The sequence below is a fragment of the Paralichthys olivaceus genome, chromosome 3 (assembly GCF_024713975.1).
Source record: "Paralichthys olivaceus isolate ysfri-2021 chromosome 3, ASM2471397v2, whole genome shotgun sequence".
NCBI classification, from domain to species: domain Eukaryota; kingdom Metazoa; phylum Chordata; class Actinopteri; order Pleuronectiformes; family Paralichthyidae; genus Paralichthys; species Paralichthys olivaceus.
This window is the reverse complement of record NC_091095.1, coordinates 25,270,835-25,413,028: the sequence shown is the minus strand read 5'-3', so window position 1 is coordinate 25,413,028 and position 142,194 is coordinate 25,270,835. Positions and strand designations below refer to the sequence as shown.

General features: G+C 40.2%; 10 protein-coding genes across 20 annotated transcripts; 4 read left to right on the top strand and 6 right to left on the bottom strand.

The window, feature by feature from the left end:
- Positions 1-16,236: 16,236 nt before the first annotated feature.
- Positions 16,237-32,651, bottom strand: cherp (calcium homeostasis endoplasmic reticulum protein). 5 transcript variants are annotated; one of them, XR_011240696.1, is made up of 20 exons: positions 32,472-32,640; positions 31,247-31,420; positions 26,157-26,326; positions 24,843-24,980; positions 24,593-24,744; positions 23,862-23,973; positions 23,353-23,442; positions 22,029-22,239; positions 21,376-21,539; positions 20,631-20,885; positions 20,259-20,454; positions 19,938-20,179; positions 19,433-19,566; positions 19,003-19,089; positions 18,724-18,876; positions 18,224-18,337; positions 18,041-18,135; positions 17,713-17,898; positions 16,367-17,269; positions 16,237-16,286 (listed from the first exon to the last, which is right to left on the bottom strand). XR_011240696.1 is itself a non-coding variant. In XM_020081319.2 (20 exons), the coding sequence occupies exons 1-20, from the start codon at positions 32,494-32,496 to the stop codon at positions 17,232-17,234; spliced, it is 2,787 nt and encodes a 928-aa protein (XP_019936878.1). In that variant the 5' UTR covers positions 32,497-32,651; the 3' UTR covers positions 16,237-17,231. The 5 variants fall into 5 exon arrangements, 4 of the variants coding, with proteins under 4 accessions (XP_019936878.1, XP_019936880.1, XP_019936882.1 ...); XM_020081319.2 differs by adding an exon at positions 27,920-27,958 and having other exon boundaries at positions 16,237-17,269; positions 21,364-21,539; positions 32,472-32,651; XM_020081321.2 differs by adding an exon at positions 27,920-27,958 and having other exon boundaries at positions 16,237-17,269.
- Positions 32,652-33,568: 917 nt separating this feature from the next.
- ndufa11 (NADH:ubiquinone oxidoreductase subunit A11) lies at positions 33,569-36,325 on the bottom strand. Its single transcript, XM_020080748.2, has 4 exons — positions 36,168-36,325; positions 34,851-34,943; positions 34,163-34,285; positions 33,569-33,762 (listed from the first exon to the last, which is right to left on the bottom strand). Exons 1-4 carry the CDS (start codon positions 36,244-36,246, stop codon positions 33,650-33,652), a joined length of 408 nt encoding a protein of 135 aa, XP_019936307.1. The 5' UTR covers positions 36,247-36,325; the 3' UTR covers positions 33,569-33,649.
- A 514-nt stretch (positions 36,326-36,839) lies between these two features.
- mrpl55 (mitochondrial ribosomal protein L55) lies at positions 36,840-39,125 on the bottom strand. The gene is made up of 3 exons (XM_020080493.2): positions 38,873-39,125; positions 38,468-38,657; positions 36,840-37,483 (listed from the first exon to the last, which is right to left on the bottom strand). The coding sequence occupies exons 1-3, from the start codon at positions 38,908-38,910 to the stop codon at positions 37,334-37,336; spliced, it is 378 nt and encodes a 125-aa protein (XP_019936052.1). The 5' UTR covers positions 38,911-39,125; the 3' UTR covers positions 36,840-37,333.
- Positions 39,126-40,846: 1,721 nt separating this feature from the next.
- Positions 40,847-47,874, top strand: ctns (cystinosin, lysosomal cystine transporter). 5 transcript variants are annotated; one of them, XM_020080490.2, is made up of 11 exons: positions 40,847-41,008; positions 41,422-41,526; positions 41,772-41,850; positions 42,543-42,633; positions 42,829-42,932; positions 44,280-44,417; positions 45,120-45,219; positions 45,759-45,878; positions 46,376-46,546; positions 46,844-46,961; positions 47,441-47,874. In XM_020080490.2, exons 2-11 carry the CDS (start codon positions 41,451-41,453, stop codon positions 47,584-47,586), a joined length of 1,143 nt encoding a protein of 380 aa, XP_019936049.1. In that variant the 5' UTR covers positions 40,847-41,008; positions 41,422-41,450; the 3' UTR covers positions 47,587-47,874. The 5 variants fall into 5 exon arrangements, with proteins under 5 accessions (XP_019936049.1, XP_069378866.1, XP_019936050.1 ...); XM_069522765.1 differs by having other exon boundaries at positions 40,962-41,008; positions 41,426-41,526; XM_020080491.2 differs by having other exon boundaries at positions 40,981-41,127.
- Positions 47,875-49,323: 1,449 nt separating this feature from the next.
- On the bottom strand, positions 49,324-75,044 carry trappc8 (trafficking protein particle complex subunit 8). Of its 2 annotated transcripts, XM_020081106.2 has the most exons (30): positions 74,721-75,044; positions 71,402-71,611; positions 70,008-70,091; positions 68,430-68,519; positions 66,818-66,992; positions 66,443-66,596; positions 65,711-65,801; positions 64,768-65,030; positions 63,903-64,018; positions 63,564-63,714; positions 62,902-63,002; positions 62,107-62,212; positions 61,652-61,783; positions 60,964-61,188; positions 60,252-60,357; positions 59,866-60,060; positions 59,334-59,506; positions 59,155-59,229; positions 58,563-58,668; positions 57,640-57,797; positions 56,560-56,993; positions 55,625-55,781; positions 55,417-55,513; positions 54,759-54,827; positions 54,610-54,668; positions 53,593-53,799; positions 52,797-52,898; positions 52,242-52,381; positions 51,209-51,298; positions 49,324-50,568 (listed from the first exon to the last, which is right to left on the bottom strand). In XM_020081106.2, the coding sequence occupies exons 1-30, from the start codon at positions 74,875-74,877 to the stop codon at positions 50,334-50,336; spliced, it is 4,458 nt and encodes a 1,485-aa protein (XP_019936665.2). In that variant the 5' UTR covers positions 74,878-75,044; the 3' UTR covers positions 49,324-50,333. The 2 variants fall into 2 exon arrangements, with proteins under 2 accessions (XP_019936665.2, XP_019936666.2); XM_020081107.2 differs by lacking the exon at positions 70,008-70,091 and having other exon boundaries at positions 74,721-75,043.
- Positions 75,045-77,458: 2,414 nt separating this feature from the next.
- On the bottom strand, positions 77,459-83,677 carry commd2 (COMM domain containing 2). The gene is made up of 6 exons (XM_020080717.2): positions 82,836-83,677; positions 80,789-80,866; positions 79,143-79,225; positions 78,434-78,508; positions 78,254-78,352; positions 77,459-77,887 (listed from the first exon to the last, which is right to left on the bottom strand). The coding sequence occupies exons 1-6, from the start codon at positions 82,900-82,902 to the stop codon at positions 77,687-77,689; spliced, it is 603 nt and encodes a 200-aa protein (XP_019936276.1). The 5' UTR covers positions 82,903-83,677; the 3' UTR covers positions 77,459-77,686.
- Positions 83,678-85,246: 1,569 nt separating this feature from the next.
- On the bottom strand, positions 85,247-96,961 carry lmnb2 (lamin B2). The gene is made up of 13 exons (XM_020081008.2): positions 96,323-96,961; positions 94,200-94,336; positions 93,884-94,040; positions 92,862-92,987; positions 92,549-92,647; positions 91,324-91,395; positions 91,111-91,236; positions 90,777-90,997; positions 90,109-90,340; positions 89,885-89,992; positions 89,357-89,476; positions 89,183-89,260; positions 85,247-87,995 (listed from the first exon to the last, which is right to left on the bottom strand). Exons 1-13 carry the CDS (start codon positions 96,533-96,535, stop codon positions 87,960-87,962), a joined length of 1,725 nt encoding a protein of 574 aa, XP_019936567.1. The 5' UTR covers positions 96,536-96,961; the 3' UTR covers positions 85,247-87,959.
- A 5,347-nt stretch (positions 96,962-102,308) lies between these two features.
- On the top strand, positions 102,309-104,741 carry rpl36 (ribosomal protein L36). Its single transcript, XM_020080541.2, has 4 exons — positions 102,309-102,445; positions 103,446-103,540; positions 104,152-104,286; positions 104,617-104,741. The coding sequence occupies exons 2-4, from the start codon at positions 103,448-103,450 to the stop codon at positions 104,704-104,706; spliced, it is 318 nt and encodes a 105-aa protein (XP_019936100.1). The 5' UTR covers positions 102,309-102,445; positions 103,446-103,447; the 3' UTR covers positions 104,707-104,741.
- Positions 104,742-110,999: 6,258 nt separating this feature from the next.
- Positions 111,000-127,889, top strand: pde6d (phosphodiesterase 6D, cGMP-specific, rod, delta). The gene is made up of 5 exons (XM_020080408.2): positions 111,000-111,289; positions 118,918-119,006; positions 120,083-120,208; positions 123,161-123,266; positions 126,180-127,889. Exons 1-5 carry the CDS (start codon positions 111,240-111,242, stop codon positions 126,259-126,261), a joined length of 453 nt encoding a protein of 150 aa, XP_019935967.1. The 5' UTR covers positions 111,000-111,239; the 3' UTR covers positions 126,262-127,889.
- Positions 127,890-130,798: 2,909 nt separating this feature from the next.
- Positions 130,799-139,350, top strand: phb2b (prohibitin 2b). 2 transcript variants are annotated; one of them, XM_020081379.2, is made up of 10 exons: positions 130,799-130,952; positions 131,769-131,901; positions 132,247-132,331; positions 133,420-133,499; positions 134,500-134,684; positions 134,786-134,915; positions 137,089-137,192; positions 137,436-137,513; positions 137,703-137,782; positions 138,656-139,350. In XM_020081379.2, exons 1-10 carry the CDS (start codon positions 130,932-130,934, stop codon positions 138,678-138,680), a joined length of 921 nt encoding a protein of 306 aa, XP_019936938.1. In that variant the 5' UTR covers positions 130,799-130,931; the 3' UTR covers positions 138,681-139,350. The 2 variants fall into 2 exon arrangements, with proteins under 2 accessions (XP_019936938.1, XP_019936939.1); XM_020081380.2 differs by lacking the exon at positions 130,799-130,952 and adding an exon at positions 131,020-131,043.
- The last annotated feature ends 2,844 nt before the right edge of the window (positions 139,351-142,194 follow it).

Sequence of the window (142,194 nt, the reverse complement as noted above, 5' to 3'; positions counted from 1 at the left end):
GGATGTTGAAAAAGGTTTGTATTGATGAGCTTGTTGCTACTCAATCTGACAGCCGGAGAGCAAGGAGTTGTGTTGTTGACGACACAGTGTCTACATTCATTGTCTGCCAGATATGTTACCACAAATTGGCTTTTCTGTCTGTGTTGTGATGTGTTTCAGTCTGACATGTGCAGATTGGGACAGACAGCCACGAACAGAACAAGTTAATCCTCCATTTCCTGAGTTCTGATTGATTGCCTGAGAAGGAGCAATAGGGCCAACACCAGTGGCTTTAAAAAAAATGTGAAAATGAAATTTTCAAGGAGAAAATGCTGAATGCAGTCAGTCGTGTACACTCTCCTAGTTTGTAACAAATGAAAAGACACTGGTGCTTCAAAAATGAAGGGAAAAAAACACAGGCAGCCTAACTGTCAAAATATCAACACTATGTACTGTAGTTTAGAGACTGTTAATCACATGGACAGTCTTTCAGGCAAACAAACTACATGCTTTAGAAAACATGCAAACTAATTTGTTGTCAAATCAAAGCGGCCTCTTATTTTCAGATTTCGGTGGTTAATATGAGAAAGGTTACTTGTAGCAGATTATATCAACTGCAACTCATTAAAATAAATATCATAGTTTACAAAAGTGAAAGTCACTTTTGAGTGTTGTCTGCTTAATGTGTTCATTGTAACCTGGAGTCTGTGCTTTACCAGAAATGATTTTGGAGTAACGGAAGTTAAACTCTATTAGGACAACTGGATAGTGATAAGACCAGCTGAGTTGCTTCCCTTCTTTATTAAAATGTTCTGGCTGTGTAAAACAGCTCTGCAAAAGGTAGCTGATGTCTGATGTACCTATTTTAATTTCATTTCATGTCATCTGCTGCTCATTTGTCTCAGATTGTAGCGACAGGTTGTCTGCATTCATTCAGTTTACACTAAAACTAAAAGAAAAAGGAACTAAACTCAATCTTAAGAATGTTTTTTACTCTGAAGACTGTGGTACTAGTTAACGCACATATGGTATGTGAATTAAAATTGAACACTTTGTGTGATTTCCTGTTCATTTAAAGACACTAACTGACACCACAACAGAATTTTGACAAACTGGTTCAAAATTATTATTGAAAAAAGTGTATATCTGAACATCATGAGGAAAAGTCAGTGAACAATTATCTGCCTGACAAATGTTTTTGCCCACAGAGGAGGATTGCGTGACATACAAACTTCTGCCTTGAGTTGCTTGATGTACCTGCTGTGTGCCACAGCGTAGCCAACTGGTCTGGCAGCAGCCTGTTAGTGTATGTCTAATTGTAGCGTAGCTGTGTGCCGGGCCAGACAATAAACGGAGTGTGGCTCACCCCCTCCCCCGAAGCATGGCTTTAACTGCCTGTCCTGTAACCATCAAACACTGCCTCTGGTTTCCTACAAGGCTTTGGAGCGAGAGAACATGAAAGGGAGGAGAGGAAGACAGCTGAGGTCCCCACTTCTTCTCTGGATGTGGTAATAGATGGGTAGGGCTGGAGGCTGCTGGTAATTGGTAGCTTGTTGTTTAAAGAGGGGTCCTTCAACTGAAAAACCTCATGGGAGGTCTTTAATTTCAGCAACTAAATACGCCCCTCTCCCCCTCGTGCCGAGTGAGGACGTTTATATTTTTTGTGTGTGTTCTGCACATGCAATGTGTATAATCACACACACACACACATGCACAGCCGTACAAAAGTATAGTTCCACATTCTGCATTTTCACGCCTGGTGCTGACTCAATCTTCTTAGTTTAGTATCATCTCAAACATACTTTCCTCTGCGCAAAGCTGTGCCATATGTGGTTTACAGAAAAAAACAGTGGTGAAACCACAAGTTTATTAGAGTGGCGTCACCATGTTACACCACACACACACAAACAGAAACACATATATTCATCTCCTACCATGTGCAAGCAGCAGTAATCTGGCCTATCGTCACAGTTTGACCACATCAAAGTCTGATGCCTCTACATAAATGTAGCAGTGCTGTTGAATCAACTAAAGGACATCTGCACTGTGCAGGTATCTGACTGCAAACAGGCTGAAAAAGAACAGCAGTGGAGTCATTTGGTCCCTCTTGCTCTTCACAAGGGTAAGACTTCTATAGTCAAAACATTTGACTGCTGTAGGTATTGTACCCTGCTGAGCGACTCAAAATATTGTCAGGATGATATGAAAACTAACATTGAACATATCACATTACATTTGAAGTTTTGGCAATTTAAGCATGTACACTCAAATTACAAAAACATCCTATTTCACAGCAAAACGTTATTCACATTATGCCATATACATCTTCAACATATGGCACAGCTTTTGATTGCAAAATGAAGTTGATGTGATTATTCTGTAGGGGTTCATTTAAGCAAAATGAAAAAAACCAAGCAAAAATTGTACATTACAATCAATATCGCAATCTTCCTGTTCAGTTTAGGGTATGGATCCAAGATGCTTTATTTTGTAAAAAAAAAAAAACTGTAAAAAAAATATAAAAAATACAAATAAACATGCAACATGTTGTCATGGCAACAGTGTTCAGCATAGACCAAATTTCAGCAGGATTTGGGCAACCTGCTAGGAGGAGTACATCACAGTATAAAACATGACATTTCATATTTAAAGGTACAGTGTGTAGAATTTTGTGATATCTGGTCTGGACTAACGTAAAAAACATGGCGGCCTCCGTAGATAGGGTCCCCTCGATGTAAATATAAAGTATTTAAATATAAAGGGTCTTTTCTGGGGTAAAGAAAACTACAATTCATGAAATTTAGATGAACCGAACTAGTGAAAACATCATGAGGATTATTCTACATTAAATGTCTGCCAATAGATCCCTTTCACCTAAATCTTACACACTGGACCTTTAAGAAAAAGTCATTGGATGCAGCTTTTGAAGTGGGTGACCTCTGGTCACAAGTTGCAAAAGACAAAGAGAGGGAGAATTACAGAGAATGTTGTCTGGTTTGATAGCCATCACTCTTTTCCTGGCAAGACATGGTATGTCTTTCAGGGGAGATCATGAGACCATGTCAAGCCAAAATCGAGGGAGTTTCTGAGAGTTAGTGGAATTGTTCAGCAAGTATGGCAGTGTAATTAAATTACAGCTTGATGCCATAAAAGAGAAGCAGGAAACTCAAAAAAGACCTCTTGTCTTGCTCCTCTCAAACAGAACCCAGAACGACTTAATCAAAGCTTTGCCATGTCAGTAAGTGTCATCCAAACAGAAATTCAAGACAGTGAAATCTTTTCCATACTAATGGTTAAAACCACAGATGTGTCACACACTGAACAAGTTTCTTTTGTTGTAAGATATGTACACAGCATAAAAATCAAGGAGCACGTCATTCAGGTGTGCAATGTGCATTCAACAAATGGAGATGAGAACATTTACAAACAGGCTACAGAGAAGGCTGCATCAGTGGGCCTGGACGGGGGGGATCCGAGGTCCCTGGACAAGCTAGGACGAAGAAAGTGCCAGCTACACAATGAGACACTGTAAAGGAGGGGATAATTCCATATGGGAAATCTTGAATGCCTACCATTGCCTGAAAGTCCCAGAGAATTGGAAAATAGCAAAAATTACTACAGAAGCACTCCAAGGTGTGAAGAAACTTCTTCATACTCATGCTCCCAACCAATCAATGTGACGTCTATGCTTTCAGTGGTCCAAGAAAACAATGCACATCTCGATTTCCCTAACCTGACTGAGCTGCTGAAGACATATGGCACACTTCCGGTGTCCACAGCAACTTTGGAACGTTCTTTCTCAACATCGAAGCTGGTGAAAACCAAACTCTGCAGCCTTTGTAAAGAGGAGAGGTTGTCAGAGCTTCTTTTATTGGCTATTGAGAATGATATTCAAATCAACCACAGTGACGTCATAGACATTTTTCGGGACATGGCCAACAGAGAGCTGCTGCTTTGAATTCAGTCAAGAGCTGTACATAAACCTCCTCCACTTATTGGTATGATTACTGCTACTCTGTGATGTTTAGTAGGTGCCAACAGAACACACACACACACACACACACACACACACACACACACACACACACACAAAATCACACACTCACGCTCATCCTTTCCCTTCACTAATGTTCCCTTTTCAGTTTATTTCACACAGTTTTTTGGAATCTGGGACCTGATTTTCTCTTCATGTAGCATCCATCTCCTGTGAGCATCTCCTTCTTACTCCCAGTCATCAGCTTTGTCTGCAGCATCTGTCAGCAGCAGCTGCAGCACTACAGCAGGTCAGTCAGTGAGCCAGTTCCAAACACTGTCAGCAGTGTTTGCATCTCGTCTTGATCACAGAACTTGTAAGTCAGCTAATATCTCTCCCATGTTCCTTTTAATTCCTCAGATCAATACAACCCTCTGACAGCAGCAACCTCTCCTGCAACCCCCTCAACAGAAAATTGTAGGTGTAAGTTATATCAGCATATGAGCCTTTTTCCATGTGCCCCTTTTGAAATTCGAGCACCTGCCCCTCAAAAGGTCTCTGCACGGCCCTGCCTGGCAGTGTGCTAGCAGGATGTCTGTGGTTTGAGGTGAACATGTCTTCTTTTAATTTCTCTGATAACATCTGTGGTTGGTAAATGGCCAAAACTACCCAATCAACAATACTATCTGTCCCTCCAGATCATTTTGAAACCATTATTTATTATTCATATATTTTAAATTCACTGTGTTGTACTCACCGTCGCGGGCAGCAGCATTCATAGTCATTTCCTCTTTAGCAATTTGTTGTTTTGTTGCTGTAATGGTTTCTACTGAGCATAATTCCAGAGTTTTTATTGTGAAAGTTGTGAACTTGGGTCTAGAGACTGTGTCCATGGCTCAGCAGACCTCTGAAATAGCAAACATAAAATGTATGAAAAAAACTCAGTAAATCATTCAAATTTATTTAGAAGCAACACACTAAAAGTAATTTGACTGAAAATCCTTGACTTTTAAAAAAAGAACAGAACCTGATTGATTGTAGTTGTCCAATAATTGAATGACAGTTAAAGGTACAGTGTGTAGAATTTTGTGATATTTTGCATGTTGCAGCTGAACACCCCTCACCTCACTCTCTCCTTCTAAACATGAAAAAGAAACTGTGGTAACCTTTAATTGTCATAAAAAACTCAAAAGGTGTTTAGTTTGTCCAGTCTGGACTAACGTAAAAAACATGGCGGCCTCCTTAGAGAGGACCCCCTCGATGTAAATATAAAGTATTTAAATATAAAGAACCTTTTCTGGGCTAAAGAAAACTACAATTCATATAATTTAGATGAAACAAACTAGTGAAAACATCATGAGGATTATTCTACATTCAATTTCTGCCAGTAGTTCCCTGTCACCTAAATCTTACACACTGGACCTTTAACAGTTAACAGCAGTTGGAATCGATGTAGCACTCACCCTAACATTGTTTTGAGCTTGTTATTCAGAAATTGAACAAGATTATAAATATATGATTATATAGCTATGATGCTAATGCTAGCTCAATAACATACAATGTGTGCAGTTATTATAACATAGCTGAATACCTATGCAGTTGTTATTAATGAACCTGTACACTAAGCTATGTCTGCATCATTGTTTTCTAAAGCAAAACATTCATCACAGAAGCATCGTTAGTGAGTAGTTTGAATGGTAACGTGTACAGAAATCCCCTCACCATTGAAGGCCTGACCTCCACAGCATGAAATCTACTGTCAGTATAATGTAGAAACTTAAGTCTTTTAGCAGACATGCACACTGCTTATTTTACTGGATCTTATCAGGCGCACTAAGCTGCAGAGAGACGCAGAGAGACTATTAAAAATCTGAGCTATTTGTCCCTATCAGCCGAGGCAGAATTCCCCTTCTTGTGTGTGAGCATTCCTAAATCATTCCTTGGCTGTGGGCTTTGGCAGCAGCCCAGAGGGGAGAGCAAACAGAACATTTGGAGCAGGATTGTGTGCAGTGGTCCAGGTCTGTGCACGTGGGCTCCCGGAGGACTTTGTCACTCGTTGACCTGTGAGCTGGAGGTTGGTCAGAATTGCTTGCAGGGGGAAGAGGAGAACTTTGAAAGTAATTTGTTCTAAATAGAAAAATGGGTCTGGTTAAATATGCCCATACATCTTAAAGTAAGATAACAACAAAACTTTGGTTTCTCTGGTGTCGTTTCAGAATTAGTATTGAAAAATTTCAAAGAATATCGTCGGCTATGTGATAGCCATACCCAACGATTTCTCAATCTGCAGCCAGTTCATTAGTCTCTTTAGTTGTGCAATAATAACAAAAGTATACAGCTTTAAGATAAAGATACAAGGAAATTCCTCTGGTGAATGAAGTGCAAAGTTTGTAAGGCAACGAGCAATCAGAACAAAAGACGATGACAATGGCTTACACTCACACAACTTCACATTACTCAATACCTTTTCTGTGTTTTTACTCTTTCTCCGCTGCTACCTCAACATTTCTTGTGTCCCTGAAGACTCTGAGACCTTTTCCCCCTCCTGTGTTTCTACAAAACTCTTTTCCTCCCCTGCAAACAATTGTCTCAATGTCAAGAGTTGCAGTCTCACTCCTTAACCGTTTCAGCATGTGGACAATTCAAGACCTGACCATACAGTTCAACACCCAACAAACTGAGATCTTTGGGAACTTAAAACATGGATTTAACCTGCCACCCTTAATGATGACTCTCCGTTCCACAGATATCATTAGGATTATCATTTCAGTGTGTTTTTCACACTGCTTGTTAAAGTGAATTACACTGGGCAATTGATTTGAGGTTTTGTTGGATTTTACCATTGACTTGCTTCCAACTTTGCTTCATTTTGGAACTTGGATGAGAAAAGGCTATAGAATATGAATATAGGCTCTTTAACCCAGAGATCTGGTTCAGATTTATTTTTTGAATCCTGCAACCTGATGGGTCAGGTGAGTTGGTTTATTAATATTCCAGCTGGTGACTCACCACTACTCAATATTGTTTGACACATTTAGAAAACTTTGGTTCATTAAATCTCAGTCCAGAGCCCAATTGTAGAAACAGTCTGTCAAGCCTGTTATCTGTACTTTTAGTGCAGGTCAGTTCTGACCTAAAACCCTTTCGAGGCAGATGTTTCTAGCCAACAAGTCCTCAAATTCAATTCAGATTCAAATTTTATTTGTGTAACATCCTCCGTCCTTAACCCTCAACAAGAGTAAAGAAAAAGTACAACAAAAAAAATATCATTCTGATATTTTACTGAGGTTATACAATCTACGGCTGACATCTTTGTAAAGCTCCCCACCTCAGTCGTAAACACTGTGCAGAATGGATCGACAAGTGCTTCAAAGTTTTTACACAATTTTGTGTAATTGTTGCCATTAAAACTTTGCTAAGCTAATCAATGTGATGTGTTTAAATATTTAACAGCACAGTTTCTTCTTTTTGGCTAATGTTCATAATTTCCGCAGATCTCGATACAGGGATGCAATAGACGATTTAAAAGGAAGAGATTTTTTATACTTATACTGAAGAAGTTCAATTGTAGGGATCAGTTACTTAAACGATTCTTGCTGTTTTGAGTTTGTACCCTCATGGCTGAATGCACTTATTAGAAGATGCTTTGGATAAAAGCTCAGCTAAATGATATGTAATGTGCTGTACTGTTAAGATTAGCTCCAGGTTGCTAAAGAGTTTACATAAAAGGCATGTTTACTTTTTCTTCCTCTATTTAGAGAGATCTGGGATACCACCACTTTATTCAAAAACATTATGGGGCAATTAGTAATTCGTTTTTACAGCTAAATTGTGAAGTAAGGTCTTTACAGTACACCTTTATTACCATTGACACACACTTTCATACAGTGCATCTGTGGGCAGCACTTTATGTGTGTGTGCATGTGAGAAAATGGTAAATGGCTATTCTAGTCTCGATACAGTGCATCTATGTGCAGCAATTTTCTCTATGAGGACAGTATCTTACCCAAGGACACTTCGGCATTCGGAATGAGGAAGACTGGGATTGAACCTACAACCTTCTGCTTAGAGGAGGACCACTGTGTGTGTGTGTGTGTGTGTGTGTGTGTGTGTGTGTGTGTGTGTGTGTGTGTGTGTGTGTGTGTGTGTGTGTGTGTGTGTGTGTGTGTTGTGTAGCAGTTCTTCTCAATGATCATCATGTAGTGTACCTGTAGAGAGGCAGTGACACAGAGCAGGGTTCAGGGTCTGGGTTCCGCCTCATGTGTCAGTTTTAAACTGCTGTGATGCCTTTGGACACATATGAACCTCCATGTACTTTAGATGTCAATGTCCATCTTAACAAGTTGTAATTGCTCAAATATGGTTCAGGAATGTCTGTGTTTTATTAAATAATTATGTTTTTATGTATTTTGAAATTAAACCTCCACCACTCAGTGCAGGTGTTGGACAGATGAAGTAAAACAGAGAGTAGGATTAATATGTGTGGAATGTCTGTAATCAAATATGGTGCTATAGTAATGGTAAATGGTTTGTATTTATACAAAGTTTTTCTAGTCTTGATGACCACTCAAAGCATGAATCCCCCTCTCATGCATAAAACACATGTAACAGTGTGGTGCACTTTGACGCAAAATGACACACACAAGCCCAAAGGTTAAACATCTAACATCTTCTCCTCATTATTAACAGGTAACCACTCAAAATTGAGCACACACGTCAAATGAGTAATGTGCTGAACCCATTCAGTAAACAGAAAATACAAGACATTCAGCAAAGAATAGAAGTAAAATGACCCTAAAAGTTACAGTATAGTACTGAAGACATTTTTAGTAGAATGTCTCAGTAAATCATTCCACCAAAACTCTAGAAAGCACAAGATCTTCTCACAGTATTACACTGCATCTGTTTTCCACAGTATTAGGGGAAACTTGCCAAGACACTATTACAGCATGCACACCTCTGATGATCTTTTTGTAAAATGGTAAATGGTTTGTATTTATAAAAAGCTTTTCCAGTCTTGATGACCACAAGTGCTTTATAATACAGTTTGCCATTCACACACACATTCATACAGTGCATCTATTAGCAGCACTTTTTTGTTCAGTTAGGCGGAATTCAGAGTTTGGCATCTTGCCCAAGGACACTTCGGCATACAGGGGGATCAAACTGCCAACCTTCTGGTTGGAGGACCACCGCTCTACCCCTCAGTCACAGCCTAGTGACAGTATTCGCTTGCCTGATTGCTGTTGATGCAACAATCATGTGCGCGTCCACTTTAAATTACAACTGATGAAGCACAGTCATGATTTAAACCAAGTGAGTCAGTTTGCATTTAAGAGACAAATGAGTTAGCAGGAGAAACTGCTTTTGAAGAATCTTATAATGAAAGCACAACTCCAACATGAACATTGTGGGAAATGTATTCGCATTTTCTTTTTTTTGTCTACATGGAACAAATGGTGATATACTTAAATAATTACAGCACAGCCACTGGATGAATATATGTTTTTGAAATGTTGATGAACATTAGGGCAAAGACCATGAATTACAATAAAAGCAATAGGGTTAAATGATTCTTTCTGCTTCAGAGGCTGAAAAAGTTTTGTGGAAGTCAGGTTTTTCAGAAAACACTTTTAGAAGGTTGTTTTCAAGCAGTGCTCATGTGCAACTCCACAGTTTTAGGAAAAATCAGTTCCTTCAATTACAAAGCCGAGTTTAGAGAAAGATGCAACCTGCTTACAGTAATGTAAGCTTAACAAGTGAGGCAGCGCAGGTGATGAGAATAAATGGAACATTGTATTGTAGAATTTCACACTGTCTGACCTCTTCATATATTATGAGTTAAAAATGAATGCAAACAAAATTCTAATAAACCACAATTATCCTTACTAGACCTGTTGCTTGTTATTGTTTTTTACTTTTTCAATTAAAGTGGATATCTTGTGTCATGCAGCCAACAGAAGTTACAGCGAGTGTAGTTATGAAAGGAACCCACAAAAAAATGATAAACCTCCACCAGAATGTGGCACATGTCAGTTATTCTGGGAAATGCATATCATAATGAGTCATAACTGATTTTTGTTCATCAATTTGTACCAACCACACACTGAAACTGCAACTGGAGTCAATCTTCGAGCTTGTTTGTGATTATTCAAACCTCACAAAGATTCCAAGGACAAAGCAAGAGAAAGTGTATGAAGTGGTGATAAAAAGAAAGGACAGACAATGAAGGAGCCATATTTAGACTAGAGTTAGGAGCGACACACAATGGAGACGTCATCACTGACACCACAGACAATACAGACATGAGCACATGTTCACAGATGAGACATTAAGGAAGAAAAGACAGCGAGAAGAATTGTCTCTTAAATCTTTGCTCGAGATTATAAGCTTGAAGCAGTCGGTCAGGAAGTCACGGCGGTGGAAAGATGTGTCACTAAATAAATGTCCTCCCGCAGCACAGCTTGCATCACATAAATATAACTGATATTTTTATCCGTTCCATATGGAGGCAGATGATTTTCAGCTCTGGGAAATTAGGGCCCTTAACACCAGGGGAACATCCATCTAAACAGCCAGAGTAACACAGATCCTGACAAGAGAACTCCACTCTCACTGCTGTTAGAGTGTGCTAGATGAAGTAAGGTTTTTAATACTACTCTCACTGTTAAAATGGTGCTCTTCCTGCTGCATGTTTTACTTGCCTCTCCGTATGGTAGCACACTTTTCATTCTTACGAGTGGGGTCCCCTTTTACCATGTGAGAAAACATGATGCATATGACTTTTGACATCGATTTCACATTAAGGCCTCCAGCATTTTCAAAGGTGAAGCTTGAAGTTAGTTCATTTCAACACAAATGTCTTGAGCAATAGCAACATGGTGATGAGCCACAAAATACTTTCAGCATTTAGCCCCTTTATTTCTGTTTGCGTATGAATTTAGCAAGTACACACACAAAGAGATACTGAGAATGATATCCTAGTCATTCTCAAGGGATTTGGCTGAACTGAAAACTATGACCTCACCTTGTTTACCTTTATACTTGTGGAAGGTAATCGTATCTATTTAAGTGATTAACTCTTACATACTGCTGTCTGAGTTTTAACACAGCTTACTTCATTCACTTCATGCTGCTGAGGACATGACAACAATGACCATCTGCCGAGCAGTGGGTAAGATCATGAAGTGAAGGAATGAATGCATGAAGAGATGAAGAGAAGAGACTACTCGTGTAACTTCTAATCAGCAAGCAATAAAATCACACACACACGTAAATCTTCAGATAAGCCCCCCCAATAAAAATAAAGATAAGCTAAATTTAAGTGGTTTAAGTGAAAACTTGTGTGTGTGTCTGTGTGTGTGTGTGTGTGTGATATTCCTTTTGATATGTGCTGATGTTCACCACTGTATAATTAAGACACACACAGTAAACATAGAATACACTAACATTTGTTCACCATAGCACCATGCAGCAACGTTTAACTCCCAAGAATCCCCCTCCACACACACACAGACACACACAGTGATACACTTTAACAATGTGTTCCCTTTAATAACAGCTGTCTGCAGAAGTGCTCCCTACACACTACTATGTCTCTGCGGCATCATGTGTGTGTGTGTGTGTGTGTGTGCATGTGGCACTAGCAGGGACCTTGGGGGTCTTGCCTCAGGCCACATAATAGCTCCTCATCATAAGTGATCTCTCAGTAATAGCAGGCCTCATCACAGCTAATGGCAGCATCTCTCTAATGATCCAATGATCCAAGTCCTCTCAGCTATTTTTAGGAAACTGTGGTTTCTCTGCCACCCGCCTCCACGCTCGTCTCTGTCTTTACAAGGTGCCATTAGTTGAGGTTGAGCCTGTGAGGTGAGTGTGGCCGGGTTAGAAGTGGATCTGGGTTCATGATGATGAAAATGCCGGTGCTAATTGAAGGCAGCGTCTCTGGCTTGGGGTTCACAATAAGGGCTGGTAAAGGTCTGTGGTTCAGCTCTCAACAACTGACTCTGGAGTTTATTATTACACTCACAGTAAACCAAGACACCGAGACAATGACTGCCCTGTCATCCAGTCTCCTGAACAAAACCTACTGAAGAAATCCTGTCAGCACGTAAACCGTACGACCACAGCTTCAAGTTTAGTTTACGGTTTATTACAACTTTTACTGCTAGTCCTCTTCTTTTGGCAGTGTTGTCCAATATTCCCGTCAGCCTAGGTATGAAAATTCTGTGCTCATCAATGCAATTGCTGAGATTTGAAGACGCACTACAATTTCACCAATCACCTATGTTGTCTCCTCTAAAGACTTTTGACTCACTTGACCATTTGTTTCCAATCTGTCTGACAGCTTCGATTTATCATAACCTCATTGCTTTTATTTAGAGTTTTCTCAGGTTTCCTCCAAATTCAGCAGTTTGAGGTCTGTTCACTTTTACTATTAGGAATCAAAATATAATATTGATATTTATATAATAGGGAGATTATTTACCAAAGAAGAGTGAGCAGCTATAACTAAAAATAACAAAATACTACAGATGTTTACGTTACCCCAGTTACAAGCAATACAGACAGCATGAGTGGTTTGTATTTGCCATTAACACCTGTTGGATCACATTTATGAATGTACGGGCTGTTGGTTTTTGTAAGAAATTGTACTAAAAAGAAAAAACAATTACAAATGATTTTTTTTTTAAAGCTAATATGAAACATAGTTTTCCATCTCTTGATGTTTTTTTACTTTTAACTTAATTAGAAATTGAACACACTCATGTCAGTCACGAAACCCAATGAACAGATACAGTCATTAGTCTATTCATGCAAGCCTGTGTGTGTGTGTGTGTGGTGCAAATGTATATTTTGATACATCTAAACTGTGTCTTCCTGTCTATCTTGGGTCCACACACATTGTAGTATTTCTTTTTGTTGCTACAGGCCGCAACCTAGAATGATAGAAATACTAGGAACAGGAATTGCTCATCAATGACCATCAATGGTGAAATTAGGCCCAGGGTTGTAAGATCATCACATTCACAGCCGTGTGGGGTGACTTTTTTGACATCCATATTTCTCTACCTGCTGGCTGCTGACAGGCATTTTGGAACTGGATAATGGTCGATCTCATCCTCCTCTTAAAATTCAACGTCAGACTCTGCACTGAGAGAAATATGATTGTCATTTTCTGAAAAATCTTCCTCTTCGTCATCTTCCAAAGCTTCTCTCCCTTCAAAAATCAATCCAAGGCCCTCTGAGCATAGACTATTTTAACCATCTAGATCAATTGTGATAAGGAGCCACACAGGCAAAGCTGTTGTATCCTCCCCAAATTTGTAGCTGGGATAGAGCTTGGGGGTGTACAGTGTGCAGTCATTAAAAATGTGTTCCTCTTCATGTTCTTCACAGAAAATAAGCTCTGAGGTCAATGAATCTGAGTTTGAAAAGATTATCAATCTTCATTCTGTGTGAAAAATGCATCCTGAAGTTCAGCTGAAGTTGAAAGTTGTCTGCAGATTTGTACAGGTCAAGTTAAGACTCCACCCCACCCACACCTCTTGATTACACTCTGTAGTGCCCCTCAACACAAAAACAAGAACTGTTCCACCTGCAACTCACATGACCATCACATAACTCGAACTAAAGATGACCTGTCCCAGGACACATCCAAGGGATCTATGTAATTTACTCATATGAAGCTTAAACATGACATGAAAATAAAATCTAGTAGAAAATGATTGGTCTGTCAGGTCTGCATCTGTTGTGTGTCCGCAGTTAAGTGCGACCCAGTGGACACAGGTTCTAGCTGTAAAATATTATAACCTGAACATTACAGAGCTCTGCTCCATCCCAAACTCTCAGTGCAGCTCGTTCCCAGGGTTTTAAAGGCCCCACTTCTCCAAAATAACAACCAGCACTTATGTACCATGATGAAGCTTGAATATGTGTAGCCCCAAAGCATGGCTGCTATCAGCCTGTTCAACTCAGGCCGTCCACAAGTGCTCCAACCCAAGATGTGTATACATCTGTAGCTGTACTACAACCTCACACAGATCTACACTGACAGAAACTTGTCTTTTCAAAGCGTGCATCAACTAAAAACAGTCCTGATGACGTCCAGTGGACTTTGAAAAGTTTCATAAACTTTAGGTTTTGAACTGAGCAAGGGCCAGACAGTTCTGTCTGTTTCATCTCAAACACTGTGGTAACATGGACTTATGTTTCTGTGTTTTGGTTCAGCTGACTCCTCTCCCCTCTCTCCTTTCTCTCTCTCTCTCTCTGCATGTTGTCTTAACCTTGCCTTTCACCTACTCTCCACACATTGAAGGTTTTTTACACAATTGCTGAACCTGGCTAATTCAGTTCACCTGGAGCTCTTGTTGAACTTCCTTTTAAACTTGTTTTGATTTTGTATGAAAGCAGGTTTGAAATCTTTTTACTATCTTTGATGTATCTGCTTTGTTTCACTGTTCTATCACTGGGGGGTAGTTTTCCTCACCCTTGTCCAGGGTTAAGGACAGAGGATGTGGAACCTTGTACAGATTGTTAAGCCCCATGTGGCAAATTGTGATTTATGGGCTATACAAATAAAATTTGATTCCCCTATATGCAACTGCTTTAGTTTAAGTCTTTGGTGTGAAGACTTTAGTAATAGCCAGAGGTGAAGTTGCAGATTGCAACCAACTGAATACCACTCCCCTCACTCTCCCCTTCCAAATGTGTTAGAGAACCGACAGTGTCCGTTGGGTAATATAAAGGAGAGAAGGCCCTCATAGAACCAGATTTTGGTTTGTCCGTTTTAGGCTTATGAAAATTATACTAAATTTCTTCCAATATATCCTCATGAATTCTACATATCATTTTTTTTTTTTTAAATCAAATGTTTGTGTCCCATCTGTACTGCACTGCGTGGTGTAGCTGCACTCTGTGTTGTGTCTTTTTCTTCCATTGTGTACACAGTTTTTATGTTGAGCTGCCAAATCATGAGTTACACTCCAGCTCGATCTAAATAGAAAAATAATTATTCACTAGTAAATAGACACAATGTTTGTGTGTAGATCTAATGCTGATTTTAAGCATCAGTCTTTAATTATCACTGTTGTTTCTCAAGTGCTTTGATTCTAAGCAGCGTGTCTTCCTGTCTATCTTGGCAGCTCCTGAGCAGGAGGCTGCTTTTGACTCTATTCCTTTTACAACATCGCCCTCCTGTGGCTGTACCCTGTGGCATGAGGGACTATGACACCTCTGAACAACTGACTGCAACCTCTCTTCCATGAACACCAGACACAACAAGAACCCTTACTATTGTTCACCTGGATGCCTGAGGTGGTGAAGTAGGGAGTCTCAAACTCGACACTGATAGGACTCTTACCTTCTTTGTCCTCTGCTTCCAAACTGGGCAGGCCACATTGGGCCCTCGTAAGATATTCTTTACCACTCTGAAGTTCACCAGGACACAGTGGAGAGGTCTAAACAATATGGGTGGACAGACTTCAGGACAGAAGGCAAAACTAAGAAATACACATTACTACTGTCAGTAGAAAAATTATGGATTTTCAGGAGTAAACAGCATTGGAGCCAAATCCAATACAATTAAAGTGACTGTTGACCAATTTTTAAAACGTGAAAAAAAAAAAAGCCTCCATACTGCTCCTGTGGTGTCATCCAAGTGTCCGTAAGCTCCGCCATTCATATTCGACTGGAAACAAGGTCATTTACACAAAGTTTTTGGCCTAAACTTCCTCTATGATCGATGCACGAACACGGCTCCGGAGGAGGAGAACAGAGGACATTTAGGCTAAAAACATGGTGTAAATGACTTGTTTTGAGTCTAATATAAATCACAGTATTATTATTGTTATAAATTAGAGAAGATTTCCCTTCCAATAACGTTTTTAAATTTGTATCAAATATCTCCCACTACCTGCAGTGCATGGATGGCATAAGCCTTGAAAATTTGGACCAGTTCCCTACTTTGAAATCAATTCTTGTCCTGACATTCACAGTGAGGTCACTGCATCTGCTGGGCCAGCAGGCTTTTGCAAAAGAAGTTATAAAGTATAAAGTTTGACATTTTAAACACAATAATGAGAATGTATGGCAAGATTTTGCGCAAGACATATTAATACTTCATAATTTCTCAAGAAAAGTTCATTCTTTTAATTTCTAGAGAACAGAGGTGAACTGGGGCATTAGCAGTTTACATTTAGCGGACTCCAAAATGACGACTGATTAACTGTTTATTTAGGATATGTTTCTATGTTTCTAGAGAAAAATACTACAGATTTCCTATGTACGAGTTTGATTTGTGGGATTTATTTTAATACCATAACTAAATGACAGACTTGAGTATCTCTATAGAAGATATAACATGAAAAAACATCACAACAATCAGCAGTGAAAAGCCAACAAGAGCCAACAGACTTTGTTCAAAAATTTTTCCTAAAAAAAGTTGGTTCACACAAATGCAGAAATAATGAGTTATCAACCAATACAATCTCCAACACACAGTGAGCGGCTTTCATCAGGATCCTTTAAATTCTGATCAAAATACTTCCACTGTTAAATCTGGATTAGTGAATAGGCATCATTTTCAAATGTTTACTTAATTTTCGAAATCCTCTGTAAATAAAACAGAATTTTCCTGATATGGGTCGACTGATCATTTAGTAACTTAAGAATGAGAGCAATGTAGAACCCCACATTAAAATATTTTTACATACTTATAGCTGTTGACATGTGAATACATTACAGAGGGTCCATGCACTTTCAAAAGCATTTCACTTTTAGTATTCCAAATTTTTTTCAATGAGTGTCCCATTTATCCTTTGGAGCCATTTTATATATTGAGGCACAGTCTCAGTCCTCTCTCCCTTCTCTTTCCGGGTTAAACAGAGAAGTAGATCTGAGACACTTTTAGAGAATGTCAGAAAAAAAAATCATATTCTAAACATTGAGAGTGAAATAAACATCGTATTAGACTCTACTTCCAGTGTCCCTGCTGAATTAAAAATGTGTTAGTTAATGCTCACTGCTCCATCTGCAGTTTTGATGCTTTCTCCTATGACGAACTCATCCAAGTTGAAATTAGCAAAATTCAAAAAGACTCTGCACTTATTCACAAGCTTCACAAGTGTGGTGGTACTTTGTATTGTCACTCTGGTTCTTGCAGAAGGAGAAGGGTTTTGGGACTGCTCACTAGAATCCTGGTGGTACATCTGGAAGTCGGATCCTTGGTGGAGGTGGCGTTTGAGAAGATGAGGAGGTTGTTTGGTGCCATTTGATGGCATCATTCAGTTGGTGGGGCTTCCGGAGGTTCCCGGTTCACTGCATCATAAAAAAAGAATAGTCTGTAGTCATCTATCGTAATCTAACATCTAATCTAATAAATAATGCAAGTGATCCTTGAATAACTAAGAGATGGTGGTAGATGCATCCAGACAGCAGAAGCATTAGACTGTTTACTAACATTTATTGTAAAGTAAAATCAAAATAACTTAAATATCAATTTTTCCTAAATGCAAAAACTTTCAATGATTTCAAGAACCCATGGGAACCCTATAATCTAACTGTGTTTCATCAGAATGAAATCAGCTATAAGATGAAGCCCAAAACAATTTTACAAATATCTAAGCTTCCAATACAATTTGAAACAACATGCAAAACTTAAAATAAAAACAATATATATAGTCTTATACTTGGCTCCATAGTGTAACACAAGCGTATCATGGTGGAGAGAGCAGTAAAAATGAACACACAAGTCTTTGTACCTTCTTCTCGTGCCTTCATGCGGGCGACAAAGTTGTAGCTCTTGTTCCTGCGATAGTTCTCATAAGGGTCATCCAATGACACACCCACACCTTTGTACTGGTCCCATTTATCCCTGATATCTCCTCCTTTGATGGGGTCCTGGATGCCCTGTTCTTTTGCCCCCAAACCACCTGAACCACTCCAGCCTATAGCCGACAGGATGACACAAGAGGTTCACAAACAGCACAATTTCATCTCATCAAAAACATATCAAATATTCTTACTGGAAAAAAAATATTTGTAGTGTTCAAATTATCAATTCAATTTTCTTTTTTAAAAATCACATACCCATTTTCATCAGCAGCTGATGGCCCTTGTTCTCCTCCCCAAGCCTGTTATCTGTTGATAGTTTGGAGGGAGGACCACCCAACACTGATGTGGAGCTGCAGAGAGCAGATGAGGAGGTCATCTACACATTAAGAATACAGGAGTCTTGTATAAAAGCACGGAAGAGCAAGGAGGTGGACTTACGGAGGGGAGGAGCTGCAGGATTTGGGGCCACGGCGTTTCTTGGTGGGTGAGCATGAACGGGATCTGGACCTGGAGCGAGAGCGACTCCGAGATGACCTGGATCTACTCCTGGACCTATAGAAAGTCAGGTTAAAGCTTGGGGCAAGTGCCTTAAGTTTGCAATGCTGTAATGATGAAGAAGAAAGTGTAGCAGCACATTAACACAGTGGCTTTATCTATACATATCATTACACTCCCTCTGAAAACTTTTTCGTGCGCGTTATCACGTCTCCCTGCATCATTCTGGCACACACCTGAATTCAGAGTAACTTGTAAAAAATATAAAATCATCCAATTGCTTCTTTAATGTCTGTAGCACAACTGCTTCTTCCATCACACAACACAAATGGTTGGTCCACCAAACATATTGACGAGATCTCCATTTGTGTTGCTGAGTATAATTCCTGAAGATTTGACAAATCACATCCCGATACATGTTTGCGTGATATGTGTTTATAGACCTGGATCGTGAGTAGGAGCGTGAGCGGCTGCGGGAGCGGGATCGAGATGAGTGGGATCGTGACCTGGAGGACTTAGAAGAGCGAGAGCTGGAGTGAGACGAAGACCTTCCTCTGCTGTGAGAGCGACTCCTGGAACGACTGCCTCCGCGAACACTGGAAAGATTGAGCCATACAGATGGGGAGGGGGGTTTAAAATGTAGAAAATAAACATGTGGGTCAGGTGTCTCTATCTGCTTAATATGCACCGGTGACAAACATTAAGGAGAAGAGGAGACTCACCTGTTGCGTTTCTCTTGTCCCTTTTTCCTCCTGGCTCTCATCTTGGCCCTGAAGAACTCATACAGGCCGTTCTGCTCCCAGCCTTCACTGGAAGAGGAACAAACCACAACCAGCTGTAATCTCTGTGACCTACAGCCATTTCTATCAGACACTAGCAGCTTTACACTGATGCTGCTGGTGGTAACTGCTGCTGCTACAAAACAGCTGCCAATCAGGTTGAGCTATTCTAAGTAAATCTAAAAACACTTGATTTGTCACACAGAGTTTTCAGCCATCCACAAAAAATGCCCAAATAAAATAACAATAAATGTATTGTACATCGCTTCCATTTAGTCAAACAACAACACACGCTAAAATGACTTAAATTCTTATGTACAGTTTTAGTTTCTGTTCGATTTGTATTGCAGATGTAGAGGAGATATGCATGTACCTGTTCCGAGGACGATCATGGGATGGAGGACTGTAGAAAGCTTCCACAGCAGCAAGCAGCCGATCACTAGGTGGCATGGGAGGGGGCAGTCGGATGTCTTTAGGGTCCAGAGGTTTATAATCACAGTCCTCAAGCTGAGCAGTGGACAGTAAAAGAGGGATCAGGAGACATGCTAGTTTACCTGGTAAATTAACCAATGAGCCAATTCTAAACTGTGCTGGAAGTGCATCATTTTTGTGGGGGGGATCAATCTTATTTATTATCACAATCTATTTGGCAACTTCTGCTCTATTATTAAGCAGCAGTCATCGTTCAGTCTGTTTCGCAACTTATTTCAAAAGGTATTTTGTAAACCAATGTTGTTCATTCTGTCAGCCACTGTAGCTGTGCTGCCTCAATCTTTACCATTGTTCTTTCTCCTCTTGTTGCAGCTGAGAAGTTTAACTAGCTAAATTCTAAATACTTTTTAATGCTCTTGTCTTCACATCAGGAGCAGGTGACTTACTTTGACCAGTGGAGCCATGAGACCAGCTGGTAGATCAAAGTAGGGTACATTTGGCACCAGACTTGGGTCATCTTGCACCGGAGTCTGCCGATGGCGCACGTGTGGAGAATGGCCATTGAAGCCGTGTGGGGGTGGGCCAAAATCTTGGTGCTGGCTTCCACCCCAGGGAGGATGATCAGCCCCCATGCCTGGGGGAGGGAGCCTCTGATTGGGATGGTGGTGGGGAGGAGGGACTGGCATGTCTGGCAAACAGGTGAATAATGTTTAAAACCAGGCAGTTTCAAAAATTACTGATAAATCACTTTGTGCCTCTGCACTCACCCCCGGGAAATTCTCCCTGAGCATAGTCAAAGCGGTGTGGGGTGTACGGTGGCCTGTCATAATGGTGTCTGGGTGGGAAGTCATCCTGCATAAACCGTGGTGGAAAGCGTCCAAAATTGTGTGGAGGTGGAGGGGGCTGGTTGAAAGGAGGTGGCTGCTGGTGTGGAGGGAAGGGCCCTCTAAAATGGGGAGGTCTCTGTAAAAATGAGTTAGACAATACTGTTATTTATGTAAAAGAACAAAGGGCATCCTTTACATCCTCTGCAACTGAGTCAACTTTAGAACAGGATGTAGTCTCAATTGATAAATATGAAAGATACAGTGAAAAAAAATATAAGCAGCAAAAAGAAAACATAGCGATGGAAGTCAAACCTGCATGCGTGGAGGAAATGGGGGCTCTCTCTGGCCCCAGGGAGGCTGGTCAGGCTGATTCCCCCATGGTGGCTGTTGGTCATATGAGTTCCAGGATGGAGGACCTGGTTCAGACCCACCTGGACCACTCCAAGGGCCTCCTTCTCTGGGTGGACCTCCGCTCCAGTTCCCTGGCTCCCTCTGGTCATTCCACATACCCTCATGGCTGTTCCAGGGCGGGCAAGGAGGTGGAGGCTGGTTTGGGTCAAAAGGTGGCTAGGAAAGGGACAAAAGTCAGGAATGGCATGATTATTGCCTGAGACCAGGGGCAGGACTGAACCCGCCTCGGGGGGGGGGGGGGGGGGTTGAGCCTGCTGTAAAACGGCCAAAGCAGGAGGCTAGGCGGGCTCTACTGTATAATATTCTATAAATACAAGAAGCGGGGCAACAATCAGCACTGGCCAAAATATAAGACAATATATTGTCTCAGGATTAAAATAATGAGGGTGGTCTCTCTTGTTTTACAACTAGACAATTATGTTGTAATTCATTACAATAGATATTCTGTTTGAATAGTGTTGCATTATGGGTTGTTACTTAGCTTTAACGTTGCTATGCTAGCAAGTGCTATTAAGTCAGTTTTGAGAGTTGTTCAGCCTTAAGAGTGTTTGGTTAATACAGTTTAACATGCTGAAGTCTCTGAGGGCGGCTGTAACATGATTTGTAACTCAGATCTGTATTGCACGATACACACATGGGTCTTTACCGGCTGGTTGGGGTTCCAGGGGCCCAGGTGCTGGGGATCATACCACGCAGGCTTGTTGGGGGGGATATCTGAGGGTCCACTGGGGTTGCTGGGGTCCTGTGGTCTGGAGGAGGCTCCATCAAACTCTCCTGAAGGAGGCCCTGACATGGCAGGCTTCACATCCCCTGCAGACCACACATACCAAGCCATTGAAAACAAACATACATGTACTTACCCAATATAAATGGCATGAACCTATAAGGAAAATTGTATCAATCTACTAATTCCAGAAATCACATGAGGCATGCATGCTGTTAAAGGCTCAAGAAAGTGCAGTGTTGAATTTGGTTCAATTTGAACACACGACACATACAAAATTGTAAATTTCCAGTAAACAAGCAAGCAGCGTTGAGCAGCAATTTTGACTCATCAATGCAAACGAAAGCGTTAAAAACTGATTCTCCTGTTCGAGGTTCTACATAGTTTACTTGGTGCGGCTTACTGCAGGTCACTTACAGTTTGAGAAAGAAAGCTGACACAAGCTTTACCACAGGCCAAGCAAACAGCCCTTTCCAAAAAGACGTGTTTAGAGCTGGCACTGCACTTGTAAATAATAAATCTGGTTGCATGTATCACGCCGTGCCTCTGATTGTGCTCATAATGCATCTTCTCACCAGTTTGTGTGGTCATAAGTGGGGCCTTTTCAGGCTCAGTGGGGGTAGCTAGTTGTGCTACGGGAGTAGGCTGTGGTTGCTGCGGTTGCTGGTGCTGCTGCTTCAGGGTGGCAACAAACTCTTCATGCTGGGTTTTCAAGGACTGGATCTGCTGCTGGAAGGCCAGCTGGATGGGCTGCACCACTGCAGCATACTCTGTTATCAGAGAAGCCTGACAGAGAGAGAAAGGGGTGATGTAACACTGTCCCAGTGTTATCAGTGAATATAAATCACTGAGAACTTTGTTTTCCTAAAATTCAGTGCGCAAAAAAATCAAAGTACAAACTTAGACTAGTGGGAACAGCACAATTTTGGTGAACACATAACGGTCCAAACCAAGCAGAGCTCGCACCACATCAAAGAGAGACTGAATATATGATTAGTAAAAGCTATACAGAATGAGTAAATGTCTTGTCTGCCCCTCTAGAAGCACGTAAGGGTGTAACAGTACATGTATCCAAACCGAATATTTCCGTTACGGGCCTTCCGATCGGTACACATTTGTACCGAATGAATACTGCGAGTCAAAGTGCGGAACTTTGTGTGCGTTTCTAATTCCGAGGGACAACTTTAGTGAAGGACATGATGTGCTGTAGACTTGTGGTCATAGCTTCCGCAGACAGGAGTGTGAGACCCTCCCTCATCATTTAAGTCTGCTGTATCGGAACACTTCAGATTCACAGTCAACTATAATGATGATGGACAAAAACGAGCAGATCTCACAAAAGCCTTGTGCATTTATGAGACACAGCGATAGTTTACCAGGGTTGAATAAAAAGATACAGAAAAATAGGTTTTCTGTTCCAACCGTGATGTTTGTGTACCGTTACACCCCTACCAGCATTAAACCTTCTGCCTGAGGCCTCTGAGTGTGATTTGACTTTAAAAGTTTATCTGCACCAAAGTGCAGAATTAAAAAAAAATATATACATTTCAAATAATCATGCTGAACCCCGAATTTCCCCATAGAACAACAAAAGTGCTACTCATAGATGCACTGTATGTATGTATGAATGTGTGTGTGAATGGGTGAATGGCAAACTGTAGTGTAAAGTGCTTTGAGTGGTCTTCAAGACTAGAAAAGCTTTTTATCAATACAACAATTTAAACTACTAAATCTGAACATGCTGGCAATAGATAGCATCTTACACAGCTCCTCCCTCTACATTTCTTTGTTTTAATTTTTAGCATCACATTTTACATTTTTACATTAAAAACTGTAGTAAGCCTAAGCATGCTTTTAGAAAAGGCAGGAAAGTAAAGCCATAGGTCCCATTCCACCCACCTGATACTGGCCGATGCCCAGTGCTGGATTCTGGAGCTGTTGAATGGTTTCATCATTAAAGTAGCCATTCTTCTCCCACAGCTGCAGCAGCTAAGGAGCAGGAGGTGAACCAGAAAAACATGGCTTTAGAATGAGAGATAGTCATTTGAACCAAACAGAGGTAAAGATTCTTAATAGCTCTTCAGTTCAATATACAAGGCCTCAAAATGAACAGAGAAACTAAGCACTGTTTATTTATAAACTGTCCTACTAACATTCAACAACATTCATGTTATACTTTATACCATCCCCTTAATTGACAATGAGACATCATCAAGCTGAACTGACTACAATTAAGACATTTGAGAAAATGTATGTATTTATTGTTTTTTCTGCAATATGTATTTATGTTTCTGGGTTGTGGGAGTGTGATTAGTGTTCCATGATGTTTATGTTGCTGTCAGGATTAAAATACTTGTGTCATCCAGAACTGTTAAAGATGTTGAAAACTGACACAAAATCCAGTTTACCCGAGTGATCTTCTGCTGCTTCTCTTCTTCCACTGCCAGGAAGCTGGTGCAGTAGATGGGAACCACAACTTTCTGCAGTGCTGCCAACAAATCCTTCTGCTGCTTCCTCTGGCTGGAAGGTCACATTAACACATCACGTTACTTCTCATTAAATCTTCCTATGCAATACTTTTTTCTTTAATGCCCAATAACATTTTAAGTTGGTCAATATCTCAGTTTAATTAACTGATCATTCATTCAATGAAATGTGAAGAAATGATGAAAAGCAGCTAAGATGTACAGTGGAGAAAAAGACTAAAATTAAAAGACTATATAGACCATATTTGCTTGATATCTGATTTTAAAAATTGACAGATTAAAGTTAGTCCATTTCCACACTCAATAGAGGAACCATTGTGTAAAAGATATTATACATATTAAACACCAGCAGTTTCATTGCACCTCATATAAAGGTAAAATACATCTTCCATATAATGGAATCAAATCATATTCGATCAGATATTAGTTAATTAATCAGTAGTGGGTACCTGCTATACCAAAAACCTATGACTCTACAGTGTTTGAGACTTCAGAGATAGTAGGTGTTTTTTATATTTCTTGTCCTATCCATGTATGTCTCATATTTAGACACCATGTTAGTGGAGGTCTATAAAAAAGGAAATTACCGCATTATTCGGATGTATACGTAAAGTAGACCACATGTTTTTATGTATGTATTTAGGTATGCGTACCAGTGATGGAGAACGTCATTGGTTAAATAGATGAGATGTAGTCGGAGCTCAAAATGTGCCCCGTCAGTAATGATGCGGTTACGGAGATGCGATGTCATCAGTTCACAGTGCTGTGGAGTCTTGGCGTTGTTGAACATCCAGTTCTTACCAGCCTGAAATAAATCCAAACACATGAGTAAGACATAACATCTTTTATCTTTCATTTTAGGGATCTAATAAACAAATGTATAAATATTTATTGCAGGCTTACAGAGATAGCATCTTTGGTGCAGGTGTCTATGATAGGCTGCAACAAGTTGTCAAACTCAGTAATGTCCAACTGAGACTCCAGCAGCAGTTTTTGGGTTTGCTGCTCCATGGCCAGAGCAATGGCTGCAGTCACTTGCTCCTGCATTGTGAGAGGCAGAGACCAAAAACATTTGAAAATACTTTTACCCTTCCTTCTCTAGCCTGCGCCTGTTCTCATGATGTTTGTGTATAACAGAAGGAAGACAAAACAATAAAAGATGCCAAACAAGGAACCTGTTTACAGAGATCAATACAAGAGACTTCAACAGTGAGGTTTGTTATGGGGAGCAGAACATTAAATAAAGTTTGTAATTTTTATTGCTGTACAATTTATAAATATACACACACTTGTGATTATTTATTTAAATGAATTACAAATTGTACAGTAATAAAGATTGTATTTAGAGATTTGAGTTCAACATATCCAATCGAGACTAGAAAAGTGATCTATAAATAAATTTAAAAAGAAATAACACAAAGTAAATATCAAGTCATGTACGTGTCCTTATAACTTGTGGTGGAGGAGTGTGGCGGGAGCACAGTACAACATGAGCGTAGCGGAAACCTGAGAGTTTGTGAATGCACGCATGGGGTGGAGTATTAACCGATTTAACCGACATGAGCAAGATTAAGTTAAGTCGATTAGAGGTTATAAATGTCTCTGTTTCAAAACATTTTTAGTTAATTGCCTAACCCTAATAAATATATATATTTATATATATCCTCTGCAAATGTAAAATTTGACATACAGCCTGGTTCAATTCTAGTCAATGTTATTACTAGAGAGCTAAATAACATTCTGGAATATTTCCTGCTTTCAGCCTTTTAAGTCAAAAGCAAATAATCTGAATATTTGACATGGACACAATAACTGTTGTATAATAATAACTATTATATAAGAGGTTTTTTTAAGTGCCATTGGCTTCTCCTCAGCAATGTCAAATTACATATTGTGCATCTCTAAATCAGGTCAATACACCAAAGCTCTTGTTGGTTAGATTAGGAAGGCAGAGTCGATGGAGATTCCTCCAGCTACTATTTGTTGTATGATTAGAACCCTGCACTCTTTACCTTCAATGTGAGGGCCTGGATCTCATATTATAGATTTTAATAATCACACAACTCCTCTGAGGACATTTAAACATCAACAAAAGAAATCCAAGAAAGGGCATATCTCTTTAGAGGCCAAACAATAAGAAACCAACAAATAGGATAAATAAATCATTTCTGAGGTGTCCTCTTGGCCAGGTGCATTAGTTTCTTGCTTGCTCTGTACCTGTCTGAGCGTGTGCAGATGCTGCTCCTGCTGCTGCAGATTCCACTGACTCTGCTGGATTAGCTCATCGATAGCCGGAGCAGCAGGCGGAAGGATGGGAGGTGGAGCAATCATCGCCATCGGTGGAGGAGGGATATCAACCACCTCTTTGGCACCTGGGTTGTACAAATCTGCAAAAACAGCAGCAGGAAAACAGCAGGCAATGAGAATAGTTGGAGCAAGTAAAACTGGGGTAGTTTGATGCTATGTGGGATACAGAGTCCAAATGGGAAAGATGTATTCCATAAATCACACAAAGTATATACAAGGCAGATACTGGGTTGTTTATTTGTTTACACTGAACTATATCAATTAAACTGCCCTGTTCATTTCAAATCATATATAACAGTGTTCATTCAGCAAGAAAATTAAACATCCCGGAAACAAAGCAAAAGAGGGAAAAATAATTTGAAAGTTATGCAACCAGCATTTGCATGACCAATATCATTATCTCTAACCAAGTGACTGCAGAACCAACTGCTACTTATAGGAAACATCAGATTGCATCTCCAAAACCCAAAAATCACAAGCACCACAGTTTTCAAATATTACTCAATTTGAGCCAGACTACACGATGAGATGGGATCAGTCTTCCAAAAGGACCAAAGTATTTTATAACCAACTTAACAGTTTAATTCTATTGAACAAAGCTCCAAGTTATAAAAACTTTACAACAATTTAACATGTATATTCCAGCTAGCAATAACTGAACCCATCAATTCCTAATATTGTGTGATCCATTAAGCTCTGGGCTACAAACACTGACTCCACATATCTAAAATATTTAACTATGACAGAGCGTTAGTTTGACAGCAGTGTGGTATAGCAGTAACAAGAGCTGATTATTAATTATGAGCTGAACTTAAAAGGTTGTGTGACTTCAAAGTTGGCGAAATATCTAGAGTGTAATTTCTGAACTCAGCCCTATGATGGACTGGTGATGTGTTGGGGGTACCCCGGCTTCAGCCCCTGTGACCCTCTAAGTATAAGCGGAATAGATAGTGAAAAACTCAATGAGTGAATTAGCTAATTTCTGAACTCACTAAATATTTAAAAACCTTTTCAACTTTATTTCAGTGTCATCAGTACAGTATAACTTACGACTTATCTATCAGTAACAAATGTTCGGTTGTAGCTACTCAACAATGAGATTACGTTGGTGCACAGAAAAATCATACTACATCCAAAACTGGATAGAAACGCAGAGTGTGCCATCACTAACAGGAGAACCCGACCCACAAAGTCGCCATCACGCACTGCTGGTATTCTATTCTAGGTCTGAGACTGTGATAGTGAAGACTTCATCGAGGTAAGCACTCAAATAATGACATAAATAAGTGCTGTGATCACAACACTTGAATTTTTGTTGCAATGGTACAGCCCAGAGAATAGCACTGTCATTAACAGACAAGCAGCTTTAACAATAAGGCCTCATTCAAAGACAAGTCCACAGGCTCCTCCACCTCATGTCTGTCTGCACCCTGAAACCCTCAGATGGAGGAATAAGCTATACCAACAAGATATGCTTGCAATATCTTCTCAAACTTCAAAACAACTGTGTAAAAACAAAGAGAACAACAAAATACCAACATGAAAAATGCAACAGAAATCAAACCAAAAGGCTCTTAAGCACAGGTGTGGTAATGTCCAACAAAAAACAACATGTGATTGTCCAACTGGAAATCTTTTGAATTGATCTGACAAATCTGGCTCCAAATAAATACCTTCAGTTTTATATTCCTCTCCATCGTGGGTAGAGGGATCTATGTGGAGAAAAGCAAACTTTAATGCATTTTAGTGGTATTACATAACTGACAGAAGAACTCCATGCAAACCTGCCTAGCACTGTGCTTTCATTACCAGATGACCATCATTCAATGACTAAAGCCTCGCTGTGGGTGCTGTGAGAGAACCTTACTACCTCTTCAAAAGCAACCAGTAGCATTTACACACTCATGAGTTGAAACGATGAGCAAATACAAATACATTTACAAGTACTGGAAGATACAGTGGGTACTTTTCTGTTTGGATCGAGCCACTAAAAGCAGTGTGAAATATTTGCTTGATCCTTTTGGATGAGGTACAATGTTTACATCTCGCACTGTGATTCCTATTTAGATTAACACAAGGGCTAACTCATGGTCTGTCATGAAAGATGTACTGTTTGACCACATCGCACATCAAAACCTGACTGATAATATTGGCCACATTGGAAGCTGGAGTGAAAGGCTAGCTAAAGGGGGAGATATGATATAAGGGCTGGAAGAAAAGTAAATAAATATAATTTCTTATAATTACAATCATGATCTTAAAATCCTGAGACGGACTTTTGCATGTATTGTGTACCCTTTCTCAGTATAAATATCTGCACTAAAAGTTACTTGTATGTAAGTGCATCAGTAAGCTTTGACAAATCAGAGGTATCACAAAAGGCTTACTTAAACAGTAATGTTGATGACAGCTACCTGTATGAGCCGCCTGGAATCACAACATAAACTCAAACCATGACGTAAAAAATAAAAGTGTTTGTGGATCCACCACAGTTCACACTGACTCAGGATCAGCTGACTATCGAACCACGTCTATGAGAGACAGACTCGAGTCCATAGATTTTAACTGGCAATGAGATGTGAGCTGCAGCTCATAAAAGGTCGATTTAAACAAACGGCATCCACATCAATACGTTTACATCAATCCAGAAGAGTGTTTTCGCTTCATAATTTCCATCCATAGTAACACATCACAGAACACATATTACATGACCATTCACGTACACTGGGCAGGTGCATGCCAGTATAAGCAGGAAGCAGGTCGTCGTGTCAGTTTCTGCCCATAGATGCTGAAACACAACCCAGACTAAAAACGGAGCCAGAAGCTTATCCAGAATTCTCCATTTAAAGGTCTATTATTGTCAATGTATTAATTTGGATGTAATGTCATATTTGAAAGAATGTGGGTGGAGGAATGGCACAGTCGACAGAAAATCCACCGTCATGAACAACACAGAACCTTACAGATACAAATTCTGATGGTCTGTAACAAACTATATATAACTTGCAAATTTAGTTTATTAAATTAAGTTTCCAGGAAATTCCCCTCCGGTTGGTTAAATTGGAAACCAGCAGCAGTAAACTACTGTCTATAGTGCACTAATAGTATAGTTCTATGATATGAAGGTTTAGAGTACAAACATTATACTTCAACTGATGGACAGCAGGTAATGGTACTGAATTTATTTCATTTTTATTTATATAACTTTGATTAAGCTATTATTGCATCCTGTGTACAATATGTGCACATTGTTTTGCATCTCACACTTTGGCAAAAATTTAACACAAATAATCCTAGTGATGGTTTCACCAGTGTGTTTCATCTAAATTGTACGAGTTGTTGTTTTCTTTCCCCTAGAATGGGCCCTTTATATTTAAATACTTGATAGTTACATCAGGAGCAAGTCTTCTCTACAGCGGCCATGTTTTTTTTTACAGTAGTCCAAAGTGGACAAACTAACTAACCTTTTGAGTTTTTAACTGAAGGTTACCATGTAGGGTGAGGGGTATTCAGCTGCAGCATGCAACTTCACCACTAGTTGTCACTAAATTCTACACACTGAAACTTTAACATGCCATTTGATTTAACAAATTGCATTGTTAACTTACATATTCAGTAAATATATTTGATGAGAGACATCAGTGACATCTCCTGGCATCTGCTCTTTCTTATAGTTGGAAGTACTTGGTTAAGAAGAATAAGGTGTGTGTTTAAGAACTTATATATTTATTTCTCTGCTTCTGCTTTTCGCTTTTTGAGGAAATCCCTTCTCAGATCTGAACTTTTAGTTTTTAAATAAAATGATCCAGTACGTGTTCCTGTATGGACTGAGAGAATTCTCATTCTTTAACAAAACACACATCACAAAAAAAACAAAAACATCTAGTGTCAATCCTTAAGCAAAACTCATCTGTAATTCTAAATATCAATGAGCCACGTGTTGTTACAATATTGATCCACTTAACTGAAAATGTCTGCTAGTTGTTAATAAATAGATTTTTGTCCAAATGCTTTGCAACTGTGTTAAATAAGTGGATGAATGATCCACTGGAGGGTCTCCATGATTCAACAGTGTGTTACACTGGAGGAGAATACCTCATACCTAGAATGTCTCTTGAGAACAACATGTTTTGAAAACCAGAAGCAGTCAAAACATTTCAGTATCAGGACATTTTTCTATATTGATTAAGGTTAAAGGGCCCCTCCTTTATGATATACTCTGTTAGTTTATAACTGATTATCCGATGATCTATTTCAATTGATCCACAAAATGAATAACTTGTGTATCAAAGTACTTAATCAAACTGATTCATAAACAATACTAAAATCTGTTATTTACATTCAACCTTAGGATTGAAGGCAGCCTATGAGGTGGAAGGGGAGACATTTCTATTAGTTGATAATCAAACGGCAGCAGGTCTAGGAGATCCTGTGATAAACTTGATTTTGCTTGGCATTTACGTTTGAGCTGTTAGATGCTGCTTTAATTAAAGAAAGAAAGAAAAAGACTTTTACAGCTTCAGGTGCTGGCAGATGAAGGTACATTTTCAATTTGGATTAAGTCAAGATAAACCCTGTGAAATATACATTTTTAGTCTGCTTTGTTTGCAATATGGTTATTACATGTGGTAGAACATATGTATTTACATGCCTCGTTGTGAATGGACCAAGAATCTTTAACAGCAGACATATTTATGTCCTGTTGCAGTATACATAGTATGTATACATTTTATCAGAACCAAGATCAATGCCTAAATTAAATTCACTATGTAACTCTGAAACTGACGACATTCTGATTTGAATAATGAAAATTTGATAAAATTAATAACAGTTATTTTATTCTGCTATTCAAGCTGCATGTGAACTTAATTTCTTCTATTATTTTTCATTCTTTTCCTCAAGGTGTTAGTCAAGTGCTACTATTCCTATTGAGTTTAACATTCCACCATCATAGTACTATCTATGTGCAAATTCTCATTTTTGGTTGGCTGTCTACATACGCTGTTGTTGCTCCATGGCAAGCTTGCATTTGTAGTAGCTGAAGTATTCTCCACCAAAGAGGAAGGAGAATTTTGGGTTGTCCTTCTGTTTCTCCATTGTCATCTTTTCAAATTCGGGCCCATTGCGAGCGACAAACTGGGCTAGTTTGTCAATTACATTCCTCAGTTCTTGATCTGAAACAGAATAAAAAGAAAAACATATGGTCAGAGCAGGGACAGCCGATGATCTGTCAAAAAGCGATGACGAGCAAATAATGAAAGAGAGGAAGATTAATGTTCTTGAGACACTCAAAGCATTTATTGTAGTGACAGATTAAATTCAATTTTCTGACAAGAAGTATCCCATCTACTGCAAGATACAAATTTTCCTCTGTAGGCAGCTGGAAGTGAAACATCTCACATCCCACTTTGTACGTACATCTACAACAATGAGAAGGAACATCAATATATATACAAACAGAAGTACTAATAAAAGTTTTGATCCACATTCAAACCAAGTAAGGAAATGTGCGATAGATGGGAAACACCATTGAATCTGGTTACCAGCGTTCTTTATTCCTTCTCTTTTGAACAGATACCAATCAAAATGTATGGGTATTTTTCATTCAGCGGAAAAAAACAGGAGATGCCCAAACCAGAGATGATTTTAATCATCATTGTCTGCTTTTAATCTCGAGAACCCACATACTACAATTACTACATATACACTATGAACTGTGTACAGCCATCTAACTTTTTCTAAGTCTGTTGTTTTAGTTCATCCTAATCCACATTCTGCACTGGAAACTTATGTTTGAACACATTGCACTGACTGTGGGATACGTGGATTGAGTGCCATACAGTAAATAAGACCTGTCTCTATGTGAGCGACTTGACTAACGTTGCCTCCATATCTGACTTATCGAGAGTTTCATAATTGCACTGATTACTAAATAAAAGAGTAAAGGAGAGAAATCACAAAATATCGTTGGGCGTCAGTTTAGCTAGAAAACTCCATAGAAGCAGCAGCAGCATGTTAGCCAGCGGTCACTGTATTATTGTCACATGACAGTTCAAGGTGCTGAACTGCACAGGTGTACACAAAAACCTGTTAGAGCTAAACACTGAGCCGCTGGTGTGACTGGAGTTAGCTGAAATGCTAATTGAGGCAGTTAGCTGTGTTGGTAGCATGGTTGCTAGCTAACGTTCAACAGAAAGCACATACGGCTGCACCGTGACCGCTCACCTTCGGGGGCACTGGGGATGTCCATGTTTGACTCGTGTTCCAGCGAACCCGCCGGACATAAACGTTCGGTCCCGATGCCAGCCAGCAGGTTTTGTGTTCCGACAAATGGTTTGTAAAATTTGCAGGAGAAACACACTTGAGTTAGCACTGTGACATACACCGGAAGAGTTAATATACAGAAATAGCGCCGCGGCTAAAGCGATGTAAGCCGCCCACAGCGTCACCTGCGGTCAGGCGTGGAATAGATGTTTTGTTTCACTCTCCAGCTCACAACAGACAACAGTTTAAAGAGAATCGTCATTTTTATTATAATTATAATTTGACCCAACAACGATCACAGACTTCACATCAAGGCTGACAGTTTGTATCTGACAGGAGATATAACATTTTAAATATGAAGCTGTTAACAGCAATGAAATGCTCAAAATCAGTCAGTAAGAATCTGTCAAACACACAAGAGTTTGTACTTGTTATAGAAGAACACAATGTATAATGAAAAAGTAAATCTTTCCAGTTTTGATCCCAATTTAAAATCATTATCAGATGACCACACATTAAGGCCAATAACTATCTGTTTACCTTTCATATAACCATTGATCTACATTTCAAGATGCAATCTTTCCCCAAAGGTAGCCTAGGACGCACCAACACACATGGTATGAGTGCTTTATATTCAGTTTTCTCATAACCATAATAGTGTTGTTATTACTATCTCTTCCACTATGTAGCAATAAACAATGCTCAGGAACACGAATAAGGTGTTTTTTTAGTATGCTGTTACCTGGTGGAGCACACCAGGTGGTATATCCAGGTTTCTCAAATCTGGAAATCTTATCCAGGGTGCTGAAACCAGGATAAGAATAATAACCAAAAGCCTAATCATAACCAGGATAAAACTGATGAACCTGTAGGCATATATGATAAATAATACAAGATTTGTAAAGGCATAAACACTTAAATCCAAACAGCTATTTTATAGTAAATTTGTAGATTTCTCAACATCCCCAAATTATTTAACCCCCCCAAACTGTGACACTCCTGGGATTAATACAGTATTTTTATCAACAACTGAGATGAAATCAAGTGCACGGATTCAGTTTATTTTATCTTTTTCATAATAACTTTATTTCATGAACTCTTTTTACAGCATACACGTTATTTTACAGTTATCTTCCTCCTCACAGTTTGGGTGGTCCAACAATCCTCCATCCCTCCACCTTGCTGACTTTAGTGAAGAAGGCCAGTGTTCCCAGACAAAGACAAGCTGATGTACCCGTCACAGCACTGTGGGCTGGACACACACACACACACACACACACACACACACACACACACACACACACACACACACACACACACACACACACACACACACAATATGGATTAATTTAGGAAAAAGATGAAATAGATTCAAACAAAACCATAATAACCAGTACTAATAAAAACATAATCAACTCTTTTGTGTCTAAATGGTCAATTTGGTTACATATTTTATTGTTAGCTGGTGTGTTGAAACATTTCTTAAACAAAACAGACATTTTGGTTTCAAAGACACAGATTGGGTGGACACGAAATGGAAATGAGGCTCATTAAACTCTGACCCTCATTCAATTCCATCACTCCGTTGACATCAATGTGTATGGACATGATGTGAGGTGTGTGAATTCCTCGCTGCCAGAACAGATACTTACTTCTGACTCCCAGGAAGATTCCAGAGGTGCAGCCCCCAATAAAGTAATTCAGTGGGTCATCTGGAGCTTCACGGGCCTGAGCAGTGAGACATGTCGCCATACCAAAAATAGCCCCCATGGTGGCTGATGGAATACAGACAGACACCCATGTAAGCATTTTACAGTTTGATGCATATACATGTAATATCAAACAATGAGGTTCAAGTGCCTCCTTCCAGCTTTCATTTTAGGACAATGCAGCAAGTGCATATGAATAATAAAAGTCCCTTGTTTTCAATCCATAGTAGTAGCAGTTACAGAACAAATCATGTGCTGATGTCAGACACATCAAGTCTTTGCAAACAATTTCTAACCTGAGTTTCTTCTTTTTCTTAATTTTTACACTCTTCATATACAGCTCAAATGAACATTTAAAGATAAGTGTATAACCTTGGTTATTATTTAATTTTGAATTAAGTGTGCTGAACTCCAGAACAGAAATAACAATAAAACAAGTGGAATAAAGAAAACTCTGAGTTTGTTAGTGCTGAGTTCACAGCTCAGGAGCACGATGTCTAACATTACTGTCACTGTCTGTCATTTTCATGAATTTCTCCAGTGGAACTGGACCTCTTTTACTGTATGATCAAAAACATGACACTTAACACCACACAGCTCTTAACTTGACATATATAATAACAAAATGTACCCATGCTGACAGTTGTGCTGGCCGCCCTCTGCACTGTTGCCAACGCAGAATCAGGCTGGAGCGCCACTATTTGATAGGCTGAACCAACCAGGCCTGGAGAAGAACACACAAAGACAAACACATATTAACAAAGTTAAAATCAACAATAGGTCACACAGCTGACTATGGAAGCTATACTCATGTAGAAAGCATCACACTGAACAGAGTCTGTGACAGACTGCTGGATTCTTAGTCAGACTCAGTCTTACTAATCAGATCACACAACTGCACACAAATATAACTGTTGGAATGGTGTAGGCCACTTGTGTAAGCTCTTTATCAGTTATATGCAGAAATATAAAACAGGCATAAAATCTGACCAAACCTGAGTGCAGCCTAACAATTTACATAGACTCACAATAGAGACAGTGGTCCTTTCATTCAGATGCGGCATTCAAATTGTTAGTATACTACACCTGATTTAGTGCAACATACATTTAACCTACCTGTACATTGAATGTCACATGCACACATATAACACATTAATACATTGCATATTACAGCTCTAGGTGAGTATGTGTGTATACTATAGGTATGTGATACTCTAAACCTACTCTGTTGTTATATTGTGTGCACATTTCAGGTACGGTCTGTCCATCATGGAAAAGGGACTTTTTCCATTATCGCCAGGGCGTCATGTGCTGCACAGATTGTAAATTCACTCATGATATTGTTTGATATGAATAAAATGTAAACAGGACCTGAACCAAATGATGTATTGAATGTATTCACGAATGTTTGTGAGATGAAAACTGATATTATTGACATGGAATAATGAATTAAGTATTTCACATATTACAGACAAACACTATAACTATGCTCTCACGCCATAACAAAGAGGTTCAACTCTACCCAGAGACTGTGCAAAACTGGGTCCAGTCATTTGAAAACACAGTCACATGTTGACAACTCTGATTAGGACTATCTGAGTTTTGATGACAATTAACATTAAATTCGTTCAGTGAAACCATCGTTTATCATCTGACACCAACGTTAGTGTTTGCCCACTGTTAACTCCACATGTATTACAGGTGAGGGGGGTACATTGGCTGATAGTGGCTCAAAACAATGACAGAAGTCAAATAAAACATAGCATGTGTTTAGCTCAGAGTCTGTGTTATGATCTGAAAGCAGCTTCAAAACCAGTACCAGGCTAACCTGCTAGTTCAGTTAGCATGGACGCTAGTTCAACACTTTGCATTCACGGCCCGACACGACCGTCTACATCTACAACCTGCACGGCACAACACTGCTGTTGATTAGTACTGATATATTTACCCAGAGCTGCGCCCAGTTTGGTGACTATCCATGTTTTTTCGACGCAGTCTGTGCCCTCTGGTACGTCCCAGTAGCCCATTTCTGCTTTAGCAAGGACACACACTTCCGGAAGTGTCGCGAGAAATACTCTCCTCGTATGCTTTGGTCGGCTGGCAGCCCGGTTTATGTTGTATTACCGCCACCTACTGGATGGAGTAGTAAGAGTTGAATAAAGCCAGTTAGTTCAATGACTTTCTGACATTACTTGTTCTGCTTCCTTTGGTCAATACGTTTTTTCCAAGTGTTATATGCATTAAAAATAGCCAAGTTTACCTAATACTGGTTTGTGCCTTTGCCATGTGTGTAATACAGTGATGCTCTGACTTCTAATGGATGATACTTTCAAGTAAATGTTTCCTGTTTCAGTATGTATGTGCATAATTACACCAGGAAGGTACAGAGATCCTCCACAACCAATGAAATCTGTTAAGTCAGTGTAACCAGAATGTTTGAGTGGAAGGTGACAAGCTCAGTATCTACATCATCATTCAGACTACAGGCAGCTTTTGTTTCAGCTTTTTTTTAAAATATTTACTAGTAACTTAAACAGCACAGTGTTTGTTCTGATCACACCATGTCTGAGTGTATGTATGCACAAATATGTAGCCACAGGAAGAGGAGAAAATCATGGAGTGGATTTGGCTGCAGGGAGACAGACCTTAGTTTTTATTATATCACACATAGATATTAGCCTGATTTGCACAGAGTCCTGCAGGCAATAGGAAAATTCAGAAGGGCCGCAAGTTGTGTAGGCCTGACCAGGCCACGAGCAGGCCCACAAACATTTTCCAACAAGTTTGTCCATTTGATGAAAATGTATCACATGGATAATCAGCCTTGAAATTATTTATTAACTTATTATTGATGGAGTTTTCAGCTTCAATAAGTTGTTTTATATTTCTTAGAAGAAATCCAGAGTCACAGTAAAACTCAAGAGCAGAGTTTATCCTGCCATATAAAATGTCATTACACTGGGTTTCATTACCCTGTTGGAATCTTCTGCAGGAATCCCTGAACTGGAGTGAAAATGACCAAATTTAACACACAGCATACAGACACATGGAATCTTCAAGGGAGAGTCCGATTTTAAGGGTTGTTGCCTCTGCCTTGCTTCACTGTATACAAGATCATTTCTTCTTCCAGAAATGGCTATATTTGTCAGCTTCGAAATCGTCTTCGTAGTGGACTGGCGTCTCCTTTTTCACCTTCTTCACGTCCCTCTTTTTCTGTCGTGCTCGGCGCTCCTCTTCAGACAGAGTGGATAGACAGACTGGCATCTTTCAAAACACAGAGACACAAATCAATTTACAAAACATGAACAACAACCTTATGGACAAGGAGCTTATGAATTTGGTATTGTGTGTTACTGCTGTGTGAGTTGTGCAAGTTTTTGACAAGAAATATTTTTAAAATTTTGTATTCCTGTTTTATTTTATCTGTTTGAGTCTGAAGCTAATATAAATGTGTTTAACATATATTTAACATGTTTTAAGATGTAGCTGAAAACCAGACCAAATTTACACACTCAAAAGAACAAGAATAGCACTTTCTAAGACAGCGGCTGCAGCGTATCTTTATCTCTGTACATCTGTTAACTTCTTCACTAAACTAGAATGGCACTAAAACTTCCATCAGTCTCTCACATAAGCTGCTTTCAGACATGCACTGAACTCCAGAGATCCTCTGACATTTCTCCTGAGAAGGTGAAGGTGTGAACGTAAATGTCCCTAACGAAGGAGTCTCTGTGTGAGAACACAACAGGAGATCCGCCACTGGAGCAGGAAGGTTCAACACACGACAGAAAATGTTGTATTATTATTGGTGGTCTAGTATTCAATTATTTTATGTTTAGTTTCACTTTGGTACCCCCTCCACACATAGATATGAGTGCATGCTTATGATTAAACTTTAACTGAAATTCTTTTTACACTCATTTTACATGCAGTTCAAACCCACAACCCCACACACAGAGGGCTCAAAGACATGCACATGCACATTTTTTTGGAGAGAGATTGTAGAGTAGAGTAGAGTGATGGGCAGCGCCAGGAGAAGCACCCCGTGAGCAATTGGGGGGCATGGTGCCTTGCTCAAGGGCACCTCAGCAGTGCCCAGGAGGTGAACGGTCACCTCTCCAGCTACCTGTCCACCTTCCATACCCATGGTCCACGCTGGGCTTGAACCGGCCACCCTCCGGTTCCCAAGCCAAATGTGGTTTCATGGAGCGCTGTAAAGAGAGGGTGGAGGTGAGGACCAACACTAACCATGAGGATGCGTCTGGGCTCTTTGTATCTGATGTTCACTGTAGAGCCATCCGGACGGACCAGCATCACCGGGTACAGCCTCTCATACTTCTGCCGACCACAGCGCACCACTGACGTCCTGTTCGAGTCCAGCTGAGCTGTGTGGGTGTGGAAGGGTGACACTGTCCGCGTGACCACGGGGCGAACACACCTGTGAGTGCACGCACACACACACACAGAGAGAGACAGAGAGAGAGAGAGAGAGAGAGAGAGAGAGAGAGAACGATGTTATCTAGCATATATCTCCGTTAGCCTTGTTGTATGTTAGCTACTGTGTGGTATGTCACAAGTGATTTTACATTATACGGTATTCCTCTCCGTGTCGTTGTTCGAACACGGGTAAAGAAGCATGTGTGGAGCTCTTACCGCGGTAACAGAGGAGAGCACAGCCTCGACAGGAACATGTTGACAGCCCTGAGGACGCAGCCTCTGAGGTCCGCTGCTGGAGGGGAAGCACACAGCCAGGCAGGAAGCACTTCAAAGGTCGAACCTCTGGAGTTCACTCAGTTAGTGTCCCACTGAAACTAAGCACAGCGCAGGATGGTTCCGACAATCATTACCGTGTGGGCACCAGAAGCGCTTGATGGTCTTCTTTCTTGTCTTTGGTCGGAGTTTTATCAGGTGGCAACCAACGTTAAGGCGCATTACCGCCACCTACCGTGTTGGAGTGTGAGTCAGACAAACGGCTCCATATCATTTAACCATAAAAAAATGTGTTGTTATTTTTAAACAAACATTTTCAGCCCTGAAGTTAATTCATTGTTTTAGCCACATTTGACATTCCTGAAATGGACAGTTTGACTGTGTCTGACTTCAGTGCTTATTGGTAAGTTCAAACCAGCATGGACCCTCATTGCTTACGTGCCTTTTGACACTAAATCAGAAGATCAGAAATACTTTATTAATCCCCGGAGGGCAATTCAAAAAGACAGAAACATTTGCACAATAGTTTCAAATATTCACAAATGTCCTGTATTAGTTAACTATATACTTAACTTGCGATAATCATCTCATGAACTGTTAATATTCTAACTGAAGATGTTGAATTTCATTAGTTGTGATTATTAACATTTTTTGTTGCTGATGCGACAAGTGATGACAAATGGCGCCAGCTCCTGTGACTGTTGTCAGAGATAATGTTAAGTTGATTTAATTGATTGTCTTTTAGATACCGAGCTGTGAAGTATTTGCTTCTGATGTGGTGAATTCTAATCTTAAAGCATAATCAGATCTTGTAGGATTTATTTACTCTGTTTTAAAAACTACATATATATGTGGACTACTACTACTGGTGATAGCAACATAGAGACTATAGAGGCAATAGCAGAGATTGTAGGTCCGCTGGCTGAGGCCACAGGTCAGGGACACTGGCAAGGACTATGGAAGTACAGGCAAACACCACTTTAACATCAGTTAATGCGATGAAGTCAGCAGAACACTATTAGAACCTGGTAACAGGTGGCAAAGGCAGACATGACAACAATATGTTCAAAGAATGGAAAACATGGTCATTGATTCGATCAGCATTTTTCATAAAAAAAAGAGCTGGGGAATTTTCAGAGCCACCTGAGCATAAGAGAGGATGTATTAAAGGCTGTATTTCTGTTCTGCTCTGGAACGTGCTCAGGTTTATCCATGTTGATGTCCAAGGTAACCTGATAAACTGCAAAGCTACAAATCCTCCTCGGTACCAGTGAGCTTCTTTGAGTTTTTGTCCATCACCTATAGATATTGATGAAAACAGAACTTTTTACTGGCCCACTTCTGAGATGCTGGAACCAAACACCCCCTTCCTGATTTCTTTTATTTTTGTATATGTGTCACACTTTGCTGTAGTAATGCTGAATGAGGACTATTTTTGGTTTGGGTGTAAATGATGCATCCTCCAACCGGTGAGGGTATGGTGATATCCCAAGAGCGGTTTTCCAACCAGAAGGTCGGCAGTTCGATCCCCAGTCTTCCCCATCTGCATGGCGACGTGTCCTTGGGCCAGAACCCCGAATTGCCCCTCATGGAACAGAAAGTGCTGCTAATAGATGCACTTTATGAATGTGTGGGTGAATGGGTGAGTGGCAAAGCACTTTCAACACCCTTTGCTCTTAACCCTCAGCAGGAGAAAGAAAAAACTACCAACAAACCCTATTAACAGGGAGAACCCTCAGAGAGGGCCACATGTGGTGGGACAGGACAGACAGACTTGTAACAGAGCATGTCACTTTCTATTTGCAGTCTATGTTTCACAATGAACCATAGAAGGTCTAAATACAGGCGCACTTCAAATTTAGGGGGGTCTGGTTCAACTGGATGATATCAGTGGAATATCTGTACAAAAACTATAAATGGCTGTTAAAGGACCTTTACTAACTGACAGTAGAGGGCAGTGTTACGCCATTGAAGCGTCTAGTCTGTCTCACCCACAGACTGTATATAAAGAGGTCTCATCCAAACAAGACGAGGTTTGTCTCGTGACCAATGCGGAAGTAGTGGAACAACACAGCTGCAGTAAGTTTGATTATTGTTTCTTGCTCAGATCCACCTGCGATCACTTGTCTCGCAGTTCTCCTGACGGCTTGTGTTTCCCCCGTGTCAGCGGAGGAGACAACGAGCTAAGGACATTCAGTGTGAGTGGTGTTGTCAAACCTAAACTTGTTGTTCACCACAGAATGGGATCACCTCCCGAGGAAAGGTTTTCTGTCGTGTCAAAAATCACGTTTCGACAACACATAGCAAAAAAGGCTTTGGGTCTTAGCATCGCATTTGTATGTGTGAAATCAGATGGTGAAATCCCACTCACTTTTAGTTTTTGCTCATAGTTTGATGTGCACCACATTCCTCCTGCATTTTCTCATCTACGAGTGTTTAAGAGTTGACTGTATGTGAGTCCTGAGATGCGTTGTGTGTCTTTTGTTTTTCAGGCAGGCAGCAAATCCATTATTTTGCAGAGATGGTTGGTCTGGGCTTGGCCAAGACGTGGTTATCTGTCCAGCTGCTGCTCCTGTGGACACTGCCCAACATCTCTGGTGAAGACATCTCTTCTTAATGTCTCATGTCTTCACTGTAAAAGTTTCAATGAGTCATGTTCAGTCACCATTTAAGTATGTAGTGACCTCGTGATGATCACGATGACGTGAACAGCTTTATAGTAATTATTTACTAATTGATTCATAATGCTTTATGATCATGCCGTTCATACTACAACCAGGAGACTTTTTTGTGAGCATCTTGGATTGATAGCTTTTTTTAAATGTCCTTGTTTGTCCGACAGACTGCAGAGTGTATTTGTTTGCTCCTGCTGCCATCACACTTGAGGAACACTCTGCAGCTAACATCACCATTACTTCCAGGTAATCAGTCTAAAGAAGTTGTATTCACAGTAGACTGGGGCTTAAATCCTTGTACTGAGGTTACTACTTGGATCTAGTCATTATTCTTTTGGGGGACACAAGAGACCGGGAAACTATTTCTTTATCTTCTTAAACAATTTTCTTTACCTTTTAGTTATTTGCAGTTTGTGTAGCCTGGCATAGTCTCCTCTAAGCCTTTCAACATCCTACAGACATCAGTTGTATTGACACAACAGTTAAAGTCATTGGGCATGACAAGGTGTGACAGGACATCCTCTCCCCTGAACCCCTTTAAAAAAAAAAGGTACAAACCTCAGAGAGGATCACATGTGAGGATCTCTCTCGCCGGATGGACAAATGTCTATTAGATGCTGTGTGTAACAGAAACCTCTGCCGTCAAATGAAAGTAGACTGTGTTGGTGAAAAAGCACACTCTGTAGTGGTGCTATGGTAGCTTAAACTGAAAACATCTAAGACGGCTGTTTTTCAGCTGTGTTTTCAGCCCTTGATTCTTAAATGAAAGCAGGCCAAATAACCTGTAAGTAAACACCCACACTTTACACAGTACCACAGTGTTGACACAGCAGAATCAAGTTAGAGAGGCCAAATCCAAATCCTGGTAATTCCTGTTCTTGTAAAAGCAGCCGTCAGGATCAGTGTTGTTCTGACTGAATGTTTGTGTCTGTCTCCAGTTCCCCTGTCAACCAGTCAGCTGTGATTCAGTTAAATGTCACCTACAGCTCCAAGTCCAACTACACATCTGTAATCACAGTGCCTGAGCAGGTAACGTGTCACGCCAAACACAGACTGGTTCATATGTATTTGGACAATGACACAATTGCCTCTGTACACAACCACAATGGATTTGAAATCAAGCAATCAAGATGTGATTAACGTATAACTTTTCAGCTTTAATTCAAGAGGGTCGACAAAAATATCACATCACCCGCTCATGTTGTTGTTGTTGTTCTTGTTTAGGTGTTCCTGCCACTTGAAGCAACCTCTGTCAATTTCAATGTGACAGCCCGTGATGTCGGTCAGGTGACCACACACCTGCTTAGCAACAACACTGACTTCAACAGGTGGGTATCAGCACAGCAACAGCATGCACTGACACAAGTCTGCTGGGATAGGTTCACATCCAAATTTGATCTCAATCAATCAATCAATCAAATTTTATTTGTACAGCCCATATTCACAAATCACAATTTGTCTCATAGGGCTTTAACAAGGTGTGACATCCTCTGCCCTTAACCATCAACAAGAGTAAGGAAAAAGTAAAAAAAAAACCTTTTAACAGAGACAAAAAATTACGTAGAAACCTCAGAGAGAGCCACATGTGAGGGATCCCTCTCCCAGGACGGACAGAAGTGAAATAGATGCCACGTGTAATGGAGACAAAGAAAAATAAGAGTAATAACAGCATTGATTAGAGTAAACAGTTTGTAGCATGATGGAAGGTAAATTAATTGAGGAGTTATTGTCAGTATAGGCAGAATATCTGAGTAAATATATTGTATATCAAGCAGTCTTGTTGTAACCATAGTCCATGATCAACAGCCATCACGATGAAGAAACACCATCATAATCCATCATCATGATCCACTGTCTAATTTGTTTGAAGAGAAATATGAGCCCTCAGCACTGTGCTACACAGTCAGTGGATCTTGTCCAGACTTAGTGTTTTCAATAGAAAAGTCCCTGCCTCTGCAACAAGGAACAATTATAGCAGCACAATGGCCTTGTGAATATTATTTTATTGAAAAGGAACTTAAAAAAATATGTCAACCTATTCTTATACTTCCCTCTTTTTTAACAATTCCTGTCAGTCCACTCTCCCAGCCTCAGTTCAACATGAGTCACTCTGTCCACAGAGTACAATGGAGAAATAGAGGTTTGTCTTGTCCACTCGTCTTACAGTTAACAAAATATTAAAGTAAGATGGCAGTGACAAGATGAGGTCATTACTTATTTGTCCCCACCAAAGACATGCCCGCTTTCATATGTCACTGTGTGTGGGACTGCAGAGGTGGGCAGCCTCCAATTCAGAAGACTCTCCAAGCGTTTCAGTTGTGTGTTCAGCATTAATGAGATTAAGACACTTCTTTACATCATGTCTTAGACACAGTATGCGATGAGCACAAATCAGACAGTGCTTGTTACATGAATACATCTAGAATCAGTGAACATGGACTGAATGGCTCATTATAGGCTTGACCAGGGTCAACGATGATGGTTGTGCTCAGTGAGAGGCAGGGATCTACCAGAACACCTGGGTGTGGGGGGGTTTCTATGACCCATGCGTTTTGTCTACTGCGTGCTGAGATTCTATGACTATGTATGGCCTGTTTAACATAATAATAATACTATCATGGTATATTTCTACAGTCTTGTTTCTTTGTGTGTAAGCCTGACTCTCTCTCCTTCAGCTTGTCGGTCAGGATCCGTTTTATGGTCATCCGTAGCAACATCCTGTTGGTAATCAGTCAGGTTATTGGCTGGATTTACTTCCTGGCCTGGTCGGTGTCCTTCTATCCACAAGCGTGGGAAAACTGGAAGAGAAAAAGGTAGCTTTTCTTAAATATTTTCTCTGTGGAGATATATGTATTTTCTTGTACTGCTTGATTTTTGCATCAGAATCTTTGGTTATGTAGCATCAGATACTGTACAGTATGCATGCACTCAAACTGAGTCATGCTTCAACAGACTTCAGGTGAAACAGATCATTTAATGCTGTGTGTCTATAAATGGTAAATGGTCTGTATTTATATAGAGACTTTCTAGTCTTGATGACCACTCAAAGTGGTTCACAGCACAGTTTTGCCATTCACCCATTCACACACACATTCTCTATTTGTCATATGGTTTAGTTTATAAACAGACAGGAATTAACAAGGAGTGAGAGGTGACATGTGAGAATCAAGCTGAGATGTTCCAAACTGTCAGCATTTTCAACACGTAGGAATCTTTTTTTTTGTTCAGACTTTTGACTATTTTATGTCATTTGTATTTGATTGTTCAAACATTGCCTCTAAGGATGCTTCTAGAGATTTGTGTTTGAGCTGAAAAGACAAGTGAGACACAAGAGTTAACAATTTCAGCTTTTATTTTTTGGTATTTTCATGTAGACAACTTAGAACATTGCACCTTTTATTTGACTCGTGTTTGGAGCATATGATGTCTGATTTGGCTTTACATGAAGAAACTGTCTGAAATATTGTGAAAAATAAATGGCCTCAGACCAATAATTCAAACATATCTGTTTTAAGTGTTGTAGGGCTCAACTTTGACTTCCTGGCTCTCAACCTAACAGGCTTCATCGCTTACAGTGTCTTCAACATAGGGCTGTTCTGGGTGCCATATATAAAGGTATCCAACCCCTACTTTACGTCAGTAAACAGCATGTCACATCTAATTATAAAACAGTGAAGGTCACATTGGCCATATGGCACATGTCGTTGTTTAGAGGTGATTTCAGTCGTGTTTATGTTTTACTGATCTGATACATTGTCACATTTCTTAATGGTAAATGGTCCGTACTTATATAGAGCTTTTCTAGTCTTGATGACCACTCAAACTGCTTTACAGCACAGGTTGTTTTTTTGACCATTCACCCATTCATTCATACAGTGCATCTATGAGCAGCACTTTTTTATTTGAGGTGCACTTTGGGGTTCAGCATCTTGTGCAAGGACACTTCAGCATGCAGATGGGGGGATTTCACTCTCAGGTTTCTGTTTGGGTTTGAGTCTCAAGTCATTTCAGAGTGAAACAAAGTGTTTCTGTATATTTGAGTTGAGTTTAGAGCTGTCATGCAGTAGCTGAACCTGAAGCTTGCCTATGTTTCGAGACACAGTCTTTGAGTGATGAATGATCCCCTGATAAACTTCTGTGTGTCTGCCCTTCAGGAAGAGTTTCTGATGAAAAACCCTAATGGAATTAACCCTGTCAATGCTAATGACGTCTTCTTCAGTCTCCATGCTGTCTTGCTTTGTTTGGTGTATATTTGCCAGGCTGCCCTGTATGAGGTGAGCGACTGTGAAAGAGTGGATGTTTTACAAATGTAACTTTCATATTTTGGGACTCAAAGAAGAATCAATGGAGGATCAAAAATGGCTCCTCCATGGCTTAATGATGCTTTTTTAAACTAGAACAGTTTTTTGTTTGTATTTGAAGTGAAGCAGTTTTCCCTCTATACTAATATACACTATTCAGGAGACGTGTGTGTGGTGTGTACAGCCATTGTGTGATTAACACACAACATTGTGACATAAGAAATATCAACAAAGCAACAAATGAGAAATATGTGTGAAGAACACAAACACCTTGAGTGGAACACTGAGGAGTGTTCAGACATTCAAACCTCTCTGTTTTAATTCTCCCCTGTGGGCCTTTGTTCTAGAAATATTAGTGTGTTGAGAACGTTTCAATTAAATATTAGAAAAAAGTAACATACTACAGATTACAGTAGTTGATTTCATATGTGTGTAAATGTCTGTAATCCTCTGTGTCATCTCTCTTTCAGAGGGGGGGTCAAAAGGTCTCCTGGACGGCCCGGTGTTTGTTGCTAGTTGCCTGGACGTTTGCTCTGGTGAGCTTGTTTCTAGGTGTAGCAAAACAGATCACCTGGCTGGACTACCTCTACTATTTCTCCTACATTAAACTAGCAGTCACTCTGATCAAATACGTGCCTCAGGTAAGCAGCTTTCATACACACTGAGACCCAAAGAAGGAAATACAGTGAAAATAAAAAGCTGTAGAAAAGTGTATTTGGTAAAAAAAATTCTAATATTCTCAAAGTGCGTGCGTGCGTGCGTATAGGAAAATACACTGATAAAAACAATGCTATTAAGTGTCATTGATTCCATGTTTCTTGTAAAATCTTAACACATCCTATGCTACTCCACAAAACTCAGTCCAGTATCATGTTGTTGTAAATGTGATTATTTTGTTCGTCGCAGCAGTTATCTCTGATTTGTGGATGTGTTTGCAGGCATACATGAACTACAGGAGACAGAGCACTGATGGGTGGAGTATTGGCAATGTGCTGTTGGACTTCATTGGAGGAACCCTCAGTATTCTACAGATGATTTTACAGTCTTACAACAACGGTTTGTCCTGTTTTATGCTCTCTCTCTCTCTCTCTCTCTGAAATTGAAAAACAAGCGACCAGAGCTCTAGCAGTTATTTAGGGAGAGACAACGTGCCACCGGGCAGTAGTGGACCGAGTTGAACATGTTTTCTTCTACGTCATTGAGTGAACAACTGCAGCAGTCAGCAACTGTGTCTAACTGTGGGGCAATGATCATGCACTAGCTCTAGACCCCCTCTCCCTGTGAGCCGTGAGTTCAGGTAGAAAACCTCATTACGTTTCTGTCTGCTCCACCAGTTGTTAGGGGAATATGAATGACTGCCGTGACATTTGGTTCAGTTAAAAAATTGCTGTGAGATCAAAGTGGTGCTCAAAATGATCAACAATGCTGTTCAGAGCCTCAGCACTGAATTGCACAATTACCACATGCTGCTCATAAAACATCCACCCTCACTTGTCTCACAAACTTGTGACTGACTGCACTGTGTCTCTCCTCAGATGAGTGGATGCTGATATTTGGCGATCCTACAAAGTTTGGTCTGGGCTTGTTCTCCGTGGTGTTTGACATCCTTTTCATGGCTCAGCACTACTGTCTCTACAGACAGCAACCGCAGTACGAGGTTGTCCCAGAGCAAGCAGACTGATGCTGACTCACTGCTGATGGACAGACTGCTTGCAAACGGAATCACAAGGGAGCACAGGACCGGTTTTTGTCGGTCACTAAGAATTAGCACGCCTGATCAACCACCAGATGATTCAAGTCACCGGAGAGAAGTGGTGGTGGTTTTCAACTTAGATATGTAGCTGCAGAGAAGCAGCGCTGACCTGCAAGATATCTCAGGATCTTCACTTGTATTTTTTTACCACTGTATGAATATTTTGTTTGAAAAATTGATTAATGTTCCACTTTTATTAAATTCAATCACATGTGAGCTGACAGTTGTCAGTGTTTGTTAAAGGTCTGATTGTACTGACTGAATTACAGCCCACTGCCACAACAACAATCCCATTTTTAGTTAGGAGGATGCTAATGTCTCTCCACGATGACTGCGGCTATTTTGACAGCAGGTGAACTGATACTGATCACATTAATCCAGGCTCTGGGGCTAAATGAAAACAGCTCTGTAAAATGATTTTATTACCAATGATCTTAGATTTTTCCTCATCCCATCAATAATTTAGCTTTAGTTTTTAGAGCATCATGTTTGTTCATGATGGTGATGACCATAGAGAAACATTTTCTTTGACTGGGACATTATAGACATGAGGTGTGTTACAAAAGGAAAAAGTTATTTATTCAGGTTCAAAGACCAGAAGCGACTCAATCACTTTGTTAACAATGAGCACTGACTGGCATTCACACAAGTTGACTAATAATATTGATCTTCAACAGATGTTCAGTTTAGTTTGCTATTTTTAATGAGATTGGTGATAAGTTGTCAAGAGAATAAAGATGGAGAGGCTGGACAGCCCTGACGGATGCTCCCTAAGGTCAGATCTCCATCAGAATCGAGCTGTCATCAGAATGTACAGTAGTTATGAGTGTGTATGTACGCAAAATATGTTGACAAAGCATGGAAGGATTTTCACCAGACTTCATGGTACATGTAATATTTGGGCAAGTATCTCCAGATGGTGATGACTTTTGATCTGTCAGAGGTCAAATCAACAAAAATATGCTCCAAAATAATTATTTACCAAAATATTTCCACAAACAGCAGGGGGACAATGTAAAGCTTGAACTGAAGAAAAAGATTCTGCATCATTATGCTGTCATGTGATATTTGACGTCATGAGGAATTCACAATGTCAGAAAATCATGCCATGTGTAATTAAAAAGTGAAATTTTCAGGTATCTCTGTCTTATAAGACTGGAAAGAACCTAAAGCCTACAATAGATTGAAAACTAATTTATGATCATATAGTAGGAAGAACGTCATCATAAAGCCATGTAGCGTAGTAATGTGATGTGGTTGTACAAAATATTTAGATGAACCAATCATTCATGATCATGTGCTATACATAACATCATGGCATGGCATCATTATGAAAGGGTATTATTACAATAAGTTAGATATAGTGTGAATGCAGGGTTAGTATCATCCCTCTGGTGTTTTTTGTTTTAGAAGAACCAAAAGATCATCAGGTTACTGAGTCATGTGTTTCCTCCTAGCATTGTCTCCTCTGAGAAACTTGACTTTAAGTATTTAAGTATTAGTACATTGGGTTTTTTCTTAATTGCTTTATTTTCAGCCACTGAAATAGCCACTTTGTCCGTTTAATTAGATGGTACAAGAAAGAAGTTAAGTACCTTGAGCTGTAATGGCATAGCTATAGTTTTATATATTTTAGCTGTCCAGATATGAGTCGGTTACAATACATAAAGTATCATTAGTTACATTTTATTTACTATTTACATCCACTTTGTTATATAAATATATTACATCATTTTCAGAAAAGCTGTCAAGTCAATGCACACAAGAGCTTGATCACAATACAGTGAGGTTAGAGAGATGGGGTAGAAGGAGGGGGCGGTTCTGATTGACTGGACTTGAGGAAATCAACTGTGTGCACATGAGGACATTGTTGGTTGCCTGTGGTAATGAGGGTGTAGATCACACTGAGAAATGGCAGGAAGACAAGGTTGAGTTGTCTGCCTCCATCTTTACAGCTGTAGACTCAATCAGAAGGCAGCTGAGTTGTGAGATGTACAATATTCAGGATGTAAACAGCTTATTAGGATGTCACAGATAGAGAACTGCTCAGTCCATTCAACAGACTGCATCCTTCCACTGAGGTTTAAAAACCAGTCCAACTGAAATGGACCAAACAGAGATGGGAGCCCTCTAGTAGTGTGGCTCAACACGGACACGCCTTGTTCACAAGAGGAGCAGCTGACTTTGCTTTAGTTTTACACAAGAGTCAATATTCTGGTCTAACACCGGCAAAACATTTATGAATTAGGTTCCTATCACATGTGGGTGTTTGAGACGCTGGTGACAGGGGAAGATGGAGAAAGTTTTAGTATGAAGGTCCAGATGGTACAAGGGTAAACCTGTGTGAGGAGGAGGGGGAGGGGGAGGATGATGATAGAGCTGTGTACAGAAAAAGTCACGTGCAAGTGAAACTCTTTGATGCCTTGTTGATGAAACTCAATAGTTCTGAGGCTTATAAACTGTCAACATCAGCTCACCAGTCTGCAGAAACTGCAGTCATTGTTTTAAATAAACCTTTTTCTATAATAATCCATACAAAAACATCTGCACATCCTGCTGTCCAGTATTATTCAAGAAGACCAATTATGGTTGTGTATAGGCTGGCCGGCAGACTGGTCATTGGTTTGTTTGTCCATAGAGTCCAGACTCCGTGTCTGCAGCCCAGGATCCTCTTCTCAGGCATTGTTGATGATGATGAGAGCAGGACTAGCCGTCTGCTGACTCGTCTCACTCAGAGCCGCCTGCTTGGCCGGTTTGGCAAAGACCCTGGGCGTGTTGAGGTTGTAGACTCCTGCCTGGAGGAAGCAGGCTCGCAGCGTCAGGCACAGCACCTCCTGAGGCTTCAGCTGCATCTTGTACTGGGTCTGACCCACCCATGTGAATGAGTTGTGGACCTCCAGAGACTCTGGGCTGAAACACACAGGTGGATCAAGATCAGGGGAAATGGGTTCACTTTACCTAAGACTTCTGAGGTGTACACTACAGCATGTGATGATGGTTCAGCTGTCTCAATGAAACTCAATGTGACCTCACCTAGTCAAAACTCAGCTTATATTTTCAACATGTGAGGAGGTAAACTTGTTTTGGGATGAGCTGTTCGCTCACTTCATCATAAGGATATGAACCTGATGATTACTCCTCAGTGATGTCTTTCTTGACTCTGGAAAAACTTGACCAAACCTTGATGTTATTCACAACAGAGCCTGTTTTACAAAGTACATATCAGGAGTTTGAGTGTTAACTGAGGAAGGGTCAAATGAAGATGCAACCAAGTTGAATTATGGGAATTTCACACAGAAGAGGTTATAGTGACTACTGCTTCAGATTGTCGACATGTTCCTCCTGTCTTTAACAAAAGTTGCCACTCTTTATAGAATTCTAACCCTTTAAGGACAGGTTCAGATATTTACAGCCCTGACACAACTATCAGAAGTCTGTGAGAACATTGAAGGAGCCGCAGGTATCTGTACTCAACCCTCCCTCCTCCATACTGGTTGTGAAGAGAGGGATCATATCATACATATAACAAATTGTCTTTGTGGAAACTTACCTGGTGCTTTTGTGCCGCAAGTCAATGAAGACGTCCACTTGAGCCATGGAGCAGTTGGACAGGGTCAGAGTAACTGGCACCAGGCAGAGACTAGAGACAGAAAACAAGCTTCACTGAGCTGTTCAGATGTAAGAGAGGTTCTAGCTTCTACCCAAGACACTGACTGATCATTTTCAGTTATAGTCATTTAAACCTTTATTCTATAGCAAGTCAGAAGAACTGTACCACACACAGGCTCGAAACATCTTAAACAGACAAAGTTGTGCTTTAGACAGTTGAGCAATGCTACGCAGCCTGTCCAAATGTAGGCAAGTTTGTTAGACACCCAATGGGTTCAATGCCATCAAACCAAGAAACAGACTGTTTCCCTCCAAACTTTGTGTCAGAAAAACTTTTTTCAAAGTGAGTATCCTAAAAAATATATTGGAATGTTTTATTTTATTTTCATTTGACTTTGGTTTGGTAAAAAATATATCTTTCATATACTGTATAACAAAGCAATTACATGTATTCAAGATTTCCATTTCCACATATTAAATGGGTTTCATGTTTGGTGATGTAAAGGATACATCCTCACATATTTTGGAAAACCCGGCCACAAATTGATGTCAAAGCGTGAGTACAGGAGCATCTTTTAAAGGGGGCCAGTGCCAAGCTCTAGGTAATCTTTGTTCACTGCCCCTTGTGTAGACAGCATTGGTCATCGTTTTTTGTTAAAACTTTGGGCTTCTAACCCTCATCTCCACGTCAGCCTGCGTGGCCCCTTTTTTTTTTCTTTTTTTTTGTCGGAAACAGAGGAACTGGAGATGAGGTACTGAAACAGCAAAGACTTCTTGTAACTTCTCAGGCTTACCATTCTTAGGTCTGTCTTTAACTTAGCTTGTGTAGCATATTTTGTCATGTCTCCGTGTTCCCTACATGTGTAAAGATTGTAAGTGAATCACTGTTTGTGAAAAACTGCCGAGACTGCTTTGTGTGTGTGTGTGTAAATTTGAAAATACCAGCCTGAAATGTGAATGTGTGTGTATCTCACCTATCTTGGAAAAACGGATGTGTGTAGGTCTCAGGGTAGTGCAGGTTGGTTTTGATGAGTTGGGACAGCTCTACAGAGGGCAGAGCGACTGGAAGAGGTAGCTCTGATTTAAACTTGAGTAGCACCATCTCCTGAGCTTCCTGAAACAGCAACACACACACAAACACACACGCACACAAAGTTACAGTGCACAACACTTACTCACATATCATCTCTCTTTTTATGACCTTATCTAAACAGTTGTGAATCTCTACTGAGATATGAGGCATTACATAAGATTGTTTTAGATACACTGGCTTAGGAATTGTAATGATGGCAAAATGTGTAGTCATGTAAATCCAAATGTAACACCAGGTCTACTGAGGAGGTGTAGTGTGAGCAGCATGTTAGTTAAACAGCAGCAGCCGCTTCAGTGCTCTGGGTGGGTTTACACAAGATGTGATTTGAGACAACAGAACATATTGTCCACTACATTGTCCTCTGGCTTATTTATAAGATTTTTATTTGATGGTGTTCTGTTTGTGCAAGTGTGCGAGAGGGTGAGTGAGTACTGACCTCTTTAGGAGTGAGAGAAGTGGCCTCCTTGCCGATGGTCTGCAGTGCCACATGGAGCTGGCCCTCTAGGATCAGCTGTTTGTTGTCCTCAACCACAAAGGCCTACACAGAAGCCATTTAACAAACTGTTAACTCACATACCAACAGTCAATTTAGAGTTTCATTTGTTACTCAATATTTGATTGTGAACCAAATATTAAATCATGTTGAAATCAGTAATCCACAGGTCACTGTTGGTCGGTCTGTCATTGTTAGGTGAGGTTGGACTCAGTGGTATTAAGCAATGGCTGCATCTTTAATTCACCACCGTAGCTTACTATCCCCGACTATGAAGAGAATGATACATCTGAAATATCAACAGGGGACCAGTGCTGCTGCTCAACAAACATTTTATAAATAGTGATGTAAGTGTTAGGACCCACAAAAGTACCAGTACTAATGTACAAGAAATATTTTGTCTCATAATGAAACTTGGAACAGCTAAGCAGGTCAGAGCAGCTTTAGCTTTACACAGCTTCATACTAGAGGTATGATTTAAGGAGTTAGGTTTGATTCAAGTTAAGAATTTAAGTTAGAATAAAAGGTCTGGTTTTGAAATTTCAATTAAAAAATAGCAATCACTGCATCTTATTCTGTGTTTTGTTCTGCTTTTTAAATCGTATTGATATTTGATTGGTTCTGATAAGGTCTTACACGTGTCTCTTGTCTGTCTATGTTAGGAAGGTAGTCCTACATAATCAGACTCTGTCTGAGCAGGCTGTCATGGAGGGGCTGATCATCTGGCTGTGTCATGTACCTTCCAGATGACAATTATATTGAGGTCCAGGTCGTTACACTTCTTGACAAGGTTGGTGATGTTAGCGGCTCTGTCCTCAGAGGAGCTGGGGCCCTGACTCTTGCAGCTGGACGATGTTCTGGACGACGCCACATCAGGTCGCTTGGACTCTGGGGTCTGACGGCAGCGAAAGAAGAAATCTCCACACGGTGTGGAGGAACTGATGATCTGGTGAGGAGAGGGCAGCGGAGGGTAGAGAAACAAGTGCATGTAAGCAACATGACTTTCTTACCAGCTATTTTTCCTCATCTTCCCACGTGTTTCCCCTACATGCTTACACGTTGCCATGACGACATTTATTATGTGAATTTGAGTTTGTTTGGAAATTTAGATTAATCTGCCTCCATAGTAGCATTTTGTTCTATTAGGCCTCTGGTTCGAGTAGAAACATCCTGAACACCAAGGAAATGGATGTTTTTAATCAGTTACTGTGTTGTTTAGGGTTACAATCAATATTCTATGATTACAATGAATCACATGATTATAGTGCCTTTCAGCTCATTGTTCTGGCTTTCAGATTTGGTGAAGCCGAAGCACAGCTGAAATCAAAGTGAATGCTGGACTTCAATGCATCAGCTAGAAATAAACAAGACTTGAAATGACTGTTGCTCTGTGTGTGGTTGATGGGTTGTTAGATAACTGTTAGTATACATCTTAAAAAGGAGTTCCCACTATCCTAAATGAGCCAGAAAATCAATTGGAACAGCTTTGCATCACAGAATACATCACATGCCCTCCATAGATGAATGTTCGAAAAATATTCTAGAGTAAACTGTAGCTTGAATGTTGTTTGAGAAGGTATCAAACACCAGAGTGAAATCAAGCCTTTGTGTGATCACTAAGCTCCAAAGGATCAGACAAAAATTGCAAGGTATGAAAATTAAAACATACATCTGGGAGATTAAACTGATAACAGCATTGTAGAGTTGGGGCAAGCAACACTTCTTTCTCTAATATCAATCTGTACTCAAAAGTTACCCGTTCATTGCCCAGATTCAGGTCTGCAAACGTGTATCTCTCCATGGCATCCGAGGTAGCTACAAACAAAAAACCCAGTCAAATCACTGAAAATTGCAAATCTGATTAAATTAGATTGATGTGGTTAGTTTTTTTCTGTATGGAATTACCTTGTTGGGGCTTGCACCGTGTGGCCCTGAAACACAGCTTGGCTCTTTCTCTGCTGGTGAGTTTACAGTCTGAAGCAGACAGAGAGTAGAGGTGAATGATGCTGACAAACAGGTTTGTCTCAAAGAGAACATCACATGTTTAGATAGAGTAATGAGCCATATTTGTGTTAAATTAGGCTAGAATAGCTACTTCTAATCATGTCACGCAAGTTGCATGATGACACTTGAGCTTGTTGCACTGACGAAGACAAAGAGATGTGGTTGAAAGCTCCGAAAAATCAGTCCACATGTGAACCTTTGAGTTGAGATTTAAGTATCATACATGGCCACTGTGTAGGATTTCTGTGGGTGTATGAACTATTCTTATTTGAAAGAGTCAGTGGCCCCATGTTCACACTACAGCTGAGTTATAACAACAGGGAGAAAAAGGGGAAAACAAGGGTTGTACAATATAAAACATGTCTTGGCTGTGTTTTTTTAATCTGTGGGTCAGACATTGTAAAAGTCAAGATTCTATTAAAACTGAGACCATAGTTGTACTCAGGCAGTTTAATATAGCTGAACACAATAAAGAACAAGAAGTAGAAGTCGACCAGGGAAAGAAGAAAGAAAGAAGAAGAAGAAATGGAGCACGAATGACTCGGTGTGTCAGACACACCTGTTTCCCTGGCTGGGTTGATACACTTGTGGAGACGCCAGTGTTGGCTGCTGCTGGACACCTGGACGATGTGGAACTCCCGCACACCAGACTCACTCTGCGAGCCAAGAGGAGGTCAATTCAAACAAAGTTTGAGCAGTGATTGGTTGTTCAATTTGACAGAAAAAGCAAAAAAGAAAAAAATGCATATGATACATGTGCATCTCACCGTGTTGATGTTCTCCACGTCAATAAAGACCAGCGTTCCACCGCTGCCTTTGGCATCTACACTGTGATGTGGAGGGACACTGCTGCGGGAGGCTGATGCTTGCACACTCAGAGACCGACTGGCACAGATAAACACTGTGTGTCGTAACACCCGATGACTGCACATGAAGAGAAAGTATTTAAGAGATGATTAAAATAGTCGAGCGGTCTGCTGGATTAATGCAGTGTCCTCAGCCAACTTCCATAATATTTTGCAACTGGTATTTTGTAACATTAGTGCTTTCACTAAGTGTTGGCTGTCAGCCAAAAAGCCGAGTTATAGAAATAGCTGTTGCCTGACTCAATTATTTGTACTTGGACCAACTACAGAAATATGTTTTAATGTAAATGCACATTACAAGAAATGTCCGAACCTTGTTCTAATTGATACTAATAGCCCTCAGTGCTGTTTACTGTGGGAAGGAACCTCCACACAAATTAAAGAATAGATGAAATCGTGAGTCTGGGCCCATACAGTTCATGTACATAGTAGTTAAATGTTTTCTTAACCTTGTTCTGCTTTTGTTTCCTTGTTTTTTGTTTATTTGTCTGTTTCTGTACGTTGAGAGCATCGGAAAACCCAGAGTCAAATTCCTTGTATGTGTATGCATACAAGGCCAATAAAGCTGATTCTGATGTATTTGAAATCATCTATATGGCAACTGTACACGTTTCCACTGAAATTGATTGATTTTAGTCTGAATTTTTGCTCTTATAAATGCAAATCTGTCTGTCTAGAGATTTTATGTAAATTGCACATGCTCCAAACTGATCATATTTATTCATTATACAAGTTTTTCCTCTGTGGTACAAACTGCTTCCGTTTATATTAAGACGAGTAGGATGTACCTACAAATCTTAAAATGCCTTCAAGACAGTTTCTCCTAATTTTATTACCTGATTTTGTTTCCTTTCTCTGTGCTCTCATAGTAAAACAGGAAGTTGATTTCATGGACGCCCTCCTGGTCTGGTCCTCTGAGCCACAGAGGTAGTTGGGTGGACTCCCCTGGTTGCAGTGCCTTCCCCCCTATTGGGATCTCCATCACACTGGAGAGCTGGCTGAAATCCTCAGCTGAAACCAACATCTCAGATGCCACTGAGCCTGGCTGTGGGGCCGTGGCCAGTGTTTTATAGGCTGAGCAGTTCTCAGCAGAGGTCGGGCTGAGCGGCGTGAGGGGTGTTGTGGCCTGGCTGCCAAAGGTGAAGAAATCCGGGTGTGTGGACGCCACTCGCAGGCCGCACAAAGCAACGCTACTGACGTTGCAGAATTCAACATAGGCCTTTCTGATCTCACCGCACAGCAGAGCAGTGGGGAACTGCAGGAAGAAGACCTGACACACAGAAGCGTACACACACACACAGTTAAACATGCAGCATTGGCATAAGTAAATAACCCTTTATTTATCTATATTTTTTACCAGAAGAGTTAGTGAGGAGTTCAGAGGTTTGTTGATAATGAGCAGAAAGACTGTCTTGAATCTTGAAAATAATCTACGAATGAATAACATTTTTGGGGGGAAATGTGCTGAAGACTTTTCTCATCACACTTAGCTCCAGTTCAAGATCACTGTAATATTTTAGAACACTGCATGGCCTGTGTTTAACATCTACTACAGTCGTATATTAGTTAATAGGAAGTGTCTGGTTTTTGTGAAGTTTCAACAGCACAACTCATTCATTAATAAAAAGAAGAATATCAATATCTATAGTACTAATTCAACATGGGGAAGTAAGGATACCAGTTTCATATCTATGCACTGAATATGAAGTTGGACAGGAGGGATTCTTTATATTGTTGTTTTTTAAGATTAAATGGTTTGGGGTTGGTTTGGCTTAACATTAAATGATTCAGAGTAAGTTTGGGGCCAATAAAAAAACTGAACAGGTCAGTCTTTATTTCAGTCTTTAGATTTGCCAGACTCTTGTTAGCATTGCAGGACGGGATGAGTGTCTCTACAGTCAGTGAGTCACTGTTACCTCCATCAGGGGCATGGATGCCGTTATGATGGGATCCAGACGTCGATCGGGACCATGTCGAACCAACATCTTGTCCTCTTTGGTCAGGTTGAGCCGTGGGCCCTGGATCTTCAAGTCCTGTTTTCCACGAACAACCATCAAATCCATTGTTTGCTGGCCTGTAGGCAGGAGCAAATCCACACCGTGTATTAGTGTAGAGGCAAAACACCAAACAATACAATACAATTCAGTCACATACAGTCCAAACTTCCAAGTCCAACATATTCTTTTAAATAAAACATTGGATGCTACATTCAAATGGTTTAATTTAAGTAGCTTTCCATCAATGTAGAATTAATTGTATAGTTCTTTTAATGTAGTGACCAGCTTTTAAAAACTTTTCACAAGTAATCAACACTTGGCTACAGATTCAGTACCTGCATTTAAATGTTAGTTGTTGCACAAAAAAAGCTAATGTGATCGAGAACTGACATTTAAATTGAGGTATTTCTATTGGTATGAGGGGTAAAGAGAAATGAAAAACGTACATTTCAAAGAGTGTACAGAGAAACTAAACAAATGACAAACAAGGTGGTCAACTGAGCAGCACAAATCACAGATGACAAAAATCATTGGCATGGAGAAGAAAACATCTTTGAGACTTTGGAGAAAGCACTCCAGGGTGAAGGAGGATGTTTCCCCTCAAGAAACCTCTTCATGACAAGAACCTTGGAGGATTCACTTCTGGTGAAAGCACTGGTAAATCTCAAAAACGGACCAGGCTGCGGCCCACAGAGATAAAAAAAAAAGGAAAAAAGAGCAGAGGTGGAATATCCTCGACTGGCTGAGTGAGTCAGACTGAGCAACGTTCCATCTGCTGAAGTTCACTCTTCAGAGAGATAGATCTAAATCAAAGCTAAACCTTGATGCTTTTCGTGTATTACCATCACTGCTGGGAGCAACCTCTGCAGGGGAGGCTTCAGCCAGGTTGTACACCACACCGACAATGTTCAGCTGTCCAGTTCTGTGTGGCAGCAGCCTGAGTCGGGCCTGAAATCAGAAGGGCACAGTGACAGTTAATATTTAGATATCTGACCAGCTGAATGATTGGCTCTTTGCAAAATTCATACACTTAAAAAACACCGTCCTCTTACTGTACCATTAATCTAGTCTAGTTCCTGAAATAAGATCAGTGTCTGAGAAATCTGAATTCTCATGAGCATGTCTTTTTTTGTTACTGTGGTTGCCGAAAGTTAAAAGGTTTCAGACGAACAAACTTACAGCAAAGTGTTGCTACAGATTGTATACTTCAACGAAGAAGGTATCATTATCTATGATACCTTATTCACTTGAATTATCAAAGATATTAGACAACTCATAATAGTATGCAGATAAACAGGTTTGTTTATCTTCACTTCACAAATTTGCAATAGTCTTTGTGCAGCGGATCACAACATAATCTATCAGAGCATCAACCATCAAGACACTGCTCTTGCAACTCCACACTTTATCTTGAGAGTCATGTGAGGACCTTACCATTTTAGTCTCCTCAGGACCCATATGAAAATCAAGGATGGTCTCAGTGGTGACAATATCATCTTTTTGTGTCACCTGCAAGAGGACAGACTTCATGAAAATCTTAGCTTTTGGTTTATTGCATTTTTCCATCAAAGCAAGTAAAAATCACAACATGAAAAAATGTCCAGGCTACCGACCTCTAGAGCCAAAGTCTCTTCATTAGTGATTGCATCTGCCTCTGACTCTTCAGTTGTCTTCTCCTGTGATGGAGCGGAACCATCTGCAGTAAACCTCCAGAGGAGCGAGAGGTTGGACAGAGCCAGAGGAACCTTCAAAGGGTTCCTAAATGTCACCTCCACTATGACCGGCTCTGCATAGACAAGAATGTCCAGTTCAGTGATAGGATGGCTCATATTATGATTTTATTAAACCTTGACAACAGAGAGATACGGTGGTCTGGTCTAATGTTTAAGGCAAATACCCAATAACCACATAAATGGTTGGACTCTCTATCTCAAATAAACCTTGATGCATTTCATACTCCTTTTTCTCTCCCCACATTGCCGGTCTGCATCCTGTCTGCAAAATCTTTGGCAACAATAAACAGTAATTCCAGATTGACTGTCAAGCATCTGTTAAAAAATGCATGTTGGAATTCCTAGCACCTAGTTGTAGACGACCATGTAACAGCCTATGTACCATTTAAAAACCAATTCCTCTGTGTCTTACCCTCCACCACAGCCAGTGGGTGGCGCAGGTTGTCCGTTTGGCTGTTCAGGCAGCACTGGGTGGGCTGGAAGTTTACTGGGACGATTCCCCGATTGGCAGAAGCCACAACCTGCTCCTCAAGGCGGCACCACATGGCTGCCAAATCCTGGTCATATTCCTGGTCCAGGGACACATGAGTCGCTGCCTGTTTTTCCCCTGCACATATCAGATAATTAGAATCAGAATTAATGCTTTGTTTTTGAATATGACGACAAATAATATCTTTCCTCTGTCAGTCTTTCAAATTCACACCTCAGAACTCTGAGTTTTGAAACTAAAACGTAGTAGTATGGATGAAGCCTAAATTAAGCTTGGAATAGATCAGAATTGATTAATCGGTGTGTTACCTTCTGCAAGGCGGCGCTCATGTCCAAAGTAGACCCTTGTGGCCGAGCTGTGGATGCAGGGCAGAGGCAGCTGGGGGAGGCTCATCTCATTTCCCCCTATTACACTCTGAAAAGCGCACACACACACACACACACACACACCTTGGTCACTTATGTGAGTACTTGGTTTTAAGCCTCTTAACCTGTTTTGATTTCATTCATTAATTTAATATGATTGTCTTTCTATAAAGAGTGCTATACTAATAAATATAACATTTTAACAAAGTGTTCTAAAAAAAACATAACTTGCATCTACACTCACATGCTGGATGACCTTCCAGCCTATGTGTCTGTTCCACTCTTGTCAGAGGAAAAACAAGCTAAACTTTAAGACACACTAGCTGTGCACAACTTTCCTCAATAGCCAAGAGTGCTTCTGTGCAGGCTGCCACGTGAGCTTAGATGTTACTGTGAAAGGACATTTGGTGGTGGCACAGTTTTCTCAATTACAGTTTTCTCTGTGCACCACCACAATGGATTTGAAATATAACCATCAAGAAGTGATTGACGTGTAGACTTTCAACTTTCACTCAAGGAGTTCAACAAAACATCAGATTAACCATTTGGGAGTGCCAGCAATTTTTTTAATAGTTGTACCAAGTGTCTACATGACATGTAATGATATGTTATAAGTGATTTTAGCATTTATTGTAAATGAAGTAGTTTCAGTTACCTTATAAACATAGAGATATTCTCTGAGAAAGGCGCCCTGCTGCGTGGCCGTCTGTCTGCTATCATTGGTCAGGATCTGTTTGAAGGCTATTACAGCGTTGTCTGGTTGGCGAAGTGTGAAGGACTGACGTCCGATTGTGAAGTTGATATGGTCTGCTGCCAAAGACCAGCCCCTCTCCTTGTATACCTGCATGGCTTGGCAGTAACAGCGCAGTGCATGCCTCCTCTATATGTAGAGACAGAAGAGAGAGCAAGAGATGTGAGAAATGAGTGTGAGGTAAACCCAGAAATATGAAGAAAGAGGAGAACAATAAGTGTGATGTCCATTTTGTCAGCCCATAAGTCATGTTTCATAATGGATGGCTGAAAACACAATTCAATTATTATTTGTCTTCCACATCTTCCATCTAAAATATGTTTGACCTGAACTTATTTTTGGTGTTTTAATTTGGCCAGAAGATATTGATGTAACTGAAACTAAATATCATGTTAAACACAGCCAAAGTGTTTGTAATTCTACAGATTCAAGTTGAAACTTGGGCTTAAGTAAGGGGGAAATGAAGTGAAAAATAAATGGAGAGTTATCCCCAAAGGTGTCACAGACAAGCTCATCACAACATTCAGAGGTATAAATGTGGGACCCAGTGTCAAGTCAGACCACATAAAACAGTGGTGGTTGAAGAGCTCACCTGTCCCGCTTTGCTGAAACGATGACCAGCCAGGATCATATGGAAGGCAAACTTGCGCACCATGGGGTTCCGCATATTAATAAAGCAATGGGCTGCCTGTTCCAACAGCAGAGCACTGCGCAGGTCAGAGTCCTGTACAAAAAAAGGGACAACACCTTTAGAGCAGAGTTAATCCACCACATTTAATGTATTAATCAACCTAGATACTCAGGCCTACTTGTGAAATTATTGAACATCTGTCTGACTACTAATTATAAATGTCTGTATGTATGTGGAACACATCTTGCAAATCATTCATTTTATCAGCTTCAGATTTGGCATGTGTATCTTTAACGGCCCGAAGAAGTGCAGTCCTTTTACAATTTGTTTCCAAAATAAAAGCACAATGTTTATTCTAGGGGGCCAGCCAGAGAAAGATCACAGAAACTCTGAAACTATGATGTGTGGTTCCTCACCTCGCTTGTCATCTTTATGAGGAGAGTAGCAGCATCTGAGTACTTTCCCTGACTTTTGAGTATTTCAGCACTGAGTAAAGCAGAACGCTCAGCCAACACCATGTTCCTGTAGAGGGCAGAAGGAAGAGATGCTGTCAGGAAGACAAACGTTAACATGACACCACAGGCGCAGTATGGAGGGCATTTTTTTTGTCCTGTTATTTTGCATTTGAAGAATAGGTCACAAATTGTATTGGATTTGGCTGCAATGCTATTTACCCCTTAAACTCCAAAAGTGTTTTGTGGACTCAAACACTCCACCCACCCCTCCATCGTCATAGTGATGAGTAGATAATGAGTGAATTTTCATTTTTGGGTGAACTATCCCTTTAAGTCAAATACTGACTTAATAGACTAAGCTTCATGAGAATTTGGAACAACCATGATGGGTTAAACTTGTTTCAGGTAAAGGGCCAAACAGAACAGAGTGCAGTTCCAATGCATGACCAATGTGACTGGGTCAGAAATATTAAACAGAGCCTTGAACTGAGGATATTTGTGGTCACATCTGACTTGGTCTGGAAGTGATCTTGCATGTGATAAGGTGCAGCCTGAAAACAATATATATTTCTATTCTTATATTTTTTTTGTTACATTTTCTAAATAGTGTTTATTGATAATTGCAGTCAGAGGGCCAAGGATCACAGTGATCACACAATAATACATGTATATATATAAACATAAAAAAATATACTCTAAACAACATTAAATTGACATGGCAGCCAGAAGACAAAATATTATTGAATGAGGTCATACTTGCAGACATCTCTGTACGTCTGTATTGCAGTGTCCATGTAGTGAGCTGGATATGGTCGTGGAGCTCCAGCCTGTAGAAAGGCTGACACTGCAGCCATTTCCTACAGAGGACAGAATGGACATTTGTTCATCAAGACAGGGAGGGAGAGAATACAGAAGGATTGAGATTCGGATTTCACATGTGGGATTTTATGTGAGAGTGAAATTTTCCTACAGAAGAGTAAACTAATTCTTCTTCCTACAAATGACAATTTCAATTGATGAGCAACGACTGCTCAATTCAATCTACTCGGGGGTTCAGCTGTTACAGCCCGTGTAATGTTAGATATTACTGTGAAACAGATTTGTCCAAATAAATTACCGGTGATCACAGTGTCTAGTGTTTGGCCAAAATGATTCAATCTCCCTGAAATTTAAGAAAAATATTTTAGACTTTTTTAGGTTTCTTGCAGCTGTTGCTGTTGAGCTGCAGGTGAGGAGCAGGAGATGCAGGAGTGCATATTTAATCCTGAGCTTTAAGACTGTGCTCTCTCACTAACCACACTAAGTTAACACACATTTTCATTACTTTCAGCAAAATGTAATTTGGGGCATTATTGCCATCAACACATGGTCCACATAATAACAGAAAGACAGATGTGTGTGAGTGTCCATGTTCTCACCAGTGCCCCTGCAGCATACAGCATGGCCTGGTCTGACAGGAAGTCTTTCTTGGCAGTGTGGTAACAGCTGTAGGCCAGCTCGTAGTGCTGAACCAGGAAGCACAGGTCGGCCATCTTTCTGATCTGCAACTCAGGGGCTTCTGGGGGATATCTGACATCATAGAATTGAAAAGACAAACCAGACTTTTACATCAAATACATAGAATAATATTTACACTAAATAGTAAAGGGTCGAGTTTGATTACGACTCAAAGCATTTTAAAGTACAGTTACAGCCTTTGTGTGTATAAATGCATGGGAGTCTGGTTTAAATCTCATATAAAGCAGCAGAGAACTTACAGAAGGCCACACGTGCTCTTTGGTTCACTGATGCTTTTCTCCGGAGCTTTCCCACCTCCAAACCACTTCTTGGTTGCAGTGAACAGAGACCGACTCAGACCTTTCCTGGAGACCAGCTGCAGACAGAGAGGCAGATCATGTGTCTCAGTGCGAGAAGGATGTTGGGAGGGGCTCCATGCAATTACTGCAACACTGGGTTCAACAGTTATGGGGTAAAACACAAACTCCTAATTAAATAACCACATGATGGCATCACTGCTCCCAGACATCACCAAAAAACGAGGAAATATGTATTAATATGTTTTTTTTAATATCATACAAACAAAAGCTAAAAAAAAACATGTGTGACAGGTGAGAAGTGCAATTTAAACATCTACAGAAATGATATGTAGTTGTCAGCTTGTGCAGTTGAATACATCAGTCCTGCAATATATAATCATTCATTCATGAAGGATAGAATGTTTAGCTTGTGTTGAAATTGTTGAATTATCTGTACTATCATTTTGGAGGCAGCGGTGTGGGCTGCTGTTGAACTACATTTAGTTACACTGAGAGGACATTCGATTATTTTGTCCAAACCTTTGATTCATTAATTAATAAGGGTAGGCTATATAACAAAAACTTCTACATATATTGCAATACCATTTAACAATACCACAATCTACATTTTCCAAAATGACCAAACAATTGACACAACAACACTTCAACTCTGATTTTCACAATAAGTTAATGTGAAGTGAGATGCAGCGGGACCAAAAGACTTATTCTGTTTTGGTAAAACTGAACATATTTCAGGAGAAGCTGGAACAATAATGGAATCATTTCTGAAGCATGGTGGGGGGGGAGTCAAGACTTGGCTATGTACCTGGTCGTTGAGTTGCCTGATGTTCTTCTCAATGTGCGGCAGGAGGCCTCTGGAGGTAAACTCTTGGATGAACTGCCTGATGTGGTCATGGTCGTTCAGGGTCAAACATGCCCCGTGGCTCCCTGCTCCTCCTGCCACACTCTCTGGATCTCTGGCACCTTTCTTGACAGCAATGTTAACTGCACTGAGAGTGTGCAGGCTCCCAGGGCTGCTCACTGTGTCTAGCTGGAGAGGATGGCTTTCCAGGCTGTTAGACAATCCATCTGGTAGGAAATAGGAAACAACACCACAACATGACCTTTAGTCTTCACTTGCATTATCAGTGCTGGATTTGTCAGAGTAACCAAAGAATTATCATTATCACATCATCACAAGGGTTATGCAGTTTATGGTGGAGGGGACAGATAGTACAGACTTCTTCTAAACCTAGGATTTGAAATAGCTCTGTACAGCACAGTTTTATTCTGCACTGATTTACACTGTGTTTACCATGCTACTATAAATTAACGCTACAAATCTTTATAGACTGGTTGGATAAGACTCTATATCCTGTTGTTTATGCAGATTACAGATTAAAGCATTTTATCAGTGCGCTAATTATATTGATTTAATTTCTTGCTATTGTACTCTTTTTTCAAAGAAACTAAAATAAACTTTATTTGTATAGCATACAAGAAACACAGCTTAAAGTGTTTTTTGTAAGAATTATGTTTAAATATAGACACAGACAGAACCCTACATCTGTAGGGAGCATATAAATGTGAATATGTGACACAATGAGTGTTGAAATAACAAGTGAAGTGACATTGTAAAACTGAAGTTATATATACATCTATATGTACACATTTGGATATATATATATATATATACAACCATACATGTGAATGTGGTCCAAATGTCTGAGATCATGTAAGTATATGAAGGAACTTTTGAATTGACTGACCTTTTTCTGTTGAGTGATGGTGGTCCACTTCAGTTGCACTGACACTGTTCTCAACTGGAGCACTATTCATAGTTAGATCATCAAGTACCTCCTGCAGTAAGGTTCACAAAGTCACCACAAGGCATATTTTTGATGTCACATATAAATTATACTATGATTCATGTGTTGTAACCCTGCCATTAGTGCTGTGATGAACACAATGTATTGAATGAGTGAAAGCACATATGTTTGGGTTGCACATGGTTCAGTCACAAACAGTCCTCTTTTGTTTGTATGTGAGTGGAAGTGGAAAATGTTTTTTGTTCTTGTAGTCCTTAGGGTAAATCAACCCGTGCCCATAGGTATAATATAAGCTGCAGTGATCACTGTGTCCATGATTGTAGTTACTTTGTACATTTCCTTGGCAATGAGCAAAACACACTTGAAAATGTTATCTCCATCAGCGGCTTACACAGCCTTGCAGTCTCCCGCCCTTGTAGACTTGACACCAACAGATCAAGCCACAAATTGAGTTATTACTTTTTAGTGAATTATTATAAATGTCTTCTATTTCAATCAAATACACAGAGAGTTCAAATACATTTTTTCATTGAGTGCCTTGAGCAGAAAGTCCACGATTTAACTCACAGCCAGTCGAAGTATGTACTGCTAACACACTACTTTGTTATTGCCGTATGTAATGATGCTGGACCAAGTGCAATCACTGTATGTGTAGGAAGTTACGCTGCTTACCTGGTTATGCAGATTATTCCTGTGTAGGTATTGACTCCAGGGGTCTGGAATCTGTTCGTCTTCTTCAGTGGACAAGGTACGAGAGTTCATCTTTAACAGATAGCAGCCCTGAGGACCATACCTCTGTTTCATATCCTCATACACTGCTTCTGCCCTGGAGGGGAAGGAGGGAACACTGATCAAGAACCAAGGTGCATACTCTTACCAATGCCAAAAAAAAAAGGGTGAATAATATTTCATAGAAATTTGAATATTTTAGTAATATCACATCAAGACTCATACACTACCTTAGATGGTGTAATGTACAGTACTACAACACAAACTGACAGATGTGCAGAAATCTAGAAATGTAATTAGTTACGCTTCTTTCAATACCTCTGTTCATCCCCCTCACTCATGTCATGTAGTAAAACGTAGTACTTGAGCGTGTTGGGGATGAACCACTTGGGGTTAGCGTATTCTCCACTGTGCTGAATCCTGTGCTGCTCCTGGGAAAGCTTGAGGAACTGCTCCACAGGGACTGCCTCAGTGGAGGACACAACCAGGAGGCCTTTCACAATCAGAACGTCAAGGACACAACACTAAACCATGAAAAGCAATCAGAGAATGGCAGATACACTGAACCAGGAAGGTCTACAAGAGCAGAAGACTACTGCTAGTAAGACTAAAACTCCTTATCATCATCATTTTTATTTTACTGAGTTAAGTTTTCATTTCATGTGGTCATCATATATATTATCCAATGATATAGCTACTCTCGATGACTTGCTTCCAGTGAAACCGACCGGAATTTTTGAGTCATCTTTGATCCAGATTTGTCCTTTGATTCACATTCAAAACAAATTTCAAGGAACCGCTTTTTTTCCACCAACATAACTCTGCAAAAATCAGGCACATCATGTCTCAAAAAGATGCCAAAAAATGTGGCCACACCTTCGTTACTTCCTGACCTGACTATTGTAATTCCCTATTATCAGGCTCCACCAGTAAGTCTTAAAGGACTGCAGTTTATCCAAAATGCTGTAGCACGTGTACTTACAAGACCCAGGAAAAGAGATCACATCTCTCCTGTATTAGCTTCACTACACTGGCTTCCTGTTAAACACAGACAACCATTCTCCACTTATGTTAGACACTGTCTTTTCACATCAATGTTGTAGATATGTTATTTTGTTTATGTGCTCTGTGACAAGTGGAATCTACTGCACTCTTTGAGGTTTCTACATTATCTTCCCCTGCTAAAGGTTTGTTTTCCTTACTATTGTTGAGGGCAGAGGAGGTAGCACCTTGTTAAGCCCTGGGAGACAAATTGTGATTTTTGAATATCGGTTATACAAATAAAATTTGATTGAATGTTTGATAGATAACAGCATTTGTGGTAGTGACAGCTTTTCATCTAGTGAAAAATATTTACTTGCAATTATATCAATGACAATGCTGAATTAATTAAAAATACCTTGTCATTGATAATCTATCTTTCCTGATTGATATTGCAACTTCAGTTTCTCTTACAAATATTTTCAGTAAAATATATTATTGATACATTTATTGAGGGATTGAAATAGTTGCATACTTGAGTTATTTTCAAATACAATCATGAGATCATGATTGTATTTGAAAATAACTCAAGTATGCAACTATTTCAATATTTCAATCTATTTCAATTTATTAAATGTAACACATCTGTGTTACATTTAATAACACAGTAAACAAGATAATGACAAACTCCTGGTATCCATATATGATGATCCTCACATACCGACTGAACAAGTGTCTTGACCCAGAATGCCACAGGTCCAGATTCAGAACCTTAACAGGTTGATTTTGAAGTTTCAACAGTTTTCATTATTTCACAGATTTGTTTTTAAATATTATATTATTATTAAAAAGAGTGAAAAGCACAAAATGATATTGCGAAACTGAGCCCAAACAAAGCTTAATCTTATTATAATTCTAAAAATGGACCCGACCAGAGATTGAAGGATACAGGCGAGGTAGTGATTGAGGAACTCATGGTCAGAGGCAGGCATTGATTGGAGGAAGTTCTCTCTGTAGGTTTCAAACCAGGGCGTGGTTGCTAGAAACACAAATATAAAGTTAGATAGATTGCAAACATCATCCATTGTTTAATACTACATAGTTTATAATAATAATAAACACAAATGATTTGATAATTATTTGAAGAATATCAGAGGTGGCTTTGGTTGCATTTGCTCAAAATAAATGACAGATTTCTTATACTGCCACCTATCCTCTGTAAAAACAGGGGGTTTGGCTTTATAAAAATTAAATCTACCCAACACCAATACTGCACCAGTTTGATTTTGGACCAAAGTAAACTAATAACCATCTCCCATGTCACAAAAATATATTATAAAACAAATATGATATGGTACTGTGGAACTGGATGCACATGTATAATTTTTCCCTGCAATGTCCAATTTTTCCATCCAGTAAGCCATATTTGCACCCTCTAACCTAAACCTATACTCTTAATATGTCAGGGTTGGGTGAACTGTTTGAGTCCATGAAACACTATAGGAGTCTAAATAGGAGTTCAGGGTTAAACGTTGTTGAAGTAGAATTTGATACAATTGAAGTCAATGGTGACTTACAATTAAAAGGCTTAAAACACGGTGTCAATGACCTCGCTTGGAGTCGAATATGAATGCCGGGGCTTGTTGTTTTATTAAGTCTAAAGTGTAAGTCACCATTGACTTCAACTGTATTGGATTCTGCTGCAACAAAGTTTACCCCTGAGACTCCAGAAGTGTTTTGTGGATTTAAACCCTTCACCCACCCCTCCATTGGCAGAGTGGTGAGAAGATAATGAGTGAATTTTCATTTTTCGGTCAACTATCCCGTTAAGACCTGTCAAAAGAAAGAAGTGATCAAGTGACAATCACAACACAAATGTTGTTAATAGCAGTACCCGTTTTATATTTTAATATAAAATATTATAGTTTTAAAACTAATTACATGAGGAGGACCTGTAAACCATCATCAGCAATGATATGTCAGTCATAATTATTCCACATGTGAAAAAGGATTAATAAAGCATTTTTAGTTCTTATGCTAAAACATGAAAATACACAATTCATGGCTGCAATGTAAATGAAAATAATGATAACAGTCATCACTCATTAACAATTATTTGAGATGCTTACAAATTGGCCTATGATTAAAAACGTTTTAGATAATACAATCAAGAAAGGGTTTCATGAGATAGGATCACTGTGTATTGTACAAAAGTGTGTGCACACCTGCTCTTTGTATAAGAGAAGTGTACATTCTTCTTTTATAAATACCAGTGTGTGTGTGTGTGTGTGTGGAAGATGGCAGGTGCATGGTTCTGTGTGTATGCATTGGTTTATATATATTCTGATAGTTACAAGACATAGTTACAATATCATGTGTCACATCTCAAAAACCATCCACCACTGTGTAACAAGCAAAGACACCCAAAATTCACTGCAGCTATTGGAAACTAGAGGGAGAGGAGGAAGGCAGGTGTGGAGCTGAGAGGACTACGACTATCCACACACGAGCCATGAGACAGTGATACCTGTGCAGTGCTCTGAGGTGCTGACTTCCAACAGTGTTTCTCTCCAGACACTGTACCATGGGAGGCTAGCTTTAAGAGAGTGATCTGATAGGTGGAAGCAGAGAGCCAGGGCTAATGTTAGTAACATCCCATTTCCTTCAAGGTGGATTCATTCTTTTTTCGATTCATGAGTTTGCAGATGATCAACGGAAAAACCAGGTAGGAGAGGCATAGTAGAGGTCGGACACATCGTTATTGCAAGTCCCATGGGCTTGTGTGATATCATTTAAGTTGAACTATTGGAATGCTAATAGTGTCATTTTAATAGTACAGAACAGACTCAAAGTGTCACTAATTCTCAAAAAAATTAACAGTCCTCCTGTTTCACTTATCTACAGTTATTTCATACAGTCCTGACCAGACACATTAGGACAGTTCAAAATGTGGCTTCAGCTTATGCACATCACTGTCCTTGACTGATAAATTGGCAGGCTAATATTATTGGCCAATATCTGTTTAGTGTCAAAGAATTGCATCACTGTTCGCTAGAACGGTACCATTGCTTCATTAGACTAGTCATAGTTTTTCGGTAGAGGGAAAGATAGCCAATGAGTTGTTGATGTTAAGCATTACAGCACCACTTGTACCTTACTGAGTATCTTATTGACTGTAGCAGTCATCTGTAAGATGTATACTGATACATATCTGTAGCTCTTTTAGGTAGGTACTTGACTTGAGGTGGGCACAGGCTATATGCATACCACAGCAGTGAGCTATTAACAAGTGGTGGCGCTTTGTGATTATATGACCCTGTTACAGTTTACATCCATGTCTGTCCAATATCTGTGTAATATATATATATATATATATATATCTATATATAGATAGATAGATAGGTAGGTAGACAAACAGACAGACAGACAGACAAACAGACAGGCAGACAGGCAGGCAGGCAGACAGACAGGCAGGCAGGCAGGCAGAGTAGATATAGTGAAGACTTTGGGTTTATGAACTGCATTTTATCATAATTAGCATTTGAATTCTTTAGCTGTGGACAAACATTTGTTTAATCAGGGTCACAGTGACCTTGTCCTCTGACTTTTGATTATTTGAGAGTGGGATGGACGGCCAGACAACACAAAAAAATAAAATTGTATTAGTTAGTTAATTCGTACATGTGGTATAATTTGCATTTGTCTATGAAGGAGTAACCTTGATTACACAATTACCAATATAATAATAAAAATTATAATTCCAGGAAATTTCAGTGAAGTAGTTGCGTATTGTCCCAGTACATTCAGAAAAGAAACCTTTAACTGAACAAAACAGTTTATTCGTGTAATGTGTTTTGGTGATACACTAACAATTGGCCGATACATACAGTATAATTGACTTTTACAAGCTCTTGTCCTTACCACTGAAGTTGAGGTCATAATCTCCTGCTGTGATGGCATTGGTCACAGCGCCCTCTTGTGGCTGACAGGCTAACACCACTTCATTGAGCAGCCGGTGCTGGGTGGGGCTAAGAGCAGCAGATGCTGTATTTGGGCTTGTCACCACATTATTGACGCAGATGCGCAGGTTTTTCACGACCTGCACCTGGTTATTGGGGTCCCGGATGTGACCTAGAGGAGACAAAGACTTTGTTCAGTCACTCAGGACAGTAAATCACTGCATCGCACACCAGTTGCAAAGTTTAACAACATGGCTATGCTCTGGAGGCTTATGACAAATACATTGTGTATATCTGTTGTGATGTTGGTCTTCTAGTGGTTACAATTCTTCTTCTGCATCAATGATTTTACGTTTATCTTACTAAGAATCTCCGAACTGTTTTGTTTGTTTTTCTGTCCATTGATTTTCTTGACTATCGCTCATCTAATGGACTTTAAACTTGGCAGGTGTGTTGCTGAGGGAAGTGCAGTGTGGACTGAATTGTTTCGAATGAACACTAACTCTAACCTTCCATTCCTTTTAAACTGTGCTTGCAACAAGCGTAATTTAAAATGAACAGGCGGCAAGTGGTTGTCAAGTTGCCAACACTAACCCAAAGCTCAAACCTTCAGTTGCCACTGCACTTCCTGTGGTCCTGTTATACACCTGCCAGGTTTAAAGTCAATCAGATGAGCATTTGTCAACAAAACCGAAAGCCAACAACCATGTCACCCTAGATTTTTGTCTTCACTTCACTTTTCTCTTAACATCTTGTATAGGGTGAGACAGGTATCGGGGAAAACAAATGTTGCAGTTGCATGCAATATACAAGTAACAACATTATCCCAATTTAAGCAGTAGACAGCACTACTGTTAAAGAATTTCAATCCAATAGATTGTCCAAAGTAATTGATGAGGTTAAATCATAGATAACTCTCAAATGAAATGGAAAAAAAATAAATAAGAGATACTGACAATAGGAGGTTGGAAGCCTACACATCACCCAGGGACTCTAACCAAGGCCCATGAGAGAGCCTATAAATTAACATCCCACTTCCAGTTTTAACCATTTACCAAGTTATATTTTTACTTCAAGTTGTCATTACTGTTTCTTTAAGGAATTAATTATCTTTAAAATTTGATTTAATATCATGCAGCATGCTGGCACTTTCTGTCTAGTCTACCTTAAAAGGCAGACATTTTTGTATTACAGTTACGGTGGATTTGGTCGTTTAAATAATTGATTTGATTTTAATAATCAGGTAATAAACTGACAGAATTTGTCATAGATCTGTGGTCTATTTTGAATTTGTGTCAACAGGTTTTTAGGTACAACTGTGCCACAGTCTACATGACCTACTGCAAAATGGAATTGAACATAAGTCTTGTGCACAGACATGCAAGGCAGAGAAGCTGTATTTGTGCTTTTGCAGCGAGAGGACTTGTTTGAAGGATAATTTATTTTTTGAAATTGGACCAGCCAATACTGAGACACTCAGAGCGCCTGCATATTTGTGTTTGTGAGAGCAAGTTTTAGAAACTAGTGCATGGCTGCAAACTGTCAGTGTAAGAGATAAACTGAAAATACTGATGCTTTGCAAACTCATAAAAATAGCTCCTGAGAAAAATCTGGTTTACTGTTCAACTCAGACCCATGATTTGTGCACTCATCGTTACTGATGTGATGTTGAGGTCGTGTAGCAGACAACAGTGTGCATTGCTGCGTGGCATCATCTTTCTCAGTGGTAACCTAGGAATAAAAGCCAATAAAACTGGGCTGGGTGTGTCAATTCTTCATTATGAATATTATGTATATTAGGTGGGGCTGTATGTCAGCTTGCCGGTTGCAGCGGCAAACCTTCATGTGTTCAGATATACGCAGCATCTATTGCCCTTCTGTCCGTCCTGGGAGAGGGATACTTCACATGTGGCTCTCTCTGAGGTTTCTACGTTCTTTTTCCCCTGTTAATAGGGTTTTTTGGTAGTTTTTCCATACTCTTGTTGAGGGTTAAGAAGAGAGGATGTTCTACCTTGTTGAGCTAAACATTGTGATTTGTGAATATTGGCTATACAACTACAAACTTAGGCTGTGGGAAATAATTCACGATTCATCAAGTAATTTACTGGGGAGCGCGTAGATTTGAGTGATAATATTTGCTGATGTTATGTGTGCATTATTATTGAAAACAAGCAATGATCTACCAATTCATATGTATGCTGTATATTGATTATGGGAGAACCAAGACATGACCTGGAGATAACGATGTGAGCCAAAGCTCCTTCCTCCTAAGTATGGGAGGTGTTGAGGGTATGAACAACAGCAAGTTATCAAAAACATAAAGTGTCTCAGTAAGGTGTTGGCCCACAACAAGATTTTCAACGCTCCTTAAAATTGATTTTCAAGTGTGGAAGTGTCATCACTTGGTGTTTTGATAATGGTCACTAGTGGTGGAGCGAGCTGTGAAACGTGTCAGTCCAATGTCTCGTGTAGGCTGTAGCAAATGATTCACATAATTTCCCTACTCATTCAACAACCCTCTGCGTCCAATGGATGAATGGCATTTTGTTATTCTAATTGTCCATTCACCTGTAATTTGTCAGCCCTCTGTATGAGAGAGAGTTCAGCAGCAGTTGAGTTAATGGACCTTCTTAACAGCAGCCAGTGTTTATCTAATATTCCATGTCAATGGCTGCTGTGGACAGGATTTATATGGGAACTTGATGATTGTTTAGGGTCGTGTTGCTTACATTTACATGGCTGACAGAGAGGTGAAAGCTGACATCAGTGAACGAGGATATTTCACTGGGGGCAGTATATATCAGTGTGAACTTGATTGATATCATGCTGTCTCTCTGCTGATGCATCCTGCTCTCACACATTCCCAGTCGAGGCGCAGTTATACAGAATCTGAACGAGCCTGTTACGTTGATCACAGTGTGTTGAGTGTGTGGACTGTAACTAAAGCCCATTAGCCAATTAGCTTGCTCACTACCCCAGCAAACGATGCAGCACCAGCAGAAACATTAGCTGTCTGTCTGAACGTTGTCCTACAGATCAGCTTTCATTGGCTGTCAGGTGTCCCTCGGCCCTCTCTGGTGTCAAGTGTGGACTTTATTTCTCCTCCTGTCAACACACAGCTGCTTAGTCACAGTCCAGTCTGCTAGCAATTCTGGTAGCGCAGAGCTAACGTCGACTGTGACATCAGGCTAAAGATGCTAGCTACCGGACCGAAGCTCAGGTTGTGATCGCTTCAGGTCGACAGTGCGCGGGCAGAGTGGGTCCTAGACAGCGGTCCTTACCTTCGGACGTCAGTCTGCAGAAAGGCCTCAGCAACTCGGCGAAATTCAGATTGTTTTTGCGAGTCACTCTCTCCGCTTCTTCGCTGCATAGGACGGCCACCATCGGGACAAACGAGTCCTGGACGAACTCCTGCACAGATTGAACACATTGTGCCATGTCGGAGCAGCGTCAGCAGCAGCTAACAAACAGAACCTGGTCAGTTGTCCTTTAATGGAGGAAAGCTGGACTATTTCATTGCTAATGGTAAGTCCTTCTCTATTTGCAGACAACAGCCATGTTGAATTCGCCAACCCACTTCCTGTGTAGAGCTAAGACGGTCAGGTGACGCCTGACACCGCCTTATGTTTTTTCCAGCCCTGCTTGCGTGAAGGCCCGCCCATCACCCGTCTCTCATTGGTTGGTACTCGTTGCCTTGGGGCGTTCGGTTATAAGGATAAGCCAATTAGAGGCAGGTAAGGGGCGGGTCTTCACGCACCTCGGGTTGGGGGGGAAAAGAACCATTTTGATCTGACACGGAGGCTGGGTTAACACTTCCGTTTCCGTTTATTGAGCGGACGTTGCGTTAGTGTCAGAGAGCAGGTGTAATAAAGTTCAAACTAAACTAAACCTGATAAACTAATCTGACCCTGAACTCTGATTTGATGAACCCTGAGATGCTCCCGCCTTAATCCAGTAGAGTAAAAATAATCATGTGAAAATGTAAATGATTTAAAACTGCTACAATATATTCAGCTTGTCCATTCGTGTATTATTCAACCTCACATAGTTATTATCTATAATGATGACTCCAGTACTAAACAGTAAACATGACCTGACCTGACAGTTGTCTTAATACAGTCATATATGACTGTCTCTGTCCTGATGTAGATGACGGGTTAATTATAAAGGTGCTAACTTCTGTACAGCAACAACATAGGATTGCTATCTTTTTCTCACCTCTCTTCTTGAGCAGGTTCACAGATTAAGTAACCACAGTTACTGAACTAGAGTTACAGTATTCCATGTTTCTGGGACCGAAAACTCAAGAGTAAAATGAAATCAGGGACAAAAGTTGAGTTCTCAATCAACTCTGAAAAACACTCCTGCTTACTTAAGAAAAGATGCAATAAAAACACAAATACACTGTTAGATTTCCACATTGTATAATGTATTGATTAGCTATTCCCTACATATTTCTTTTGCATATTGGTTTTTGGTTATTTATAAGGATTCTCTTTGAAAGATATGACTCTTAATTTTAAAGCTGAGCATTGCCAAAAGCAACATTTACAAAATCTTTACATTTTCCTTTAAAAGAAATGCACTCAGAAAGGATAAAGTGCAATGGTTTGAAAATGCAAAATTGACTCTGGGTACTATGTTACCTGTCACTTAAGGTCTCCTACGAAATAAGCTCCTGAGATAGATATATTATATATCTATATAGATATAAAGCATATAGACCCCACTCGTCATGCAGAGGGGAAAATAAAAATTGAAAGTGAAATAGAAAGTATCTAATGCAATTAAATTCTACATTGTAATGTGAAACACTCCAGAGGTCATGATAAGCACACTGGGTCTGAAACTGCAGTGTTTCCCCCTCATTCACTCCTATTAAATACAGGTTTTGTTTGCGCACAGGTATTTTGGCACCTCAAGACATACATGTACTAAAAGCAAACAGCCAGTTTTAAAACAAACAGTAGATGATCAGGCAAGTTAGCTACTATTTTACCATTCAAAGGGCTGGATATTGGAGAGCTAAATGTCTGCAACAGTGTCTGTGAAGATTTTCAGTCATCCAGGTGTTGCTTTTTCTAAAATGTGAACATAGGTAAGAGGTATGTTTCAGGTATGTAGCTTCTGTGGGTTGTTACCTATCTTGGTGGTTGTAATGTTAAACATGCAGGTCATTATTGGTCCCTCGAGTACAGGTGTAAATGGCTACCACAAGGTATCCACGTTCTCTCTTGGATAAGAGGCAAGTCCAGTTGCTTCTGTACACAAGTGGGACTCCTGAGGATGTTTGAATTCTTCCAAATTTCTCTCATCTTTGGTTCTTAATTGGTAAAACACATTTTGACTTAATGCTAATTGGGTTGACAGTTTATATTTTATAGCAGTGTTGTCCTCGAGTCCCTAAAGTTCAAGTCTGTCAGGTCTTGAGTCTAAGGAGTCATCAAGGTTGAAGTATATGTAAAAATCTGTTAAAGTGAAGTGCACGGTTTGGGGCATCACTTAAGAATATTAGCACAACCCTTTACAGAAGATGTACACATGAATCTACATGTAGGCTGGTGAGCACACATGCCTGCCCTTGAAAAAAATCCAATAATGTTACAGTGTTCATAGAGCTATCAATATCTTATTGGAGATCCTCGTCACCAATTTCAGAGTCCAAATCCAGGTCGAGTCATGAGTCCTGTAAATTACCAACAGACTGAATTTACCACAACACTGTCTCATTGTAGTTAGCTTCCCTACATGGTCAGGAGTGCTTCTAAATTTACACTCTCACACATGATCCCTTTCATCTGTGTGTGGATACCTTCCTTTGCACAGGTTAAACACAAAACTGATAAACGAGGCCCCTGATTCCTTCTGACCGTGGTCAAAGGTTTCTCTACACATGTTGCTTAACATAGTAGAGCTGAGGATTCACCAACACACTGAATACAAAACCGCAGCATACACACGTGAACTGAACAGACGTTGGTAGGCTTTTTCACTTCGCTTTAACTAACCACAAGAATGGTGTGTATCTTACACTTTAATGCAACATCAGCAGCACTGTAGAAACATTATGTACAATACAGTCAATACCATTTGGGTCATAAGGTAATAAAAGGATTATAAAATTATGATAATTTCTCCGTCTGAAGAATAAAGAGACACTGCTTCATTTTCTCTGTATAAAGGCAGTAATGTGGTATTTTACAGGTGGCAAGAGGCACACAAACCAAACAGAACGCCACCCGGGCAGTTATTTGATATTGCGTAATATGCGTCGAGAGTGACTTGTTTTCATGGCAGCCAGAGCGGCCTCCAGTGTAGAGATGAGGTGCAGGAGGGTGCTGGGGTCTGTCTGGATAACCCTGCTGCTGCGGCCGTCACAGCCTCTTGTTAGGAGCAGGCGCATCGTCAGCATGGGAATGACCTGCTGACGGATCGAGCGACTCGCCAACTGGCAGAAAGCAGTGACAGAAACCGCAAAAGAGAAGCAAAGGGACGAAAAGACATTCAAATCTGAGTTAAAAATCTGAGTGAATAACCTAAATCTTTAAAGCTCTGGTCAAGACAAGTGTTATCAGAGGGTATGCTATAAAGGTGTTCACTGATTACTTCGCTCATAATATGTCTTCATCCTGTATCATGCAGAAAACACCATTAAACCATTAAAACACAACACTAAATCCTGATAAATTAACCAACATAATTCCACATGACACACATAGCAGGATACATATTTACAAATCTACATTTATTTATCCGTTTGAAACCACAGCAGGTAAATAACACATTTTAAATCATGTAGCACACACACACACACCTGCACATCCAGTCTCCACTCCAGGTTGTGGTAGGCAGGCAGAGTGGAGGGCAGCTGACTCAGGATGCTGCGGATCTGACTGTGGTGCTGCAGGTAGAGCTGCAACAAAAAACACTCACGCTCAGCTGGGGTGCAGTGAACTCACCCACATTGACTGAAACTCATTTAAAGTCATCTCACCTGTACGAGGATCTGGTTGAGCTCATCACCAAACCCCAACGCTAACACAGAGTCCAGGAAATCCACTTCAGAGATCTACACACATACACACAGAGCAGTGACCACGGGAACCTTTATTGTTTTCCACAGCAGACATTACTAATGGTTACTAACAGACGTAGGACAGATATAGTTTTTGCACTGCAGACCCTGGAGCTGTGCATTCTGTCTCACTGACATGATGTACCTGTACTAAATGAAACAAAGTCATCATTAATGCTGTTACAAAAGTGACACTTCTGTTACCTGAACATATAGGTGCATTTCAAATAATGTGAATATCATGAAACAAATAAATATTTTTTCGTTGGTTATTTAAAAAAATGTAATTTGAATACATCCTGGACTCATTACACATAAACAAAATGTTTCAATTTTGACTATTATGGCCAGCAGCTAAAAAAAAATTATCTTAAAATATCAGAACATTTAATTTCAGTTTTCATCACACAATATCAAATAGCATGTAACTTTTTCATGATATTAATTTTTTTGAGATGCAGCTAAAATAAAGCTGTATACAGAGTCTCTGTTCGTGGTTATACTAATTATCCAGCATTCTCCTTCCTACTTGTTTTACTCCATGACACAAAGGGGGTTTGAACAAACTACTATGAAAGTTTTTTTGAACCTCTAGCATTTCAAAACACAAAGAGTGTGTGTGAATTACCATATGTTTGGAGCTCTCTGTCATTAGGAACATCAGGCCTTCCACTCCGTGCTGTACCATATCCACAGGAACACACAGCTTCCCTGCAAGAGGTGGAGCATTATAGATTTACTTTGAGCAGTAATGCACATGGCAAACATCTATGTGTGTTTTTACATACCACATTATTTATTCATTTCTGTTGAGCACTAATAATGATTTATGTAAACCATCAGTGTGTTTTGTCTCTGACAAACATTCACCAAGTACTATTAGCAACACTTGAACGCCTACTTAGCCAATCGAGTGGCAGCAGTGTATAAAATCCAGCAGATACAGATCAGGAGCTTGAGTTAATGTTCACATCAAACATGAGGATGAAGACAAATGTCAAATGATTTTTGGTTTGTGTATTTCTGACACAGTTAATCCCCTGAGATTTTCACACACAATGGTCTCTAAAGTTGCTTTTTTTTCAGAATAGAGCCAAGAACGACCATCCAGTGAGCAGCGGTTCTGTTGGTGAAAGGGCTCTGAGGGAAATAGTCACCATGGTTGACAGAAAGGCTATTGTAAAGTCAATTTGTTATGGTAAATACAAATTTGAAGAAAGTCTTGTTTTAATGTCTGTTGCAGGGGTTTTATTTCCTTTAACTTCATGAATCAACAAAATATGGAATTTGGCTAGAGGTGGCCAAACCTTTTGCTTTTAACTGCATGTAAAAACAAACAATCAAGAGACTGGCTGAGTGAAGGTCTGTTTTAATGCTGAAGTCTGGTTGGCTTTTTAGTGAATATACACTCAGTATTCACATAGCATATTCAGTCTACAACAGCTTCAACTGCTGCCTTGATGAACCTTCTAATGTACATTTGTCGAAACTGTTGTGAAATGTGTGTCAGTTTGTAAGCTGTAGTGTGGTGCTGTTCTGATTTCTTGTTTTAACTCAGAAATGTGTTTCTCACATTTTGCCCACTTATATCAACTAAAGGTAAACTAAATATTTGACACATTATTATTGTGTCAGACTGGATTAACTTAATAATAACTAGCAAGGTGTACCTAATAATATGACAATTAAACACATTTCTGAAGTATACTGCAATACGACAAACCTTAAATACTTTATTTAAAGCGTGAGTTTCTCCAGCTGAACATCACAGATGTGATGCTGTCTTTTGTTGTGTTGATTTGTGTTTGTAGCAGCAGTGTGGACTCTGGAGTAATCATTGGCTTGGTAAAGCCCAGTTTACAATTTCGGCCCATTTTTCCAATCGCAGACGAGTTTTTAAAACCCCTGATCAGTGCTCGATCGCCAGTAGCCAATCGTTATGTGTGAACTCTTCAAAGATGTGATAAGAGAGGCTCACCAACAAATCTGACTGAAGTTTTAGACTTCAATCAGATTTCCAACCTGCTGGAAATGTGTCAAACACAGAGCCAACTCTGACTCCAGCCAATCAGAGTGCAGGATGGTGTGAACGTGGTGAAGGTACATGTAGGGGTGAGGTGCCCCCTGATTTGTAACACTGTACATGTCTAATCAGGAAAATCAAGCAATAACCATGTGAATGAGAGACACAGTAACCCAAACTCAATGCAGCTGCTATTAACTGCATCAGGTTCAGGTCGGGTTTATCAATGTAATGAAGCTGCAGAGTCTTACTGGCTGCTGCCTCATAGATCTTGGGGCTGCTTCCCCTCCTCAGGAACTCCAGTGCTATACGACCAAACTCAGCAACCACTGAGGGAAAAAACAGACATGTATGTTTCAATTCTTGAAATCTAAAATGCATCAACGTGTTCAATTGATATTTGGGGTTATGACTGTATATAGTCTCTTACTCTGTTTTTACACAGATGTTTCAAACCTTTTCAAACAGAGGCCATGGTATGAGCCATTGGCACAGGGCTGCTTTGTTATCATAAATGGATTGAATGAACAGTGACTCACATACTTTCCAATTCATTCCTTCATTTCCTTTCTCCGTCAGCTCTAGTTTTGCACTCTTGTCATCCTTTTGTAAGGAGACAATGGACCGTTTAATATTGGTTAACACAGAGCAAGACAAACGCATGCCATCGAACTACACTGCTCAAAAAAACTTAAGGGAACACTTAATCCTCACAGCATAACAGCAAGTCAGTTAAACTTCAGTGATATCGATCTGTTCATTTAGGAAGCACAAGTGATAATGAATCAGTTTCACCTGCTTTGGTGCAAATTAAAGTGACAACAGGTGCAAGGGAGAAGCAGAATCAAGACAACCTCCAAAAAGGGAACGGTTTTATACGTGGTGGCCACAGACAGCTGCTCTCTCTTTATCCTTCCTGACTGATTCTTCTCTTGTTCTGTGTTCTGCTAGTGTCCTTGTCATGAGGTGGTACCTGCAGCCCCATCAGGTTGCACAGGTAGTCCAGCTACTCCAGGGAAGGCACATCCATACATGCAGTCACAAGAAGGTTTGCTGTGTCTCCCAGCACAGTCTCAAGAGCATGGAGGAGATACCAGGAGACCCGCCATTACACAAGGACGTAGAAGGGCATCAACCCAGCAGCAGGACCAGTATGTGCTTTTTTGTGTGAGGAGGAACAGGAGGAGCACTGCCAGAGCTCTACAAAATGACCTCCAGCAGGCTACAGGTGTGCATGTTGCTGACCAAACTGTCAGAAACACACTCCATGAGGGTGGCATGAGGGCCCAACGTCCTCTTGTGGGACCTGTGCTCACAGCCCAGCGCCATTCGTCTATGGGAGATTATGTATCGGTGCATCCAACGCTGCCAAGTACCGCCAAAGACTGCGTAGGACCTCACTGATGCCCTGATCCAGGTCTGGGAGGAGATCCCCCAGGACACCATCCGCCGTCTCATCAGGTGCATGCCCAGACGTTGTCGGGGGTGCATACAGGCATGTGGGGGCCATACACACTACTGAGCCATCAAGATCTCAAGTGTGATTTAAGCGTTCCCTTCCTTTTTTTTGAGCAGGGTAATTCCACAAACATCTGTTTATCTTAACGCCTTCATGTGTATTGTTAAAAGACCAGTGTCAAATCGGGTGTGATTTGCACATGCAATAAGTTCAATATTAATAAAATAGACAATAAAACAGGCAACATGCAAACAGCGCTCTTTGCAGACACCAAAAGAGAGGCAGTGACTACAGACTGTCACTGTCTCATGTAAAGTGAATGGACCTGAGCATGTCTTTGTGCCAGTAAAGTCCTATCTTCACTTCTTGTTTGAATGTTATGTAGCACAGCAGCTGTGATACAAGAAAACCCTCTCTGACAATAAAGAATTACTATGTAACAACAAAACATGGCACACACACACTAATATACATTATTTATACAAATAAACAAGATAAAGTAAGACTTTTCATTTTAAGATTGACTGTACTTGAATACTTTTACCTACTTAGTGGAATGCAGTTTTTTTGAATGTGTTCTTCCACTACTGTATATTACAAATGTACTGATGATAATATAACTGAGGCAAAGATAATGTGGATCTGGTGAATTGTTACAATGACACAACGTGAACATATTGACATATGATACTGAGTGTGCGGCGGTTTCCATTATAAGTCACATCATCTCCAGTGTGTGACGGTCAGGAGACGTTCAGCTGACACACGCACACACACACACACACACACACACACACACACACACAGTGTTTCATTTCTCGGACACTGAGGGACGTTACCTGCGGTGTCGACCTTCGGCAGGAAGGAGAGATGTTCTTTATGTTCGTCAGACAGAACGAGCAGCATCCTGCTCAGCGTCCTGGTCCAAACTCAGCACCAACATACACCCGGAAAATGAGTTGAAACCCCTGTCTCTTCTTCGTTGGTGTCTTCCTCCTCTTCCCCTTATTTACTTTCCTGCTTAACGGCTCATTCTTCTCCTTCTCTCTCTGTGGCTCTGCCTCCACCGCACGCTGCTGCCACCCTCAGGTCGGTATGCGACTGCAGTTCGAAATGTTTGTTGTCTTTATGTCAAGTTTATATCAAATGGAAACACACAAGAGCAGTGCCCGTTCTACAGACACACTGACAGACAGATACACTGACCGACACAGAGACGGACAGACACACTGACAGACAGATACACCAACAGACAGACACAAAGACAGACCGACACAAAGACAAACAGACACACAGATTCACAGACAGACACACTGACAGACAGACAGACACACAGATTCACAGACAAACACACTGACAGACAGATACACAGACAGACACACTGACAGACATACACACTGACCGAAACAAAGACGGACAGACATACTGACAGTCAGACACACTGACAGACAGACACACAGATACACAGACAGACACACTGACAGACAGACAGACACACAGACAGACAGACAGACAGACACACTGACAGATAGACACACCAACAGACAGACACAAAGACAGACAGATACACTGACCGACACAAAGACAGACAGACACAGTGACAGACAGACAGGCCGCTACACAGACATAGAGACACACACACACACAAAGAGACAGACTGACAGACAGACACAGACAGACACAGACAGAGCTTTCTTCTGAAAGCTGCAGAGTTCTTCCTTGCTCATTTGTGTAGAATTAATACTTTGAATATTTCTGCACCATAAAAACAGAGAACAAAAGTCTTTAACTGCACAGTTTCACCCAAAGCAGAAGAAAGTCACCACAAATGACTGATTTTTCCACCCCAGCAATGAATGTGCTTCCTGTAAAGCTGATACTGAACAAACAGAGCTTCTCTTTATGCCTGTTCTCATGGCCAGACGTTCTGGAAACAGGTCATGGAACTGTTAAATAGCAAAACAAGACAGTCATGTTGATCAAAAGTGTTTTATGTTTTATTAGAAGACACACAGAAGAAGTTATACAGAAAAATGTAGTTTTTAAAAACCATACTGAAATGAAACATTAAAGTCTTCATCTCCCCCTGGATTTTCTTAGCTTAATGTAACTAAATATGTTTTTCTATTATATTGTCTGTGTGTGTTCTATCTCTTATATCATTATAGTGTTTTTTTGACATTGTAGAATGAACATTTTGTTATTGTTTGTAAATAGTACTTTACCCTAGTACTTCCCTACTGAGATTATAGCTGAGTAGCCCTTGAAAAACTTACTGATATACCAATTATAGGTCATATAGTGTGGTCCAGACGTTGATGGGAAAGTGATGTCAGACTCTCATACCCACTGTACAAAACAATTCCAGATGTTCAAATTATTTTCTTATCTTCAATCATCAAGAAAGTGTATTTGTGTCTGTTCCCAAACCGCCGACAGGATACATAGGTGGGGAGAAATGTGTTGCGAGGGTGTGCATGGTGGATAAATGGTGAATGCAGCATCCCTCAGGTTCAATTTATATGCCGTTAAAAATATACACAGATGTTTTAATGAGTGTCAGATAAATATAACTAGTATGAATCAAAGGTTCTTTAGACAGTGACACATTATTTCCTGCACTTATATGCATTTTGTATCTATCTGCATCCATCATCAGTTTCCACGATAGTGAAATAGATCACTTTGTAAATGCTGAACCCTGTTGATGATCGGCTCATCTCATCTGGAGGCTCAACAGTCACAGAAAACTAATCAAACTGATGTGTAATTAACTCAAACACACTTGTGAGCAGAAGTTGTGATCTGCACTTGCATGTACCAATAACCAGCAGTGAAACCACAGGCATATATGTAAAACATTTATTGTGTGTACAAAAAGTAGTTCAACAACAGTTAATCATGAATGAAAACTGACATTTAGCATGCCCCCACCCTCCCTCCCTCCCTCCCTCCCTCCCCTACATGAACACCAGGTCTTTGCTTTACTGATTAAAACCTGATGTTTACAGTTCATCGGACCTATCACAGTCACATCTACGCATAGTGGAGCAGAACTAGTCAGACACAAGACATCACAGTCCCTCCAGGTTATGACAGGGCAAAAACTCAAATTTAATGTTTGCAAATCAGCTGCAGAATGTGACTGTTACACTTGGAATTCTGCAAACTGATATGCAATGACAGCGTACGAATAACAAATAACTCCTCAGTCAAAGAAGTCATTGTTGTTGACATTCAAATTGAATTGTTTGGCTTTGGTTTGTGAAATTGTCTATATTAAATGAAATTATATATATTAAAAAATGCAGTGATGGGTACTGCAATGTAGAACTGGCAGTTTCACCAGTTTAGGAAATTAAAACAAATCTCCTGCAAACATCGCAGGCATCAGTTGAATTTACATTCATTCTAGTGGTTTAACTGAAATACTGGATTCCTGAAGGGACTGAATTATCAGCTTATAGTAAAAAATTTTAATACACAAAGTCTCCATTTTTGAAGAGAGCTATTTAAATCAGATCAGTATTAACTCCAAAGTCAGTCAGTCTTACAATGCCAGACATAACCTATATTGAATGTATTGAGTTGGTCACTCATCAGTTCTTAGACAGGTAGTAATTGCTTCTGCCAACATGAAACTCATTAAATGTTTTTCATATCCTTCAGTAAAAGACTCTAAACTCACAAAAGAACAGTACAGGAGTAGTGTTCACTATTGTTTTTTATCAAAACCCTGAAATATACCAGAGCCAAAGAGTGAGCACCCGGCCTCTTAATCACCCCAGAAAATCCGAAATACAAAATAAATGAAACATTTTATGTAAATAAACTGATTACATAGTCAAAAAAGCTATAGAAAAATAACTAGCATTGTAAAGCACAGCATACAAACACACAAAATAAAAAAACTGAGTTTCCCAAGATGGCACACAAGGGTGTAAGAGCAACACTCGTACAATGTTATGCAATTCAAAATAACTCATGAGTACACAGAGGTAATATCACTGTGTCACACTGTATCATACTAGTGTTGCTTTCACTGCTCACCTCATGCATATTAAAAAAAATGGAGGCAATGTTGTCAGTTAAACATTTGCGGTGGACAAAGCCAGTCACACGGCTGTTATCATTTCAGCATTACAACAGGGGGTCAAGCACCAAACCCACATCCATTGTAACACCTGCCACTTTACAGACCCTCTGTTTTGAGAGCAGCCTTGTTTGTTTCAAGGAGGACCAAGTCAGCCATTCTGTCGTAACATAGTATCAACAGAACTGGCATGTCCGAGAAACACCTGAACACGAGTGACAAATTCAATGGCCGCAAACATGCCCACTTATCATACAGCACAGGTCTCTGGTTGAGACACTACGCTCTGCATTGCTAAGTTACATGTCCTGATCACCAAAGTATGTTCAGTTTCGCTTCCCTGGATTTCTTTATGTTCTTTGTTGCAAGTCTTCAGATTCTGCGCGTTTGAGGTTTTCATCCCAAAATATTAGCATGAATTATTGGATACGCCCCTAATGTCACCAGGCAAGCAGGAGGAAAACAAAAGGGCTCCCAGGTAGCACAACAGATCTTCAAGCTTGCAACTGGGCTCACTGGGCTGGCGTCACTGAGGTTACTGCCAGGACAAAGACCAGACCACAGAAAGGCAGCAGAGATCGGCCACAACATTTAAACATTAAAACTTGTTTTCATGATGAAGGTGATCAGTGTAAACCATGCAACCAAGGGAAAAAAGTTCAAATACAAACTGAGTTTGTTACTGATGGTTCAGAATGCCTTTCAAACAGGCCACATATATACACTGATCAGCCTTTTATACCAATAAAGGGTTGTAATGGCTAATCAGTGTATAATTGCTGTCACACTTCAAAGGTGCTGAGTCGAAATAAATGTAGTGTTTCTGTTGAAGAAGAATAGGCCGTGCAGTAGGGGGCCCTTCCAGCTAAAAGCAACAGTTCAAATCTTAGATATCACATGACTCCAAACCGTTCCATTAAGTTTCAGATGGTTGTCTCTAGTTTCATTCAGTTCTGCCAAGTAAGGCCGATCAGATGAACAATCAAGTTCCACTGCTTTCTTTCCAGAGGTAAAGCAGAGTGAAGGAACAGGAGACAGAGATGGCTGGAGTGGGACCTGCTTCAGGAATGTGATCAGGATTCTGAGAGCAGGTCATGTAATGACAAAGATTTGGATTATGTATTCTTAGTGGTCTTCTACTGCAGTCAAACACACGCTACGTTTTCTTCAGGGGGAATTATGTTTTTAGCACAATTACAAATGAAAGCCAAATTTTAACAGGCTTTGATAAATGAATGAATGCATGCCCAATTACAACTGTATTTCTATTTATCTTCAAAGACGGGGGAATGATAAGATGCAAGTAAAATGTGCAGAGAGAAGTGTATCTGGGTAACCACACATACATGCCATAGATCGGAAACAACGCAAGACCTTGTGTAAAAAAAAAAAAAATGTCTTGATTTTGGAGGGAGAAGACATTCTCATCACATGTTTAACACTTAAGTTATTCATTCATTCTATCTTTATGGCTATAGATAGGAGGTCCTTATCTTAACAACAAAATGGTCTCTTTAGTTGATCTAAATCATAACGCAAACTGAAATGTTTGCAATGATGAATGAAAATAATCAGAGCATGTAGATAACTAATAGCAGGAGTGTGAATATTCGGCTGTAACACTACAGCCTGACAGAATGGATCTGTCATCTTTGCTTGACGCACACATGATGGCATTGTGAAGTAACATTTAGGGAAATTATTCATGTTAAAGCAGGCCCAAATATATAGAGAGCAGTAAAAGGGGAGCCTATTTGTCCAAACAGTTCTAACATTGTCTTAGACAATAAAAACACCAAATGATGAAGCAATAGACAGGATCATATCTGATAGAGTGGGGAGTCAAAGCCATCGGCAGAGCAGAAAGGCTTCACATGATGGCACACTCTCTGGATGACACCTTGCCCTGGAGGAGAAATAAAAATGTTCAACACAAACCAAGCATTTAAAGATTCTCAAAGGAGAAATAACTACAGGGTATTTGCTGAATTAGGTTTAGCTAGGTTAGCATAATAAACCGACAACTGAATGTGTATAAAGAGGCAGGATAAGATTATGGGTGAAAGGTTAACCAACAATAAACTATATAATAAAAGTAACAAACAAACACAAAAATAATTAAACAATATAAACACAAGGTTAAACTAGGGCTGGGCGATATATAAGAAATGTCAATACAATGTCAACAGAACTCATTCCATCCATGTTTTGACAGACAACACTAACAGCCAATGATATTGAGAATAGCGCCGCTCCAAACAAATCATGTGGCTGGAATAGAGAAACAACCACATCAGGTTAGGTTGACGCACACAGCACAGAGTGTAGGAGGAGCAGCAGCACGTGTTCATGTTTGTGTGAGTGCAGAGAGGTGGTTGACTCTGCATCAATGCTGTGACTGAACATAATCGATTCATATTTTCTGTGACGTTCATTGTTTTAGCAGGTTTCAAACGCTGAATCATTATAACCACCGCTGCTACATTAAAGGTCTGGTCATTCTGTACTGAGTCTCCAAATTATCGCAATATGATTGTTTCCATATCACCCAGCCCCAGGATAAACACATAACATATGTGTATTGTGTAATATGGGTATCCTTTCACTTAGAAAAGAAACTGAAAGACAACAACAGCAGCAGGTCCCAGTCATGGAACAACTGAGCCATAAAATTCAAACCACATCCAATCCATCAGATTACATTTGTCAATGCATATGACTTACAGGTGTAAGATAACTATTGTGGAGAAAAAGTAAAAAATATAATGAGTAATCAATTTAACTGATTAAACTTGAATACATAGGACACATACAGTCCTGAGCTTAAAGCCTTAGCCAATATTTGAGTATTAAAAAGTGTATTGAAAAATAACAGTGAGTTAAGTTGACTTGAGGTGTTGAGAAGGATGGCAGCGTGTGTGCACCAACTGCCCTTGTTACAATCAGTACAGAGGGTTGCCTCAAATTAAACATGGTATTAGATTAATATATATATTAGACTTTGAACATGATCTATGCATTGAGCATGAACAGATGGAGATGTCAATTACCTTTTTTTAATAAAACATTATTACAAACAATAAGTATACTCACAGTCTGTGCTTCTTCCTCCTCTTCCTCTCCGTTCTCTACATCCAGCTGAGTCTTGGTTACACTCCTTCTGGCCACCTCCTGCATGACAGACAGACATATCATATATCATATAGTGTGGGGGTCTGTGAACCAAATCAGGGACATGTGAATGTCATGCATTGACATGCACTATACCTCGCCATCACCGTTGATCAAAGAAGTCAATATGTCATCTCCTGTGCCCCAGGAAGCCTGGCTCTTCCACAGCAAGTCAGATGGTGGACTGTGGGCTACGCCAGCATCAGCAGACCATACCTGCATACAGTGTGGTTAAATACATCATGTGGTCTGGAAGAACTTGCAACCTCACCCAAGGCTCAGTGAATAGATTTGAACTGTGATTTTCTCACTCTCTCAGCCAAACCATGTATTGAGATAATCATATGTGAGACAAAATTCTTGGCTAAAATACTTTTTTTTCTTTTCTTATTTTCTTCTTGATTCATTTCTACGTAAAGATGTCAAGAGACACTTTGCACTTTCGTTCCTATTCCTCTTGACTCCACTTTTTTAACCCAATTTCTAGAATAAAATTTCTTATATTCAGACAATTACAGTATAATTTATGTCCAGAGCAGTGGAGAGCTCTCAGCATACATCTCTCTGTTGCATAAAAAATAAGATCTCACACACTCACACAGCTATGTACTTTAGATTTCTCACCGTGACTGACTGCCCAGCCTTTAGGATAAACTTTGGGGAGAACTTGTAGACTATCTCCTCCCCATCATCAACCTGTCTCTTCAACCTCCAGTTGCCCAAAGGCTGGTCCTATAAAACACAACCAAGTTTGACATACAGACTCTTTTCACAACACCAGATCAATTGAAGTATACACTAACACACACATCATCTGCATAGACTAGATATCATCCAGTCTTTTATACCTGCTCAGTATCATTAGTCAGTGTGACTGCATTTCCATCCATGTCTGTGGGTGAGATGGTGACCGCTCCACTAGCTGTGGCCTCTTCCGACACTAGCAGCTGCTCCTCTCCTCTTGCCATATCGGGCACTTCCTTAGCATCCCCTCTCTTCCTCTTGGAGGAGCGCGAGGAGGAAGATCCTGTTAACCTGGAAACAGTGACTCGAGCTGATGGGCTGGGGGACAGCTTCAGTCTGAAAGAAGCACAGCAGTCACAGGTGAATTCATGTTAACAAATGTAAGCAGAAAGGACAGCAACCTACTGCCATTCAAAAGACAAATTGAGAACAGCCACCATTAAAGTGACTACTAAAAATAACTCATCTGTTCTCCATAATTCAAATTAATTAAAAAAAGTTAAACAAAAAGAACATAAACATCTTAGGATGAAAAAGAGGTGTGACAAAGATAGGAGACTCGGACAAATGACGTCTTGCCTCCAGAACACCCACTTGCCCAAAGGCTAAGCAGATTTCTGTGTTGTTGTTACCACGCCTAACTGCAGAATTTCCTGCTCAACTCGTCATACTTAAAAGGCAAACTCTGGAGAATGGCCATACCCAATTATTTGGACGTTCTCCAGAGTTCGTATCTAAAAACAGCTTTAGTATGTAGTCATATGTGTTGTACCTGTGCTCCTCTCCCTCCAGCAGTTTCCTGTATGCATTGATCTCCATATCAAGAGCAAGCTTCACATCCAGCAGCTCCTGATATTCACTGAGCTGAGCGTTCATCCTCTCCCTCAGTTCACTCATCTCCTGTTCTTTTGTTTCAATGGCATAACGGTGCTTGTCCCGCTCTGTTGACAGAATTTCTTCCAGCTCTCTGATACGATCCTCTGAGGCAGCCACCTGCAAGCACACACACATATCAACCACCAGCATAATACCCAACTGGTGAAGCAAACTGGCAGTGTATTGCTTGCAGCTGAAATACAGTAGTGTAGGTTATGTGTGGACAGTACCTGTTTCTGCAGGGCGTTCAGCTGATATCCAAGGCTCTCTATTCTCACACGGGACTCCTGCACCTCCTCCCTGGCTGTGCTCACTGCCTTGTCATTCATCTCTGAGGACACTTTGGCATTATCCAACTAAAGAAAGGCAAAGACAGATTATGTGTGAGAGTCAGAGCATCAAAACATAAAGGAAAATTATATTATTATAAAATTATTACTCACCTTGGCCTGGAATGTTTGCTCCAGTTCTTCCTTATAGAGAGAAACTTGTTCATCATGTTGTTTCCTTAGGTCCTGGTGGAAATCACACAAACTTGATTAATGCTAATTCTTAAATCGTGCAAAACTTTGGACTAGGGCTGCAGGATATTAGGAAAACATATGATAAACAGTATACTGTGTAAAAGTCTTTCTGCTTTGATTTCACTGCTAACATAGATCCCATACAGTAAATGGTCTATGCAGACATTGGGGAAAAAAATTAAATGCATTATTTCCACTCCAACAACATGGTTTTATTTAAGAATTCCACCTGGCAACGGACTCAGGGACCCTGTCTGAGTTTAAATATGTGTCCGATCACACTGTGTGTGTGTGTGTGAGCTAGAGAGGAAGAGAGAGAGCGTGTGACAGGCTGATGAATGTGCGCGCTGCTCTGAGGAAAGATTTAACTTATCAAGAATCAGTATCAATCATTATGTGATGATCAGTGTTGATATTGTGGCATTATTTCAATAGCTGTGTGTCACCAGCCTCACGGTTCAGTTACGATTTAGCAGTTAACGATTCTCGATGCATTTCCATGTATCACATGCACAATTTTCTATGTAAGTGCACATGGCTGCATTTTCATTAGTTTACAATATCTGCAACAATGTGTTGAAACACAGCATTGCGTTATAAGCTGCAGGAGTGTATGTTTCTGCCTGTCTCTGTCGCTCTTCACACACAAACTGATAATCACATGTATTTAGTTGTTGATCGATGATGACGGATTATGACTCCAGATCATTTTGTTCACTTTAACCCTGATGTCCTGACTGTGTGCGGCACTCTTTGCAATTCTTTTATATAATCAACAGCTCATAGTGATGAATTTGTTTCCACCGTATAATTTGCTCGGCCACCATACAATTCTTTCTCTCGCTTTTCTCTTCTTCCAACAATGATTCATTGACGGTAAAACTCGTCATGGGTGTTGCACCTTGTTTAGGCCTATGTGACAAATTTGAATTTTTGAATATGGGCTATACAAATCAAATTTGATTGAATTTATTGAATGTATTTTTTTTATTTTAAAGGAATTTCAGTGGTATTTTTCACTAAGTAAGTTTAATGCACTGATAATATTTCTCATAATATTCCAAAAGGGCCACGATCATGGTATCACACTTCAACATTACCCTACCACAAACTGCTGCAGCTCGAAACTCAGCCCCCGACATACCTGTAAAGCTTGTGCCAGTTTGAACTCATAGTCCTGTCTGACTCCAGAATCCACCTCCACGATTCTCTGCTCCTGCCGACGCCGTGATTCACGCACCTCCTGAAAACAAAGACAAAGATAGGACTGCCGTTGGGAAAGATTCTGAGTGTCAGACATTTCACAGGTCTGATCTATCAAAACTACAGCAGGCAGTAATTATTGTTATGGTGAAGTATTTTTTTCTCTTCTCACCAGGATTTTTGCATTGACTGTTATTTAATATGGATTAATTATTTGAAAAATAAAAGGTTTGGCAGTTACAAACACGTCTTACCTCTTCAAACATGCTCTTCCTGAACTCCAGCTCCTCACTCAGTGATTGACAACGGTTCTCCGAGTCTACACGCATCAGTGTCTCTGCCTCCAGCTGGCGCTTAGCAACAGCATGGCTGTCCTCTGCCTAAATGGTGTAGGAAATAAAAAGCACATGAACAGATCAAATCAAGTTTAACTGGCCGACTGATCTTGAGGAATCTGAGTCACAACCCCACACTGATTAAAAGTAAACCTTATTAGGTGTGGTAACAACAATCAAGTACATTTATGTGAGGGAACCAACACTTCGGTACCAAGTCAATGCCAAAGTTCTAAAAACATTAGACTCTTTTTTTGTATGTTCAAATATTTTTAGAAAGGAGTGTGAAGTGAATGGGATTTATTGTTTTGCTAAAATGTTTTGACATTGTATCGAGAATAGTGGAAATTTCATGGTATCGGTATCAACTACTACATTTTTGATATCGTGACATCCCTTATATATATATAAATATCACACTGTACAGGATGGCTCTAATGGAAGTCTGGTCTCAGGTGTGTCAAACTGTATATAAGTTTGACGCATGTCAGAATCGTACGACTACCACATAAACAGATGTACACAAGAACACAGGGACATCTTTAGCTTGTGTTTATCTGGAATGTTCTTGTGTTTTGAAATGCAGCTCAGTAAGGTCTTCTGATTAGTTTCATTCATTGACAGAAGTATTAAAAAAAAGTATTCATTTTACTTTCATCATTTTGATGAGAGAGTGAGACATTTAAATGTTTTTTCCTGTTTGTAGATGTGAGTTGTTGCATTAGAAGCAATACAAGAGTTTTGTCCTAAATTTCTAATGTCGTCTGAATTTTGTAGAACATCATCAAAACTCCAACAACGACAAGTAGTTTGTCAGTTATATTTTTAGATCCTCTTAAATGCACACCACCTCTCTGTAAAAGCACTCAATGATTTCTGTTTGGCTCTTTCTAGTTTCTTTCTTTCCTCTTTTGTTTTTGAGTACATAGTGCAGTACATACCTTAGCCAGCAGGCTCTTGACATCAGCCAGCTCAGAAGTCAGAGCTGCATTCTGGCTTACAGCTGTAGAGAGGGCTGCTTCACTCTTGTGAAGCTGGCCTTCCAAACCACTGGCCCTGGACATTGCTGCAGCAAGATCACCATCCTTCTTCTTGCCACTGGAGATCACACAGACAGAGGAAGAAGACAGTTATTACCTTCAACTGGACACTGTGCCTAAAATATGACCCTGTTTCCAAATACTGACATGGTTGGTCTCCAGACAGATCACTAATAATGTGACCTGTGTGACAATAAGTTGTACTGTATCATATTACCTGCGCGTGGCTTCTTCAAGGTCAGCCTGAGCCTTGCCCAGGTCTATTTGGAGCCTGGCTCTCTCTTTAGCAGTGTCGTCGAGAACACGTCGAGCATCAGCTAACTCTGCCTCATACAAAGCCTTCAGGCCTGTAACCTACAGAGAAGGAGGACAAAAAAATTATAATTACTTGATGGCTATTATGGATGAAAAGTTCAGTTTGGTTGAATTCACATTTGCATGATGAACAATAAATTTGCTATATACTGCCACTCAAAAAGGTATGGAGTTGGATTTTCCATCGGTCCCGATCTGTGTTTTGACCTAAAATTTCAGGGAACAGTTTCTCCCACGCAAAGAAAGAACTCAGTGCTAACCATGTGACTTAGGCACTCAACTCTGGATAGTTATTTTCTCCAGTGGGACCTTTACTGGCACAAGAAACTAGATCATGTCTGGAGCAATGTGTTGCTCAGGAACATTTGCCAGTTCTGCTGGCTCAATTAACTTATATCTTAACTGAAGAGGATTCTCCTACAGAGAAGCTGTGCTTTGACTTCCTAAGTGCATCAAAACACAGCTGTTTCACCAGCATGTCAGAGGAAATGAGAATACTACACGTGACAACTTTAGAATCTTAAATCACAGGAAAAGAGCCAGGTTGTTATTTGAAGGGTTCAGCTTTTACTTTCTGTTGCCCTGCAAGCTTGAGGTCAGGCTTTCCCCTTGAGCAAATAGAGGGAGAGCAAACAAAATGGTTGAAACCAGAGGACTACTATGAAGCGAGTTCGTTTGTTTTCAGCCTAAATGTCAGCTGATATCCTCCTAATTACTGCTGCAGTTCTCGTGAGACGAGATCAGACATGATACTCATGACAACTGCAGTAGAATTTAGGCTAAAGATATGGGCCAATGATGCCATTTCGAGTAAAATTTGAACACCAGGGCTTACAGACACTTGGATGACACCACAGGAGCCGTATGGAGCTATTTTTTGTTGTTGTCTCTGTACGTTTGTAGAAGTGGTCGCTATTTATGTCAATTGTATTGGATTTAGCTGCAATGCCATTTACCTCTGAAACTCCAAAATTGTTATATGGTTTCAAACACGTCACACAACCCCACTCCATCAGCACAGTGGTGAGTAGATAATGAATACATTTTCCTTTTTGGGTGAACTATCACTTTAAAGGGAAGGATAACAGTATGATTATGATTACGTCATGAATATGCCAGTGTATCATCTGGTGAGATTTAGCAAATTTCCAAGCAGGACATAGTTCTCCATTGAAAGTAGCTTGCATCAGTTTCGAAACAGTTTTCAAACATTGACATACATAGAGATAGATATATCAAAGCCACACGTTCTTAAGCCAAAAGAGGCTAAATGACCACAAGCTGAATTATGACCAAGATGGCTGTTGAAAAACCACTCTGATTTTGTTGGTGAAATTATCAACAATTACATTGTAGAGTGATGGGCTGTCTGTACTTATAGATTGTAAAATACACAAGAAAATAAAAGTTTGTACTGAAACAAAGAACCAAGATAAAATGAGAATGAGAAAGTGTGCACAAAAAACCGTATTTTGACGATTTAAAGACTTAGGTAGGATCACCTACTGACACTGAAACAGATGTGGGGAATCGGCCACTCCTACTGCCGTGGTTCAATTCATCTTTACTCATCTGAGCGCCAGCGCGCGCACTCCAACACTCCCTAACTTTATCAACATCAAGCTCGTCGTTGAAGTTACTAAAACACGTAAAGTAAAGTTAATGTCACTAGTCCACGTGGCTGATTTCACGGTTAAGCACACAATGAAAACAATAGGTATTATTTAAGTTAACAGGCGCGAACCACCCCCCCCACTGAAAACTCCCGGCCCCGAGTGCACACGAGCACGCTGAGCCGGACACTGTTATCGATGCTGTGTATCACAGCAGCTAGACTGAAACTGCAGCGTGTAACTGTGGACACAGACCATCTCCAGACAACTTCCAGTCACTTTACACGTTTCATGTTTATGCTACTTCGAGTCGGTAACAGCACGTGGGGGTGCTGTTCAGATACAGTCACTGTTAACGCCGTGGAGCTGCGCGAGGACCAGGGCGAACACTTTCTACTCCGGTCGCTCTCACCTCTCGAGTAGACACCTCCTCTTTCTCGGACACTTTGACGATCAGTCGGTCATTCTCCAGCTCCAAGGACCGGACACGGTCGATGTAGACGGCGAGTCTGTCGTTCAGGTGCTGCAGGTCCTGTTTCTCCTGCAATCGAGAGATCCGGGTCGGGGAGAGAGGAGTAGAGGCCGCCGGCCGGCCAGCTTCACGACTTGGAGTTGCAGTCGCCATAATGGTTCTTTCGATGATCCGGAGTTTGCTTCACCGCTAAAAGCGAAAATAGAAAACAAGCTTATCCGCTGTTTTCGTTGAATGAGAACAAACAAACGGCGTATCTCCCGAAATGACGATACGGTGTCTTTCAATGAGTCGCAGGACCATGCAACGCCTCGGACAGTTGCATGAAGCAGGGTTGTGATTCCAAGATGGCCGACGCCGCTATCAAGACCGCGCCAAAAGCAGGGGACGCTTCCTGACTCGCAATGGATGATGGGAGAATGGTGAGCTCAGGAGACAGACCGCTTTCAAAAAGCTGAGACACAGACACTGGTCGTCCTGTGTCCTCATTGTCCCCTGTCTGTCCTTTCTCACTGAAGACAGACCGCGCCAATACGATGTGCTCCATGAGGCAAAAACAATACAATTTATACATTGTGTTTTTTATATTTATGTATATAAACTATATAGCTACAAGGGAAAAAGGTTTTGTTTATTTTACATTGCAGAACACAAACGATCCATCCAGATTTAAAATCCCACTTTTGTGAGGAAATCAGACATCCAATTTTAAGTTTTATCTTATTAAACAATATATTTTCTAATTCGTCTTGCCCATTATCTGTGACATAATCATATAGAATGACATTTCTGGTCATTGTCTACAATAAGAATGATCCATCTATTGTCTACAACCCTTGACGACTGGACTGGCAAACTGCTCTGGTGTTACAACACCTGCTGACCAGAGCTCCCGAAAGTCAACCACACACCTGACTCCTCCAGAATGACACATATATTTCTGGGTTTCTTGGACAAAATTCTTGTTTTTCTATTTTTGATGATGATGACATAAAAATGTAATTTTAACGATTACTCAGATACTCTACCATTACTGACAATAACTCTTCAATTGATTTACTGTCCATTATGTTACAAACTGTTGTAAATACTGTTATTTTGTTGATGTTTTCAGTTAGAGGGATCCCTCACATGTGGTGCTCTCTGCGGTTTCTTTGTTTTTTCCCTTGTTAATTGCTTTTGGGTTTTTTTCCTTATTCTTGTTGAGGGTTAAGGACAGAGGATGTCACAATTAAGCCCTATGAGATAAATTGTGATCTGTGAATATAGGCTACACAAATAAAATCTGATTTATTGAACTAGTTTCTCTGTTCCTGGTACTTGTCCCCTAACCTTCTGCTCTATAGTTCAACTAGAGGGGAACTAAGACGGCACATTTTGCCAAGGTCCACTAGTCCAATTACAAAACCACATTTAATTTTACTAGATTTTTATTTGGATCTGCACTGAATTGCTTAGCCTCATAAATATCCTTCTCCTAAATGTGCCTAATATTTTTCAACAAGATCCATGGATTATTCTCTGCAAGATCAAGAAATGTTTTTAAAATGTTAAGAAAGATCTTGCAATGTTAAGAAAGTGAAAAAAACAAACACTTAAAGATTCAGTGTGTAAGATTGAGGTGAAAGGGATCTTTGGCAGAAATTGAATATAAAATAATTCTAGTGATGTTTTCACTGGTGTGTTTCATATAAATTGTACGAACTGTTGTTTTCTTTACCATAAAATGGTCCTTTTATATTTAAAATCTTTATATTTACATGGAGGGAAACCAGCCACTAGGTACACACTTTTGAGTAGCTCTAGTGCCGGTCCCAAGCCCGGATAAATGGTGAGGGTTGCGTCAGGAAGGGCATCCGGCGTAAAAATTGTGCCAAAACAAACATGCGGATCACAAATAGGAGGGGTAGTGGATATATTGGCAGATGATCCGCTGTGGCGACCTTGAAAAGGGAGCAGCCGAAAGATGAAGATATTTACATGGAGGGGGTCCTCTCTTTGGAAGCCGGCATGTTTTTTACTCTCGTCCAAACTGGACAAACTAAACACCTTTTGAGTTTTCGTGACAACTGAAGTTCACCACAGGTTCTCTTTCATGTTTGGAAGGGGAGGGTGAGATGATGGGTATTCAGCTGCAACATGAAACTTCACCTCTAGATATCACTAAATTCTACACAGTGTACCTTTAAAACACATAGTCATCCCAGATCATAGACTGGAGCAGATGTTTCATATTTTACCAATGCATTGCATGCTTTTTCTTGGTAGGCCCTGGTAGTATTCTGTGTACATTTCGATGAGGCACAGACACAAACAAAATGTCTTAGTGAACATTATCCGAATTATCTGAAAAGTACATAGGTAAATACATAGGTAGTCAAATATTGCTTTGATAACTCAATGTAGGTGATGTATGATGTCTTGAAAACTACAAGAAAAGTATTTACATTCAAGACAACATCACAGGAATGCCTTGACTTTAATTCAAAATTCCATTTCACCTTGACTTTTGACTTTTCACACACACTGTCCTAAATGGCTAATCTTATTAACTTCTCCTAAACCATGTCAGAGAGTGTGTGTGTGTGTGTGTGTGTGTGTGTGTGTGTGTGTGTTGTCTGGGTGTGGTTTCCAGTTTTCTTGCTTGCACCAGTTTCTCTACTCACATAATGTATGTCTGCTTTTGTACTGTGTATTTTACCAGTTGTCTGCTCCTTGTATCTTGTAATAAATAAGTAGTCTGACTGTAGGCCTGTTCATGCCATCATAAAATATCCTCACTGAATCTGCTTGTCTGTGAGTCTTTCCCATGTATTCATATCAGCCACGACACGTGTAACATTGCAAAAGTTACAGAGCATAAAAAAGGCACATGTTACAGGTTTGTGAAGATTAAGTGCACGCCATGGAAGTTTCATCATAATTCAATAAGCAAACTTTGATCCAGTCTATCATAGGGCCAATATACAAAGAGCAACGTCCATTCTTACATTCAAACTTACGCACCATTTAGAGTATCCAGTTAGCCCAAGCTGCTTGTCTTTGGACTGTAGGAGTAGAAGTCCAGAACAGCTGGAGAAAACCTACACAGACACAGGGAGGACATGCAAACTCCAGACAAACAGGTTTGGGTGGACCTTCAGGTTTGAACCGAGAATATTCTTGCCATAACTCCATACCAGCATACTTGACAAAATGACAATTAATTTTGTATTCATTCTTATAGTTTAAAAAAAATCTATGAATTAGAGTCATCAAGCAAAACTTATGTGACACATATAGATGTAAGTCCACAGACATCCACTTATTCTGTATTCCTCATTAGACATCTCATTGAGTTGTGATAAAGTTTGGTGTCAGTGAGGGATAAGCTTCAATCTCCTAACAAACACACTTGTAGGCTTAATAATCACTAAGCAGATGGTGCGTACATATGGTCAAACGTTCAAGTTCGTCGGCTGGTAAATAAACAACAAAAAAAATCACACAAAACTGAATTTCTCACATTTCTCTGATGCCAGACATAGCTTGAGGTTCATGTGCTACTGAGGGGTTTTTTTTGTACAGTGAATCGTAATGGCTATCGCATAATATGGGGTGGTTACTGATACCTGATGTGAATGGTAATAAAAGGTGTTACACACCTTACATCTTACACATTTTATACATATCTTCACTTTACAAGAGAACGGACTATACACCCTTGTTCAATGTCATTAAAATGTTAAATAGTACCATCTGACAATAGTTGTGATGTTTTTAAGTCTAGTGGAAGGTGTTTGTGTTGTTGCTTTTTTTAGCAACACATGCAGGAACACAGAGACCCAGTGGAGATACTTCATTGAATGAACAAAAGCTGGCTTTCAGGCAGACAGGAGGATAAATAAGAATTCAGACAGGCAAGCAGAAAACAAAACACATCAACAACAAACGCATAGGCAAACTCAGGGAGGGGGAACTCAGAGGTTGTGTCCGATGTCACTTATTCTGTACTTCCTAGCACTTCCCAAAAGAGGAGGTGAGGGAAGGTGAGATGATTTCCAAATATCTAAAAATGTTTAAAAGTAAGAAATTCTGTCTAAAAATGCATCATCTGTCTGATTTTCTTTGTCCCCACACAACCTCTAAGGTGCTTAAGACAGACTAGTGACAGCATCAGCTGCAGCAGGACAATTTATAGCCCCACAGGAAACACTATGTGCATGAAGATGATAATTTTTTTCTTTGTTTATGAACTACTTCCTTTTTGTGCTTCAACCAAAGCCTGGGATACAAGGAGTTATAAGTCTCTGGTGCATTTATTTTGGAGGCCGGCGTGTGGAAAGTTTAGGAACCACTGGACAAGGGCAATCAATGTAGAGGTCATTTTCTCTGTGCCATTAATTACATCTTTCAAAAAATTAGAACTCACCACTTCATTGAATAAATGCATGACATTTTTGTGATAAATACATTACACTGAGCATATTATCCAAAATTAAGAACTACAAAACATTTAGTGTAAACTACACCTTTCAGTTCTTTCAATTGAAGGCTTTTCTTTTGAACTGAGGCACATCTGAAGCTTTTTATAAATGCTTTGTTCTGTATTTTTTACTGTCATGTTTTATCTGTCCTATTCTGTTTTCGCTTGTCTTTTTATTTTCCAATCTGCAATAATTTTTTTTTATCTGAGTGTCTGTGTTTCATTCACTTTTGTTTTGATGCGTTTTACGTCATAAGTAAACAGTTAAAGTGAAACAGAAATGTTTTTTTACAGGGCAGCTCACTAATGAAGGGTGTGCTGACTTTTGTTGCAGTGGATTATAACATGTGGAGCTTTCACTCTAGTTTAATTGGTCAAAACATTTCTATAGACAAACCTGAAAGTGGAAATAGCACTTGTGACACAGCAGCTTTTCCTGTCTCCCTTCATTTCTTCCTTTCCTCTCTCAGCGAGGCCAAGAATTCCTTTATCCTCCCCCATCCCTCCATCTCTCGTCCACCTCTCCTTTTTCCTGAATGTATGCTTCTCTTCATTCAGAGTTTGCATTCCAGCTGTGCACTTTCTGCTGCCCCCTTGGGCATGTCCTGAGAAAAGCAATTCATTTCATGACAAAATATGTTTTTGTTAATTACAAAATAGGTTGTACTCAGATGTCTCTATAAATTAAAATATGTTTTAAAATTATTTGTTTAATAATGACAACTCAATGCTTAGACATGAATTCACAACAGTAGGCCAATTAGCATAATTTGTGTTGGTAGAACATTTTTAATGCTGAGAGTGTTCAGTTCAATGTCTCGCCAATTCAAACTGTTATGAACAGCTAAGTTGTTGCTGTGGCTTTCACTGTCCTTCAATTAATGAGCTTTGGGTAAGTCAGTTACCACTTATCACAGTTGAGCTTACAACAGTGTATTAACCAAGGAGCTGCAAGATGTGAGAAGCTGCTTTCGCTTTGATTTAGTTGCTGACACTTTTAATTCGGTGTCATCAGTTCGTCTAGAAGATTCATCTTTTAAGATTTGTTACCTGCACCGATAAATCAACGTTTTCAGCTGAGTCTGTGTTTCTTTGTTTATTTGACAACTTAATTACACATAAAGTACTGAGCCAATTGTCACCGAGCCTGGTGACCGGATGGGGTGTTAGGTAGAGTGAGAAACTTTTGGTTGGGATCTGGCAACAGGAGTGTATCTGGAAAGTTTTTATAATTCTCCTTAACATTGCGAAGAAGGGCACTTTTCTACAATTTCCCCAATTTCTGAAAAATAACATTTGGACCTTGATGTAAAAATTAAAAACATTTTATTGCGTTGATCGTTGAGTTCGAAGATTTTGGTTAATTACTTTTACAAACTAAATATAAACAAGTACTTCTAATCTGTCAAAAAAAATCATATTGTTAAAAACACAGCTTTGGTGCTTGGATCCGCAACGAACCAACAGTTACCTCCTCCTCGCCAGCAGGGGACCCTGTTGCACAGATTTTGCAGAAGTGTCTTCCGGGTCAGACCGTGTATTACCCCGCCTCGCTCCTTCAACAGTCCTTCCGGCTTGACCGCCATCACAGACAGCAGGTAGGATTGTAATGTCGAGAGCTATCTGCAGAAACCCATCTTTAATCTCTGCCATCCGTTGGTTTCTCCTCAGCAAACTGAATGTATCGTAGCCTGTAGAGTTCCCCAAACGTATACCTCCAATATTGTAGCACATAAGCTAACCTAATAAATGAAAACACGTAGCCGCATTGGTGGCTAGCCAGTACCTGGATCTGTACGTGTGTAACACACTGTTTCAGCTAATTATCAGCTGGAATTGTTTCCGATCCTCACTTAGTCACAGACAGCACTTTATTCTGTAATGTTGAATCCATGAACCGGAGCTTTAGAAGGTGTAGCATCACCTGTTTTACATGTAGCATGAAGCTAAGTCAGAAGCTAGACGCTGTCGGCAGCCATAGATTTACGGACAAACTTAACGTGACTTAGATCGCTACGTGTCTTTTCTTGAATATTTCCTCCACGTGCACCTTCACTGTCCTCCGTTGTCGGGATCAAACCATCTCAGTGTAGCGGTGAAGCAGTCAGCGGTGAACACCATCACGCCTGATAGTAGTTCAGTGTAATGAGCACTGCCAACCTGGATGTGTCCTGATTCACTCACAAGACACATTTACTTGTTGGTCTTAAAACGGGCTTTGTCACAGACAGGGTTCAAAGATAGGCAAAACTGAGCACAATGTGCACATGCATTGATTAGAGTTTATTGTTCAATTATAGGGAGAACAATTCCACAATTTCGTTGTGCTAGTGTACGAAGTACGACCATGCAATGACAAAGTTTGAATTGTGAAGGTTTGTCTAACAAGTCAAAGTCTCACAGTGGTGGTGTCCTCAATTCTGTGCTTCCACAGACAACTTTTCTCTCAAGGGGATGTTTGGATATCAATAGTTTGAACATGCCAATAATTAATTAGGGTGGTGGGACATCTCCACTTTGCATCTGGTCAAGCTGCTAAATTAAAGCATCTGTTGTTTACACTTGTACTAATTTGTGTGTATGTGTGCTCTTTAACAGACATGGCAATTCGCTACCCTATGGCCGTTGGCCTGAATAAAGGCCATCAAGTTACCAAGAATGTAACTGCTCCCAAGCACAGCCGCCGGCGTGGGGTGAGTACCTGTTGTTTAGTGACCACAGTGAAAGGAAGTGTAGAGCAACCCTGGAATATTTCTATGAAGTAATAAGTCAGTTAGTAGTGTTTGTGGATGTATAGACTAATCCCACAAACATTGTTTGCTGTTGTTTACATCAGTCAGATGATCCTCTCAGTACATTTAAACCACACACTTCATAGAAGCGATAATGTGTTAGTATCTACTTTGTGTGTATTAGGAAGTTGGTTGGACACACAACATTTTGTTTATTGTTGTCTCGTGAGATTTATAAAAGCAGCAATAGTAGAATATGAAGAACTCCTCTCGGTCTCATAAAGATGTAGAACATGGTACAGACTTTGCACAGCTTCAACATAAGCCTCATTTCTTATAAGCCAGAATGATCTTCATAATGTCAGTAAATGTGTAACGTGAGAACTTTCACACATTTCTTGTGTTTGCAGTAATTTCATAGTAGAGTTTCGTATAAAATCTGTTGTTTTGAAAGTATGGACAATGTCTTCTCGAATGACCAGAATTTCTAATATGAAAGAATAAACGTAGAAGTCTCAGATTCAATGACCACGTATGAAAGCTTTGGGGTAACCCTTGTCTTTCCTGTGCAGCGTCTGACCAAACACAGCAAGTTTGTTCGGGATATGATCCGCGAGGTGTGTGGTTTTGCACCCTACGAGAGGAGAGCCATGGAGCTGCTGAAGGTGTCCAAGGACAAGAGAGCTCTCAAGTTTATCAAGAAGAGGGTGAGTGTATTTGTTTTCTGTCAGAACAAATCTCAACTGACATGATGGCAATCCCCACTAATTTCTCATTTGTGTTAACCATTGGAGTGGAAAATAGACTCATGTACACATTTGACTAGTTGTCCTTTATACTGAGCTACACTTTTTAAAAACAAAATGCAGATTGTGCGTTTGTTTCTGCCTTGGTATCTACACATTTGTTGTTGTTGGGTTTTTTTTTTAATATCATTTTTAATGCTTTCACAACGACCCCACAACTGCACAGAGAGTTAGCTTAGTCTATACAGGGCTGAAGTGAGTTGGTCTAATGCTGCTGTGTTTCCTCCTCAGATTGGCACTCACATTCGCGCCAAGAGAAAGAGAGAGGAGTTGAGCAACGTGCTGGCTGCCATGAGAAAGGCTGCTGCCAAGAAGGACTAATCTGTCACTCAAATAAAAATTTGATAAACTTTAAAGTCAGACTGATGGTTTTTATTTATTTATGCTAAATTGTTAGTGAGGAGCAGTAGGTGTTTTTTAATTGTTAAGTTAATTAGTCTGCTGATTATAGATCAGACTAATAACAGCATGCACATGGTTATTGATATTCCTATCACGTTAAAATCATTTTCTATCCCTGTGACATCCTCCTTGAGTATTACTACCCAGAAGGCATCCTATGTGAAATCTCTTCATCTGAACATGACTGGAGTTTGGACATGCTATTCCTAAACCTCAAACAAGCCCCTTACTGCCTGACATGGGGATAATCTCAAAACTGTTTTGATTGATTCACAAAGCATTTTAATGCTAAGCCTAGTCCAGTGAGAGAAGTAAGAAGCAATGCAGACTGAGACACTAAGCCTGTTCACCATCAACTATACCAGGTCCTGTCAATCATCAAACCATTACTGTGGAACAGAACAAGTTTGGAGTTTTAAACCACCCTTGAGAGTTTCTGAGTTTGGTTCATGTAAGATCACTAACAATGGGTGAGCTTGCATGGCTCCAATACACAGAAACTGAAAAGATATAGTCTGCTGATGAACTTACAATCTCAGCAGTCTCATCATAATATGAAGACTTAAAACAGTATACAGAGCACAATTTTTCCATCATGAATAACACAACAGAATTCAAGCTATGCTTTCCTTTCCATAAATGTCTTATGGTTGTTTCATACGAAATGCATTCCATAATTGTTTATTTTACATCTACTAACCTGTAAATCAATGTGTGTGGAGGACAGTCTATTCAGAGACCCACACCTGCAGCATCAGGGAGGAGTCTTCTGCTTGTGTGATGTATTTCAGCTGTCCAGTCCATATATGTGCTTACACTGCAGGAGTGTGGGTGTTTATCAGACCTGAGCATGGACACACTTGGGTACTTAAGTACAGATTACATACGTGCTTTATTACACATTCCTGCTCAGATAATTTGTTGATGCACATCAGTGGATTTACAGTTACAGTCAAGTGATTCTAAAAAACCTTTAGGAGCTGAGAAGAGGAACAGGCTAAGTAATTAAGACCTTAGATCACTTCTCACATTTTCTTAGAGACTTTATAGGCAAAATGAAAAATCATAATCTGTCATCAATCTTCTCAAAACCCCACTGTGACAAAGTGAAAACAGACAGATTTTTTTCCTCATTGGCACAAACTAATTATTACTAATTATTACTAATTATTGACTGCTCTCTTGTCTAGTCACAACAACTTCTCTGCAATTTTTAAAAGTGTAACATCTTTTCAGATCATGAATTGACGTCATCTGCCTCCACAAATAAAAACAGACTGGTATTATTTCTCATAGACCGTCCATGGTCGCAGCTTTTCGTCCTTTTCTCTCCTCTGCTCTTTTATTCAATGATGTGCTGATGAATTTGCCTAAAGGCCTTTTTCGCTACAGTCAACTGTAGACAGTTCTGTTTTCTTTCCAGCAGACTCCTCAACGTCCTCTGACAACACGTTTTCTGTCACTGTGGTAACCGCTGCAGATCACTGAGCTCTGATGAGGTTGCTGCAATGTCAAGCTACAGTTGAAGATACTTGACTCGTTTCTCTGTCTGTCTGTCCACACAGGAATAATTCCAGTTTCATGTGAGAGTCCTATTCAATTCAATTCAATTTTATTTATATAGCGCCAATTCATAATTTACATTATCTCAAGGCACTTTACATTTAAAGGTCAAGACCTTAACCTACAGTAGTAATCCTGCACAAAAGTGATAATACTACCACCTATGGTCAATTTAGAGTCTCTGCAGGTACCTGGAGAAAACCCACCCAGGGTTGCAAGGCATTCAGACCTGCAAACTTCATGCTGTGGGTCCAGCGCTAACCATCGCTCCATCATGTCTGTCTTACTGTTGACTAGAGTCCAACTCTAGATAATATGTCACTCAGAACTCAGACTGCTGTTGCTGACAGTGTCCAGTCAAGCCCTCTCACTATCAGTAAAAACAGTGACTCAGTCAGAGTCACAATGAATATGTTCAGAGAGAAGAAGAACAAGGTCTCCTGTAGCAGATGGTCTGGTCCCCACAGAGACCTGGTCTCAGCATCACAGAGTCACTCTGAGACAAACCCAATCCACAGAACAACACTGGCAGGTTCTCCAAGATACTTAGAACAAGCTCCCTGCTGAGAAACTACTACATGTGTTTCGAGGAGAACTGGTGCTGCTGGATGGGGTTCTCACACCACACACTGATTTGAATTCTGCTTATGGCACTTTGCATGAAGTTAACTGAGAAATCAAAAATATTCACTTCAGCCTCATAGAAACTGGCAATAAAAAGAATCCCGATCAGAAGGTTTATTTCCAAGTAGGTTTACACATACAAGGAATTTGCTGTAGTATGTTTGTGCAAAAGCATAAATATAAAAATAGGGAACAGTATAATAAATATCATAAACACTAGAAACAATATGAACGTTAGATATGTACAATTTACAAAATATTCCTGATAAGTAGGTTGCCACAGGTCCACTTATTTAACTAAATGGTGAATCATCGTCATAAAAAATAGTAATAAAATATAAAACCATGAGGATGTAGTATCAGAAGAGTCAAACAGTCAGTAACAGCGGTGGACCTCCAGTCTGGACCAGAAGGATCCAGAATACCTACATGTCAAAGATGAGTTGTTTGTCAATGCTCAAAACAGTGGCAGAGCTTTCTTTTACATATTTTTATTGAACTTTTGCAACTTAAACACATCATCACAAACCAACATCACATCGACAAGATAGGCCTACCTTAATACACAAATAAGCATACATACATGGACATTTTATGACAAACTACAATTCAGGGAACCAAAAGTTAATGTTTGGATGCAATGGTTTGCTCAAAGGAAGGGAGGAATCACTTCCAGACTTTTAGGAATTTTTGTACTTTCTTGGAGTATCTACATTTTTCAAGCCTGACACATTTTCAATGTGATGGTGGTATAGTATATTTCCAGTCAATCAATATTGACAGAAAGGCTAAGGCATACTGTGTATCTGTTACTGCAAACACTCCAGAACCTACTCTAAATAATGCAGTTCCTGGGTCTGGTCTTATTTTCTTTCCAAAGATATTTGAGATTGTCTCAAAAACGGAATGGTACATTGTGGCTTCATTCTGGTGACAGCAAGAGCTTCTCTTATCCTGGGAACATCTTCTGCTTCTGCTGAAATGTAGTCGATATATTACCTTAAACTGCAATAAACCGTGTCTAATGAATATATGTAATATGAATTCTTGAAACTGCAGAATACCATAAGAAATTTCTATCCGGAAGTCTTTTGCCGAGTGTGAAATGAAGTGTCCTATATACCTCAGTTGTAACGTATGGTTGTAGATTGTAAATCCACTTATTTCACCAGGCATGGACATGACAAAACAATTGAGCCACATCCGCTGGTGTCTGAGAGCATCTGTCACAAATATCAGAGAGGTGGGAATCTTTGGAGCTTTACTATGATTCTATCAAGTACAGTACTTTAAATTCTTTACACAAGAGGATGATGAATTCACTGCAACAAATGCATCATTCCTGTCACCAATCCTGTGACGAAGCGAAACACAGTTCAGTCTCCCAACACATCTTGGCGTTATGCAGAGCAGGGGGAGTCACTGCAAATGACAGATTGTATAAAGATTGAAGAGAAATGTGTGGCCACCAGAATCTGAAGAACTGTAAGATTACATCGCAGCAGATAGTCAGAATGAGGTGGAAAAGAGAGTTATATTGGCAATAAAATGGTAAATGTAATGGTCTGTATTTATGTAGAGTTTTTCCTGTCTTGATGACAACACAAAGCTCTTTACAGTACAGTTTATGCCATTCACCCATTCACACAAACGTCCAAACGTCTGATCTCTATGAGAAGGGGCAATTCTGGGGTTCAGTATCTTGCCCAAGGACTCTTCGGTATACGAAATGGTGAAAATGGAATCGAACCGTTAACCTTCTGGTTAGACGATGACCCGCTTTAACCCCCACAGACACCCCTAATCTAATAATAAATAAGATATAAAATTTATGTTAATTAAATGCACAAAAAATTTACATAGTTTGCATCTTCCCTACTTTTTTTTTGGTAGAGAAATGTACTTGAGTAAAGTGCAGTGGCACAGGATAATTCCACAAGAATGTATTCTGTATTTGTACACTAGTAAAGGAGATATAAAAAGAGCTGTATGCATTTATAGATTTTTAGCTATTAAGTATATAGACAGTTATTGTATACAAAATGAATATGAGTATAAAACAATAGCTACAATATGATATGAATATAAAAATAAGAGGCATACGTATGGTAAATGGTATATGTTATGCAGATAGAAATTCAAGTTATTTGACAACAATATTGTGCAAAATGAGCTTTTTATAAAAGTAGTAATTGTTCTAGCAAACATAAAACATCAACATAAAAGTCACCCAGGCAGAATAAGCCTTAATTTTGAAAATCAACAAACCGTCAGTCACCTTTGACTGGTTGATAATGTTGAGAAGTCCTGGAGTTAGAAGAGTGCTGTCTCGGTCTAAATGGGAGACTGCTAAAGACCAGTGCTTTTAAGGAAGAGAAATGATGAGAATGAGCTTCAGATGAATCCACTTGTCATCTGTATTAAAAATCCAGAGCACAATTTAAAGCAGGTTTGCCCAGTATGACTTGATATTCAAGATAAATCCTGAGACCTACCCCTCTGCTGCAGAGATGATTCGGTTTTTACCTCCCCATAGAAAATGAGACATTATTGAATCCAGTTGGCAAAAGAAGTGTTGCTGGAGAGTGTCAGCTGTCACTTAACTGATCAGCTGTGTGAAATGTTCTTTGTGAAGGGAGCAGCTGGAAAAAGATATATTAGTTTTTAAATCTAATGTTAGATCATTTGACGGTAACTGAAATGAAGTGATCTCTGGGCCATGAGATAAACAGAAAAGTGGGATAGTATTTTAAATGTGGCTGCATGGTGTCATACTACTGTCATAGAATTGCACATGATCGTGCTAAATGAATCTCTGCCTGAGACTCCTCATTAATGCAAATTTAAGGTCAACCTAACAGTCTCTAATAGGTGTTGTCAGTTTGGGCTGCTGTGTCCTTGCATGGACCAGCGCTGTGGAGTGTCACAGTTGCAGGTGAAAAAAAGTGTTTCATTTCATCAGTCTTTCATCATGTCTGCCTGGGCCTGGGCTAAATCCATACAGCATGTACGTGAAAGACACAAACAAGGTTAGAAAATGTATAGAAATTCATTCTTGAAGAGGGCAGAACACAGACGTAAAAAATCTGCCATTGGCCCTCAGACTGAGGATAGGACGAGCAAATACGTTCAACTGGAATGCACTGAAGGTGTTTTCAGTATTTTCTACTGATATTTAGAGCTTTTAAAAAATTTCTTGAACCACCACAAATTAAATGATAGTGTGATAAAGTAATAAAGCAGGGATGCAGTCCCATATTTTAATAAGGATACAAGTTACTTCATCTAGTCAGGATGCAATTTGATATGGTATCAGAAGTTGTCAGGTGTCTCCTACTGTTGTAAAACCATCTACCTCAAGGTTGGATGTGTTGTTCACTCCGAGATGCTTCTCCAGCCAGTCTGGTCATTCTCCTCTGACCACTTTCATTAGATTATTTTGTCTTTCGCTCCATTCTGAGCAGCAGCAGTCGCAGCCATCTCAGTGGTCTGTCTGCCCTGTCCACTGACCATGGTTCTGGCAATTATCCTTACCACCCAACTTTCAGTCTGAGTAAAAACTCTGGAGGCTCTTGTGTGTGGAATTTCAGGAGATCAGCAGTTTCTGAAACACTTAAAACCAACAATCATGTCATTCACAGTCGTAATGTTTTATATAAATGATATAACTTGAGCTCATGGTCTGTACCTGCATGATTTTATGTATTTCACTGCTGCTGCATGATTGATTGAATAAATTATTGCATAAAGTAGATGTCCAGGTGTTCTTGATAATAACAATAACAGCAGCCACAACAACAATAATATCTTATAAGTGCTGTTGGGTGAAGAAAAGTAACTATAGAATCTAACTGTACTTTTTAAATAAGAAGAGGTGGTACGCGCACGGACCGCGCCACCGTGGCCCGGAACACCCTTCACATTAGTGTGGCGTTGCCCCTGGTGACGCGTCTCTATCTATTTTAGTCCCACCCATGCCTCCCATTGTCAACCTGTGATTGGCTGTTGGGAGTGCCGCCTTGCTCCTGACTGGCCAAGGCGGCTGTCAGCCAGTTATCTGGGTATATTTAGCTGATTGCATTATCGGATCAGATTGAACCCGTAGTCCAACGTTATAGAGTTGAGTGCACATAGTTTACGCTGTTTTCAGGCAAACAGCAGTTTCAGCGTAGTTAGCTAACTGGTGAAGCTAACACCAGCAGCAGCTCTGTTGTTTTAGCACATCCTGGGTTTTCTGAAAGGAGCCAACACAGACGATTCCCGAAATGTCTTCAGACGAAGACAGGGCCAAGGAAATTTTGAAGGGCTTCAAACTGTATCCTTTCTGCTGTTTGTTTGGCGACACCCTGCGAAGGTCAGACTCGCAGCTAAGTGTGCGTCCTCTTTAGTGCTAGATAACGTCATCTAACATTAGCAAGGTTGTTGTGCAGTGACGCTAGCTGCTGCTGTGGCTAACCTGCTCGCCTCCACGCGTATTTGATAACGTCGGCTTCATGGCTCATATCTGTTCGTGTGTGATGTGGCTAAATGATAACGTTCCTGCTGTGACGGAGCTAGCTGGATGACACGAGAGTGGCGGCCTGGTAGCTGGAGTAAGTGGCATCTGTCTGTGGCTAACTCGCCCGGCTAACTGCTCCGCGCGGACGATGGCTAAATATTCAATGAAGTGACGGGGGGCACGGGACTGTGGTGGTGGGTAGATAGTTGTTTCTTCATTAGCTTCATCTTACCTGAGTTCAATGGAGTTTATGTTGGAAGTTGTCAAACCCAGCTGCCTCCTCCTCTCGCGTGGAAGTGATGCCAGACTTCGTTACTGCTTAAGGAGCACAACAAGTGTATTTGAAATAAGTGGTCGGGTTTTGATTGTTAATGCTTCTCCCACAGTGATCATAACATCTGCTGTGGTTTCTGTCAGAGCCTTTCCCACGTCGGTCCTAATTCAGTATTTATGTTGTTCAGTGGACACTAGTTTTGGCATTTACCTGTAGATGGATAGATGTTTGATACTGAGAGAAAGTGAGGTGACACAGAGTGTGGCTGCTCATATAACAAAGGTCCCAGGCTGGAGTGAAAGTTGTGTTTGTATAGTATGCATCCCAGAGCACTAGGTCACCAGAACACCATAGACCTTGTGGTTACAGTGATCTCACTGTGTGATCTTACTGTGTGATCCTCTCTTCTTGTACTGCTCTTTGTTCAGGTTGTAGCACGTATTTCTTCTCATAACACTCAAGGTTAAGTCACATGTTTCTCTGTTTCATCAGTGCAAAATGAGACACAGAGAAAACTGATTTTACTTTGTGTTAAAGTGTATGTCACCTCTTTACTTGATCCAGGAACATTCACCTTTTCAGACATTGATCTGGGTTAGACAAAGGGTTATCATTGTCCCATTATAAGCTACCAGTCTGAGATCAACTTGCTGATGCTTATTGGTATACAGGGGGAACTGGAAGGTTGTGTGTCCACTTAACCATTGTGGTAAATATACCTCATGCAGTCTAACAGTGACATTGCAGAATGACGTGATGTGAGTTGTGGTGGAGTCAGGCAAATTCAATTGAGCAAAGTTCCACAACTGTGCTGCCACCTCCAGTACATTCTAATAGGTGTGTAACATTTTGTAGAACAGTGATGGAGCTGCCCATAGAGTAATAGTATTTAGTAAATCAATTAAAATCAACAAAAACAAAATAGAATATAGGCTTAAGCCACTATCATTCTGTAGGGTCATCCCTTCTTACTTCAGCATCAGTAAAAATCTAATCGGGAAGTGACTGTGCCCCACCTCTTTGCAAACTCACAGAAATAGGCAAAATTCAAAGCTAAATTGCAAAATTGGCTGCTAAGCTTCCTAAAAGTACAACCAAATTCTGAACAAATCTGGTCAGTAGCCTGGAGCTCCAGGGTTCCAGACCCTGGAGAGCAGTTGTGACTCACGTTTGCCCAAATTATACTTTCTGCCTGGTTGCATACAGACCACATGTGCCAACAAACACATGTGAACACATCTGTGTATTGATACAGCTAAATGTAGTCAGTGCCTGTGTCCGCCTTGGATTGCATCAGGCTTTTAAAGCTGATTCACCTGATCTGAACATTTAAGCAGGAGGATACAGACGTGATCTATTGATAGTTCTAAACATTTTTTCTTACACCTGCCATTTTTAGTTCACCTCAACCTTGTGGTAACTCAGAATTCCTCAGAACGATACTCGCATATAAAATATAACCTGAGGCATATTTTTGTCATATTCTTTTCTTGTTGTGCATTAGAAGTTTCCATCACAGTTTCACTTCCCCGTTTACATTGCACATTGTTAATTTGCCATTAATCAGTAAACCATGTATAAAAGCAAACTGGAGCTTTATATCTAGGATGAAAGGGTCTGGGTTGAGCCAACGTTGCAAGTCAATGCTTTCCATATTACTGGCTGAACTTTATGTGACCACGTAGGACTGAATTATCCCCAGTAATACCCTCTAGAACAAGCAGTAGAGCACTGCAGCTTGGTAGTCACACTACAACAGGAAAACATGAGCGTACAACTTGTGTAGGTGAAACTAAAACTTTTAATTTGATTTATCAGTGTGAAATTTGTCCCCCTTACTTATCCAAGTCAATACAAAAGATGATGGTAGAAATAAAGGGGTGTTGTGTGTGTTTCTTGCTAAAGACAAGCCTCTGGCTGTAGTGAGGTAATGCCTAAATCCATGATCTAGTGGGGCAGGGATTTACTACCTTCTGTCCACACAGCCTTATTAAAGCCAACACAGAAGCTAGCTTTTCTAGACGGTGAAGGTAACAACATTAACCTCTGAAATACTTATGAAGAACTTTTGAAGACATTTTTAAAGTGTACATCTGGACCTTTCAACAACCTGAAGCAAAGATAACAGATCATGTAGTGTGCACTCTGTGAAGTTGTCTCACTTCGTTGGTGAGTGTCTTAAGAGTAGCACATGGAGAAAAAAATGGTGGACCAGTATTTTTTGCTTCATGCTTAGTCTCACATGACCATTTGTCATTATTTTTTTTTTTTTTTTATAAAATGACTAAGGAGAGGGAAGTGGAAGAAATTAATATGCTATAATCAAGCTATAAGCCTTCTCAGTTGCTTGCTCCAAGAAGCAGGTTCACTAGTGACCTTTATAACTTAACTGTGTAAAACATTAATCCTCTCAAACCTGCAGCGTGGACTGCTCAGTGTTAAGTTCTGCAGATAATACTGTAAAAGCTCCTGTTGAAACTGGGCTCTGAACTTTACTGGGTCCTCTGGTTTTTCATATACACACTAATGCATTTCATTATACATTTTCCCAAAACATTTACCAGCCTTGATTGTTTTCTTCATTCAATAGATAACATAATTTACTAAACATAAATGGGTTTGTTTTCATCTTCCTTTTTTTTTTTAACCAAGGAGGTTTGTTATTTGTTAGCAGGATTACACAAAAACTACTGAACTAATTTTCCACCAAACTTGATGCAGCCTCTGAAGAACCCATTTTGGTGCAGATAAGGTTTTTTCATTTTCTTTTCAATATGTTTAATGACAACTAAATAATTTAGTTTATCAGACCACATACTTTTGTAGTGCCGTTCTAGTTTCTGATGCAAAAGGGTGAAAAGTTTGGAAACCATAGGCACTGTCTCTGAATAGTGGATGAGTGTATGGATGCTCACTGTGATAATGGACCAAGTCTTGCTGAGTCGTTAAAGTAGCAATAGACTGAATTGAGATCTTGATCAGTTGTGTAGATGTGTTGTGGCTGCTGTTGGGTTGTGTGAAGGTCAGGGTGAGGAAGCTGCCTTTACTTTAAGCTATTAAAGCATCTTTAAAATGAATGCAGACTAAACACTGACAGCAGCTTTTCACTGGGGGCTCATTAACCTATGTGTGTTCTGACAGATTTGGCACCCTGGTGGTTTACACACACACACACACACACACACACACACACACACACACACACACACACTATGACCTGCAGGTGGCCCTGGGGAAACAATTGTATGATGTTGTTGGAGCTTAAATCAACTGCTGTAAATTATATTCCTTTTGTTTGTGAGTGTGTGATCTGGGAGTTTACACCATTAGTGTGGGTGTTTTCCTTGTTAAAGCTGAACAGGTTGCCCACTGTCATGACATACTGGTGAATGAGCATCAATGAGAAGGACTTTGTAGTCAGGCCTGGATTATTCTGGACGATGTGGAGGATGATGAGGTTGATGTGGGAGATTGGATTTACCTATACCTGAGAGGATTAGAGAAACCCTTGAACTCAGCACACTGTACTAAAAAAGCGGAGGAAGACGTAGGGTTTGGCGGAGGTCTGTGACCTTTACAACTTTATGAAGGCCTGTACAACACCAATAAACATGGACTGAAGCTTCTTGTAGGTCATTTTAGTATTAGAGAGTATTATACAACTTGATTATTTTCATATTGGTCATTGTATTATTATTCAGTTTTATTCCATACATTTGACATTCAAATTGAGATAATTGAACAGAGATTTCACATATTTAAAAAATCAACTGAAAAATGGAACTGAAAAAAATCCGTGAGAAGGAGATTCATTTAGAAAGCAAACAACTTAACATAAAGACAAATGCAGGAAAATGAAAAACTCCTCTTTACCCACTGAATAATCTGCCTTTCATGCTTATGGTAAGGATATTGGTCCATCTCAGTAATATATGCAGCTGATGTGCAGAAGAAAAGGGTGTAGTTTGCTGTGTCTGTTAGTAATCTGAATGCAGCTCACATGTGAAACAGTATGTTTGCTAACGTGGACAGTGAGAGACATGGTGCTGTAGAAGCTGAGTGAGACTTCTGAGGTGAGATGAAGGGTTTCACAGATGGTGCGGAGTTGTTCGTGTGTGTGTGTGACACTAAGTAGTATCTGATTGTGACAGGGGATGAGTGGAGAATCTTCTAAAACAGAAGGATGATGATAACACCCTTCAATGGATTTTTGTGATGGCTGGCCTGCACACAGTTCCTCCTCAGGTATCGTTCTGTGTTTAAAAGAAACCACCAACATACCATCTGACTTAGAATCCCACCCAGGTTGAAGTGAAGTGATATGTATGTGTCTAAGTAATGGTAGAATACTCACATATTCTACCGTTACTGGCAATAACTCCCCCATTTCAATTGTCATTGCTGCTCTCTTCATCTCTATCAGACATTGTTTTATGAATAAAAACTTTAAACATTGACACCTTCCATTATGCTTAAATCTGTTTGTTCTAATCAATGTTTAAAATTTTGTAATTGTATTGATGTGTTCAGTTAAATGTAGCATCTACTGCACTTCTGTCCGTCCTGGGAGATGGATCCCTCACATGTGGCTCTCTCTGAGGTTTCTATGTTCTTCCCCTGTTAGTAGGGCTTACTCTTTTTGAGGGTTAAGGGCAGAGGATGTCGCCCGTTATTAAGCCCTATGAGACAAATTGTGATTTGTGAATATGGGCTATACAAATAAAATCTGAATTTGAAATGTTGAAAGGCACGTTTCAATCGTCAGAGCAGTTGTACACACCCTGACATTTTATCTCTAATTAGGCCCAAGAAAATGTTTGAATGTCAAAATGGCCCTGAACCTCAAAACAGCATATAAATAGACTGAACGATAGAAATAGATCATTTTATATGAATATAGCTCACTTACAGTAGCCTCTCCTATTTAGCATCACAGTACAATACAGACCTTAAGGGTAAATCAGCGGCGAATGTGAGTTGGCCTTGTCTCTTTCCCTCCTTACGCTAAATTGTGTGTGTGTGTGTGTATGTGTTAGCAGTTGGTAAATAATGCATGAGCTTTAATGCACAGTGGAGTCACTGACTGGGCGCACACAGGCTGTGATTGACGGTTGTATTGTGTTGGCAGCATTAGTGGAGGTCAAGAACAGCTGACCAGCTGACAGCCTGATGGGACAGCTAACAGCCAGCTACACAAAGCCTTCTTTAGCTTCCTCATTTCCACACTGTTAGCTTAGGGGTACATATAGGCTCACAGTATTTTATTTGACCAATATCTTTCTAAAGCATCATATTATTTAGATGGGAATTTGGATCAATGTTGGGTTCTAGCCATTCAACTCAAATACTAGTTGTTGTTAATCCTTGTTTTCTTTTGGTTGTGGAATAAACCAGAATTTTTAAAGGAGATAAACACATTTTCACTTTGTCATTATCTTATTGAGTCTAGACTGATGGTGATGCACCATTTAAAATCAAATTAAATTATACAGTTCTCTAAAGTGCAAAAGATGTTTGCAGGTCTGGACACTTTGTGAAACCTGATACTTTGTACTGGTAGCTGGAATTTGCCCCCTTCTACACATTAGCCTCCATGCTGTGGTAAAGATCGTATAGCATATGAAGAGTAAGTGACATTCCCACTCTAACAGTAGCTTACACTTTGGTGGAGAATAACCATCTTCAGTTTAAATTAGTTGAAGTGTTCCATTACAGTTTTCACTTTCTCTCTGACATCTCACATGTGCTTCAACAAAGTATAATAAGTTTCTGAATCTGATTTTTTTCCTGCATTTGTACCTATTTAAAAAAAAAAGTTCAAAATCAATGTGTACAACACAATAAGGACAAGTGGAGAGTCAAATTAAAATAGCAGCAAAACCAGTTTCCCAGTTTGTTAAAACACAGGATCCATTTTTCAGAAGCAGTTCATGCTACTTGAACATTTTGTTGGTGTTGTTGTTTGCAGTTTTAGAGGTGTTCCTCTCTGCTAGTATTTATCAGCAGCACAGGCAAGGTAGAAACACAAAAATAATGCAACACCATTTTGGAGGAAAGCAACAGGGACAGAAAACCAGATGCTAAAGCTGAGGGACACCAGTGAACATAACCAGGTAGAAAAACAGATGGTCTGACAAAGCGTAACATGGGGAGCTGGGAGAAATGGGAACACGTGTGCAGGCAGGAATGGTGGAAAGGTGGGTGTGGGGAGTCAGGAGCCCGGGACAGGAGGGGAAGTTTGGGGGACATCTGGTGGCTGGATGTAAAAAAATGGAAGGAGATTGGACCAAAATTAACAGAACTTGGGCGTGAGTAATGACAATTTCATTATGCAGTATATTAATATATACTTATTTCCCTTAAATTCACATTTGAACAGCAGTATCCATACACCTAATCCTATTTGATATGAAGGAACTGTAGCCACACAAACTCATGTAATGTTTTACCCCACCGAGATTGGGATGTGGGTTTGGGGATTTGAGCGCTGTTGAATGCAAGTCTGTAAAAAATGTAATTGTTATTTAAAACTTGTGGTTAGTCATGAAAGTCATTTAAGTCTTTATAGTCATCAGGCCGTGTGGTGTGCACAAGCTTCATGCATCCTATGTTACCATGTTAGAGGCTGACCTTTGGGGAAGTAACTAAATGTGCAATTTTGTTGGAGATTTCTTTATCCACCTATAAACTAATTTACCACATTTGCTAAAATTGGCCAGTAAATATCAGCTGATAAGTGATGATGAACGTTTAATGCCTCATAATGCAGAAATGAAAATGTTTGATTCACACCTGCTTTGGACATTTTAGATGACAAAATGCAATATATCAAATGTGAAAGAATCACTTGTATAGTGACTAGTGATGCAGTTGCTATAAATGAGGGGAATATTGGTATGTTATCGCTTCCTGCGTATCAGACCTAATCACCATCCTCTTCCTTATAACCTGAACAAAGGTTCTATACCTGTGTACCTCCTCCCTCTGAACAACTCTGAGCTGATCCATATTCCACCACCGCCTGGTTGTCTTAGTGTAAAAGGTTTTACAGGTTGTTCTGACGTGTGTTAAAGCTGGATCAACCTGCCATTCCCTCTGGTGTTTATGGATATTTCTGTTCACTTTGTACATTCTTTTGTTCGGCTGTTGTCACTTAACCTTTTCCTGACAGAAACTGGATGAATCTCCGAGATGCAGAAACAGGCAAAGTGCTGTGGCAGGGAACTGAAGACCTCTCTGTACCAGGAGTAGAACATGAAGGTACATTCACAGGCTCAGCAACAAGACACGACACAGCATGTATGATCGCATATCAGGTTAAAGGATTTTTAAACTTTTATTTTCACTATTCTGGCCCATTTTTACCTCCACCAAGGAGGTTATGTTTTCAACCATGACTTAGTTCCCCCTGTGTGGAGGGATCTGGCATGGGTCAGGGAAGAACCCATAAAATGTTTGGTGCAGTTTTGGTGAATGAGACTGATTTTTGTTAATTTCCCCTCACATTGCGAGATTGAGTATTTTCTCAGCAAATAACGTTTTAATCCTGATGGTATAAAAACTGACATATTTGGTGTGGATCTCTGAGTTTGTAGAGCTTGGTTAAGATCATCCAACTCCCTCCTTCTACCCTTTATTTCCTATTGTAAGACGTGTAGGATTGTTTGACCTTGGCACAGGTATGAGCTTTAGTACCGTTGTTGTTTGACAATTTCTTTCATCTTTTTTTTACAGTGATAGCATTTATTCCTGACAGTGTAGAAAACCTTTGCTTATCAGTAACATTGCAGAGAGCTGTGGTTGTGACAAACAGCTTTACAATGAAGCCAATGTGCCAACTTGGTTCTGCCTGAATCCAGTGTACTGCAGTTTGTAAGAAATTAAATCAAACCAGAATGTTGTCACACAGTCCCCTTTAATCCACCATTGTTACTGTCATGCACATGGATTCAAACGTTTATTTGTCACATACAAAAACATGTGTCTTAAAATGAAAATTATATTAAAATGTCAAAATCAAATGTGCAGTGTAATAAGAATGATTCAAAGGATGATATACTTGAAAAATATATAAAATAATATATTTATACTAGCGTCAGAAAATGTGCCAGTGTTAAAGTAGGGCTAGCATTGATGGTGTTGATACCATACACTTTCTGAGTTTAATGGAAGCCTCTGAGGCTCTTACAAACAAAACTGTGGTTACTATTGGTGACATTTTACAACCTAACAAGTTGAAAGCCTTGAATCCATCTCTCTGCCGGAGAGTCTATGTTATACGCTTTCGCTGCCCTGTTGTCAGCACAGTTAATTAAAATATCCCATTGTCTCTCCAGCTCGTGTCCCAAAGAAGATCCTGAAGTGTAAAGCAGTGTCCAGAGAACTGAACTTTTCCTCTTCTGAGAAATTGGAGAAATTCCGGTTGGAGCAGAAAGTCTTCTTCAAAGGGCAGTGTCTAGAAGGTAATTATCAAAACACCGGACTGCAGAGACAAGAACCTGGAGGAATTTAAACGCATCCTTAAGAGCACACAAAGCAAGTGCATTTATTTTGCCCAAATCCCAACTATCTTTTTGCAGTTTTAATGGTGGAGGAAAATGTCACATTGATTCTCTGCAGAGGAAATTGATCTGTTTAAACATCTGTCGGTCATATAATTAGCCATGTTCAGTTATCAGTAATGCTGCACATCCAGCACAGCATGTGTGTAGCACATTCTGTTTGTAGCACATGCTGTGCACCTGCCTATGTTGGAACATACTGCTGTCTTGAAAATGCACCTTCACAAGAGGTGTCCATATAAGCGCCACCTCCCTTTTGGTAATTGCAACTTTTCTGTACCTCAATATTTTCTGAAAGTTCACAAGCTGTGACATGTTAACATGTCCAGAAATGACAGAGGCCATGGAAGTACATTTTCCTTTGGATAATAAGTTAATATCTTGTAATTTTAACCGTACAGAGTTGTTCTTTGTAATTTATGTCTGAGGAAAATGTTGATCTCCAGCGACTTCATCCTTGCCCTCTGTCATTTTGCATTTCCAGCATTACTCTAGCTGTATTGAGTGCCTCTGTGGCTACTAGACCACAAGTAGTTAATATTAGTGCCCATGTTGGTGTTGCCTAGCAGTGTTGTCCTCACAATTTGAACACCATGCATACAGTGTACATGACTTCCCATTTTTTCATCTAAGGCAGCAATACTGCACCACTGACCAGGTTTCTGTTGGTCAGTGATCACACGTTCATTTTGTACTGTCAAGATAGCAATGCTCCAACATTGGGCCTGCTCAGCACACCCATGGATGCTAGGTTGGGCATATTCTGGACAAGAAAATGACTACTGCACTGCACTGAAACTTGCCAGGATGCTTGCGTTGTGCTTGGCACAGTGTGTAAGTTAGTGCCTATAGTGTCAGCCCAGCTGCTGAGCCACCACCCCCACACCATTTTCCTCTACACTTCTCATGGTTCGTATAAATACTCTGTTTTAGTCTTTGTTCATCATCTGGGATGAATGAACTTCAGACAGTTTGACTCTTGGTCAGAGATCAGTTAAGGCAGCACAGAGCATCTCTCCTGTCACACAGCGCTGTCACCTGGCCACCAGAGCATGGAATATCAAGGCAGCCAACAGAAATGTTAAAGTCTTACTGTCCGGTGTTCTGCTGTCCTGCATTTCCATCACCTATCTCTTCTTCAGTCACTGCTAGTGACATTTAAAGATAAGTCTCAGTTTTTAGTTTACAGACTCACTGTTGCTCCTGCAGTGTTCTGTACACTGTGAAGCAGCTAAAAACTACAAGTACAGTGAGTCAACTCTGGCTTATCTTATCTAACATATCCACTCATCTACTTTAAAGGGACAGCCCTCATAAAGCATGTCTGTTCATCTGAAATAATTAAGAAAACCTGGTTAGAGATGAATGGCTATTGAGCTGGTCAATACTGTTAAATTGACATTAAGCAGTACTAGGGGAGCTGTGTTTCTATGGAGCAATTTTGTCTGGAACATGGCTTCTTGTGTTTTTAAGACACTTTGTGTTTGGTTCCCTTAAATGTCACAAGATACATCCCTCAGTTGTTTCCTAAAACCCTCAGATCTTCTACCCTCTGCTCCACCTTGCTGGTAATATTTCAGATTTTGCAGAGCGGAGCTGCCCTGCTCAGTTAGCTGTTGTCAGTGTTGTCACTCCTGTGTTATGTGTATTTGAAGTGCTGTCCCAGGGGCTCGCAGTACAGAGTTGAGGCTACAGAGAACCCCAGGGGACAACATACAACCCACACCTACACAACATGTTTATGTCACTGGTTTCTACAGGAGGAAAATATTTGGTACAACACATGACAAATCATACGAATCTAAATCGTTTGGAATATGAGGTGTGTGCAGGGTAGTAGTACAAACTGACATGCAGGCAGAAGGTAAATACAGACTGGTAGCAGAACCACAAGAAAAACACAAGCAGGAATATGAGCAGATGAAAGGTGTGGTGCAAACTTGCAGTTTCAGTACAATACACAGACAATTAATAATATTAATGAAATGCTAAAACCAACAAAACTGAGATGTTTATAAGAAATAGAAAAACTGTTCTTAGAAATAAGCCAAATAAATAATGATTAACTGTAAATGAAGAATTGAATTGAGTTAATTATATTCACATTTGAATAAATGTTTAGGTGCATTTCACAATGGAGGGGATATAAAGGGAAACAGGATTGTGTCAGAAGAGTAATAAGGCTGCTCTGTTGTTTCTATATTTATGTGTGCACTGCTGCAATTTAAAATGTGCATCAGTTTAAATGTTGCTGCTGCAAGGAATTATGGGAAGGGATTATATTTCCTTATGTAAAAGATGGTTCAGTATATCCTATGCTATAGGAGAGAAGACAGGAAGCACTGAAGCTTCTTTCCTCAGCATTTAGAGAATTTGATCAGTGCTTATCATGGCTGACACTTCTTCCAGGTCATTTCACTTAGTTAGGAACCTGCAGTCGTAGAGACAGGCCAAGGAGAGGTGACAGGATGGTGACAGGTCCGTGCTGTGGTTGTTGATGTGTGTGAACAATATAGTGAGAGGTGTTGTCCAAGTGTGAAAAGAAAAAGAAAAAGGCCAAACATATTTCAAGTAGCTCCAGATCTAACTAGGCCTCATAATCAGGCTCTTCTGACAGTACAAACCAGACACAAACACACACACACACACACACACACACACACACACACACACACACACACACACACACACACACACACACACACACAGACACACACACACACACACCATCAACCCCTTATTGAACCATAGAGAAAAGCACAACAAAGCCAGGAATCCTAATGATACTAACAATGATGTTGTATATTGTAAAGATGGCACTAAAATCTCTGATCTGCTTTTGTCTTTGTCCAGAATGGTTCTTTGAGTTTGGCTTTGTTATCCCCAACTCCACCAACACATGGCAGTCTCTGATAGAAGCAGCTCCAGAGTCCCAGATGATGCCGGCCAATGTTTTAACGTGAGTCTCCTCTCAGATGTGGTAATGTTTCCATACTGCCGACACATGCAGTATATCTGAGTCTCGTCTCTACAGTTTAATACCATACAGCTGTGATGTCATTTTAATCAAACCATGAGCTACTGCACATCAGATGAATTAAAGGTCTACAGAAACAAATGAGCATTTACTTGGTAAGCCGTTTTGGGACATGACCTGCGAGTAAAATCTGGGTTGTCTCTGGAGTTTACCCACAGTCTGCCTTTCACACATGCACAACACAGCGACTGGTTCTCTGCACAGACGCGTTCACACCTGCATCAAATCCCCTGCGTTATTCAGGTGAGAGGTGGAGCAGCCGGGTGCAGCAGGCACAGGCAGGAAGTGACATATTAACTCCGCTGCAGAGATCACGTGATATGCACACATTGACATCGGTGTTGGCTCTTATCACCACTAACTCTCTTGACATCTTCGTCTGTGTCTTCTACGTGTATGACACTGCTTTTGCATTGGTAAATAGATATTTTGTTTTCTTTTAGTTTTTCTCTTTTTTGTGTCCCCTGTTTTTACACATTGACTTCTCCTGGATTTTTACGGACATTATACTAGGAGGCCAGGCGGAGAAAGTCTGCAGACACTGCGAAGCATCTCACTGGGACATTTGCGTTCACACATGCACGACCTCTGGAGGAAATATTGAAGAACTACGGAGTTCAGTGCAAGACTGAAAGCAGCTGTAGTTAGAGGTGACCTGTAGCGTGTGAATGTACAATTGTTTGTGTCCATATACATTTTAAAAATCTAGATGTTTACTCTTAACTTAATGCTCCAATTGATTTATGTGGATATGATATTGTTAATATCTAAATACCAATTCCACAAATGTCTGTTTGTCTGTGGAAGGCATATCTTGTGAATTGTTCATTTGATTCAATTCAGTTTTATTTGTATTGCGCCAAATCATATTGTACATTATCTCAAGGCACTCAAGTTCAAGACCTTAAAATCTTATTAATATAGAGAAACCCAACAGTTCCCACAATGAGCAGCACTTTGGCGACTGTGGAGGAAAAACTCCCTCATCAACAAGGAGAAACATCTAGAACCAGACTCAATGTGGACGGTCATCTTCACCGGTTGGGGTGAGCAGAGGGAAATGGGGAGGAGAGGAGAGATGGGTGGAAAAGAGGGGAGAGAAGAGAGAGAGGTAATGGGCAGGGGGGATTGTTAGTGTATTGGTAGTTCTCCAGGGAAGTGCAGTGCAGTGCTGAGTTAGGTGTGATTTTGACACGTGATTTGTTCAATATTAATAAAATGTAAATAAAGGCAACCAGTGCTCTACAGCAATTAGTGCAGTGTGCCTTCAGTCTGTTGACTGAGTTGAACGTGTCTTCTTCTTGAATTAACTACAGCAGCGGTCCGCAGCTGGGTCAAACAGCGGGTCACAATGGCCTCCAGGTCATGTTGGCAATTTGATTTGTATTTCTCCATATCAGACTGACAGACATTTATGGATGTCGCAGGTGCTGATTTCCATCAAAGCAGCAACATTCATAAAATCACTTCCTCCTAGCTAAAGTAACTAAAGTAAAAGCACAAAGTTCATTTTAATGGTGGAATGCTTTATATCAAGCTAAATAGCACAGCTTTTATTTTGAAAAGTTGTGAACTTAGGTCTGAAGATTGTGTTGGCTGCTTAACAGACCTCTAAAATAGCTGACATGAAAAAAACTTTCAAACTTGTACATAAACCACACACGTGAACAATGACAAATCAAATGCTGTTTCATTTGATAAACCAGGTAAGCAGTAAACCAGGTTAGGGTCGGAACACATACCTGGTGTTCAGTTTTCTAACTTCACTCAGCACCACAGACTGTTGATTTAAAGCTCTGCACACAATGTCCAGCACACAAACAATAAAAAAAGTGTTTTGTAGAATTGTCTGAGGAGGATTCACAAGAAGTAATTCTGAAGTAGCTCCAGAGCATGACCACAGGTCAAGAGAGCAGACCATTTCAAACAACATCGTATTCACCAAGTTAATCTGGGAACACAGTGATTTCACCTCAATGATCTCAACTCGGACCAAGAGACAGATGAAGGAACTATACAAATGCTGAAATAATTTCCAGTTTTTCAGTTCACGTCACAGTTTACAGAACCACTAACCATGTTCCCTTGGGCTGATTTTTTTTGGGAGCTTTCATTACATTGATCTTAACAAACAGTCATTGCTCGTGGCCGGACCACAGTGGTTTGGATCAGTTTCCTGTTGGGGCGGAACCAGTGACAATTACAGGTGTGTCTTAGATGTGACGACAGTGACAAGATGTTCTAAAGAGGTTAGCATAGATACTGGGATGGCATCAGTTATATCACAACTGGCAATTATGCCTTAAAAAGAAGAGCAACGAATGATTCTGAAGATGTTTCTCCATTGAAAATACTTTTACGCTCACCTGGCTTCAGCCGCCATGATAGACAGAGAATGATAATAAGATGGTTCTTCCAATAGCCAATTTTGAAAGTGCCTGCCCCTTTCCTAACTGTTTCAAATGAAGCCCTAAGAGATAGTTTGGATAACAAACCATCGGGAGTGTCAGGTTTTTCTTGCTTCAGCTTTAAGCTACTGTTCTTACTGTGTGCATTTATTTTTACCGTGAAAAGAGAGATTATAAGTAAGATTTCACAAAATGAAAGTGAACTCACTCCCAGAAATAAATAAATGACCTACAGGTTGGTTTGTTTCGAACATGTCTGGTCATGTGACTTCTCTTTCCCTAATGATGTTTGAATTTCCCTACGGAGATTAATAAAGTATTTCTGATCTGATCTAATGTTATCGGATCTCTTCAGCAATTTATTGTTTGCCGTGAGTATACACTGTTATAGCTGAAGAACTGAAGTTGATGTGTCTCTGTGTTCCAGTGGTAATGTGATCATCGAGACCAAGTTCTACGATGACGACCTCCATGTCAGCACCTCCAGGGTACGACTTTTCTACGTCTGACCTCTGACCCACCTACCTTCCAAAATGCTGACGTCCTGCCAAGGTCTATTCATTTCCAAGGTTACCCACCATTTGCAGCAGTAAACCGTTCCTTGCTGACTTTGGATCAGCACATTTGGGTGAAACCCAGCTGTGGTCCCACGGTCAGTGCAGTGAGCTTTGTGTTTGGTTATTTTCATGTTTTGCGTTTTCCTGAAAACTTCCTTTAGACCTTGGGCGGAGAGGGAAGAGGAGGAGAGAGGACTCAGTTGTTCCCCTTGCTCCAAGATCATCTCTCTCTTCACCCCCCCCTCCTCAGACTGTTCCATTGTAAATACATCACCACTGATTTCAAATCAGCCAGGGAGCTATTCTGAAATGACACAGTTATGTGTGTGTGTGTGTGTGTGTGCCTGTGTGCGTGTGTTTTTTTTTCTATTCTGCCCTCCCTCTCCAAGGTTGCATTTACTCAGGAACAGAACATTAGACTCGTAACCTTCTGTGATCTGATCTTCTTTCTGTCTGAACATGGAAACACTGCTCGCCGTTGTGTCGTCCATTTAAACAGGAGCTGCACACTCGAGGGACGATGAAGCTCAGTGTCTCACCTGATCCCAACAAGTCGTCATCATAGAACACTAGACATCATTTCCTCTAGCTGTGTCCCAGTCCAGAGGCTTCCTCCTGTGACTTCTTCATTTCCTGACACAGGATATAATCATGGGTAAATAAGGCTGCCCGTCTTAAAGGCCCAGTGGAATAAGACTTAATTTGTTAACAATTATAGGAGAAAACTGAGATATTGTCTGAAGTTCTTAATATCTTAAAATCCTTTGCACTGGTCAGTTTTTGTCAACTTATCAAGTCTGAAAGTTACTCCGCTACCAAAGAAATGGAGGTTATGTGGACGTATTTGGACATATTTGCTTTGTCAGCCATCACCTCGACTTGATGAGGACTGTCTGAATGCACTGTTAAGGATGGTCTCTGTGAGGCCAGGTACTGAAACTGCTAATGTAGCTTTATTCTGAAGGGCGCACATTTGAGGCAGCCTCTGAAGTCGGACACAGCTTCAACAACCCAACCTGTCCGTTGTTCTGTCCATACCAAACAGTGCAGAACAGTGGTTTTTAGTGTATAGTAATGGAGGACGCGCCTGTTCTTATTCCTGTCCACCACAAGGAGCCACTGGCTTAACTGGACTGCTTCTAGTCTGTACTGTTGCATTGTTTGAACTGAGAACCTGCACACTGTCACGATGACACAAAGCATTCATCCACACAAGGGGGTTTTTAGTGAGAACATATATGTGCTGGTAGTTTACTTTCAGAGGTACACTTACTTAAATTGTTCAACTTTCAACTAAAATCATCATCAGGTGTCCACAGAGACTTGCATCATTTATTCTCAGTACTTCACCTGTTTTATGGTTTAATCTGAACTTGACCCAGAGGTTAACAGCTGCTTATGGTGTTTAACACAGCTCTGCTCCGTACATCATTGTAAGGTTTTGAACTTTGACTTCCTGTCCACCTTACTGCATTCATGTCATTGTTTGTTTTTACTTTAGCTGCTAACTGAGATTTGTAAAATAGACTTGTTTTAATATGACAGGGGTAGTGAATTAAAGTCATCCAATGTTGTAATAACATGTGTGTCGTCTTTATTGCTTTCAAATAAGGTTACATTTGAAAGCATGCGTTGCCGCCTTCTTAACACAAAATGCATTGTCCTATAATATTTGATTAGTAAAGCAGCTAGTATGACATTAGTTAAGGGAAACTGCCCCCTTCAGGAACTGAAATGCAGTTACAGTGTGTGTGGAAAACATGGAAGTCTGCATCCCATAGTCACTGTGCTCAGGCTTACCCATATATGTTTAACCATTTACTTTAGAAGATAGCACTACTTTTCTGTCCATTATTAGCAACCTTTACTTTTTTGACCATGATTGTCGGGATGGTGATGGGAATATTAAACCACTGCATATACTGTGTGTGACAGCTATAGTTACTGTTAATTTTACACATTCAGATTTGAACAACAAAACAGAAATGGACACAGTGGTGTAGATAGTTCTACTCAACACTGTATAACATTAAAATTAAAACTAAATCCTGCATGTGTTAATGTATAAGTAATAATATCATCCAATAATAAATAAAAACTTATGTAAAATATGATTTCCCAAATTAACAATTTAAATAATTTGTTTTTTTTTTCTTAGCACATTAATTTATGCCAAATATTTCGAATAGCTTATTTATGCTGATCACCTTCTGTAGAAACAAGTGACAAAGTTATCTGAAATGTGTTTAGAACTGGACGTCAGTACAGTCTTTGACCTTGTCTTGGACTTCAGCCATGTTGTTAACAGTAAAGATAAATCAGCCTAAATGAAGACAACAGAATCTGCCACTGTGTTGTGTCTCCCACTGTTGCTCTTAATGCTAATTTAAAGTAAATAATGGAATAATTTGTCCCTAGCATCAAAACAATGTGAGACTTGTTGAAGTGGTGGAGGAGGAACACATGGTGTGTGATGGTAAATGGTTTGTATTTATATAGTGCTTTATTAAGTCTTGATGACCACTCAAAGCTCTTCACAGTAAAGTACTTTAAAGTTTGCCATTCACACACATTCATACAATGCATCAATGGGCAGCACTTCTTTCTATGATGGACCATTCGGGGTTCAGCAACTTGCCCAAGGACACTTCAGCATGCAGATGGGAAGACTGGGATGGAGCCGCCGATCTTCTGGTAAGAGGACGAGCGCTCTACTTCTCGGCCACATCCGCCCCTATTTGTGATCTATTTGCTCTTTTCACCAGACATAAATCTAAAATTTGAACAGTTATTACAATAACATAATGGACATTCAGACATTAACAGAAGAAAAAGACCTGGACTGAGTCTGAGCATCCTTTGCTCTGCTGGTGCTCTCGTGTGAGACTAAAGACTGCAGCTGAACTGATCTGCACTCCACTGGTGAGCTTCTGTACCTGCCTTTTGTAAGGGAGGCACCATCTGCAAGAGTGCAAGACGGGCAGAGGTTGGCATATTGATCAATTAATCAACGCAAACGATTTTCATTTAGAAATAACTTCATTGTATGATTGTGAAGCATTCTTATAGTTCTATTTAGATAGAAATACATATATGTGTAAGTGCTCCATTAGACCTTTTTTGTGTATTTGGTGTCTGGAGTTATGTCAAACAGCCACATTAGGCGAACTTGGCTCAAATATCTGAGTCTCTATAGTAACCAACAACATAATCATGATAGCATATGTATCCAGACACTGATCAAAACCCAGTAGATGCACAAAAGTGGAGTAATGGAGTGTCAGCTTCGTCGGAGGGCAAACCCTGGCCCTGACCTTTAACCTGCTGGTAAGACTGGAGTTCATGCAAGCATTTGGGAAACCGATGTACAATCCATAAATGAACTTGAGCAGAGTATAGTAATAAATGAATTGAACAATGTGTAAATGAGGACAGTATGCATACTGCAATGACATGTAATAGTGTTTACTATATTAAGATGGAAAAACATGGCCACAGTTTCTCTTAAGTTTGAAAAAGAGATTTACACTTAACTGTTGCTCTGAATGCTGCCAGATTCCTCTCAGACTTCACTCTGGATAAAGGTTTTCATATTATAAACACACACCTGGGTTGTTCAAGCATGGTCTTTCACAGAAACAAATGGGGACTTGAGTGTTTTTACCAAGGAGACACCAACTGGGGCTGACTAAAGCTCACTTGTTCAAGGCTGTAGGCAGTGTTTGAGTAATATATGAGAGAGAATTGATGCACATAGATGCATTGTATGCATATGTGTGTGAATGGCTGAATGGCCAAAACTGCACTGCTTTGAAAAGCGCTGTATAGAAACAGACCATTCACCAGTTCCTTTGGGTTTCAACTGGGAAATTAAAGCTGAAGGAGCATTTTATATCCTTTTGTAAAATAAAATTACGAAAAGTTTCACTGGAGCATTGTAATGAGCTAATCCACAACATACCTTGATAACCATGATGTGACAGAAATGCCCTTATCGGAATATTTTGTGACTGCTCAGGGACGACAGATATTTGAGCTATCATCTGCACACGGATTCATTCAATTCCAGAGAAAACTTTGATACAGTTTACAGCAAAATGTAACTGATCAGTTACAACATGAAAACTCTAACTGGGTTGAAACCACTCACATGGACATCTTGGGAGAATTGTCTGTTATCTGACTCAACTTGGACTCAAAGGTGAATTAAACTAGACTTTACTGTAAATATAATAAATTCCATTTGACCAAAAGGCACTTTATTTTAAAGTCAGACACCGTAACGTCACATGACGCAAACACTCGACTGGTGGGCGGGGACATACCATAGGGCGGTTATTCAACTTTAGTGTTGTCAGTGGTGAGTTTGTGAAAATCAGACAAACAAATTCTTTTCTTCTGTTCAGCACCTCACATGACCTGCAACACCTTCGTAACAGTAACTTTATAAAACCAAACCTTTAGCTTGGTCTCTGAATTTATCTCGCACCTACATTTAAATGTTGCACAAGACATTTTCTCTGGCTGTGGGCAAGGACTACATATCCCAGTAGGCACTGCGCTCCATGAGTCGTAAGGGGGGCGGAGTATAGTGTCGACCTTGTAGTTTGACGTACGGCAGCATGGCGAGCAAAGAGCCTAATGTAAGTACTTTAAATCCTAAATGATCGTTATTCACCAGTTTGTTCGTCCGACTGAGCAGCACGCGCGTCTGTCCTTCAACCAATGAATGGTGTAAGTGAACGTTAGCAGTGTCAACCAGCTAGCTGTTAGCAGGGGAAGCGTCTGGAAGTCACGTTGGGTCAGTTAGCATGTCGCAGTAGTTAGCTGCTCGTGCACAGTGCTTGTTCGGAAGGTCGTGTCTGCTGAGCTTATAAAAAACCCCTGATATTCAGTCTGATGCTGCTGTAAAGTGAGACAGAGAGGAGCTGCTCTTCAGGCCCTGTCTTGTTCTCTCACTTTGCTTCGTCACAGTTAATGTTGAGTTCACCGTGAGTCCATTCGTGTGAAATGTCTCCCGGCGTCCCTGTCTGTGCGTGGTGCAGGTGAATGACTGAGATCAGCTGCAGGAGTGATAGGAGTGATAGGTGTGATCTGTGGGATCTGTTGTAGTGCTGCTTCGCTTTGTTACACCAGAACATGAGATTGCTCAGCGCCGGTGCTGCTCCACTGTGGTCTCCAGGCCACTGGCTCACCGTCACCTCCTGATGGATGTCACGATGAGCACGCTTTCTAACATCTCCCACCGACATGTCTTTGTTAGGACGTTATCTTCACGTCTACCAATTGGCATAGGCCGTGGTTATTACCATCACAGTTCTGCATCATTTCCTATAGTTATGTTGGCAGGTGACCCAACCATGGGGCTCTAAGTTCATTAAATCCCCCAAATAAATCATTTTTACCAGAACTGTGTACTTTAGATCGTTAAAGGAGTTTGTGTCTTTCGCACATTTCAGCGCTTGTTCCAGCAGCTGAGGGATCTGGCAGGTCGGATGTCTTCATCTGGCGGAAGAGGAGCAGGACTAGGACTGAAGCTGCTGATTGGAGCTGGTGCTTTGGCATATGGCATCAAAGAAGCCACCTATACAGGTAAACACAACTCTACAGGACCTTCACATCAAGCTCTTGCCATGTGGCAGGTCATGTCCCCAGATGGCACCGAGAGATGCGGACGATCAGAGAGCATCACTGACAACTAACTGGCTGTTGTATGTGCGTCCTCGTTCAGAATCTGATTTCAAGCCTGCTGGTAGTCATGGACTATTAGATAATTCTGAAACTGTAAAATGAGGCAGTATGTTTTAGGTCATGGAGGCACTTGAAAATATCATTTATACACCAGTTGGTTAAATTTTGATTATAAATAATAGCTGTCATTCACATCAACATGTCTAAACTTGTCCACCTTGTTCTTGTGTTTGTGTGCGGACACAGTGGAAGGTGGTCACAGAGCCATCGTCTTCAACAGGATTGGAGGCATGCAGATGGACACTGTTCTGGCTGAGGGGCTGCATTTCAGGTAAGATCAGTTCTTCAAATCACTCACTTGATATTAGGGCTTGGGCAAATCAATACAAGGATTATTTCAAACTTTCAATTTGGTACAAACACTCGCAGAATCAAAGAATGATTCGATTTTGATGCCTGCAGGTCCAAGGTCAGAGTGACCTCCTGTCCCTGTGATATTTTACTAGTGCCAGTTGGGAAAATCATTACTGGCACAATTCACGTGAACTCATGGATGACCTGACTAGAATTTGGTGGTCAAAGGTCAAGGTCGCTGTGAAACATGGTTTGCCTTTTATATATATCTCAGGAACACCTCAAGGGAATTCTTTCAAATCTGCGACACGTGTTCACTTGGACTACTCATTGAGTATTTTGGTTCAGCTTCTGACAGCATCTTCTTGTTCACCTAAATCAGACCTGGGCTTTGTATGGCCCACATGGTGGTTCTGTCTGGCCCCTGAGGTCAAAGACAAACCACACAATTTTTATCATAATCAAAAAACAACTTAATGCTCTCATCAGAAAAATATATGCACGTGTGTGTCCATCAGGAGATGTACTGATTTAGATTAGTTTCAGGTTTGTGTTGCTATTAAGCAGTTAACAGTTCTTGTCAAAGATAAAACAATCATACAGGATGGGTTCTATCCTGGAAAACATTCCTGATGTTTTGCTGCTTTTGTAATACCTGTATTTTCAAAGACTCCTCCATAATTTAACGTTCTAAGTAAGGTGTTGTTGGGATGAATTTTCAGTTTACATTTAACCTAGTGGTAAAATTAGAGGTACAGGTGTGACATAATTTTTTTGGTCCCCAGCAACAATCTGGGTTTCTCATGTGGCACCCCAGTAAAATTAATTGACCGCTCCTCATCCCTGAATGACAAACGATGTCCCCGTGAACAGGGATCTGAGCTCACCATGTTCAAATAAGCTTTTTACCTTTTTTTTTTTTTTTCCATCGACACTCATGCTACTCAGCTTATATTGTATCCAGTCAGTAGCTGGAACAGCCAGAAGTTTCTGTGGAAATCTGATCCTGTAACAGATCATTTTACTGTAACTACCTGTAACATGACATCAATGTCTGTGTTGTAGGATCCCCTGGTTCCAGTACCCTATCATCTATGATATCAGAGCCAAACCCAGGAAGATCTCATCTTTGACTGGCAGCAAAGGTACAGACGTGCACATAGCACACATGCACACACGCACACCCTCAACCTCTTGTTCTACCTCGTCACAAAGGTGAAACATCGACTGGATTCAGTTCAGTGAAGTCCACTTGGACTCAAGGATAAACTTCATTCATATATCAACATACCATTAATCCTGTTTATTAAATCCCATCAATGTAATATACACATTATGAGTCTGGACAGCCATGGATTTAAACTGCAACTTGGTTGATGGAGGTATTTAACCACAAGGCATTAAAAGTCTTCAATGCTCTAAAAATCAGGTAATAAAGTGTCTTTATGTTTTAAACTCTCCTTTAAAAAAGAACATTTTGACAAATTAACTCCAATATCTGCAGCGTCACTTATTAAGGCACAGTGTGTAGAATTTTGTGATATCTAGTGTTGAAGTTGCATGTTGCAGCTGAACACCCCTCACCTCACCCTCTCCTTCCAAACATGAAAAAGAACCCGTGGAAGCCTTTAATTGTCATAAAAACTCAAAAGGTGTTTAGTTTGTCCAGTCTGGACTAACGTAAAAAACATGGCAGCCTCCGTAGAGAGGGTCCCCTCGATGTAAATATAAAGTATTTAAATATAAAGGACCTTTTCTGAGGTAAAGAAAACTACAATTCATATAATTTAGATGAAACGAACTAGTGAAAACATCATAAGGATTATTCTACATTAAATATCTGCCAAAAGTTCCCTTTCACCTAAATCTTACACACTGGACCTTTAAGGCACAGAGGAAGTGAATATGAAGCACACATTAAAAATTAATAGAGATTGATTTATTTTTTGATTTTTAAGTCACATAACAAACATATTGGATGTCTTACACATTCTTTATAAACTGCTTCTCAGCTGTCATGTTTTAGTCAGTCTGCTATAGTAAATATATTAATAATATAATATAGATAACTTTTAACAGACTTTCTATATTGTATATTATCTCTCAGCACAGTTTTCTGATGTCTCTATCTATGTCTCTGTGTAGATCTGCAGATGGTCAGCATAGCAGTGCGTGTGCTGTCCAGGCCCATGGCATCCAACCTGCCGATCATGTACCAGCAGCTGGGGAAGGACTACGACGAGCGAGTCCTGCCCTCCATTGTCAACGAGGTCCTGAAGTCTGTGGTGGCAAAGTTTAACGCCTCACAGCTCATCACACAGAGAGCACAGGTACTGTTGTTACCACAGCCTTACATCTCTTGAAGCTGCTGGTATGATGCTGGCCTGTAACATTTGCTTCATTCTTTTCCCTCGATGAATGTGTTGTCCAGGTGTCCCTGCTGGTGCGCAGGGAGCTGTTTGAGAGAGCCAAAGACTTTAACATCATTCTTGACGATGTATCCATCACTGAGCTGAGCTTCAGCAGCCAGTACACTGCTGCTGTGGAGGCCAAGCAAGTTGGTAAGGCTCAGCATACCACACTCATGTTGTAATGTTGATCACCCGCCTCATTAGTCTTGAGCTGCTCTCACATGCACTGAGATTTCTGGACTTTTTTTCCAGAGGGGCTGTATGTGTGAAAGCAAATATCTGACTGAGAACCTCTGGTGTTTTCTGTGGACTTTGTCCATCTGGCCCCTTGTTTAAAGTCTGCAGAACGTAGATCAAGATGAATTTGGGAGTCAGAACTCCAATTGAATTTCTCTGAGACCTTCTGGGAGGGGGCTATGGGGGCTGTTAACTCGACATCCAGCTGCTCCAGACTGTCACTAATACATTTTAAGTCTTCCACAGGCTTAAAAAAAACCTCTCAAAGCTCTATCCACACAAATTCAATGAGAAATGTAGTAGATGCTTGCAGACTCCATGCAACCTCACCCATATGTTTTGGTTTTGCTCCAAGTTGTCTAACTTCTGGCAACTATTTTTTAAAACAGTTTCAGATATATTCGGCATAAATCTAAGTCCAACCCCACATGTCGCTATCTTCGGCAAGCCCCCAGAGGACCTCCGTATCACAGCCATTCAAAATACTGTTAGTGCCTTTGCTTCCCTTATTGCTCGTAAGAGAATTATTTTACTGTGGAAGTCTCCTCAACCACCATCAATCAAAGTCTGGTTCCATGATATTTTAGGTCTTCTGAAACTGGAGAAGATCAAATTCTCACTTAGAGGCTCATCTGACAGGTTTTATACTCATCGGAAACCACTACTTAACTATCTAGATGGTCTGCCAGCTCGGGAAGTTTCTCTGTAAAGACTCATTGTATGGCTACGTATGAACACGCCCCTCTGTGCCGTCAGAGGCAGACTTAGTTTAATAAAGGTTATGTTTAATGTGCAGATGAGTTTTAAGTCCTACTTTGCTCTCTAAATGAGCTAGTTTAAAAAGTTTTAACACTTAACAAATACAAAGCAAGGAAACTGAAGTCAGCTCTGTTTACATCTGGTATTAACGTAATAGAGGTGATTTGATCAAAAGTAGAAAGCTCTAAGTTCAGGAATGAAAAACACGCGTCACATTGAGGACTCTCACTCAGACCCGGTATTTACATCCAAATAAACCGATGACAAGTGGTCAGAGCTAAGTTACAGGTCCTAAGGAACTCGAACGTGTACTCAGTGCTCCTTAAGATTCAGTCACTCAGACCACATTCAGAGGTTGTGGTACTCATTTGGTCACATGGTTTATGCTGTGTGAACACAAATGCATCCTGTGCCACATGTGAAGCAGCTCTAACACCAGGCGTGAACCGACAAACTTGGATCTGTCCGCTTGAGATGGGATCTCTCAGAACTGATGTTAAAAGGATAGTTCACAGAAAAATGAAAATTCACTCATTATCTACTCACCACTATGCCGATGGAGGGGTGGGTGGTGTTTGAGTCCAACAAAAACTGTAGGAGTTTCAGGGGTAAACAGTGATGCATCCCAGACGACCTCTCCTTCAGAAAAATAATATAACATGCCTCCATACTGCTCGTGTTGTGTCATGCAAGTGTTCGCAAGCCCCAACATTGATATTTGAAAAAAAGGTTATTTACAACGTGTTTTAACCCTAAAAGTCCACTACCGCAAATAGCTATGCTAGCAGATGTAGCCACCAAACGCACCACTGTGTGTGCCCTGGGGTGAGAGTGTGCAGTGTTCCAAGGTGTCAGAAGGTACGCGAACGTGCCTCAGTGAAGGCTATCAGAGGACATTTAGGCTGAAAACATGGTGTAGTTTGTAGTTAGTTGTTTCGAGTAGAATATGAATATCAGGGCTTGCAGACATCACATGAGCAGTATGGAGGCATTTTCTGTTTTATTGCGACTTAATGGTGAGTAGATAATGAGATCATTTTCATTTTGTTCGGTGAACTATCCCTTGAATACCATGTGAGAACAGGGCCTTACGTCATGTCAGCTGCTGCTTCTGCTTCTCTGGTTCTTCTCACCAAAGCTGCTATACTGGCTGTAACCTGTAGTCAGTATTCACATGAAGGAGAGTATTCACTAAAAAAAGAAAGTTTAAACATTTGTTTATAGAAATGTTTCTTGCCTCTGAAATTATTTTCTCTTTGCTTTGGAAACGTTTGAATAATCAGTTTGTCGAAGAATTGTATCAGTAATTGTGTTTTTGTGTGTTTAGCCCAGCAAGAGGCCCAGAGAGCTCAGTTCTATGTAGAGAAAGCCAAACAGGACCAGAGACAGAAGATCATCCAGGCTGAGGGAGAGGCTGAAGCTGCCAAAATGGTGAGTGACTGATTACATAACTAACCGGCTTGTCCTAGTCACAGTGACAGCAGCAGCTCTCCACCTCCATCATTTCATTCTGCTGGGATGTTGACAGATGTGACATAACCAGTGCTCACATTCTGTTTTTACCTGAACTTGAGTTAGACAATTGTCAGTTGTTGACTGTGAGGATAATAGTCTAGATCAATGCCATTGCCAACTTTGCATTTCATTTTTCCTGTGTCTATTTGTGTGTGTCAGTTGGGCCAAGCAGTGACCAAGAACCCTGGTTACCTGAAGCTGAGGCGCATCAGAGCAGCACAGACCATCGCTAAGACGGTCAGTAATACTATTTATCTCCTGCAACATCATTTCTGTCTGATCCACTTTGATGCTGCATGAAATGTACAAGATTTAAAGTGTGTAAATGTTACAGGATCCCAGAATGGGCAGCTTAATAGAAAAAAACATGCATGATAATGATGACTATGACAATAGTGGTGATGGCTGTTGTGTGTGTGTTTGCAGGTGGCAACATCTCAGAACAAGGTCTACCTGAATGCTGACAGTTTGGTCCTGAACCTAAGCGACAATACAACTTTTAACAAGTAGGTTTTCCCAGGCTTGCTCTAAAAACATTGCATAACATGTGACATCAGGGCAGCTGCTCTTAAGTCATTAATCTCTGGGACAAGTTTTTTCTTGGTGATGGAGATAATCCACGATGTTTTTGACATCAGTGGTAATTTGATTTTTTATTTCACCGTATTGGACTGACACAGACAGAGCACAGGGATTTCAATCATTTCCCAGTAAAAGCACAATGTTTGCTGTTTTGCTGTAATGTGTTATATTGAGCTGATTTACAGAGCTTTCATTATGAAAAGTTGTGAACTTGAGTCGATTTCTCAACAGACGTCTGAAATAGGCGACATGTCAGGCATGAAAAAATAACAGCAGTTGAAACAGTCTTTCAAACCTACATCCAAGCCGCACATGTGACCAGTAATAAAGCAAATCATTGTCATTTTATACAAAACATTGCAGATAAACCAGGTAGGATCAACACAAAGTTTTCTAATTTCACCCTGCACTGTACACTGTTTATAAAAAGCTCTGCACACAAACGATTCAAAGTGACAATATAAGTAGAACTGTTTGAGGAGGACTTACTAATGACAAGGAATAATTCTGAAGTGTCTCCAGAGCAAGTGTTTAGAACAGGCACTACACTAGTAAATCCAGTGTCCCTTCACTTTGGACCGTGTGAGTTTTTCTTGCATGAGGCCCAGTGTTTCAAAGTCTCTGGCAATTAGGTAAGTTGGTGGTTCAGAGTAAACTGTCATTCCTGCAAGGGATTAGATTTGAAAAAGTCATTACACTCTGTGCTATCAAAGTAATATTGTTGACTTTAGAGGGAACATAAACACAAACATTTCTGTCGGTGTGACAGTGTTGACTGATAAATGACTGTTTTTCAGCTTGACCCTGGGCCAAAAGATGTGATGAAGAGGACATGAGAGGAGGAAGCAGAACTTTCTCCGTTGTCAGCTTCATCTGAACAGTCTCGCTTTTGATTTTGGGCACAGCGAATCAGCACGAGACTGGACAAGTCTGAATGTGGACAACAAGAAAGAACCTATTTAGTTTTGTTATGATTTTTTTTTTACCTCCCTCAGAATTTTGGGAGCGCTCTGCATTATACTTTAAGTTTTGTTAATTCATTATTGAGGTGGAACTATACCTCTCATTTCCACTTCACAGGGATCAGTTCAGACATTAGCTTGGCAAAAAAAGGATGTCCTTCTCATAAACCACAAGGCGTGATTTTCAGTACAATTATTACAAATATTATAGGAGATCAGTGTCTTCTATCAGGAAGATCTTATGTCTAAAATGACGAAGGGTCAGATGGGTTGCTTGCTGTATTCATCTCCCACAGTTAGTCCTGATCTGGCTGCCAGTGTTTTCTCTGCTCTACACGCATCTCATCAGAAATGTTCCAGTCTTCCTCCTGAAAGTCCTTACACCCCTGACACTGTTTGTCAGGGATCCTCATCCCCACTCAGAGGAGCAGGTGTTCCAGATGTTGTAGTAAACCTGATCATATACAGCCACCAGTGTTGGCATACAAGTGTATACTAATTTATCTGTTAATAAACTCATGTTTTAGGTACACTGTTTCATATCGTATCGATTTGATGTGATGGACCTTTACTTAAAACAAAGTAAAATATCTTCTTGCATTTGAAAAAAACTCACTTTCAGCTGATATTCTTGGAGTTCCATTAAAGGTGTCAGTCAATCTGTTAACACACATTCACATCTTTTATCTATGATTATTCTAAACTGCAGATCTCAAATGTCAGTTGGCACAATTGATTTAAGACTGAGTCTCTATCATGGACATTGAGCTGACACACACACACACACACACACACACACGACAAATTAAAGGAAAGACTTGAATAAATAGGTAAACTAGTGTTATAACGTTAATAATAAAACTTTTTATATAGCACTTTTCAAAAACAAGTTTACAAAGGCACAGAAACAGAAATATGACATACAATCAGGAAATCTGGTGTAAAGCCATATTATAAAAATGAGTCTTTAAACAAGATTTAAAAGAGGATTAGGTAGCTTGTCTGCTTCCCAGTGGAAGGTTATTCCATAGGTGTGGAGCCCTTATTAAAAACGCTCTAGAGCCCTCATGCCTTACCCTGGGAACCAAAAGCAAAGATATCAGTGCTGTAAATATGCCTGATTTTGTCCATCTAGATCCATTAATTATTCCATCTGAAGTAAAAACGCAATGTTAAAGAAAGTGAAAAAGAATTACTGGATCCACCCCCTCATTCTGGATCTGCAACAAATTGAATGGGTTCTTTCCTGACCCATACCACACCCCCCCACCATGTCCCATGGTCATTTGTCCAGCAGTTTTCAGGGGATGCTGCTGACTTACAGACAAACAAACCAACAAAGCAGATGAAGGCCCTCATCATACTTCTTGTTACTGTCAATACAGCCAGAGTCTAAATCATCAGGACTGACGTGTCTTAAAATGGTCTTTTAGTTTTTCTACTCACTGAAGTATTTTAGATGGTATATTCTTGATGAACACACAAAGTGCTCTACAGTTCAGAATTGCCGTTCATCCATTCACACACATTCATACAGTGCATCTATGTGCAGCACTTTCTCTGTCATACCTCCCTCACACACTGCTGCCAGGGACAATTAGGTTCAGTATCCTGTTTAGTTGATGACCTGCTCTACCTCCTGAGCCACAGCCACCTCTCAGGTATCTCCAAGTGATCCTTGTGGACCTATTAACAGGGAGTCTGCATGGAAAGATGAAAGTCGTTAGCTGCTGTCAACCATGTGGAAGCTCGGTATCACCGATGAATTTTCATATTCAGCTCTTCGTTTTTTTTCCTTGAATACCAACAACACTGACACAGTTGTACTGGTTGTGTCCTCAGTTCTCCACAGTGTTGTCAATGTTCATGTCTATGACTGTGATGAATTTCACATTGTCCAGCTCCTGAAGTGGGGGACAGCAGCTGGTTAAGAAACCACGTAGCCTCAGCACAAACTTGTCAGATGTCACTGCCCACTCACAACTGGTGGATTTAGTGCTGTCGGCCAATGAGTGGAAGCATCAATAGAATAGAGAACAGATACTGATGATACATTCTACCAACACAGTTAAATTAATAAATTAAGTAATTAAAACTATTCAAAATGTACCCCTGTAGGACACAGTGTTTGTCTAGTTTAGAGTTACTGAGGTGAGTCAGTTCAGCAGGCAGACCAGGGCTTAGAATCCAGTTTTTAGATGGTCTTATTCTATTCAATCAATCAATCAATTATATTTTATATGTGGAGCCCATACTCACAAATCACAATTTGCCTCATTAACAATGTGCGACATCTTGTGTCCTTAACCCTCAACAAGAGTACGGAAAAACTACCAAAATACAAATTAGAGGAAAAAACCCAGAACCATCAGAAAGAGCTGCCAGTGAGGGATCCCTCTCCCAGGTCAGACAGATGTAATATGTAACAGAGCACATGGACAAAATACATGCGCAGAGACAGTGTCTAACATAACTGGAGGGGTGTATCAATGTTTTGAGGACTTATGCAAAAGGAAATTAGTGGATTACATAAAATATAGAATCATACCTGTCTCACATCCTGCTGTAAGCGGAATCTGCCTCAGTCTTGTTTCCATGGTAACAGTGACATCAGAGCAGGCGGTCGGCTTGTTTCTGTAAATGAGCCAGCAGCTGAAGGAACAAGTTATGATAGCTTGACAACTTCACGTCTGACGTGTTAATACCCCAACAAGTTGCTTTGTTCTCGTTAGACAGTAACACAGAGGACATGCAGTGTACATACTGAAGGTGGTGCTGACGGCCTGCTTATATCAACTGCTGAATTCTGAGTCTCTAACTGTCAAAGACTGAACACACCTCAATGGGACATTTTCACCCCATCTAGCTGTCACCACAGACCAGGCTGTCAGACTTGGTTCATGTGGGTTTAGTCTACTTTGTTTAAGTTCACTTGTGTGGTCACCAGGACTGTGGGATGTGGTGTCTGTTGTGGGGTCCAGTCGCCCTGTGAGAAGAGCTATGTTTGTGTTTAATAAATCAATCTTGCTGTAATGCAGTGTGTGAGATGCAAGTAAAGTGTTCAAAAGACTCTTAACCCTGAATGGTCCCTCAGAAAAAAGTGCTGCCCATAGACGCACTGTGTGAATGTGTGTGAATGTAAAACTGTACTGTAAAGCACTTTGAGTGGTCATCAAGATAAATACATATATAAATACAAACCTGTCTGTCTGTCTGTCTATCTATCTATTTATCTATGTTTTCATGTTGTAGGTTGATTGGGGTAAAGCAGCTGGTTCATATTAAACAGTGAAACAAATACATTCATTTCCTTTTGTTTACTTTTCATGTCCTGAAACCTCTCGCCAAATGCCCGGAGGAGTTCAGGCTCATCA

What these genes read in the sequence shown, in the direction of transcription:
- cherp (XM_020081319.2), bottom strand. Translation starts at nt 32,496, where the DNA reads ATGGACATCCCCAGTGCCCCCGAAG. An exon ending in AGAGGAATATAAAACTGAAG is followed by an intron (nt 26,327 to 27,919) that starts GTATTTATTTGG and finishes CTGTTTTTGCAG; the next exon opens with ATTTGTACAACCCAGGTGCC. An exon ending in CATGATCGTCCTCGGAACAG is followed by an intron (nt 19,090 to 19,432) that starts GTACATGCATAT and finishes TTCCTCTTCCAG; the next exon opens with TGAAGGCTGGGAGCAGAACG.
- ndufa11 (XM_020080748.2), bottom strand. Translation starts at nt 36,246, where the DNA reads ATGGGCTACTGGGACGTACCAGAGGGCACAGACTGCGTCGAAAAAACA. An exon ending in CAAACTGGGCGCAGCTCTGG is followed by an intron (nt 34,944 to 36,167) that starts GTAAATATATCA and finishes GTTCTTCTCCAG; the next exon opens with GCCTGGTTGGTTCAGCCTAT. An exon ending in AATCTTCCTGGGAGTCAGAA is followed by an intron (nt 33,763 to 34,162) that starts GTAAGTATCTGT and finishes GTGTGTGTCCAG; the next exon opens with CCCACAGTGCTGTGACGGGT.
- mrpl55 (XM_020080493.2), bottom strand. Translation starts at nt 38,910, where the DNA reads ATGTTCCTGTCGAGGCTGTGCTCTCCTCTGTTACCGCG. An exon ending in TGCTCTCCTCTGTTACCGCG is followed by an intron (nt 38,658 to 38,872) that starts GTAAGAGCTCCA and finishes GTGCACTCACAG; the next exon opens with GTGTGTTCGCCCCGTGGTCA. An exon ending in AGCCCAGACGCATCCTCATG is followed by an intron (nt 37,484 to 38,467) that starts GTTAGTGTTGGT and finishes GTGTTTTGAAAG; the next exon opens with ATGCCAGTCTGTCTATCCAC.
- ctns (XM_020080490.2), top strand. Translation starts at nt 41,451, where the DNA reads ATGGTTGGTCTGGGCTTGGCCAAGACGTGGTTATCTGTCCAGCTGCTG. An exon ending in TAATCACAGTGCCTGAGCAG is followed by an intron (nt 42,634 to 42,828) that starts GTAACGTGTCAC and finishes GTTCTTGTTTAG; the next exon opens with GTGTTCCTGCCACTTGAAGC. An exon ending in GCCAGGCTGCCCTGTATGAG is followed by an intron (nt 45,879 to 46,375) that starts GTGAGCGACTGT and finishes TCTCTCTTTCAG; the next exon opens with AGGGGGGGTCAAAAGGTCTC.
- trappc8 (XM_020081106.2), bottom strand. Translation starts at nt 74,877, where the DNA reads ATGGCACAATGTGTTCAATCTGTGCAGGAGTTCGTCCAGGACTCGTTT. An exon ending in CCCACTGGCTGTGGTGGAGG is followed by an intron (nt 59,507 to 59,865) that starts GTAAGACACAGA and finishes TTGTCTATGCAG; the next exon opens with AGCCGGTCATAGTGGAGGTG. An exon ending in CATCCGTTTTTCCAAGATAG is followed by an intron (nt 51,299 to 52,241) that starts GTGAGATACACA and finishes TTCTGTCTCTAG; the next exon opens with TCTCTGCCTGGTGCCAGTTA.
- commd2 (XM_020080717.2), bottom strand. Translation starts at nt 82,902, where the DNA reads ATGCTGCTCGTTCTGTCTGACGAACATAAAGAACATCTCTCCTTCCTG. An exon ending in GCCGAAGGTCGACACCGCAG is followed by an intron (nt 80,867 to 82,835) that starts GTAACGTCCCTC and finishes TTTTTCCCTCAG; the next exon opens with TGGTTGCTGAGTTTGGTCGT. An exon ending in AGTGGAGACTGGATGTGCAG is followed by an intron (nt 77,888 to 78,253) that starts GTGTGTGTGTGT and finishes GCTTTCTGCCAG; the next exon opens with TTGGCGAGTCGCTCGATCCG.
- lmnb2 (XM_020081008.2), bottom strand. Translation starts at nt 96,535, where the DNA reads ATGGCGACTGCAACTCCAAGTCGTGAAGCTGGCCGGCCGGCGGCCTCT. An exon ending in AGCAAACATTCCAGGCCAAG is followed by an intron (nt 91,237 to 91,323) that starts GTGAGTAATAAT and finishes GCCTTTCTTTAG; the next exon opens with TTGGATAATGCCAAAGTGTC. An exon ending in CTGGAGGGAGAGGAGCACAG is followed by an intron (nt 90,341 to 90,776) that starts GTACAACACATA and finishes TGCTTCTTTCAG; the next exon opens with ACTGAAGCTGTCCCCCAGCC.
- rpl36 (XM_020080541.2), top strand. Translation starts at nt 103,448, where the DNA reads ATGGCAATTCGCTACCCTATGGCCGTTGGCCTGAATAAAGGCCATCAA. An exon ending in AGCACAGCCGCCGGCGTGGG is followed by an intron (nt 103,541 to 104,151) that starts GTGAGTACCTGT and finishes TTTCCTGTGCAG; the next exon opens with CGTCTGACCAAACACAGCAA. An exon ending in TCAAGTTTATCAAGAAGAGG is followed by an intron (nt 104,287 to 104,616) that starts GTGAGTGTATTT and finishes TTTCCTCCTCAG; the next exon opens with ATTGGCACTCACATTCGCGC.
- pde6d (XM_020080408.2), top strand. Translation starts at nt 111,240, where the DNA reads ATGTCTTCAGACGAAGACAGGGCCAAGGAAATTTTGAAGGGCTTCAAA. An exon ending in ATTTTGAAGGGCTTCAAACT is followed by an intron (nt 111,290 to 118,917) that starts GTATCCTTTCTG and finishes TTTTCCTGACAG; the next exon opens with AAACTGGATGAATCTCCGAG. An exon ending in CAAAGGGCAGTGTCTAGAAG is followed by an intron (nt 120,209 to 123,160) that starts GTAATTATCAAA and finishes GTCTTTGTCCAG; the next exon opens with AATGGTTCTTTGAGTTTGGC.
- phb2b (XM_020081379.2), top strand. Translation starts at nt 130,932, where the DNA reads ATGGCGAGCAAAGAGCCTAAT. An exon ending in CAAAGAAGCCACCTATACAG is followed by an intron (nt 131,902 to 132,246) that starts GTAAACACAACT and finishes GTGCGGACACAG; the next exon opens with TGGAAGGTGGTCACAGAGCC. An exon ending in GACAATACAACTTTTAACAA is followed by an intron (nt 137,783 to 138,655) that starts GTAGGTTTTCCC and finishes ACTGTTTTTCAG; the next exon opens with CTTGACCCTGGGCCAAAAGA.